This window comes from Gallinula chloropus, assembly GCF_964237585.1.
Source record: "Gallinula chloropus genome assembly, chromosome: 31".
NCBI lineage: Eukaryota > Metazoa > Chordata > Aves > Gruiformes > Rallidae > Gallinula > Gallinula chloropus.
The window spans coordinates 355041-456468 of NC_140116.1; the positions used below are offsets into that span (position 1 = coordinate 355041).

At 56.2% G+C, this 101428-nt stretch overlaps 5 protein-coding genes across 5 annotated transcripts; 2 read left to right on the plus strand and 3 right to left on the minus strand.

The window, feature by feature from the left end:
- Positions 1–2461: 2461 nt before the first annotated feature.
- LOC311202587 (keratin, type II cytoskeletal 4-like) lies at positions 2462–6864 on the minus strand (the record flags this gene model as incomplete). Its single annotated transcript, XM_084277176.1, has 9 exons — positions 2462–2775; positions 2884–2918; positions 3135–3355; positions 3568–3693; positions 3921–4085; positions 4193–4288; positions 4496–4556; positions 5524–5741; positions 6313–6864. The coding sequence occupies 9 exons, from the start codon at positions 6862–6864 to the stop codon at positions 2462–2464; spliced, it is 1788 nt and encodes a 595-aa protein (XP_084133302.1).
- An 8600-nt stretch (positions 6865–15464) lies between these two features.
- Positions 15465–20509, minus strand: KRT8 (keratin 8). Its single transcript, XM_084277310.1, has 9 exons — positions 19927–20509; positions 18425–18633; positions 17915–17975; positions 17729–17824; positions 17469–17633; positions 16988–17113; positions 16463–16683; positions 16064–16119; positions 15465–15967 (listed from the first exon to the last, which is right to left on the minus strand). The coding sequence occupies exons 1-9, from the start codon at positions 20257–20259 to the stop codon at positions 15759–15761; spliced, it is 1476 nt and encodes a 491-aa protein (XP_084133436.1). The 5' UTR covers positions 20260–20509; the 3' UTR covers positions 15465–15758.
- A 4849-nt stretch (positions 20510–25358) lies between these two features.
- KRT18 (keratin 18) lies at positions 25359–28667 on the plus strand. The gene is made up of 7 exons (XM_084277316.1): positions 25359–25924; positions 26477–26559; positions 26869–27025; positions 27109–27273; positions 27706–27831; positions 27950–28173; positions 28455–28667. The coding sequence occupies exons 1-7, from the start codon at positions 25490–25492 to the stop codon at positions 28567–28569; spliced, it is 1305 nt and encodes a 434-aa protein (XP_084133442.1). The 5' UTR covers positions 25359–25489; the 3' UTR covers positions 28570–28667.
- A 1050-nt stretch (positions 28668–29717) lies between these two features.
- EIF4B (eukaryotic translation initiation factor 4B) lies at positions 29718–39223 on the plus strand. The gene is made up of 15 exons (XM_084277301.1): positions 29718–29739; positions 33787–33924; positions 34540–34748; positions 35495–35611; positions 35878–35932; positions 36307–36450; positions 36906–37016; positions 37122–37301; positions 37399–37633; positions 37725–37843; positions 37945–38158; positions 38328–38395; positions 38523–38610; positions 38742–38814; positions 38994–39223. Exons 1-15 carry the CDS (start codon positions 29727–29729, stop codon positions 39069–39071), a joined length of 1842 nt encoding a protein of 613 aa, XP_084133427.1. The 5' UTR covers positions 29718–29726; the 3' UTR covers positions 39072–39223.
- A 3995-nt stretch (positions 39224–43218) lies between these two features.
- On the minus strand, positions 43219–97748 carry DIP2B (disco interacting protein 2 homolog B; the record flags this gene model as incomplete). Its single annotated transcript, XM_084277297.1, has 38 exons — positions 43219–43881; positions 44342–44465; positions 45083–45260; positions 45767–45841; positions 46392–46449; positions 46565–46626; positions 46893–47063; positions 47591–47759; positions 48299–48429; positions 49088–49197; positions 49597–49708; positions 50302–50423; positions 51613–51736; positions 52272–52352; positions 52493–52602; positions 53012–53213; positions 54006–54120; positions 54843–54970; positions 55437–55517; positions 55833–55969; positions 56188–56327; positions 56864–56978; positions 57727–57846; positions 58349–58442; positions 58702–58766; positions 59711–59813; positions 60212–60321; positions 60838–60961; positions 62470–62580; positions 63056–63147; positions 63375–63572; positions 64001–64120; positions 64823–64972; positions 67267–67479; positions 69126–69251; positions 70397–70540; positions 75321–75392; positions 97661–97748. The coding sequence occupies 38 exons, from the start codon at positions 97746–97748 to the stop codon at positions 43629–43631; spliced, it is 4728 nt and encodes a 1575-aa protein (XP_084133423.1). The 3' UTR covers positions 43219–43628.
- Between the last annotated feature and the right edge of the window lie 3680 nt (positions 97749–101428).

A 101428-nucleotide genomic window follows, 5' to 3' on the forward strand; every position in this document is an offset into this window, starting at 1 on the left:
AGGAATAGAAGAAGAGCTGCTCAAACCTTGAGTATTTGCAGGGAAAGGCTGATCTCAGTAGTCAGTCAACATGCACTGAATTTGGGATAAGAATTTAAGGGAAAAAAGCAGAGTAAAAGCATTTAATTCCTCCACTTCCCATAAAAAACTTGCCATCTAAGTGTTTCAGCTGTGCTTTTAAAATGTGGGAGAAAGCATGAAGAAATGAAGCCAAGTCTGTTTCAAGCCCTGAGAATTATTCTGGCTTCTCCAACAAAAGGCAGAGGTTACATCACAGCTGGGTCCAGCCCCAGAGAATTTTCCCCTAATTGCTGGTGCATCACAGGAACAAAAGGCTTCTTGGTGTCTGTTTGTTGTAGCTACAGCATTTGTACACATCTAGAAACCTTTTTGTCTCCTCCTTGAGCTGCCCTGATGTCAGGAGTCACTTGCTGGAGGCAAGTTTACACAGAGGTGGTTAAATTGGGGTGACTCTGAGGGAAGTAGATGTCTTCTCATTCAACGCCATCTCAGGTCCCTTTACAACTCACTGGAATATTTAACCATTGCCCAAAACATCTCCCCATCCAAGTAGTTACACACCTTTGCTGGCAGCACTGTGACATTCCACAGGCGCTGGTTTATGTCTCCAGCACTTACAAACAGGGAGCAGGGCCTGGGATAAATGAAATGACTCATCCAGGTCGGAGAGCAAGTCTGTGGTTGACCAGGGATGTGATTCACGGTCTCCTCAGCAGGAGGTCAAACCACACTGGGAGTTTTTGGCTCTAAATTTACAGGTCATCAAAAATATTCTGCTTTTGTGGAGAGGTTTGGGCTTGGCAGCATGTTGAGGTCTTGCTCTTCCCGTGGTCTCAGTTACCTTTTGGAGGTGCCTTAAAAGCAACCTGTGGGTCCCTGGCCAGTCCAGACCAGTAAAAGCTGCAGGGGTGGCTCCATCACCATGTATGCTGAAGAATTAGCTCTGAATTAGCTGGGGGGTGATGGTCACCCTTACAGGTGGTCCCTCTTCCAGAACATCCCTTAGAGGATGCTCCAGCAGCACTTCATGCTGTGCAATGTCCTTGGTGTGACAGCATCAGCTGTGGGGACCACAGCCTTGGGACCACCTTGGAGGACAAGGAAGCACATGGGAGGCCAATGGAGTGCTTGGAGGCAGTGTTCAGTCAGAGGTGGGCTAGCTAGGAATACCATGATCTGGCCAACATGATCAAGGAGAGGACTTGGGAAGAGGAAGGGGAAGGAAATAGTCCCCTAACATCAGAGTCCAAAAGTCTGCTCTGCTCTAAGGGGGGCAACTGCCTCTGCCACCCCGGGACACCCAGCCAAAGGACAGAGAAGAAGAGCATCAAAGTTCAAGCCAGCTTCCTCCTGCCACGCTGTCACACTGGTGTTTCCACAGAACTCATCCAAGAAAACCCTGTGTGACCCACAGGCTCAGCCTGCTCAGACCATCCCCACCCAACCCCGACCCAACATCACCACCCCAGCAGCCTCACCTCCTTCACCCTCTTGCCAAACTCCCAAACTGCCCAGTCTATTTTTCTGGGGTGAGGACAGGAGACCAGGAGACCAGCAACGTGTTGGCCGTGGTCCCTTTAAATCAAACTTCAAAAGGCAAGAAAAAGTCACGTAACACCTCCCAGCCTCAGCAAAAGAGGAGTCTTGTTGCAACACGAAACTACTTGGTCAGAGAGAAAACCACACAAGCTTACTGCCTCTAGTGTTTATTATGGGATGCCACATGCCAAAGGAGAAAAGCTTAAGGAAACAAGCACGACGGTTCCCATGATCACAGAGAAAAGGTAAACCCTGAGCAAAGCTAAACATTTTACAACAGCTTGTAAAGAGCACGGGGTGGGGGAGGAGCTGCCAGCATCTGGCTTAAGAAAAACAAGGCAAAACAAAACCCAACTGCAGCAGGGAAAGAAGCATCTTCAGCTGGGACGAGCCACCGTTGGGAAACTCTGGTTTTGGAGTTCGAGCCCTGGCTGCTGAGTAGCACTGACTAAAATTGCACCACGTCTGGATCCAGCACAAGATCTTGAAGGAAGAAAAGTCTTTCTGCAGACTTCACAGGACACGAGTCCTCTGAGCAGCACGGGGACCAGCATCCCCCACCCATTGCTGGCAGGATGCCCCTCACTCCAACCACGCTGCTTTATAGTTCTACCCCAGACGTGTCCAGGGGTTTCCAGGGCATGGGCAGGCCCTGCTTCCAAACAAGTCCCAGCGCCCTGATGGGCAGCAGCTTTGCAGTGTTGTGAGGGGAGCACTGGGGAAGCGAGCTGTCCTCAAACAGTTGGGATCTCAGTCATTCTGGGCAGTTTCTGGAGGATGGTGGAAACTTAAAATGAAGAATATGGTTGCCCCCTTGGCAAGGGAAGGGTGGTGGTGGCCGTCATGGAATTTACTTCCTTTCTCCTTTGGATGCTGGGCAGGGGGGAGATCTCTCACTTTCCTAGGCCCTCCGGCTGACAGATGTAGAGCTGGTGGTCTTCTTCAGGATGGTGCCAGAACCCACCACCACTGAGTTAGACCCTCCGCCCACAGAGCAGAATCCTGGCCCCCCAGAGCCGAATCCTCCCCCAGACCCAAATCCACCCCCTCCCAGGCTGTAGCAGAAGCCAGCACCGCCTGTGCTACAGCTGCCTCTCCCACTTCCAGCACCAAATCCGATTCCTCCTCCTCCTCCTCCAAGGCACAGTCCACCACCGTATCCACCCATGCCGCCGTATCCTCCTCCTGCAGAGCTGCTGCCACCTCCCACCACAGCTGCAGAGAAGAACAGAAGGCACAAGGTTACTTCTGATGCCAACACAAAGCTCTGTGGCATCAATCCCAGCCCACCCTGCTCCTGAGTGAGCAGGAAATGGTACTTACAGATGCTCACGGCGCTCTGACACTCTCCAGACATCCTGCAAGGAAAAGAGACAGACCATCAGCTCCAGCCAGAGCATCCAGACTGGTCCAGCTCCACAAAGCCAGGCTTGATCCATCAGACAATAAATAACAACTGTAGGATCATAGTCCATAGCTGATGGAACACCACTAATGTTTTAAAAGTGTGATGTGCCACCTTCTTCCCACTGATTTATCAGATTCAGCCAAGCTCCTGCTCTATCCTCACCCACCTGCACTCCTCTCCTTCCAGCAGCTTCCTGTAGGTCGCAATCTCAACATCCAGGGCCAGCTTGACATTCATGAGCTCCTGGTACTCGCGGAGCTGCCGGGCCAGGTCACCCTTGGCCTTCTGCAGGGCTGACTCCAGCTCAGTCAGTTTGGCCCTGGCATCCTTGAGGGCCACCTCCCCACGCTCCTCAGCATCCGCAATGGAGCTCTGCAGAGTTTCACACTGGAGGACAAGATGTGGACATGGTGAGGGAGGCAGGGACAGCCAGTTGGAGATGAAGCCATGATCCCAGATCACTTGGGCTCAGCTATTCACAAATACAGCAGGTTCCCTCCCACAGACAATGACTGTTACCACACTGTTTGCTTTTTGGGAAGCTCTGAAGGGCATTACCAAGAGCGCACACCCATTTCTCAAAGCAACGCTCCCCCTACCTGTTTCTTCACGTTCTCAATCTCAGCCCGTATCCTCTGGATCATGCGGTTCATCTCAGAGATCTCGGCCTTTGTGTCCTTAAGACTGTCCCCATGCTTGCCAGCAGTGATCTGCAGCTCTTCATACTGGTGGGCAGAAGCAGGAGGAGCACATTAAGAGCACCGTGAGTGGTTCCTCGCCATGACTCTCCATACCACCCCATGCAAACCAGAGTGAACATGCACTTGCTGGCTCCAGTCTGGCTGGATCAGCACCAGCAGTATCCCAGGTCTCAGCATAGTTTGAGCTACCACCAGTAACTCTTCCACCTCTGCAGCCATCCATGATCACAAGCAAGCTGTGGAGCACTCACCTTGCCCCGGTACCAGGACTCGGCCTCCACCCGGCTGCGGTTGGCGATCTCCTCATACTGAGCTTTGACCTCTGCAATGATGCTGTCCAGGTCCAGGTTGCGGTTGTTGTCCATGGAGAGAACAACAGAGGTGTCGGAAACAGTCTTCTGCATCTGAGCCAGCTCCTGTAATTCACACCAGATGTGGCTTTAGCCCTGCCATCGTGTCCTCACAGTGTCACAACCCTTCTCCATCCCAGCATCCCCCTCCAGAGAGCAGCTGGACCACTTACCGCTTCATAAAGATACTTCAAGAAGTTGATTTCATCTCCCAGAGAATCTAATTTTGCCTGAAGCTCCACTTTGTTCATATAGACTGCATCCACGTCCTGGGGGAGAAAGGGGAACTGAAAATCTCCATCCCGATGGGCAGCGCTACACCTAACGTTGAACTGTGAGCCCTTCGGTGCTCCATTTCCCAAGGCACATCCATCTGGGGTCCTGCTTTACATCTGATGCTAACAATTCAGCTCTGATGGGAATACGTCCTCTGAACTAAGACATGTCTTTGGGTGCCAAAAAGAGAAGTACTTTACCTTTTTGAGGAGCACAAAGTCGTTCTCTGCCGCTGTCCTTTTGTTTATTTCCTCCTCGTACCTGTTGATTAGAATGAGGTAGATTGAATCTCTCTGCTTATTTTGGCTCCAGCTGCTGCTGGCAACTGGAGGCTGTTGGCCTCAGACTAAAGAACGCAGCAAAAATAGAGCTGCCACAAGCAAGATTTATGGACAAGGAACAGCACTTCATCCTTTGAGATGAGTCCTGGCTCCTGCCATGGAGCTCAAGAACACCTGCAAAGAGGAATCCTATCTCTGCCTAAATCGAGTCCCAGTGGTTGTGGCCACTCCAACTCCTTCTGCAAGACCCAAGGACCTTCAATAGGGGCCATTTCCAACTGCTCAATGCTGCAGAGCACTGACTGCTGGAGATGATCCCCAAAACAAAGTCAATTTTCAAAATGCAACCCCAGCCCAGCATGGGATCTGCTTGATCCCAGTGAGCCCCAGAGCAGCTTTCCCACTGATTTCTCTAACTCCTTCAGCAGAAGCATTTCCCCAGGCTTGGTTCTTCTCAGACTGGGCAAATTAATCTAACAAATTATAGCAGGAAAATAAACCTTTTCTTCTTTTTTTCTTCCCCCCCTCCCCCCCCCCAATGATCTCTGCAAAGAAGCACTTCAGCTTCCAGTCGTGAGGGATATTCTGAGAAGGAATCCATGAGGAAATCCATGAGGAAATTATAGTAGGGTTTAGCAACTGCTCTAATGAGTTCATTAAATCATAATGTCACGGATTCTTAGGTGAGGAATACAAACAGAAGAGGATCCTGCTTCAGTGAGAACCGCAGCTCAGACGATACATATTGAGAAATGCCTTGAAAAATCAGCACCTGTTGTCAAAGTCCCACTGATGAAAACTTCCCCCAGACCTTCCACATTCTCTCATTGTTGGGATATTGCAATTTGTTACAAGTACTTGAATTTTCTGTCTGTTCAAAGCCAGCTTTTAATCTCCATTTTTAACCACCAGACAACCCAACCCTGACCACACCGAGAACAACATACTTGGTCTTGAAGTCTTCCACCATATCTTGGAAGCTCTTCAGCTCTGACTGCAGCTGATTCTTCTCGCTAGAGAGGTTGTCCAGCTGCTTCCTCAGCCCACTGATGTAGGTTTCAAACAAGGGGTCCAGGTTCCTGCCACCCGTCACCGTGCCCCCCTGCTCCTGCAGGAGTTTCCACTTGGTCTCCAGGACTCGGTTCTGCTGCTCTAGGAACCTGACCTAAACGATTGCAGGAGTGGGGAGAGAGTCAGACTATTCCCAAAAGCTTCTTTCTATTGATTTTTTTCTCTACCTTTTCCATAATTTTTTCCCACTGAGTGTAACCTTCCTGCCTGTCCTCATCTCCAGTGAGCAATGACTCCCATCGTGGTGGGACCACAGCTCTGGGATGAGTGGGGTCACCTTCCCTTGCTAATCTCACAGCCTCTAAACAGGAGAAACATGGTGAACTTCTTAAAAATAGGCCAAAACACCCAATGTCCTTCAGCCCACAGATGGACAGAGGCCATCAGCAGAGACTCCTCTGAGGATGCTCTGTATGGTCCCACAGCTTAGTACCAGGACCACGGTCTAAAGGACCAAGGATCCTATTCCTGGGTTTCTCCATAACTTTGTGAAAGTCACTTTTCTAGGCAGCCCCTCTCTGTCTGGAGGGGTTCTTTGGGGTGATCTGGGTAAGGCCTGGCTCTCCGGGTATTATTGGATAGGCATCTCCCAGTAAATGCAGCCAGCATGAGCCACAGTGAGCTCAACCCTCCAACCCCCATCCCTGGGCTGAAGCTGCTCTCACCTTGTCGATGAAGGAGGCAAATTTGTTGTTCAGCTGCTTCATCTCCTCCCGCTCCTGTGTTCGCACCTTCTGAATCTCAGGGTCGATTTCAAGGTTGAGAGGGGCCAGCAGGCTCTGGTTGATAGTCACCTCCCTGATGCCACCCGGGGGGCAAGGGGGAAAGCCTTGCCCTCCAATCCCACCATCAAATCCTCCACCAAAGCCACCAAAACCACCACCAAAGCCACCACCAAGGCCTCCACCAAAGGCACCTCCGGCCCCACCACCATAGCTGCCACCAAATCCTGCCCCAGCACCGTAGCCGTAGCCAAAGCCTCCTTGGCCACTGGCCCCAAAAGCTCTGCAGACACCACCACCTCCACCAAATCCTCCCAGAGAGGTGCTTTTACTCCCTCCCAAGCAATAGAGGCTCCTGCTGCTGAAGCCGCCGGCATTGCCAGGTCCCCTGCATCCTCCACGGGAGACGGAGCTGAACGTGACCTTGTTCCTCCCCCCGAAACAAGCGGAGCTGGAGCTGAATCCCTTGCCGAGACCACAGGACTGGCGAGACATCGTGGTGGGTCCTCAAGAGTCAACCCCTGGAGAGAGGAGAGCCAAGCAGTGTGGTGCGCAGGAGGAGGTTTGGAGGCAAGAGGAGGTGAGTCCTGTGGGTGCAGTGGCTGTGTGCCCCTTTTTATGTGCTCAGGGAGTTGGACAGGTGACAGGGGAGTGGAGATGTCTCTTTCTTTCTTTTTTTTTACTATTATTCTATTCATTGTTTTAGGGCTTGGAAGGATGCCCTCCCCTCTGTGCCACCACCATGACCTGCCTCAAAACACTCCCTCGAGAGCTAAGAAAAACAAAGCTATTGTTGGTGTTGGAAGCCCAACTCCAAATCAAATTCCCTTAGCTGCAGCTGTCAACTCATCACGGGCCTTCCTGAGCCTCTTACAGTGAAGACAAAGCCCTGCAAATGCCCTGACACATCACACCCTCAAGGGAGACCCTTGTTTTAGCTAAATCGCTCATTTTGAGCCTGATGGCAGGTGCTTGGTTCACTGAATTCCAACAAAAAGGTGGTTTCTCAATCACACCCTCAGATGCACCCCAGCTCAACCTCCTGCTCAGAGGAGGCTTGACTTGGGTTGCCCAAAACTGTTTCACAACCAAAGAACAAGAGTCCTTGGCGAGGTTATAACGTTAGTTTTGTGTCTTAGAAACCTTTTCAGAAAGTTTTTGAGCCACTTTAGATCCCTTTGGCTGGTGCACTGAGCTTGGAGGGATGGGGAGTGGTCTACAGGTACCAATGTACCCTGATTTTTCCACGTCCCCGCCCCTCGCCGCACCTCACCAGGGTGGTGGTGACATCACCAGCCCACAGAGATCTGCTCCATGCCGTGTCAGCACGTCCCCATCCCTCCCAGGCTGGAAGCCTTCAGGCATTGCCAGGTTGTTTCCCCAACACCCTCGCGGGGTCTCCAGCCACCAGCCCCCTCCTCAGCACGTGGCACTGAGCTGCTCCAGCACTAACCCATCGGCGAACTCGCCTTGTTTCAAGAAAAAGGACGTACAACTTAATTGCTGAACCACTTTTAATTTCTATTTCAATGAGCAGAGGTGTCTGAAGATGCCTCTGACCCAGGAGCCGCATTTATCCCGCCGTTACGAGGAAAGAAGAAGCTGTAAAACTTCCCCCCTCAAACCACAAGCTGCATCCGAAGCCGGGACAATAAAACCAGCTCTGTAATTAGCCCTTTTATTGGAGACACTCGTGGGAGAGGTTTGGGGAACAAGTTTGAGCTCTGAGCCTGCTCACCCTTCACTTTCTTTTGAGGGGGCAGACATGCAAATCTGGGTCTGGGCGCAGGAAGGGAGAACTTCTCCTCCCCAACCTCATGGGGCACTGGTGGAACTGGAAGGGGTTCAGCCCAAGGGCAATTTGCATTGCAGGGAACAGGGAAACTCACACTCCCCTTTGGCAACGAGTATCCCAGTATGTCGTCCCCCCAGCCCTGGAAAAGCTCTCCCACCCTGGGGCTCTGGGATCCCCAGTGTTCCAGCTCACAGTGAGGACGTGATGGGGGCGAGAAGGGAAGTGGCTTGAACCCGGGTCTGGCTGGGGGAAAGGAGGTGGCAGCTGCATCTCCCCGACCTTACGCAACCTAGAGAAACTGAATGAACCTGTTTGAGCCCAGGCAGAGAGTGGAGCTGCTGGGAGTTCCCAGGGTGGCTCCGCCACCCGCTCCTGGCAAGGCTCCTGGCTCACTGCCGGCCCAGGCGCTTGCCCAAGCAGCCAGCTGTTGGGATGAAGCACCCTGCTACACCCATGGAGTCCTGCCCTGCCACGGTGGGGTGGGAAAACCTTGCTGGGACACTGGGGCTGCCTCCCAAATCCATCCTGCATCCCAAAGCTGAGCGTCTCAGATGCTCCAGCACTTGCTGGGATGGGTAATACACCAGGAGCAAAGCACTGGTGATGGTGGTGTCTACTGGGGACCCAATGTTGGTCACCCGCACCCACCCAGCACTGGGATGGAGCGACCCAGCAGTGAGGTTTTGGGATGAGTATCCTGGGGTGGGCAGCATGCTGTGGAGATGACCTTCTTCCCAAAGCCATGGGGTGGGGAGTGGAAACAGAGCCTATGGCCCCGCTTTAATTGCCGGCACCTCCTCTCCTGCCTCCCCATTGACAGGCTGGGAGGGGAAATCAAATTCCAACAGCTCCTTGCAAGAGCTGTGACAGCAGCAAAGCTGACGTAGCACACGGCAGAGATCAGACATTGCCAAACACAGGAGACACAAACCCTCCTCGTAGCTTGGGCTCCTCTCCTACACTGGAGATCCAGATGAAATCTCCATACTGGTTTACTGGTGGGTTTAAGTCCACGTGGCTCCATCACTAAGGACCTGGACACCCCACCAACCAGGTCCAGGAGCTCATCAGTGTGGATCCCCATTGCTCGCCAGCAATTCCCACACCCACGTCCACCTTCCAAGGGGTGTCTTCCTCTCCCTAAAGACAGCGGACAAACCCCCAGACTTAGGCACACACCCAAGAGCTTTGCTGGGCCAAGCTTGGGTGAGATGCTGGGAAGAGAATATAGGATCTTCCCATGGAAAGATATAAATAACCAACTTCTCTGCGTCCTAACCCTAGCCCAGAGGTGAAACCTGATCCCAAGAGGTTTTGCAGCTCCTCCAACACGTAGGGCTGCATTTCTTTAATGAGCTTCCTGCTCCGGGCTCGGCCAGGCCACAGTAGGGAGGTTGGGAGCACGCTCACCTGCAGAGGTGCAGCCTGAGCATCTCCCAACCGTGGGACAGGGACATGCAGAGGTTCCTCTCCCACGGCTCATCCCTCAGCTGCTGGCATGTCTGACACAAGGGTCACGGGAACCAGCGGAGGAGCCGGCACGCTCCCTGCACCTCAGCAGGAGGTGAACCGTGGCAGGATGTGACCCTTCCCTGCACCGGACGGGGACTGATCCTGCCAAGACCCAATGGTGCTCAACACCTCCCACTAGGACCACAGGGATCACGATACTGGAAGCAGCACAGACCCTTGGCTGCAACACAAGTTTATACTGGGGGTATTTCAGAGCCAGGAGAGCTTCTCAAAGCCATCAATGGGCATTGAAGCCCATGGCAGCACACGCAGCCCTTGCTGAAGGCCAGTGCTGGGCTCTCCTGTCTCGCTGCTGCTTCTCCCCACGGGCCAGGTCTGACATGCAAAGCTGAGGAAAGAGAGAGAGACATTAAATCAGGGCGGGTAGGTGAGTCCCACAGAGCTCTCTGATGGTGCACCAGCAGCTGCACCCACGGGATGGCTCCTGCCCCACAAAGAGGGGTGGGAAGAGGGAATGTGTCTGGTGTTAAAAGAGGCTCAGGACCACCCCTGTGCTGGATACGTGGGATATCCCTACCCACGGGTGTCCCTCGTACCCCCTGGGAGAGGGGACCACTAACACAGGCAGCATCCAAGCTGCAGCACCCGTAGCCCCAACCAGGGGGAAGCAGAGCCAAACCAGGGAGCCCAAATGTGCCTGGTTTCACCCCAAAGCTGCACTGGGGCTGCATTCAGCCAAGCAAACCCCGCTTTGTGGAACAGCCAAAGGAGCAGGAGACTCCCAGCTGCTCAGCTGGCAATTACTAACCAGGCAAATTGCAGGGCTGGGACGTGAGCTGGGAACCATAAAAGCAGAAATAACAAGGTGGGTCCCCAGAGAGATCAAAGCGGCGAGTTGCAGAAGACGGGCGGCACCCCACTCCCATCGGCGCTGCGATTGCAGTGAGCAAAGAGCCCCAGGCTCTGGCTCCGGAGCCTCCTCGCGCTGAGCGGGGCTGCTAACACATAGCTCACAGGCAGCCCCTCTCCTGGGAAGCAGGAGATATTAATAACAGCAATAATTCTCAGCAGTATGGCAATGCCACTTCATGCTTTCCCCTGATGCAGCGTTGGCACCTCCGTTGGGTGTCACCTCTCCCACTGATCCCTGTCACCCCGTTCAGCACAGGATGCTGCCAGGAAGTCGCACAAGCATCTTTCCCCACCGCAGGGGAAAGCCGGTCCCAGCCTTGCCTCCAAGGCTCAACGGTGGGACACACAGAGCCAGGACTCCCATGGGATGTTAGGAATCCTTCTGGACGTAGCCGTGAGGATCATCCACTTGGATGGGAAGCGCAAAGTGGGACAGGACCCACCTGGGGAGATGGGGATCTGCTCTGAGGGATGCAGGATGGGGCTTTACCATGCAAAGGTCCCCCCCATATCTCATGAGCTGAGGGGGTGGAAATGAGGCTCCTAAAGTCTGTCTCTTACATGAAGCAATCAGCAAAGGAGCGTTTTGGGGAAGAAACAGGCAAAATGGATGGGAGAGCATCTCTCCCTTCAGCAAAACTATACCAGGGTTGAACATGGATTTGGGAGCCACTGCCAGACCAGGGAGGTTAAAACAGTCAGGATCTGGGACCCAACAGCCTCCCAGTGCAGAGGGATGGGCTTTGCTGCAGCATTATCCCCTCCCCAAATCGCTGGGATCACCCTGAGGATGAGCCGGAGGGTAAAGGCAGATGTAGGGTGCTGGTGGTGGGAGCCAAGGGTGCTGCACCCCATGGGGTGTCCATGCACCCGTCCGTCCATCTGTCTACCCACCCCACGCCAGCCGCACTCGCAGCCTTTGGGTGCGCAGCGGGGACAGTAAATGCAGAGCACCCTCTAAAGGGCAGAGACACGCTGGAGCCGAAGCAGCCACCCCAAACTCCTAAACCCGAGCCCGTCCCTCCCCACTATCCCATCTTGCCCCGGTTTCCCCTGCCCAGGGCTTCCCCAGCCCCATGCCTGATCCCGAAATAAAAAGGCCATAGCGTCCCCAAAACGTGCTGCGTCTGGGGGTGCTTCACCCCCCCGGGAGAGGGGGAAGCAGCCGGAAGGGACGGATGGGGCCACGGGGGGGGAATGCTGGGGGGCTGGGGGGCTGGGAGGGGGGAGGACCCCACCCCGGGCAGGGCGTAGGGGTGTGCGTGTGAAAATGTGAAGAGGAAAGCTTCGGGCGGGCCCTGCCTCCAGCGCTAATTACAGGCCTCGAACGCGCAGACAGGCCCCGGCTTGCTGCTGCAGCCCAGCCCGAACCACGCCTGGGCCCGGCAGCTGGGGGGGATGAGCCCCCCGCTATGGTGCAGGGACCCCCTGCGACACCTTGAGCACACGCATGTGCAAGGACGGGCACAGACCCGGAGGGGCCCATCCGAGCAGCTGGATTTTGGGTGCCCCCCTCCATGGGTGCTGCTCGGCTCCCCCTCCCAGCTGCGGCATGAGTCGGCAAAAGGAGCCCAAAACACCTCTGGGTGGGGGGCCACGGGCCGGGGGGGAGGGGGGGGGTTGGGTCTGAAAGGCCCCTTCGGACGGTGGATTTGCAGCGGGGGCTCAGCGGGTCCTGCAGAGACAGAAATGGGGGTTCAGCTCCTGTCACTGGCAGGACAGTTTCGGGGGCACGTAGCACCCGAGCAGGTGGCTCGGCTCAATCCTTGGATACCTGGGTCGACACCCAGGGGCCCCCCAGGAGAAGGGTCCCCTTGTCCCCCCCAGTGCCCACTATGCATCCCTAACACCCCCCTCCATAGGCTCAGGATCCCCAAACCCATCTCCCTGCCCCCCCCCCCCCCCCCCCGCAGCCCAAGGGGAAAGCTGTGCTCCCCTCTGACCCTAGGACACCCCAGAAGAAGCAGGGACACCCCACTCCCCAACCCCACAGAGCACAGGGACACCCAAAAAACACCAGGGCAGCACATGGGGCCCCAGCACATCCCAATCCGGGCCCGTGAGTCACAGCTCCACCCGTGAAATGAGCTGAGTCAGGACTCAGCCTGCCCTGGCATCCCCCCACAGCCCTGGGGGGCCACAGCCAGCCTGAGTCCCTGGGCAAGGACTCCCAGGGTGGCTTCTAGGGCCAAATCCTGCCAGCAGAGATCAGATCCTGCCTGGGGCATCCCCAGGCTACATCCATGCCTCAGTTTCCCCACCCAGGACATCCCCTCCCCAGCTCCAGCCCCAGGACCTTTTTTGGAGGTGACGGGTTCTTTTAACCCTCCCTGGGACCCTCTGGGTGCCCCCTGGGTCCCACAAAGCTGCAGGGCAATGCCTGGGACCCTCGAGGTTCCCCCCAAGCACCCCTGATCCCAGCAGGATGGGGTGACACTGAAACCCGGGGTGGCACCGTGCCCTGCCTGCAACACCGCACCCCCCGCACCTGTCCCAGCACCGCCGGGGCCTGCCCGGCCCTGCCCGCTGGGATCGGGCCGTGCCAGCACCCATGGGTGCCCGGCACCCCGGGTTTTGGGGTGCCACCCCCAGGAAAGGAGGTTATGCAGTGCAGGGGTGCAGGCACCAAGGTGGGGTGCTGCTTCGGGAGGAGGGGGGGGGGGGAGTGTGTCCCCTCCAGCCCCCTCCTGGGTTCCAGATCGCACCGTGGGTGGCACAAGGTTGCATCCCGGGGGTCCCACTAAGCTGCCACCCCTGGGGGTCTCAAGCTCCTCCCTAGGACGCCTGAGGTCTCCAGCCCGCCCCGTGCCTCAGTTTCCCCTGCAAGGCTCCGTGAGCCCCAGCATTTCCGAACTGGGGGGGTGTCCGTGGGCCCTCTCTAGGCTCCGCCCCACGGGGGCTGTTCCACCCCCCCCGCCCCAGCCCCAAATGCTCAGGGCAGGGCAGGCCCGGCACCCCCCGCCCCAGCATCCTGCCCCCCCCGATCTGGGTGCCCGGCAGTTGCGGCACCTCGGGAGCTGCCCTGACCCATCCCCGCTCCTCTGCCGCCCTCCAGCGTCCCCGCGAACCCCAAAACTATCCCGCGGCGTGGGTGGGAGGGGGCCGGGCTGACACTGGGGCTGGAGGCCTCGGGGAAGTTCCCCACTCCCCTCCCCGCCTGAGCACCTCGGTGAGACCCCACACTAGCTCACAGCCCCCCCACACGCACACCACCCCCCCCCCCCCAAAATAAGCGGGGTGAGCCCTGAGAGTGGAAGAGTCACGGGCGGAGGGCGCACCCCACGACAGCCAAGTGCGGAGGCAGGGTCAGGGTGGGGTTGAGTCTAGGCGGGGGCGGGGGGTCAGAAATGGGGGTGCTGGGGTGTGGCGGCCGCACTGTAACCCCCCCTCTCTCCCACCCCCCACCCCCTCCCGGATGCAGAGCAGCGGGGGAGCCCGGGCACGGTGGTTACTCCCACGCCCGGGGGGGGGGGGGGGGGGGCTGTCAGCTGGGTCACCCCACCCCAACACCAGCCCCGCTTTGCCCCAAGGGCCCCCCCCACGTGCTCAGTTCCTCCTCCCCCCGGAATGGGGGTGTCAGTGCGGCTCTCGGGGAGCCTCTGGCGGCTGCTGAACCTCCGGCTCCCCCTTCGCATCGCGCCAAAAAGGGGGGACGGACACACGCCCCGGCCTTTGGGGTGCACGGCTGGAGGGCTGGGGGCATCTTGCGTTGCGGGGGGGGGGGAGGGGGGGCGGAAGGAGGGGACGGGGACCCCCAGAGGTCCCGGAGAGCGGTAATTAGCTGCCAGCGGTAATTGCGGCTGGGGCTGACTGTGCAGACAGCAGGTGTCACCTCCGGATCAGGAATGGGAGGCAGAAGGATGCACCCCAACTTCCGGAGCATCCCAAAACCCTGCCCCCCCCGCACCCCGCCGTCCTGCATCGCAGCCCCCCCCATCCCCGCGGGAACAGGCTCCATCCCAGCGCGGACCAGACGGTGCCGCTAATTATTAACCAGGGGGCAAAGTCCCCGTCTGCCGAGTCCCGGCCTCGAGCCCCGGTCCCTTGTCCTCTGTGCCCTGTGGAGACACCTCGGGGACGGCTCTGGGGTCCCTGTCCTGCCGGCACCCCAACTCTGCTCCCAGCAGCTCCAACAGCCCATCATGTCCCCCCTCACCTCCCATTTAGTGGGAAATCCCATTAAACCCCCACACACACCTGGGCTAGATCTCAGTGGGGTGCTGGGACCCCCAAACTAGACGGTTTCACCCCCTCCCTGCGATGCCAGCTGGGGGGTAGGGGAGGGGAACATACGTGGCTCTGGACACCCTGTGCTGTCCCGGGCCACAGTGCCCCACGTTTGGCAGAGCAGACCCCCCAGGAGGGGTGATCCCACGGTGTTTTGGGTTGCAGAGGCAGTCAAAAACCAAAGGGGTCCCACAGTTTTCCTCCTGGCAGCACCCCAGGGCTCAGCCCTGGTACGAGACCCCGGGGAATCCCACGGGGCTGAGCCGCAGGAGGCCAGCGCGGGGCTGGGGCAGCCACCCCTTGGATCCTGGGGCGGGACATGGGACACCTCGGTTTAGGGGAAAATACTCCCAGATTTGGCCAGTTGGGTTTGGAACATCACCAGTCTCAGCCTCATTCCAGGCAGCGCTAATGGAATTAAGGCACCCCCACAGTGCATGGCACAGGGACGCAGTGGGATTGGCACGCTGGGACAGATCCTGGCACCCCGGGATGGGTCCTGGTACCCCAGGAGGGACCCTGGCACCCCCAGGCAGATCCCAGCATCCCAGGCTGGGTCCCAGCACCCCAGGATGGACCCTGGCACCCTGAGACGGACCCTGGCAGGTTGGGATGGATCCTGGCACCCCCGGCCCAGCATGGACATGTCTCCAGCCCCCCACCCCCGTGGGCATTGCCAAAACCATGCTGTGTTTCAAAGGATTTATTCCAGCAGCGGAGCCTGCGGGAGCCCCCCCAGGCAGGGGGGAGCAGAACTGCCCCCCCATCACCCTCCCTTCCCACCTCACAGATCCAACAGGGACATGGGGGGGCCGGGACGGATGAAGGGTGTTGGGGACAGTGGGGGAGTGGAGCCCTCAGGGGGCACTGGCTCAGGTTAGCCACGGGGGGTAAGGGGGTGTGGGGGGGTCCCATCCATCTGTGGGCTGGATCCAGACACCAAAGGCTCCTGCAGAAGGAATCCCCCCGGGGAGGGGGGGGCTCAGCTGGACAGGACGTCGGAGGACTCGGACACCAGCTTCCCATCGCGGGTCTCGATCTTCTTGATGACGATGGCACGGGACTTGGTGACAGTGGAGCTCTCCAGGGCAGGGGGGGGCACTGCATAGCCAGAGCTGGCAAAGGAGGTGCCAAAGCCCCCCCCCAAGCCCCCGCTGAAGCCCCCGGTGAAGCTCCCCCCAAGGCCAGATGCTGTGGGAGAGGAACCAGCCGTAAGCGTGTGGTGGCACCGGCTGGTGGCACCCAAAAAGGGGGGGGGGGGCCCATTCACCTTCCCCTCTGCCTTACCCGAGTAGCCCGTCGTCTTGGTGTGGATGCTCAGGTTTTGCATGCCTGACTCCAGCCTGCCAGGAGAAATTGGGGGGACACCCTGAGTGCTGGGGAAGGGGCTAAGGGGGGTGCCTGGGGCCAGGCAGGGAGGTGGTGGCAAAGGGACACAGGGTGCGCCTGGTCCTGGCTGCAGCCTTCGGCCAGGCCCCTGGTGTGGGTCTTTGGGGTGCCCACAGGATGCGAGGTGCTTATGGGATGCCCATGAGATGCAGGATGCCCACAGGATATGGGATGTGGGATGCAGGATGCCTATGGCATATGGGATGCCCAGGGGATGCCCATGGGATACAGGATGAGGGACGGTGGTCCCATTGTGCCCCCCCTCTTCAGGTCCCAGCACAGCAGGGGTGCCCCCACCTGCTCTCCTCTCCCTCCAGCAGCTTCCTGTAGGTCGCGATCTCGATGTCCAGGGCCAGCTTGACGTTCATGAGCTCCTGGTACTCACGGAGCTGCCGGGCCATGTCGGCTTTGGCTTTCTGCAGGGCAGCCTCCAGCTCTGCCAGCTTCCCCTTTGCATCCTTCAGGGCCAGCTCCCCACGCTCCTCTGCCTCCGCGATGGCCGTCTCCAGGCTGGCTCTCTACAAGCCCCCCCCCCAGGGAGTTGTTGGACCTGAAGAAGGGGCTGGGGAAGGGGTCCCCATGTCCCAGCATCCCTCACTTTCCCCCCAGTAGCTCCCATGCTCCCCTTGGGCAGCCCCCACCCACGCTACCCCATATCTCCAGGACCTTCATCTGGGGCTGCCCAAGGTGGGGTCCACAGGGGTCTGTGGGTGGCCAGGTTGGGGGGCCCTCAACTCCAGAGGGGCCACGGGGTTACTGGAGCAGGACTGGCCAAGGGGCCAGCGTCTCCCCGCTCTCCTGCCCCAGGGACAGTTCCCAAACCTGGTTCTTGAGTGCCTCGATCTCTGCCTGGATCCTCTGGATCAGCCTGTTGAGCTCGTTGATCTCGCTGCGGGTGTTGCGCAGGTCGTCCCCGTGCTTCCCAGCCGTGGTCTTCAGCTCCTCGTACTGCGGGGAACAGAGCAGGCAGGATGGAGCGGGGAGGGATGCCCTTCCCCTCACACTCATCCTTCCCCTCAGCACCCCAAAACTGGGGAGAAAAGAGCCAGGACAAGCCCCCCGCCAGGAGGGATGCTCAGGGCTGGGCTGTCACAGCTCTGGTTGGGTTTGGAGCCGGGTTCTCTCCCACGCAGCAGCCACCTGCTCTAGGGCAGGGAGGTGTTTGCCTGGCCATGTTGGAGGATGAAGCCGCAGGGAGGAGGAGGAGGAGGAGGAGGAGGAAGGAGCCTGCGCTTCCTTCATCCCAAACTGGGGAGCAGCAGGGGGGAGGTTGGAGCATCCCGGGGCTGGTGGTCCTGCTCACCTTGCTCTGGTACCTGGTCTCAGCCTCGGCCCGGCTGCGGTTGGCGATCTCCTCGTACTGAGCCTTCACCTCGGCGATGATCCCGTCCAGGTCCAGGCTGCGGTTGTTGTCCATGGACAGGACCACAGAGGTGTCAGAGATCTGAGACTGCAGCTCCTGGAGCTCCTGCGGACAGGGAATGGGGGGACAGGGGGCTGAGCTGAGCACAGGCAGCTCGGTGCATGAATGGCCCCCCCACCCCAAGGGAGATGACCCTCGACCTCGTCGTAAAGCTGCCTCAAGAAGTTGATCTCATCAGTCAAGCTCTCCAGCCGTGACTCCAGCTCCACCTTGTTCATGTAGGCTTCATCCACGTCCTGGGGGCAGAGCAAGACACCCCGTCAGCCCCCTGTCAGCACCCCCTCCCCAGTGCTGTCCAGCCTCTGCCAGACCTGGACCCCCCTCACCTTTTTGAGCAGAACAAACTCATTCTCCTTCTCGGTGCGGTGGTTGATCTCCTCTTCGTACCTGGGGAAGAGGGGAGGGCTTGGACCCAGGGATGGGGGGACAGGGATGCGGGGACAGGGGACACGGGGATGTGGGGACATGAGGATTCAGGGGCAGAGAATAGGAGGAAATTGGGACACCTGGACATGAGGACACAGGACACGGATTCAGGGACAGGGGACATGGAGCTGTGGGGACACGGGGATTTGGGGATTCAGGGACAGGGGACACGAGGTCCCATTTCCACCTCGCAGCAGAAGAACCAGGCACAGCCACTCGGATGACAGCAGATGGGACCCTCCAGCCCCATCCCACCACCCCCATCCACCCACACACACCTCAGGGGCACAGCGGGACGCTGCACCCCAAGGTGAAGACACCACAGAGCGAGGAGAACCACGCACACCCCACAACCACAGAAGACACCCTAGGAAGGGGGACCCCATCCTGGCCAGGGGGCCGGGACTGACTTGTTCTTGAACTCCTCCACCAGCCCCTGCATGTTGCCCAGCTCGGCTTCCAGCCGCAGGCGCTCCTGGCCCAGGCCCTCGAGCTGGCGCCGCAGGTTGGAGATGTAGGCCTCGAAGAGCCCGCTCATGTTGCTGCGGGTGGTCTTCTGGGTCTGCAGGAGGCTCCACTTGGTCTCCAGCATCTTGTTCTGCTGCTCCAGGAACCGGACCTGGGATAGAAGGAGACGTCAGCATCATCCCACCCCCCCACGCACCCCCAGCCTGTGAATCCCCCCTGAGGGATGGGGTCTGGGACGTGGGGTGGGTGGTGGAGGTGGGTCATTGGGGGTGGTTTGCAAAGGGGTGTGTGTGGGGGGGGTGTGGATAAATTGGGGTTCTGGGTACAAATCTGGGTCCTGGGTGTAAGTCTGGGGGGGTCTTGGGTGGAAGAGGCAAAGGGTGAGAGGGGTGGCAGGGGTCAGTTTTGGGGTCTTGGGTGCAATTTTGGGGTCCCAGGTGGTGTTGGGTGCAATTCAGGGGTACAAACTGAGTCTGGGGTTCTTTTGGGGTCCTGGGGGTAAGTCTGGGGGTGCTGGGTGCAAGCCAACTGGGGCCCCAGGGTGCAAATCTAGGGTGGAAGCCTGGGGTCACCAGATGGGGGGTGCAAACCTGGGGTCCCGGCTGCAATGTGGGGCTGCCCCCAGGAGACACCCCGCCCCCCACCCCCACCCATCCCAGTCCCACCAACCCGCAGCAGGGTGGGGAGCCCGGCCCCAGCAGAGCACCCGGAAGCAGGTGCTGGGGAGGAAGGGTGCTGGGTGCCAGGAGTGGGGCACCCACCCCAGCGCTGGCTGCTTTCCCGGGGGGCGGGGGGGGGCCCTTGCACCCTTAGGGGGGACAACACTCCCCCCCACACCCCATCCCACACCAGCTCCTGTCCCAGGGCCGCTCCCTCCCCGCTGGCTTGGCCGCCATGTCGCCAGCGACGGGGGGGACGGGACACGACAGACGGACAGATGGACACGCCAGGGCGTCCCCACAGCCAGCTGCACATCCCCAGGGGGGGACAGGAGGCCCCCAAGAGAGCTCAAATGGGTTCACGGGGTCCCTGAGGGGGAAGAGAGGGGTCCCGAGGGGGAGCAAGAAGCCCCCGAGGGGCAAAAACGTGCCCAAAGGGGTCAGGGTGTCCCCAAGGGGGTCTGGATGTTCCCAAATGGGCCAGGAGGTCCCCAAGGTGTCCCAAACATGATCAAAGGGGTCAGTAGGTCCCCAAGGGGTTGTGGATGTCCCCATGGGGGGCAGGATGTCTCTGAGGGGGTCAGGACTTCTCCAAAGGAGTCACAATGTCCCCAAGGGCATCAGGATGGTCCTGAAGAGACCAGGAGGTCCCCAAGGGGGTCTCCATGTCCCCAGGGAGCTCAGGGTGTGCCTGGAGGGTCCAGGCGGTCCCTGAGCGGCTCGGGAGGTCCCCGGGGGGGGTCCCAGCCCTCTCCCCGCGGGGTCTCGCCCCAGCCCAGCCCCACCTTGTCGATGAAGGAGGCGAACTTGTTGTTGAGCGTCTTGATCTGCTCCTTCTCCTCCTTGCGCACCCGCTGGATGTTGGGGTCGATCTCCAGGTTGAGGGGTGTCAGGAGGCTCTGGTTGACGCTGACGGCTGTGATGCCACCTCCCACCCCGGGCACAACGGCCGGAGCCCGGTACAGCCCAGCGCCGTAGCGGCTCCCGCCGCAGCTGCCGAAGGCCGAAGCCGCGCTCATCCTCACGCCGGGGCCGGCGGTGTAGGACTGGGAGCTGAAGGAACGGCCGGGAACGGCCGAGCTGCTCCTCACGGTCTTCCTGGTGATGGTGACGGACATGGCGAGCCTCGGGAGAGCCGGGAGACCTCGGGAGGGCAGGAAGGTTGGCGGGAGGTGGCGGGAGGGGTGGAAGATGGGCAGGGCCGGCAGACGGCAGGACAGGCAGGACGGGCAGGACAGGTTGAGGGAGGACAGAGCCAGGGCGGGGTGAGCAGCTCCGGGTTTATATCCAGGAGCTGGGGGAGGAGAGCGGGATGGGAGGGCCGCCAGCCCCGGGAAAGAGGCACCTGCTTCCCCTTAACCCCTTCGGAGCGGCCGGGCCCGCCGGGAGCGCCGGGATGTGCTGGGATGCGCCGGGATGTGCTGGGATGCGCCGGGATGCGCTGGGATGCGCCGGGATGCGCTGGGATGCGCCCGGCCCGTCGGGGCCCGACCCTGCCCGCTGCGGGGGGTGAGGTCTCGCTGGCCTCGGGCAGGCGAAAAGGGGGGGCTGAGGATCGGGAGGGCGGAGAGACACACACACACCACCCTCCCCACGGGGCCCCCTCAAAACCCGGCTGCTGGGACACCCCCTCCCCATTGGCACCCTCAGACCCACACCCAGGTCGTGGGTGAACCCCCCCGGGCACAGGGCAGGGGGCGAGTCCCCAAGCCTGTGCCCAGCCCCACGGCCCCAAACCTGCACCCCTAAGCCCTTATCCCCTCTCTGTGTCCCCAGCCCCAAGTCCCCCTTCTGGGTCCCCAACCCCCCGTCCCCAGCCCACATCCCCAAATCTGCACCCTCCAGCCCATCTCCCCACCCTGGGTCCCCAGCCCCGGTCCCCAGCCCCATGTCCCCAACCTACATCCCCAAGCCCATGTCCCCAAGCCCATGTATGTCCCCAAGCCCCAAGCCAGCTCCACCAGCCCCATCGCTGTGTCTCCTGCACAACCCCCTGCCCTCAAAATGGGGGGAAAAAACCCACAAAAAAAGCAACATTTTGTGTGTTTTGGACACACTCCAGGCTGCTCCCTCAGCACCCCAGCCAAGGATGTGACCCCTTCCGAGAGCAGGGTCAGGCCACCCAGACAGAGTCCATGTGCCACCCCTGCTCTGGACCTGGGGCAGGGTTCCAGCAGCACCCCAGCTTGGGATGGGATGGGATGGGATGGGATGGGATGGGATGGGATGGGATGGGATGGGATGGGATGGGATGGGATGGTGGCTGCAGACGGGCGCGGCGGCGGCTCCGGGGCCGGTCAGGACCAGGCTTGTCCCGCACGGGAGCGGCAGGCGCTGGGCGCAGGCGGCACGCGGCGCCCGGCCCCCGCGGGCAGGGATTTGGTTTGGAGCTTCACCGGCCTCGGTGTCTCTATGTCACTGTGTTTGGGTGGCTCTGGGGCAGCAGCGGGGCAGCAGCTGGCGTGGGATAAACATGGAGCCACCTCCTCACCTGGCTCCACACCTGCTCAAGGTGTGTGATCCGTCTGTGCCTCATCCCGCCGGCTGTGACCGTCCCACCCATCCTGGCACACGCCCACGTACCCACACGCACCCCCAGCCACCCACCCTCCCCTCCAGACATCCATTCATTCATCCTGCTGTGCATCCATCCATCTATCCCTGGACAGACCTGCTCTCCATCCCTCCATCCATCCATCCATCCATCCATCCATCCATCCATCCATCCACCCACCCCTCCATCCTTCCGCAGCTGGAAGAGGCCGTGCCCTAGGGATGGGAGCTACAAAGCACTCCCAATCCTCACAGCTCCACATCCCTTGTTGTAGCCCCCCCATCACCCAGAGAAGCTCTCCTACCCCCTCTCAAGCTCTCCACCACCCACACCCCTGAGCTCTCCATCCCCCAGGAAGATGTCCCTGCCCAGGAGCTCTCCCACCCCCTGGAGAAGTTCTTCCACCCCCCAGAGAGAGAAGCTCTCTGCCCCCCCTGCTCTCCCTCCCGCCCAGTTTCTCTTATCACAAAGGAATTTGCAACCCAGGCAAATACTTCCCTCCCCACCGAGATACCGCTGGCAAGGAGGGAGTGGGGCCCTGGCTGGGTGCCAGGTCCCGACGGGGTGTAGGACTCCCCCCGCCGGCCCCCGCGAAGCCCCCCAGTTCCCCCCAGTGCTGCCCGGGCCCGGCAGGAGAAGCTCAGCCCAGCAACTGGAAGAGCAGTGGGGACTTCCAGCCGCGCCCGGTGGCCCCTGGCCAAGCCCTGCTCTGCTCCAGCCCCATTGCCTGGGGAAACTGAGGCACAGAGCACAGCGGGGAGCAGGACCCCCCCAGTAGTGACCCCAGTTGAGCCCCAAATCCACTCAGCCCCATGGGTGGGTATCCCCATGCCAGGAGACACTCAGCCATAAATCCCCTACTCACCCCCTCCCTGGGAACCTCAGAGGAGACAGAGCACCCCAGGGTGCTGCAGCCCATCCTAAATCCGCCCCCCCAGGGGATCAGCATCAGCCAGGGGTGGGGGGGCCGCACCCTGTGTTGGGTGGAGGCCAAACATCTCCCCACGGCTTTTGTTTGCTGTGGGATGGGTGACAGCCCAGGGACAACAGGGACGGGTGGAACCCACTGTCCCCTGCCAGCTGCCACCTGCATCCCCAGAGAGGGGGGTCCTGGGGGGATGCATCCCCTTCCCCATTGCTGGGCGTTGTGTAAAGGCAGGACCCTTCGAGGGGATGCAGGGTGCTGTGTGGTCCAGCTGTGGGTGCAGGGGACACCCCCCCACCCCTCAGGTGCATCATGGATGGGTGGGGGTCCCACAGGACCCCTGTGGGGACAAGAGGGACATGGGGGCTCAGGGGATGTCCCCAAGGGGCTGGGGGCAAATGCCACATTCCTGTCCCCATGCAGGCAGCACCTCGAGAGTGCTCATGGGTTTGGGGGGGAAACACCCCTCTGGGTGCCCCTTCCCCATGGCCTGAGCCTGTTTGCTGCAGCCCCTGGGGTGGGTCTGGGGGTGAGGAGGAGGATGGTGGGTCCCAGCTGCAGGTTGTTGGCTCAGGAATGCGGCAGGACCTTGGACATGTTGCTTAATCCTCGGGGAGTGGGGTGCAGTGGCCCCTGCGCTGGGGGGGGCGGGTGGAAGGGGGTGTCCCCATGTCCCACGGTGTCACCAGCAGCTGTGGGACATGGGGTGGGGGGTGGCCCCGAACCACCAGGGACCCTGGTGACCCCCTTGAGCTGCGTGCGTGGGTTTTGGCCGGGGTGGGAGCAGCATCCCCAGCGCTGGGGCGAGGCTGGGGCGGCGGGGGGGGGGGTGGGGGGGGGGGGGCGGAGGAGCCTTATCAGCCTCGAGCTTTCATCTGCTTTTATGGCCGCACCGGGAAGTCTGGCGGCCTTCGGGGCCGGGGTGGGGGTGGCGGGGGGGGGGACAGGACGTGCTGGCTCCCAGCTCCTCCATCACCTGCCTGACACGGGAGGAATGTGCCCGATAAAGGGCCGGGGTGGGGAAGGGCCCCTGACCCCCACCCCCCCCCCCCCCGCCAGCAGCGGGGTCAAGGGGTCCTCCCGCCTCCGTGGAGCCTCCTCCAAAGCGGAGCAGAGAGGCGTGGGGGGTCTTGGGGAGCCCCATGAGCACCCCTTGGCCAAACACTGCCGGGTGCCACCATGTCACACACCCCTGGGGCCCCAGGGTGGGCACGGTGGGGACCCTAGGGGGAGACACACACCATTGGGAGCCCAGGGTGGGACCCCCCCCCACCCCGCCAGCCCAGGTGCGTCTGACACCTCGGGGACCCCCAGCCCAGCTCCAGCCGGGGCTGCTCCTGCGCCTCCATTTCCTCATCCCCTCGCCTCCTCCTCCTCCTCCTCCCGGCCTGGGGCCACCACCGGCACCCTCAAAGGAGCCGAAATGGCGCAGGTTTGGCAGAGGAACAAGCTCAAGGCTGGCGATGGCGTGGGGCCAGCCTGGCCCAGGGCTGGGAACGGGCTGGGAATGGGGCAGGAATGGGGCAATACAGGGCGAGAATGGGACAGGAATGGGGGGAATGGGGCAAACTGGGGCTGAGTGAGGTGGGAGTGGGGCTGGCGGCCCAAAGGGGACAGATGGACAGGGGAATGGGGCAGAGACGGCACCGCTGGGACATTCCCGATCCCAATGTCTGGAGTTAGAGGCGGCAGCGGGGCGATGCCAAGATGCCCCCCCACCCCACCCCCATCCTCCCCCTCCCTGCCCTGACTCACACTTTTATGTCCTGGCCAGAGCAAACACGGGCAGGGCCAGGAGCCCAGCGTGGGACGGGGGTGGGAGGCTGCAGGGAGCCCCCCCACACCCCTCCCTGCTCCCACGCGTGTCACCCCCCCTCCCCCGCAGGGGTGACCCGCTCCCACCCGCAGCCCCCCCCCGGACACCCCGCGAAGGGCATCGCTGCCCTTCCCAACCCCGGGGCTGAGCGGGGACGTGTCCTGCCCCACACCCCCCCGAGCCCCCCGCGGCTGCAGCCCCCCCTCCCCAGCACAGAGCGCCGATGCTCTCAGATAACGCTGGAATGCGGCTCTGTGCTCCCCCCACCCACAAGTGATGCTCCAGCCCCTAAATCAGCCGCGGGAGGTGATAAGGGTCTGGCGGGGGGTGGTGTAGGGGAAATCCCGGGGGGCTGGGGCTGCTACCGGGGGAGAGGCCCCGGGCGAGGGGGCTGAGCCCCACTGGTGGGGTGTCCCTGGGTTGGGGGTGCAGGCGGGCAGGCCCGGCTGCCCCGGGGCAGGAGGGTGGGATGGGATGGCCGGGCCCCCCCTTCCCGGGCCCGGGGGAGGGGAAGAGGCCAGGCAGGATTCCTGCAGCCGGTTGGGCAGGGCGAGCCCCTCCGAGCCACGCGGGGACTGTTCCCACGGGGGACCCCCACGCCCCCAGTGCTGGGGTCTCTGCCCGGGAGCCCCAGGAAATGGGTGGTGGGGGTCCCACTGCACCCAGAGATGCTGGGGTGGGGGGGTGTATCAATGGGGTGATGGTGTGCGACAGTGGGGAGAGCTGGAGCTCTGGGGTACCCTGACATGTGTGGGGCTGAGCAGCCCCTCTGCCCTGCGCCCCACCTGCACCCCCCAGGTTAAGGGGCTGAGCCCTGTGGCTGCACCCTGCACCCCCCCCCAGTCCCTCAGCCTGTCCCAGAACAAAAGCCTTGGGCAGGATCCAGCCCCACCTTCCCGGCGCGGAGGCCCGGAGCGGGGCCCTGGGGAGGTGCCGCGGGGCCGCTCCCCCCTTCCTGCCTCTCCCTGGCTATAAATCCTGCGCATCCGTCCGTCCGTCCGTCCGTCCGTCCAGCTCCGTCGCCGCTCCCACACCTCTGCTTTCACCCTCACCATGAGCTTCTCCCGCAGCACCGTCTACACCAGCTCCCACCGCTCCGGTGTCGCCCCCGGCATCGGCTCCAGCCGCCGCTTCGCCCCCCTGAGCAGCGCGGCCAGTGTCTACGCCGGGGCCGGGGGCTCGGGCTCCCGCATCTCCGTCACCCGCACCACCAACCTGACCAGCGGCTACGGGGGCGGCTACGGGGGCGGCTATGGGGGCGGCTACGGGGGCAACATGCTCCTCACGGGTGCTGGTATGGTGGCCAACGAGAAGGAGACGATGCAGGACCTCAACGACCGTCTGGCCACCTACCTGGAGAAGGTCCGGAGCCTGGAGCAGGAGAACCGCAGGCTGGAGGTCCAGATCCGGGACTTCATGGCCAAGAAAGGTCCCAGCACCCGGGACTGGAGCAACTACTGGGAGGTCATCGAGGACCTGCGGGACAAGGTGGGGTCCCCAGGGGATGGGGGGGCGGGTGGTGTCCCCGAGGCTGGTGTCCCCGTTGGGTTAAGCATTAACCCTGAGGGTGGTGGGGCTGGGTGCACTTTGCAGTGGGGGGTCAGGGCCGTGCGGCCCCGGGGGCTTTACGGGGGCGGGGGGCAACTGGGAGATGGGGACACGACCAGCTGTGACCAAGGGCGTGGGGTGAGGCGGTGTCAGGGGGGTTCCAACGCCGCCTTCGTTAGGCAAACGAGCCCCACGGCACCCCCAGCACCACGTTCTCGGCCAGACTCAAGGTCACGCAGGACCCAGACACCTGGGCCCCCCCCAAGCAAACCCCATCCCTGCCCCCACCCTGGTTTATTGCTGCTTTTCCGGGGTGAGGTGTGTCCCCCCCGCCGCGGAAGCCGGGGCAGCTGCCAGGCTGCACCTGCCTGGGTGACGTGGGTGGTGGCGCGGGCGGGTGGCAGCGGGGGGGCGGGGGTTGGTCCTTGCGCCCCGGTGACGCTGTCGATGTGTGTGCGTGTGGCATCGTGCCGTGTCCTGTGTCCCCCCCAGATCTTCGACGTGACAGTGGAGAACGCCCGCACGGTGCTGCAGATCGACAACGCGCGGCTGGCGGCTGATGACTTCAGGGTCAAGTGAGGGATGGGACGGGGATGGGGTTGGGACAAGGACAAGGATGGGGATGGAAATGGGGATGAGGAGAAGATGGAAACGGGAGTGGAAACAAGGACAAGATGGAGAGAGGGACAAGGACAGGGATGGAGATGGGGTGGGGGCGGCAGTAGGGGTATGACAGGGATAAGGACAGAGATTGAGACAAGGCTGAGGATGAGGAGAGGGGTAGGATGGGCTCAGGGGAGGGCTGGAGGTGGAAAGGAGGGTGGGGATGGGGACAGGGCTGGGGACACGGCCAGGACCGGAGCCACTCAGCGCCCTGTTCCTAGGTACGAGGCAGAGCTGGCCATTCGTCTCTCGGTGGAGAACGACATCGCAGGGCTGCGCAAGGTCATCGATGACACCAACATGGCCCGGATGCAGCTGGAGGGGGAGATTGAGTCCCTCAAGGAGGAGCTCATCTTCATGAAGAAGAACCATGAGGAGGTGAGGGTCAATCTGCAGGGGCGTGGAGGGGTTCTGGGGCCAGTGGGGACCCCACACTGAGGCCAGCCCCTCGTTGCCTGCAGGAGGTAAAGAGTCTCCAGGCCCAGGTCTCCGAGTCAGCGTTGACGGTGGAGGTGGACGCGCCCAAGTCGCAGGACCTGGGCAAGATCATGGCGGAGATCCGGGCGCAGTACGACGCCCTGGCCCAGAAGAACCTGGAGGACCTGGAGAAGCAATGGGGGCGGCAGGTGGGTCTGCTCCCCCACCCAAACTTGCACCATGGGGGGCTCCAGTGGTCCCCAGACAACTGGGGTGACAGCCCAGGGGGTGTCTTCCTGGGGGACATCAAGATAAGGGGGGGGGGGGGAGCAGGGGCATCCCCCATCAAAATGGGAAGGTCATCTGAGGGTCCTCACCCAAGGGGGGGCAGGGAATTCATCTGGGGTTCCCCAGTCTGACATCGGGGTGTTCCCCAGAGGCACCCCTTCAGGGGGTCTTGACCCACTGGGGTTCTGGCCCAGCACTGGGGACATTCCTGGAGGACCCCCATATCATGTGGGACCCCAGTCCTTGGAGTTGCTCTTCCTGGGAGAGTGTCACTCTCCGTGGGTTGGGGTGCCCATGCTGGGCTGGGCCAAGGCATTGACCCCCCCACGCCACATATGTGTGTCCCCCCAAAGATCACCGAGAGCACCATCGAGATCACACAGAGCAGCAAGGACATCGACACAGCCCGCAGCACCGTGGTGGACCTGCGCCGCTCTGTGCAGACCCTGGAGATCGACCTGGAGTCCCTCCGCAACCAGGTGCCCTTCCCCCACCCCAAACACCCCAAAACCCACCCAACAAACTCCCAGCACCCACCCCCGCGGGGCCGTCGAGCTGCCCGGGGTGCTGAGCGGCCCTCGGCGTGGTGCTCCGCAGAGAGCCGGCCTGGAAGCCAACCTGCTGGAGGTGGAGAACCGCTACGGGGTGCAGATGGAGCAGCTCAACGGGCTGATCCTGCGGGCCGAGGCCGACCTGCTGCAAGTGCGCAACGAGCTGCAGCGCCAGGCCGAGGAGTACCAGGCCCTGCTCAACGTCAAGAGCAAGCTGGAGGCCGAGATCACGACCTACCGGCAGCTGCTGGAAGGGGGGGAGGAGTTCAGGTAGAGGGGCCGGGCTGGGGGGGCAGCGGGAGCTTCTAACGAGGGGGTGACATGGGGGGGGGGGGTTGTTCTGGGTCTGTCGGGTGGGGTTGGGGTGGGAAGGGGACGGCGGCAGCACCCAGCTGGGATGGGTCCTGGGTGGGGGCGTGGGTTGTCCGGGTCCCATCGTCAAGGATGCTCCGGCTCCGTCATCTCTCAGTTCCGTGGGGTGACGCTAGGGAAGAGGGGGACACCCCAGGGTGCTCCCCCGCCCCCTCAGCCACCCCCTCCCCGCCCTGCAGCCTGCAGGATGCCCTGGAGAAGGAGACCACCGCCACCACGCAGAGGACCACGCAGAGGGTGGTGGACGGCAAGGTGGTGACGGAGACGAAGGAGGTGAAGGTGCGGACGTACTGAGCCAGCGGAGGGGCCCGTCCGGCCCCCAGCACACTGGGGGGGTCACGCTGACACCCCCCGCCCCCCAAATAAAATGGCAGTTTCTTTCCCCCTGGGGAGATGTTGTGTCCCGGTGTCGTCTTCTGCTGGGGGAGGGAAACAGGGTTGGGGCTGCGGGGAGGCTGCACCAGAAGGAAACTGAGGCACGGGAGGGACAGACAGACGGACAGGTGGGTTGATGCTGACGGGTGGGTGGATCGATGGATCCGGAGGGAGGGATGGGTCGGTCAGTGGGTGGGACAGACAGACACGCAGATGGACAGCCAGGGGGATGGATAGACAGACAGACCTGTGGAGGGGTGGGTGCAAGGAGAGGGTGCGGGAGGTGTGGCAGATGGACGGACAGAAGGACAAGCGGACAGACCGACACCCCCCCCCCGTAGCAGTGCCAACGAGACCAGGGCCAGCCAGCTGCTGACCCCACCGCCGCCCCCGTCCCCGGGGACACCTCCCTAAACACCCCTCAGGCCGGGGGCCCAGGAAGCATCTCCCACCCCCCAAAAGCAGCTGAGGGACCCCTCCATACCCCCGGGGGGGGCTTGCACAGGGGCTGAGCGTGGGGAGGGGGGTCTGCGGGCACGGGAGCTGGCGGGGCACGGGGTGCGGGTGCCTTGCACGGGGGGATGGTGCGTTGTACAAGGGGCACGGCGCTTCAGGGCTGCCGGTGCAGTGCCCGGGGGTGTCGGTGCAGTGCCCGGGGGTGCCGGTGCAGTGCCCGGGGGTGTCATTGCGCTGCCCGGGGGTGTCACTGCTGTCCCCGGGGGTGCCGGTGCAGTGCCCGGGGGTGTCACTGCAGTGCCCGGGGGTGTCGGTGCAGTGCCCGGGGGTGTCACTGCTGTCCCCGGGGGTGTCACTGCAGTCCCCGGGGGTGTCAGCGCAGTGCCCGGGGGTGTCAGTGCAGTCCCCTGGGGTGTCACTGCTGTCCCCGGGGGTGTCACTGCTGTCCCCGGGGGTGCCGTTGCGCTGCCCGGGCGCCCCCACACGATCGCGGCGCGGGCGGCTCCGCCAAGCGCAGAATCAGCCTCTCCCCGCCCGGCCCCGCCTCCGGGAGGGGCGGGCCGTACGTAGTCACGTGACGGCGCCATCCGGGTCCTTTGCCTTCTCTGCCTCTTCCCAACATGGCGGCCTCAGGTGAGCGCTGCGCGGTGGCGGCGGCGTCCGGCGGCCTCGGCGGGACGCGGCCGGCGCCGATAGGTTTCCGCCTGCCCGCGCCGGGCACTGTCGCTCCCCGGGGGGAGCGGGAGGGAGAGGGGCCCGGCGGTAGCAGCGGGGGGTCGCGGGACCGGAGGGGGGGGGGGTGGCGGCGAAGGACCGGGCCCCTTCCCCCCGCAGCGTGTCGTCCTCCGCGCGCCGCCGCCTCCCCCGCCCGCCTCCTATTGGCGGGGGGGCGCGCGCTGCCGCGGTGATTGACGTGCGGCGGCGGCGGCGGCGGGGGGAGGCGGCGTGTGCGGGAAGCCAGATGGAACCTTCGGCCGCGTCACTGCGCAGGCGCGGAGCGGCCCGGGCCGGGGCGGGGGGGGGGGGCGCAGGGCAGGGCCGCACCCACGTGGGTGCGCGGCGCGCACGCGGCCGGTACCGGGCCGGGGCGGGGGGGGCGGGGGGTGGTCCCGGGGCCCGTCCCGGCTCCCTCCTCCCGCCGCCGCGTACCCTTGAGTCTCCTCGCGGCCTCCGGGCAGCGCGCTGTGGGGGGAAGCGGCGCGTCTCTTGGCCCGGCGGCGCCGTGCGGGCCCATCCCCCGCCGCCCCGGGGGGGCCGGTCCCGCCGCCGCTTCCGGGGGTTGTTCCCCGTAAGATGGTGGCCGGGCAGCGCTCGGCGCGGGCGGGAGCGGGGCAGCCGTCCGCAGGGGCGGCCCTTCCCCTTCCCCTTCCCGCACCCCCGCCGGGCCTTTTTTCACCCTTTTTTCCCCCAAAAATTCCCGCGCCCCCGCTGAGAAACTCACCGCATCCCCCCCCCCCCGCGGCCCCCGGGACCGAGCGGCTCTTCCCGGCGCCATTTGAAGCCCGGGCGGGGGAATGCGGGGATTCCTCGCTTTCCCCTCGAGCATCTGTGGGGAGGGGCCGCAGGAATCCTTCCCTCGCCCCCTCATCCTTGGGGGACACGCAGGAATCCTTCCCTTGCCCCAGAACCCCTCTGCCGTTCCCCAGCCGCTGTTCCCCTGGCTGCTGACCTGGCGCCGGTGGACGCCGGCCCGGCCGGGCTCTGGCACGCAGGGGAAACCTTAAACCGGGGCCGAGAGCTGGAGCCGGGGCCGCAGTGGGCAAGGACGATGCCGCCTGCCTGCTGCCAGAAAGAGAGGGCTTTGTCGGGGCTCTGCAGCTGTGGCCATGCCGAAGAGCCCCCCCCCCGTGCTTTGGGGTGCAGGGGTGATGCTGGCAGCCTCGGCTCTCCCCGTAGCATGGGGCAGGCATCACCCCCCTGTGCGCTTTGAGCCTGATCAGCCCCAGGGAGTGGCTGGGGCCCAGTTTGGTGCTGCAGTGGGGACTCGGAGCTATGGGGGAGGCTTTTGGGCGTGGGTCACAGCTGCAGGACCCTCCTCAGGGTTCCACACGCCTCATCTGGTGTCAGAACCGTGCGCGGAGGCCGACAGCCCCAGGGCTTTGCTGGGTGGGGGGAGACGTGCCCCTCAGCAGGGCAGACCCAGCAGGAAGGGGCTGGTTTTGCCCAGCGTCACGTCACTGCCCCGCGACAGCGGCTGCTTCGTGCTGTCAGCTCCAGCTCGGGCCCTCGGGAGCGGATCCAGCGCCATTTGGGATGCGGTTTCGGCGCGGTGGGGAGGGTGAGATGCTGCCCAGCCTCCCTGGGGAGCAGCGCTCGTCTCCAGCATCAGACTGTTTCTCCTTGGGTGTTTTCCAGGCGGTCGCCTCTGCTGCCGCTCTCCCAGCGCTTCTATCCAGGGCTGACGTCATCTTTCCATGAGTTTCCCCTGGCAAAGGGAGCTTGAGCCATTCCAGAGGGCTGGCCGGCTCTGTGGCCTTTCCCTCCGGGTGGAGGGGAGGGTTTGCTGTCCTGAAAGCCAGTGACAAAACGTGAGGGGACCCAGAGCTGGTTGCGGTTGGTGGTGAAACCCAGGGGGCCTGGCAGCGGCTGTAGCTTGTCACCCTCCTGGATACAGCTGCTGCTGCTGCGTTGGGGGGCTGGAAGGTGTCACCCCTGAGATCAGGCGCTTCTCAGCTGGATGGGATGGGGTCCTCAGGGCGCTGCCCGCTTCTGATGGGGGAACTTTCCACTCGTGGGCACAGCCCAGGCAGCTCCGTGGTGGGTGGGGGGAACGGAGGGATGGGAGCGGGACCGGAGAACACGTCTGAGGGAGAAGCTGGCCAAGCTGCAGGATAAAGGGTCATTTTTAGGTTCAACACTTCTCTCCGTCCCTTCTGGGGTCTGGACAGATGTTGGGAACAAAGATCTGGCAAGAATGTTGGAGAAGGGGAGCTCCCAGCATCCTTGGAGCTCCCAGGAGCAAGTCTGGGGAGGCAGGACGGCTCCCTCTTCCCTGCACCCGGCGGAGAGGGCAGGGACCGGTTTGATGCTGCCTTAAAACCCCGACTGAGACTGAGGTGGGGACAGTGGGACCCAAGAAATGAAGATTTGGGGGTGCTGGAAGCAGGACTGAGGCCTGGTGTCACCTTTGATCCGTATCTGGAGCCTCTGTCCCTCTTATTTCCCGTCTGGAAAACCCCATCAGCCGTTACCTGGATGCCGGTGCCGGGAGCTGTGCGGAGGGGCCGGTCTGCGCGCTGTCTGGGGAGCAGGGGCGCAGTCCCTGGGCTCCCAGCTCTGCCAGGCAGGCCTTGGCTAATTAAGAGACAGCAAATGAGGGGCCTGCACACTCCTGCCTGTCATTTCTGTCTCCGTTAAGGCTGCTGCGACGCTGCAGTTCCCTTATCACACCCCGGGCCAGCAGCCTGGGCAGAGGTGATCTGCCTGGGGTCCAGCAGCCCGAAGTTCATTGTTCCTTAACGAAGATCAGAGCACGTGCTTTCCAAGGCAGTTACCAGTTCTGTGTTGCTGTGGTGTCATTTAAAGCAGGCCAGTGTGTCTCTCTTGCCTTAAAACCCCTGGGAAGGGGCTACTCCAAGTCTCTGGGGGGTGCCAGGCCCCCTCACCCCTCCCAGTGCTCTGCCCAGGAATGTTTTTGCAGGTAAATGGGTGTTTTTGCAGGTGAAGGGGTGTTTTTGCAGGTGAAGGTGATACTTTTGCAGGTGAAGGAGCCATCAGCCCCATGCTCTGGGTGATGGTTCCTCAGGGGGCAGCAATTCCTTCCGCAAGGAGGACAAGGGGGGCAGAAAGCTGAGTTTTGCAGGCTGCATCCTAACCCACCTTCCTAAAACCAGCCCGGCTCTCCCGGCGCCCCGGGGGGTGTCGCAGCCCCTCACAACACCCGGCTGTGTCAGGAGACAGAGAAGCCTCTGGGAATAAACCCTCCCTGGCCACTCGCAGCTCCGGAGCTGGGAATAACCCCAGTCCCAAACTGGAGGAGTCTGGGAGATGTGAAAGTGTCAGTGGGGCCGGCGGCTGCTGGGTCCCAGCGGCTGTAGGGTCACTTTGCTGCGGCTGTGGGGTCACCGTGCCGTGCTCTGGCTGTAGGGTCACTGTGCCGTGCTCCGCTGTGGAATGGGCTGTAGGGTCACCTTGCAGTGCTCCGGCTGTGGGATCGGCTGTGGGGTGACCGTGCCGTGCTCTGGCTGTGGGATCGGCTGTGGGGTGACCGTGCCGTGCTCTGGCTGTGGGATCAGCTGTGGGGTGACCATGCCGTGCTCTGGCTGTGGGATCAGCTGTGGGGTGACCATGCCGTGCTCTGGCTGTGGGATCAGCTGTGGGGTGACCGTGCCGTGCTCCCGCACACCCCTTGCTTGCGGGCTGGGTGGAAGTGGGGTGGCCGCTCCCTCAGCTGCCTCCTCCCCTGAGCTGAGCGGCCCCAGGGAGGTCTGTGGGTGGGCTGACCCCGGAGATGTGGAGCATGAGGGTGCTTTGGGGGATGGAGCCCTGGGTTCCTGCTGTGCTGCGTGTGTGGCTGTTGCCCCTTTGGAAAGGGCAGGTGAATGGGGAGGGGGTGGGCAGCACCCCCTCAGTCACTCCCATCGCCTCTGCGGGCCAGTGGCCTCTCCCCTTCCCCCCTGCCCAAACCAGGCTGTTCCCACCCGTTGCTCACTCCCATCTCACCCCCTTCTCCCCCAACAGCGAAGAAGAAGAACAAGAAGGGCAAGACCCTGACTCTGACGGACTTTCTGGCAGAGGATGGTGGCGGCGGCGGCGGCCCCACCTACATCCCCAAACCCGTCAGCTGGGCCGACGAGACAGACGACCTGGAAGGAGACGGTACAGTCACTGCCCAGCCACAGGCCCAGAACACCCCGCGGCCTCCGAGCAGGAACCGTGCTGCCCCCGGCTTCCTCCTGCGCTCTGCGGCACGAGGGGGCACTTTGCAGACAGACCCTTCCCCTGCTGCGGGGTGGGGGGACACAGAAAGGGGTGGGAAGTGTAATGTCACCACGCTGCTGCTTCGGTTGTACCCGTGAACAGGCGGTGACCTGCAGCGACACACCCAAACATTGAGACATTTGCTGATTGTTTCTTTTTTCCTGGGAAGTAATTAAGCTGGAGAAGGAGCTCCAGAGAGTTCTCCTTAGCACCTGAGACTGGGGGGTGGGGATTGGCACCCATGGGGGGGGTAGAAATGGGGTAACAGAGTGTTTCGTGGGTGTGACCCCGCGGCAGAGCGGAGGGTGGGCACTGGAGCCCAGCTGCTTTTCCATGAGAGGGGCTGCGATCCAAACGGGTTAATCCCAGGGAGGTTTAATGGAGGAATTCCAGGGCGTCAGCGTGCAGCTCCTCAGCCGTGAGGCAGCGCCCTGCAGCTGGGGTGATGGTGTTGGCAACAACCTGTCTCAGCTGGGTGGGGTTTTGGGTGATTTGCCCTTTTCCTCTCTCCAGTTTCAACCACTTGGCACAGTAATGATGATGACGTGTACCGGGCCCCTCCGATCGACCGCTCCATCCTGCCCACCGCCCCGCGGGCGGCTCGGGAACCCAACATAGACAGAAGCCGCCTCCCGAAATCCCCCCCCTACACGGCCTTTCTGGGAAACCTGCCCTATGACGTGACGGAAGAGTCCATCAAGGACTTCTTCAGAGGGCTCAACGTGAGTAGCGGCCGGGAGCGTGGGCTGGGCAGGTGGCAGGGGCTTTATGTCCCAGGGTTTTGGGTGCTGTGATCCCTGTCCGCTCTGCGCTGGCTGCCTGGGCTGGTTCCTGCTTTGCCATGGATCAGCCAAGGCAGCTCCCAGCTCCTGGAGTTGTACGGCTGTGACCAGAGCTGGCTGTGACCAGAGCTGGCTGTGACCAGAGCTGGCTGTGAGCGATGGTTTCCAGGCAGCCGCGGCTGTTGGGTTGCTGGGTCTCTGCTGAGTTGCTGGCAAATGGCTGTTGCCACTGTTCAGCTGGGATGGTGACGGGGTGAGAACCCTCTTAGAGCAGGTGGCTGGTGTTTCTCCTCTTGAGCCACGTGAAGAGAGGAGCTTGGGCTGGACCTCAGGGTGATTTAGGGGATGCCAAGGGATGGCTGCTGTTGGCTTGAGGGGTTGGAGCCTTGTTCATGGTGCTGTCCTGGCCCCTTGATCCCTCCCCGCTGCAGCCACCAGCGATGTGCAGTTGGGATTCTTGGCGGGGCCGAATTCTTCCCTCCAGACAGGAGTCGGTGCCGCTTTTGGTGGGAACCTGATGGGTGTTTGAAGGGAAAGGGGGGGTTGAACCCCTTCTTGTCTGTGAGAGGATTGATTCTGTGCCCACATAGCAACGAGCTGCCTGGCCTCACATGTCACTTGCCCATCTGATGAACGTTGGGAAGCAGGAGTCCTAATGAGAGCTTCTCTCTCCTTCCCCACCACAGATAAGTGCTGTACGTTTGCCGCGGGAGCCGACCAATCCAGAGAGGTTGAAAGGTTTTGGTTATGCTGAGTTTGAAGACATAGACTCCTTGTTCCAGGCTCTGAGCCTCAATGAAGAGGTGAGTCCAGGCCCTGACAGAGCAGGAGCCCCCCCGTCCCCCCCAAGTCGTCCCCCCCAGCAGATCAGGCACGTTCTCCTGTGGCACTGAGTGCAGGAGGCGCATTAAGCATCTTGTGCAGTGCATCTGTCCCTGCCCAGGAGTGGTTTAAATGGGGGAGGAAGAGCTTTTTAATGCCATCAGCCCCGGTGTTGTACGAGCTGCCTGCTCTGTGCTGGGGCTGTTGGACTTGGGGCCGTGGGGCTGACTTCTCGCTGCTGTTTCAGTCTCTAGGGAACAGAAGGATACGAGTGGATGTTGCAGATCAAGCTCAGGATAAAGGTGAGCTCACCAGCCCCCCGCGCACCCACTGGCTCAGGAGCCGCGTCCTGCGCCGGGTCGGTGATCACCCTGGCTGAGGACAGACAAATCTCTGTCCTCATGACCTGAATCGCCAGGTCTGAGTCTTGCTCTGGGCCAGGCCACAGGTGTAGCTCCCTCCTGCGTGGCTGGAGGGCCTGGCTGGGATGTTTTCCCTGCCTGTACCTACCGAACGTGCCCGTTCCCCCCGTGCCCTTGTCCCTGTCCCGCTGACTGGCTCAGCTCCTGCTGACACACAGGGGTGAACTGGGCCGGGTTGGGTTGTGCTCTCACTGCTCACCCCTGACAGCCGCTCTCTGCCCTGCCAAGCTGAGATCCCCTCCTTTCCCTGGCAGACCGGGACGATCGCTGCTTCGGCAGGGACCGAGATCGCTTCCGTGACTCGGAGAGGTTCGAGAGCGACTGGAGGGCCCGTCCTGCCGCCACCGATAGCTTTGATGACTACCCACCCCGCAGGGGCGACGACAGCTTCGGAGACAGTGAGTAGGCAGAGCAAGACCCTGTTCCTGCAGCGGGCTGGGGCTCCCTCTGCTCCGCCCCGACACGCACGACTCCTGCGGGACTTGGTGGTTGTTTCGAGTCTGTAGCCCAGATCCAAACCCACCACCTCTGTCCAGATAGACAGTTCTTCCTCCTTTCCATTGTTTCCCCCCAAAAAATCAGCATTAGGGGGACACCCAGGTGGGCTTTATGCTGCTCTGTATTATGGGATGCCGGCAGAGTGGCCACCCAGAGCTTATTTCCTTGGGCAGTGACTCTGTCTGGAGAACAGGAGTGGGATGTTGCTGCTTCGCTGTGGGATTTGTGACTCTCCCGCAGTGACGAGCGCAGGAAGAGCCTTGCCCGTGTCTGTTACTGGAGCATTGAGGCTGAAACGATGTGCCAGGTCCCTTCATGTTGGATTAACACCCCTGCCCTGTTCTCCTGCCTCCAGGGTATCGGGATCGCTACGACGATCGGTACCGTGATGGTCCACGGAGGGATATGGACCGCGGCTTCGGGGGCAGGGATCGCTACGATGACCGCAGCAGAGACTACGACCGAGGTGCGCCCATCCCCAAGGCCCGCTGGGTGACGCTGGGCTCGGTTCCTGCTCTGCACGCTGGGAGGGAACGGGACTCAGGGGAAGCGGTTTCCTTTCCTTCTGCAGGCTACGACTCCAGGATAGGCAGCGGCAGGAGGGCCTTCGGCAGCGGCTATCGCCGGGATGACGACTACCGAGGGGGCAGCGACCGCTACGAGGACCGTTACGACCGGCGGGACGACAGGATGGACAGGTGGAGCTCACGGGACGACTACGGCCGGGATGATTTCCGCCGAGAGGACAGAGGTGATGGCTGAGGGGCGGCGGGGGTGGGATCTGACCTCCCCTGGGGCCCTGCAGGGTGGGATTTGTGCTCACTTGCAGTGTGTCTGTTACCCCCCAGGTCCCACTCAGAGGCCGAAGCTGAACCTGAAGCCTCGGAGTGCGCCCAAGGAGGAGGAGACCTCTGTGGCCCCGGCGCCCCAGTCCAGCCGGGCTGCCTCCATCTTCGGGGGGGCCAAACCGGTGGACACGGCTGCCAGGGAGCGGGAGGTGGAAGAGCGGCTACAGAAGGAGCAAGAGAAGCTGCAGCGCCAGCTGGAGGATGATAAGAGGATAGAGAGACGACCCCGAGAGAGGTGGGCCGGGCTTCCCGGGGTGCTCTGAACCCCCTCACTAACCCCCGTCCCTCCCCGAGCACCCAGACCAACCCTCTTCCCTCTGGCACAGGCATCCCAGCTGGCGAAGCGAAGAGAACCAGGAGCGATCGCGGACGGGGAGCGAGTCCTCGCAGACCGGCACCTCGGGGCCCCCTGGCACCTCTGTGGGAACCGGCCCAACGGGCAGGAGTAAGGAGCAGAGTGAGGTGGCCCCAGGGGAGCTCCAGCTTGTCCCCTGTCCCCCCACTTGCAGCTTAACAGGTGCCGTTTGTTTGCATCCTCCCCTGCAGCCACGCGAAGGAGGGAGAGCGAGAAGTCTCTGGAGAACGAAACGTTCACCAAAGAGGACGATGCCCCTTCTCCCACCTCCAAGCCCAAGGAGGAGAAGCAGCCCCTGAAGGTGATGCCTGCGCCCCCGCCCAAGGAGAACGCCTGGGTGAAGCGGAGCAGCAACCCCCCTGCCCGCTCGCAGAGCTCGGACTCAGAGCAGCACTCTCCTACGAGGTCAGTGCTGGCTGGGGTGACCCATCATCTCCCTCGAGATCTCCCAGAGGCCTGGCAGCTGTCAAAGGATCCAAGGATCCCACCCCCTGGGGCAGTGAACAGCTCCGTGGCCTCGGTGTCTCCTCCTTGAGCTCTCCATGATGTTCATTTTTGATTTCCCCCCCTCCAGCGCCAGCCAGTCGGCACCGAACCTGCCAGTGGAGGATGGGGCACCCCCAAAAAACACCCACAGGAAAGGTGAGCCTCCCCTTTTGCCGTGAGCCACTCCCAGCTTGGCGACTCGAACCTGCAGAACCTTCCCCCCATGGTGGGGCAGGGCTGAGGCCGTTCCCAGCCCGTGGTCACGGTGTTTCCCCCCCTCCAGGAGACGAGAACAAACCTGACGGGGGCCGGGAGAGCAGTTCCAAGGCGCGAAGCGGGAGCTCGGGCCATGGCCCAGGGGATTCGGACAGGTGAGGGTGCCCGAGGGGTCTGCGTGGTGCCCCCTCTGTGCTCGGCCCCAGCGTGGGGCTCATCCCCCCTTCCCCAGCCCTTGCCTGTCCCTGAGGCGCGTTGTCATCGGCCCAGCCTCTGGTTCTTGCAGGAAAGAGAGCCGGAAGGATCACGACTCGCGACCTGCGTCTGAGCCAAAGAAACTTGATGAGAACCCACCCTCTGTAAGACCTCGGGGGGGGCAGCTGGGGGCAGCGGGAGCACTGGGGGGGCAAGGCCTGGGCTTGGCTCCCAGCAGCACAGCTGTTCTCTCTGCTGGGGGAGGGGGAGTTTGGGTCGGTTTGGGGCTCTTTTCCTCCCCCTGGGGATGATGTTGAGGTGTGACCACCCCCTCCCCCCACAGTTCAGCCACGCCAGCAAGTACGCGGCCCTGTCCGTGGATGGCGAAGATGATGGCGACGAGGAAGAGTGCGCCGAATAGAAACCTCCGGGCTCGTGCGCCGCACCCCCCCAACCAGCTGCCACCCTGGGATCATTTGGAGAATTAAAAGAGAGAAAAAAATACAAAAAAACCCACAAAACCGACAAAAACCCAACCTCTATCCAGAGCCACAAATAAAACCTAAAACTCCACAGCCCCTGAGCGCCTCCTTCGCCTTTGAACCAGAACCCTCAGGCCCCCCCCGAGGCTCCTGTGCTCACCTCGCGCAGGGGGGTCCCCATCGCGCTGCTGGGCAGCCAGAAGTGGAGGAGCTGGGGCTGGGGGCACGAGGGGGCTTGGGCTGGGGGCACCATCCTCCTCCCCCCCTCCAGGGGTGTTTCCCGGTCTGGGAATCAACGTGGCCCTACCGGCCCCCTGGCCGGGGCTCTTTTCCTCCTGGCAGTGACCAAAAGTGGGGGGAGGGGGTGGTGTGGGTGGGAAGCACCGTCCCTGTGACGCTTTTGGGGACATCCAGCCCCCCCCGGAACTCCAGCACATCCCCCCCTCCTTGGGTGTGTGTGGGGGGTTTGGTCCTGTCCTGAGCCAGTTCCGCTTTTCCCGCTAAAGGAACCTGTAAAAACTCCTGAATAATGACGGGGAAGCGCCGCGGGGCCCGGAGCCCCCCCCGCCCCCCCCGGGAGCCGCTCCCAGGCGCCGGCAGTGCGCAGACGTGACGTCACCCTAAACGGTGACGTGTCATCTCCGCGACTTCGGTTCCGGCGCGTCCGCCCCGGAAAGCGGCTCCGGGCGCGGTGACCCCGCGGGGCCGGTTCCGCCGCCACACGCGGCCCGTCCGGTTACCGCACCGCGGGCGGGGCGGGAGCTGCTCGGCCCCGCTCCCCTAACGCTGCTGACGCCGTTTCCCCGCCCCGTCACCCCGGCGTCGGCCCGGGGGAGACCGGGTCCTCCTCCCGCTCCGCCCCGGGCTCTTGGTCCCTCGGCTCTTACCGGGGGTACGCGGGAGGGGGCAGGGAGGGAGCGGCCGTTTCCATCGCTGCGCAAACTCCCCTCACGGCCACAAATCCCCGAATCCAGCTCGACATGAAGCCCAACCCATCCCGCCCCCCAGCCGGACACGGGGCCCGGGCCGTTTACACGGCGGGGGGAGACCCCAGGAACACGTTCCCCGTGCTTGTTCCGCGTTCTCCCTGCGCTCCCGACACCCTTCGCAGACCCAGCGCAGGACGAGGGCAGCCAGCGATCAGGCATCAATATTTATTAACACAAGACAAAGGAAACACAATCAATGCGTTAATGGGACACTGTCCAGCCAGGTGTTAAATTTAAAAACTTAGAGCTAATCTAACTTTAAATAAATAAAAACTTTATACATAATTACATGATGCTGTATCTGACTGTGACGATGGAAAACAGAAATTAAAGAAAACCCTGCGCCTGTACTGGGGGTAAAACCTCTCTCTGCTCTTTAGAACCTTCTCTTCAGGGTCGTTAGCACGACACATCTTAATTACAGTTATTTAAATCCGAAACGCAGCGCAAACTGGAACAAAACAAGATGTGGAATTACCTGTACCCCCCACGTTTCGCTCCGGGAATGTTCATCACCAGCAAATACTTTAGTTCCAGGTGTCTGGAATGCCGAGTTTGGCTCGGAACCCGAGGGCTACCACAGGAAACGATTCGCCTCCTGCAACTGCGAAGCCCAACCGGAGACGGGAGAGTCGCATCCTGGGACCCGACCCTGGATTCGGTGGCTGCAGAACAGCTCCCGACTCTGGACCTGACCCAGCCCCACCAGTTCTCTGAAGTTCAGTTCATCTCTGGCCGAAGTGACGGAGCAGCCGCTGCAAAGCGAAAGGGCGGCAGTTTCTGCGCCCTCCCACCACCCCAAATCACCATGTACCAGCCTGGAAGAACCAACCGACCCCAAGCGCAGCGAGGGGAGCAGCGACGGGCACGCAGCACTTAGTGCTGTACAGCCGGTTACCTCACAGGGACGTTGTGAGGATCAGGAAACATCCCCATCGGCAGCTGAGGAAAGCGGAGCAGTGAAGTGACCCGTGGAAGGTCCTGTGACAAGTATAAGAGCTGGAAATTGGGGCTTCCAGACTCAGGGCTCTGCGTTTCCCACCCCCCTCTCCAGCTTTTCCCTGTGCCAAACACAGACAGAAGCACCCAAAGTCAAAACCAGCCAGCTGCTGCCCGGCGCTTACTGGGAGGGAGATGGGAACATTATTGTGGGGCTGGAAACCTGCAGTTCTCTGACATGGAACTTGCCAGAACAAAGAGGACACCGTAAACTTGCAGAAGACAAAACCCAAACCATAAGAAGCTACTGACACTGATGCAAATAAAAACCAAGGAAACCGAAATAAATCCAAATGATCCAGTTGGTTAAAAACCACCGTTCCAGCGAGTGGCCCCGCTGCACCCTGGGAAGCTTCACACACGTTCCTTCTCCCCAAAGAATCGCAACTGAAAGTCCTAAACCTGGACTTGAAAAATCCACTTTGAGGGACAAAAAGTGTTTGGGGAAACAATTTATCTGAAGCTTCAAGGAAGAAAAAGGTCAACAGGGAAGTGAAGCTGCACCACGCGTCGTGCCGCTGCACGAGACAACGTAGAGGGGAGAGTCGAGTGACGCAGAACACGTTCAGGAAAGAAACAGCGACACAGAACATGGACTAGGGAGACTCTGGTGGCTGAAAGGGGGAACAACCTTGGTGCGCTTCACCCCGAAGCAGTGCCCCTGGCTCAGCTGTCCTGCCCTCTGCACGTCCTCAGAGTCCAGCCAGTGCCCTGGGGAGCAGCTCCCACACCCCGGGGCAGCGCTGGGGGAGCTCCTGCTGCTGCTGATACAGAAACAGTTCAGAAACGGTTTTTCCCCTGGAAACCAAAGTGTCCACAAAGAACCCTTAACATCCAGCCCTGCCAGAGTGACTCCTGATTCCTCCATCTACTCACCCACCAAATATTACTCTTTCTCTCAAAACCAGCATCCCAAACTTCCCATCTGAACATCACTCCTCCCGTCTCCAGTGAAGAACAAACAGAGTGTGTTGGTTTCCAAGGACAGACCCTGCTCTGCCCACAGACACGCCGGGATCTGCTCTGGGAACCTCTCAGCAGCTCCGATCTCACCCACAGACCTTCCAACCACCATGGGGGAACCAACCCGCAGTGTTTTCTGTGCCAGGCTCCAAACCCAGCCCGGCGCAGTGTCCGCTGGGGACTCTCATTGCTTATTTGCTTCCCACTCATAGGAATTTAATTGGTCTTAAAAGATTATTAGGGGAAATAAAGGTAGTTCTGAGTCAAAGGAACTCCATCTCTCCCTCCTAAGCAGTAAGAGCTCAGCCCTGCTGCTCTGAGGCTTCTGTTTATGTTCAGGAAAGCGGACGCAGGGTTTGGAGAGCTGGGACACCTGGGGGGGGTTTCCTCACAGTTACTTAACGATGGGGTTTGTTTACTTGATTTGTGCCTCCACCTGTAAAATAAAAATCCCGTTCACCTTAAACCCCACCAGCATCTACTCCCAAGTGCTTTGAGAACTGGGATGTGGCCACCCAGGTGACACCTATTTACAGGGTTTCCTGCTTTAGCAGGAGGGAGCTGAACGAACGACCGAAATCGCACAACCAGCAGCTTGAAGCGTGTGGGACTGAGGGGTTCCAAGGACGGGGAGCGCAAGGGCTGGGGCAGCGGCTGGTGCTGAGCGTTCTGGACTCACCCTGTGATTTTCTGCCCGATTCCACGTCACGGTTTCAGCTCAGCCTCTCCCAAAGATGGGTTTGAACTCAGAAGTTTCTATGTGCTAAGAGATGGTTCTGGCCAGCAAGAGGAGGGAGACACAGCCCCGCCCCCCCCCCCCCCGAAACCAGGGGCCCAGCGAGGCCGCGTGTGTCACGTGTGGGGTCTAACCAAGAGTAAGTCTGCACAAGAGTTACTCCTCCTTTTCAATTCCTACCTTCAGCTGTCATTATCCAAGTTAATTCTCTTATCTAAGTGAATTATGTATAATAATATTTACATATTTAAAATATAGGCAAAATTCTTCTTTAAATTCAAGAAATCTCTCTGGGAATCAGTGACTCTGGTTTGGTCATGGCACAACGTTAGGTGGTCCCAGGGCACGGAGAGCGACAGTGCGGACGCAAGGACAGGAGACAGTCGGGAACTGCAGAGCTCTGATGACCCTTTGTTTTCTTAATAGTTTCTCATCTCAACTAAACAAACCCTCCCCTCAGAGAATCCTAACCCGGGGTTAGAGAAAAATACAAATATATTTACACTGGGTGAAAAAGGTAACGCTACTGTAAAGGCCTTGGAACCCCACAGCTCACACACCCGCCGACCCTCCCATAAAGCTCGTGCTGTCAGTAAACTGTTAGAGGTGCCCTGTGTCCGCTGCCACGTTCCCCTTTGTCCGGTTAACGAGCCCTCACGGGATGAGATGAAGGGAACGCGGCAGCGAGCGTCGCATCAAGTATTAGTAATGTTCACCAGCTTTACTCCTACCGCTCCCCTCTGGCAGTTAGTGGTCCCGCAGAGTTGCTGGACATCCCAGAATCACCCCCCCACCCCACCCCATCCACGTTACATGTTATAAGCTACGTATATGGGGTCTAACTGATCGGCCAGGAAGCTGTCGCGGAGATGCATCCGCTGTTTCTCTCCTCTGGAATTGATGGGAATGACTCCGGGATCAACCACCACCACCACGCCCACGATCAGGTAATGCTCCTCCAGGACCACGTTGGTAACGAGAGGAACCAAATCCAGGGCCTCCTGCTCGCAGCCACACAGCTCCACCACCACCACCAGCAAGTTGGTCCACGTGAACACAGCGCTGGAAACGAAGAAGATGAAACAAAACCCCCAGTGAGAAGCCCGGAGATTCCCACAAGAACCACAGGTCAGGATTCTTTACCCTCAGATGGAGCTTCCCAGCCGCTCCCGGCTGCCCTGCCAAGCGAGGGAACCCCCAGACCCAGTCGGGACACACTGGAGCCACAAGCGTACCCCTCTGTGCTACCCAAAGCTGCCCCAGTGCCACTCTGCCCCCCAGCTCCAATCTAAACATCCCTTTACACCGGGAAATCCTCCCTTCTATTTTGAAAGGATCGTTCTTCCAGGCTCCTGAGCTGGTGAGCCCGGTGCTACCCGATCTACGGCTGGGAAACCGGGCACACGACTCAGCAACACAACAAGGAGTCCGAACTGGCATCGCTGGTTTGGGGTTCCCTATCAAACCCCAGATCTCCACACAGACACCACCACGGTTCAGGCGGGTTGGGCAGAGCTCTCACCATTCAGCGATGCTTCTGTGTGTCCGGGACACGGAGGTCTCGATGTCGATGGGGTGGTAGCGCAACCCCCTCAGCTCCAGAGTTTCATCCAGCGCTCCGACAACATACAGCGCGTCGTGGCGCTCTGGGGAGAGATGGAAAGGGAGAGTGTGTGTCCCACGTGTGTCCCATGAGAACAGAGTGTGACAGGCAGGAAATGGAACTCAGGGGAAACAAAAGCAGCTCTCGTCTGGATACGAGGATCAGGACTGATCCTGCACAGCACGGAAGAAAACTCTGCACTTCAAAGAGAAACTAACTGAAATGATCCCAGGGCTGGAGCCCCTCTCCTGTGAGGCCAGGCTGGGAGAGTTGGGGTGGTTCAGTCTGGAAAGAGAAGACTCTGGGTAGCCTTATGGGACCTTCCAATCCCTGAAGTCCCTGTAGGAAAGCTGGGGAATAACTGCTCCCAAGGGCATGGAGCAACAGGACAAGGGGGGGTGGTTTAAACTGGAAAAGGGGAGATTTAGGTTGGGTGTTAGGGAAAAGTTCTTCACTTTGAGGGTGGTGGGACACTGGCACAGGGTGCCCAGAGAGGTTGGGGAGGCCCCATCCCTGGAGACGTCCCAGGTCAGGCTGGATGGGGCTCTGAGCACCCTGCTCTAGTGAAGATGTCCCTGCTCGCTGCAGGGTGGGACTGGATGGGCTCTGAAGGTCCCTTCCAGCCTGACACAGTGATGGATTCTGTGGCTCCTGCCATACCTCCACTGGCAGCCGTCAGCTCTGTCCGACGAACGAACCCCAGGTACCCAGTCCGAGCCCAGAGCGTCTGAGCAGCGTCGCCGAAGCTCAGGCGGGTGTTGAAGTGATCAGCTTGCAGGGTCTCGTTGTCGTAGATGGTGTAGTAGCCACTGGCCGTGTGTGGGCTGTTGACCCAGATCTGTGTGGGAAGTGGAGACAGTCAGATCCCCCCACTGCCAAACCAGAGCGGTGAGACGAAGCAGAAGATAAACCCTAAGAAGTTTCTCCCCTTGGCTAAGCCCTTCTACATCCAAAAATGCTCTGCCTTGGGCTCAGACCTCCAGCTCGCCTGCTGAACCCCGAACACACGTCGGGCTGTGAGCTGAGGGCTAACTGAGCCCATCAACCCTGGGTTCTCACAACCCCTGAGCTCCAACAGTTGAAAGACTAGTGCACCATCAAGGTGAGGACAGCAGAACGTCAGTCAGATCGTTCAGAAGGTGGTTACGTGAGATTTAAGAGCGGAACGTGCCTTCCCTTCCTCACAGGCTGTTTCTTACCCAGCACCCTAACGCTGGGCGCTCCAGCAATAACTCAGCTTCCCAAGGCCTCCCAGTACCACCCCTCACCCACAGCCACCCAGCAGCTCAGAGGAGTGAAGGAGCGAGGAGGCGACAGGAGAAGCTGCCCAAAACCCACACTTACCTCCCCAAGGTGGGAATCTCCCAGAGGCCCCTTCGTCTCAGGGTTAACGATGACAACTTTCACTCCAGGTAAAATCTAAAGAGCACAAGAAGATGTAAATCCACATGTGAATTATCTTCAAGCGGTAACTGAGACACAACAGCTGCTTGTTCAGCTCTGGAACGGATCATTTCACCCATCAAAGTTACAGAGAGGTACAAAACACGCCAGGACACGTACGCTGCAGCGTGCAAACAGGTCGGGGGGGTGTGGGGGTCTCCAAACGTTTTAAGCCCGTGATTTTGCAGAACTAAACGTTTAAACTGCTGGGAAACACCTTTTTGTTCGTCTGCTTGAGGAAGGGACGAATAACACAGCAAACATCGGGCGTGTGCCGGCTCCTGTCCCCCTGACGTGGTTCATTTCCCGGGAGCAGAACCGATCCTCCCCATTCTGTCACCAGAACACACTCCTGAATCAACCCGTGCTTTACTACCACTCAAATTTAGCTCCCCAGAGGGAGCATCCCTCTTCTCGTGCTATGCCACAAGACCTCCTTTCCTACAGCTGCTACTTCAGGAGGGGCAGGCGGAGGAGCCGCGGGGCCACCCGATGCCGCAGCCTCTAGGCAACAGCTTGGAATTACCTTCCCGGACTCGGAGAGCAGCAGGCTCTGGGGAGCTCCCCTTTCCACCAGACGTACTCTGAGGGTAAAGAACAGGTTGTCAGGGGTTAAAGAGCTGAAATCTAGGGAGAGGTGCAACAGCTCAGCACCAGTGTGTGTGATCTCGTTAGGAAATGAGTTTAAGTGAACGTTACCTGTCATGTCTCAAGGATTTCAGGTCTACGTACACCGTGGTGGGGTCGGGCCCAGATGTTCCCTGGAGAGGAAACATTTTACAATTAAATACTGTATTTCCAGGAGTCAGGGTAACTCCTGCCTGAGCTTGCAGCTGGTGGGGGGGGTCTTACTGAGCACCTCGTCTCCCTGGCTGTTAAACACACCCAGGGGGTGACTCAGCCCCTCCCTGGGCAGCCTGTGCCACAGCCCCACAACTCTCCCAGGGAAGAGCTTTTCCCTCCCATCTGAGCTGACCCTGCCTGGGTGCAGCTTCGTTGCCAAGCCGTGGCAAAGGCTCTGCCTCACCTGTAAACAGATGGCCACGTTGACCCTGGACCCGAAGGTGGTGCTTACGGCCCGGGAGGACAGGCCAATGTCTTTGAAGAGCTTGGAGAAGGAATGGGTGAGAGAAACTCGGGGCCGTTCCTCTGCGACTACCACGCAGGTCCGGACGCAGGACAGATTAATGCCTCGTGCCTGAGGAGAGCACAAACAGGGGCAAAGGATTAATGCACATGCACTAATCAGGTAATCACCTCTGCCACGCCGCCCCAGACCCGTCCCCTCGCAAGCAGCGCAGGACAAACCCTGTTCTCCTGGGTTTTCTTCCTCCCTCTCATCTCCAGGGAGAAAACACTTCTATCTAGCACACCACCTCAGGTGTGCTTTACATCACATCATGTGCTGGTGTGAGCCTGAGCCGTCACTGCAGACTGTTACATAAGCAGCTCTCCTGCACAGCATCCTGCTCCCGGCATCCCCTCCTCCCTCGGGGCTCGTCCAGCAGCCCCTGAGGCTCGCTGGCAGCGCGCTGCCTGCACTGCCACACGTACAGCCCTGCTCTGCTTCCATCCTTCTCCTTTCCTGGGGCTGCAGGGGTTTATTGTGCTGCTTTTGCTTTTCCATCCAGCAGCAGGATGGAGACTCACACAACAGGAGAACTGCTGGATTAACAGCAGCATCGCTCTGCTCTTTTAATTTATGTAACAGGCACCATTCCTTACCTTTAACATCTCAACTTGGTTTCCAAGTCCCTTTGTGCAGAGTTCCATGACTGAATAGGAACAGAAAGTGTCTCTTATTTTATACTGGCTGACAGTAGATAACCAGAGAAAAAGGTTGGATTCCAGCTCCATAGGAGGAATTAAAATCGACTGGTGTCCAGAATACACACTGGGAAGAACATCAGGGAAGAAAACATTACTGAGCAGCACGTAATTAGCTGTAAATTAATATTCCCTGTATTTTCATGTTACATTCCTGCCAGACCAAAAGCAGGTCGTGGGATGCTGCTTCCAAGCAAGCCAGTAACGGTTCCAGTGCCCACCTTCTGCAGCACACACTGATTTATACACACACAAACATGTGTGTGTGCTGCCAGAGCGAAGGAAGAAGCTGATTCAACCACACAGCTCACAGAACGAAAACTCCCTTACTGCAACACGTAGTCAAGGGAGAAAGGAACATTCTGGAGCCAGGAATATTTAGCAGCACAAATATGCATTAATAAACCAGGGTGACATCTTGTTAATCCACAGGAAAAGGGAACGTGTTATTGCCAGTTCAAAGAGACACCCTCCCCTTACTGTAAATCAGTCATTCCTGCCACCATAATGGGCCTGTAATTACACCAGACACAGATGTGAACTGCTCTTTCCCATTTATGACCAGCCAAGGGTTGATCTTGGCCTTTTCCTGCCCCAAAGTCCTACCTGCAAAGGCACCAGAGCACAAAGCCCAGCCCGCAATAGGGGTCGAGACAAATGGCGATCTGCCGGGAGGAGTAGAGCTCGCACTGCAGCTTGATGGCCCTGCACAGCCCGCTCACCGCCGCGTGGGACATCTGCAAGAGACACGGAGCTGCTGCAGCTCAGGGATGTCCCGCTGCTGCGCCACGGCCAGGACACGAAGGAGGCTTTGCCTTTCTAGCGCTTCTCCACGAGCTGGTTCGTCCTCCAGAGTGCTGCAGAGCCCGTGGTTACCAGCAGCACTGCAATCAATAGCTACTGCTAAAAGCTTTGGGCCTCTCAGGCTGCACACGCAGGAGATCGTTACCCACAGCCTAAGGCTTGTGGGGTTTAGTTCCTTATCCTCTGTCCCTGGCAGCAGCTCCCGCTGCTCACTGCTCTGCCAAGGGGCAGCTCTCCAGAGGGAGGCAGCAGCTCAATTCCCAACGCTCTCTGCAGAGACCTGGCTCCCTGCATCGCAGAGTCACGGAGCCTTAGGGGTCAGAAGGGTCCTCCAAAGCTCATCTAGTCCCACCCCCTGCCACAGCAGGATCACCCAGACTAAATCCCACAGGAACACATCCAGGACCACGGGGTTTGTATGTCTCCAGACAAGGAGACTCCCCAGCCTCTCTGGGCAGTTGCTCTGCATTGTTTGTGGCTTTACTGGAAGAGAAGCACAGTCTCTACTTAAGCTACAAGAGGTGGAGGGGAGAGGATGTTCAGGTGCTCAAAGCCAAGACACCAAACCCTTCTCAGGCCGTGTCACGGTACCTTCACCCCTGTGAGCATGCCTGTCGTGGAGACGCTGAAGTCGAGGTACGCCAACATTTCAGGCGTGGGCGGCTTGTAGATCTGGGGCAGCCGCTTCCTGGGCAGGTCATCTGTACAAGGAAGGGAGGAACCTGGATCAGTTTTGATGTGGATGGAGGAAACAACTTCCAAAAAGCCCAGGGTGGACAATGAAGTTTTCTGTTGGTTCCCTTTCCGAAAGCCACAGACAAGACTCCAGCCAAAGTTCCTGTGCCACAGGTTATTTACTCTCAGGAAAAGGGAGAAGAGACCAACTTCTCTTGTCTTAAGGAGCAACAGTTGTCTGCACCGTGACTTGTCAGTACAACCACTACCACAAAGGCAGAAGAGACATCAGTAAACAAGGGCTACATCTTGGATTCAAATTCCAAGAGCCACCAGTCTGCTTCTGCAGCAGGGCACAGCCCCTCTGGGAGCCAATGGCAACACCAAGATAGAACCTGAACAAGCCTTCTGTGCAGGGACCTCACCTGTGTCAATGATGGTTGGCCAGGTCTTCACATCCACGGCAGCAGCCGCCTCTCTGGATTTCAGGAGCCTCATTAAGGTCTGGCTTGTGAGAATACAGGCAGCTTTGCTGACCTAGGGAGACAAACACTTACTAAAGGACAGACAGAAGCACAGCCCAGAGACACTGGCGTGGCAAGGGCTGATGTTCCAAGGGTTGTTTTCCACCTGCAGCCAGCTTCTCCTAACAAACCTGCACCCATTTCCTTGGCTTTTGCCACACCGGTGTTTGCTCTAAACCCCATGGGCAGACTAACACAAACAACCAGGCCAGGGAGGACCTTCAGAGCCAGAGAGAACGTTACATGGTCCGTGTTTGGCTTTCTCCTCATGCTTCTAATGGGGCTGCATCCTCCCCCAGTTACTGGGCTGGGAAAGAGCCCCCAGCAGGACTGGCCCTGCCCAGCAGTACGGAGCGTCGGCGTGGAGGCTGACGTGCAAACGCTGCGTCGGTGCCTCTCAGAGGCCACCGGCTCCGCAGCAACTCCTCGTGCCACAGAGCAGAGGTGGGTCTCTCCTGCATCTTATGAATGAAGCACCATAAGCAGCACTCCCATCCCTGCTGCTGTGGGAACAGCCCGGGCATCAGGACGGTGGTGTTACCCACGTGTGGGGGAGGCCGAAGCGAGAGCCCCCGCCCCGCTCTCAGCTCCAGCCCCGTTACTCACTTCCACGATCATTCGCACAGTGGGCAGGGTAGCGGTGAGGCTCTGAGCATGAGGTGGTCTCACGGTCACGGGGATGCAGCCAGCGTACAGACAGCCATAGAAGGCGGTGATTAGCTCAATGCCTGCAAGGACACGACAGGCTGTGGTGTAGGACACCAGTGGATGGACACCCTGGTGATGGCAGCCTTTCCCCCAGCCCCCAGGACTCCTCCAAACATCGGCCACGATCTCCTTTAGAAGGAGGGACACACGCTCGACACTCCCACAGCACAGATGTGTGCAAGGTAAGCAGCCCCAACACCAGGGCAGAGCAACCAGGGAGGTAACAAAGCTTGGCCTAAGGGACTGGGAAAGCAGAGGAGACCCAAAGAACCAAACCCATCCTACAGGAAAGGACATCCCAAGCCCTAAATGACTCCAAAGTCAGGACAAAAAGAACTGTCTGGCAGGGAGAAGGAACACACACACCCCAGAGAGCATCTCTCACTAGTGGTGAGCGTCTTAAAGGAGATGAAGCTGCGTGGTACCGGGCACAGTGGGCAGCCCCTATTCCCACCACACCCAACGGCCACAGGTGAAGCGCCCGGTGTCTGCACAGCCAAAGGTGATGGAACCAGCCTCTACCAGAAGCCACTTGTCATTTCTCATAGCAAACTATGTGCTTTCCCTGGGTGAAAAGCTGCCAGCTGGTAACGAAGCGCACAGGAATCCCAGACTGGGCTGGGTTGGAAGGGACCCCAAGGGTCCCAGAGCTCCAACCCCCCTGCCACAGGCAGTGACACCAACCTCCAGGCCTGGAGCTACACAAGGTTGCCCAGGACCACATCCAACCTGGCCTTGAACACCCCCAGGGATGGGGCACCCACCCCCTCTCTGGGCAGCCCCTTCCAGCCCCTCACCACTCTCTCTGCAAAGAACTTCCCCCCAATCTCTCCTCTCCCCCTTCCCTCCTCCAGCTTCACCCCATCCCCTTGTCCTGCCAGTCTCTGTCCTTCAACAAGCCCATTCCCCTCCTGTTCTTGGGGTCCCTTCAGGGACGGGAAGGCTGCAGTGAGGTCCCCCCACAGCCTTCTCTTCTCCAGGCTGACCCAGCCCAGCTCCCTCAGCCTCTCTCTGTAGGGAAACTGCCCTCGGATCATTTTCGTGGCCCTTGCCTGTCTTCAGACGAGCAAGATCTGAGTAGACCAGGAGCTGAGGGGTCTCTGGTAGGGCAACTTGCACGATTCTCCTGTATTTCCAGATCCAAACAAGATCTCAAAGACCATCCTGCGTTTCCACAGCAAGATGCAGTCATCATTAAAACGTGCTTACCAGGAGGATAAAGAAGCACCACATTGTCTCCAGCATTGAGATGTCCTTTGTCAAACAGAACTGATGCAATTCTCTCAGCTTTTTTGTGCAACTGAAGGCAGGTGGCTGTGCACACAGTGGTTCCCTTGAAAGGAGACAGAAATGCTCTGAACAGGGCCTGGCACAACATGCATCAGCACAACAGGCACTGGGAAACAAAACCAGAGCCCAAACTCGCTCGCAAGCATCAGCCTACAGCTCCTGGTTATCTAGACCTAGAGGCTGCTGGCAGGCGACGAGCCCGTTATCCACTACAGCATCAGAAAGAGAAGAGATGGAGTCAGATCTGCTCTAGAAAATTCTACCTTCCAGGGAGTCAGTTCAGGTCTTCTCACACCAGAACCTTGTCAGAACATACTCAACAGGGATACAGCATTAAATGACACAGGAACCAGTGGGACCTACAAACACGCTGGGTTTTAACACGAAGCACCGCGACACCGCGCGGACGAAGCGACCTACAGGCTCCAAGGTTCAAATTACAGATCCTGGGACAAAAGCTGATCCAGAGACAGAGAGAGGCCACTGGGACAGCAAAGTGTTTTAAATGGAACCTCAAACTTGCAGGGAAACCACCTACAGACCTTACAGAGACCCCAACCACTCAGCACCAACTGTACCTTGGCATTTAATAAAAGGAAGAGCGGGTGGTCAGGGGTTGCTTGAGCTCTCCACTGTAACACCTCTGTCAGGAACTGGTGCTGAAACGAAGAGGCAGTAATTAAACACTAGTGCTTCTGCTTCAGAGGCAGCACTTAAGCCCATTTCCCATCACTGCTCTGTGTTCAGCCACAGGGTCAATTCATTTCCCATTCTCTAGCTGCAACAAACACTAATTTACCTTTTTAACTAAATCATTGTCTTCTATTTGACCAAGGTCTCTTCCAGAGGCTTGAGCAATACGCTTCCCAGCAACCAGGTTCCCCACCATCACAGAGGCAGGGCCAACGCCTGTTGATGAAGAACAGCCACATGAAATGGAGCCTTTCAATGCGAACGGGGAGCAGCCAGCCCAGAGCTGCAATCTGCAGGACAGCGAGGGGACCAAGAGTCTCTGGAGAATCCCACTGCTCCTGGGCACGGATGCAAGAGGTAATGAAGCCTCACTGAGAGTGCAGAAGGCACTGCCATCTCCATTGCCATCCCCTATTCATCAGCAGAGAGAATCCCCACGAGTTCAAAGGCAGGAAGACTCCTCACACACACACAACACACAACAAGGCCTCAGCCATGCCCCAGCCACGGGACAAGCTCTGGTCCCCAGAACGGGACACTCCCCTTGGAGGCATCACGTGGCTTCCTAGGTCTGGGATTGTGAATTTGGGTTCACTGATGTCAAACAAAAAGGGGGTGGTGTTACCTGGCTGTTTCTGCCTGGGTTTTGGCAAGTTGGTCACACACGTGTGCGGGCACATGAGGATGTTGCACGGATGCAGGGAGCCCTCCAGAAAGTGCTGCTTAGTTTGAGAGATGTGGATCCCTCCCAGCGGAGTTTTTGGCAACGTGTTGGCTGGCACGAGAGCAAGGCAATACACACCCACCTGGTGAATGCTGTCAATTGCCTGGAGAGGGGAAAGACAGTCATGGGAGGAGCTCAGCAACTGTCAGCATCCCTGTCAGCATCCCTGCCTTCACAGTCCTTGTACGCAAGAAATCCTTTTCTTTTAATCGTTCATGACTAAAACATACACTGTTGCATGATGAATCGTTTGATTTTCATCCCAGGATTTTATCCATCTTCCCCAATCATTCCACTCTCTTTCTCTCCACCATTCAGGCATCCAATGTATTATTCAGGTCACCAGGTACTTCTGCAATTTCTCTCCCCAGTTTGCATGACCTGAAGCAGCATTCCCAGAACGACTCACAGGCCACGCAGGCAGCTCTCCCTGTGAGCATCTGCTGCTCATTCTGCTTCCTCAGGCCCGCATCATCCGGCTGTTTTACCCCTTCTCTGACTGTCTCCCTGCTGAAAAGGCATCCCCAAAGGTCAGGGTGCCTCTAAAGTGCAGCGCTGAGCGCCGGCAAGATCCAGACTAAAAGCCAAGCACCAGATCTGCTCTGCAGCGCTGAGACAACCACGTTCCCTGCGCAGTCACCTCGCCAGCACAACGCTGACCACTCTGCCAGAGCCTGCGCTGTTCTGCGCTGCAGCCTGGACCTTCAGCACCTAACAGAACAGCTTGTACACAGCAGATGTACCCAGCTGGTGACCCTGTAGAAACACCTCGTGCCAAGAGGGATCGTGAGCCCGTGTTCTCTCTTTCCATCTGGGCCACGCTGACGACTTCTGATCTGCCCGCAGGCCAGAAGACCACCCAAACTCCCCTCGCCCACCCCTGCAAGCAGCTCACCTGCAGCACTCGACTCATCCACTGGAAACTGTCCTCTTCGGACGCGTCTGGCCTCTGCTCCGCAACCACCACAATCCTCTCGTCATAGAAGACGGACACGGAGAACACAGCGATCCTGAGGGGAAGGGGAGAGCCGCATCGGTGCGAATTCCAGCCTTACCCCGTGGGAACAGGGAGCCAAGGACACAGGCTAAAGGCAGAACTCATTAAAAGACCCCGTGGGACAATTAAAATGCAACTGGAAAGGAAAGGCTGGGAAGTTTGGGAGGGATCAATCCCACCTTCTGAGGACAGTTCTACATTGCAGAGCCCCCTCTCAACCTGCTACTGCATTTCTGTTCCAACCTGTGGTGGAACCACCAAGGCAATAAAAGCCCTAAGAGCATCTACACGATGTAGGGAGCTTCAGATCCCCTGTTAAGTCTGAGAGACGCAGCTCCAATCTCGCCTGAGGATCTAGAGAATTATATCCACAACAGCTAAATAAAATTATCTCTGGACATTAATGAAACTCTTCCTCACTGCAGAGCATCAGCCAGCAGCTCACTGCTACAGAGGCTTCAAATTGTACAGAGACAGAGAATTAAATTCTCCACGTGGCTGAGTTATCTTGTTACTTGAATCCTTCCCCTCCAGGAGCACACGGACGTGAGGGAAAGCCAGAGAGGAGAGTGGGAAAACAGGCCTGTGCTGGGCAGGATCAGGCCCGAACCGAAACTGCCTTTGCTTTAACTGAGGCAGCCAACCCGAGCAGTCAGCGAAGAGACTCGCAGACCAGACTGGGGATCCCGCGTGACGCGCAGAGGGGGATGGATGGACAGGGTTCATCGTGCTAACCTTCCTCTGTAAACTGTTTTTATTGACTCTACCGCCAGTCCGGTTGCCACAATGTCATCGGCGTTATGCCTCCGGCCGCTCACCGTCAGCAAGCCATCCATCTTCCCAACCACAAACACCAGGCTGCCCTGCAAGATAAAACCGGTGAGGAACTTGGATAAAGCAGATATTCAGATGTCTCTGATGCTTTGTGTTATTTCATTAACTACAGCGAGGTCAGTGGAATTCGTTTTCTTCCCCTTTTAATTACATCACTGGTGACTAAACCAGGGAGAGGCACCCCAGCCACTCAGTGGGACGAGACCCTCCGGCACGGGGAGTGGAACTGCTGTGCCAAAAAGCTCCTCAGGCTGGGTTTTAGGAGAATTAGCAATCTAAAAATGTAACAACACAGCGAGGCACTGCCCAGTACCGACAGCACGCTGGAATCGTGAGGGTTCCTACAGCCCAGGCAAATCCCTTAACTCTGAGTGGCTCGCCCGCAGCGAGCTGTCCCTACGCACACTCTGGTACCCAAATCCTCTCCTTTCAGCCATCGGAGGCTATCGGCACGAACAGAGAACACAAGGGAAGCTCAAAAGCTGTACGACGTACGGGTCCAACGAAGCCCAGCAAGCCCGAACGGACAAACGGCACGTCGCCCACGGGAGAGCCAGCAGAGTTCACCGGGATAACCTGCAACAGATGGGACACACTGGAGGCACAGTGGGTTTGCCCGAGGATAGAAAAACATTCCCCACGTCAAGAACTGCACGATACATGAGCGAAGGGATGAGAGGAGGGGGAAGGGATCCTTGGTACAGTCACATTTTAGTGCTGTGCGAGACCTTTATGCCAGGGGAACGCTGAATATATCCAAACAGTGAGTTTCTCTGTGGTATCTCTTTAAAAACTGGCATTAACGTTTAAGTTACAAAGCCAAGAGGTTGCACAAAGCGATCGGTTCTACAGGGCAAGCGGGGAAGGGAAGATGCACTCTACCACACGTACCTCAAACGTATTCTTGGTCACACCAGTCAGCCCATAATACATCATCCCTCCTGCTCTGGAGCTGACGCAGATCTCCCCGATCTCATCGGTTTTACAGAGCTGAGGCGGTCCATCGGGTTTCACTATGCACATCATCCCTAGGGCGAGTTAAAGCTGGTTAGCCAGTCCCAGATTCACCCTGCCTAAGAACCGACGTTTAACCGTCACAGGTACAAGGACGGATGCAGTATGAGCTCTGCCCATCCTCCCCCACGGCTGAGGCCAAATGCAGGAGGAAACATGGAGCAGTTCTTCTTCTAAAACACACCAGACCGCTCGCAAAGAGGTTTTACAGGGAGTTCCTGCATATTTTTACCTCCTGGCATCACATGGCCAACGTCCTGGACAGTGAGAGCAGAGTTTTTGTCTTCAGTGTTGACACGAATCACCCCGAAACTCAGCCCGTTCATGGACAGGATGGCTCTTCCCGGCAGAGGTGCCCCAGGGACCCCGGGCCTTTGAAGGACACCAAATCGATACGGTAAATCAGGCGCACAGGCTATTATTGGACGCGGCTGGAGATAGTGCAGTGACAGAAATATGCATATTTCAGTGTCTCTGCTTTGCATCACAGATTTAGAACTGTGAGATGGTGTTAGATTGCCTCCCAGAAAAGCCACGCTGAACAGTATTCCACAATTCCCCTTCCAGCACCTTAGCTCAGCCCGTGTTTAAACGCCGGCTCCCAGGCCAGATGATCACCGGGCTGTTCGTTACAACAGGCAGCAAAGACACACACTAAGGAAATGACCACCCAAAGTAATTCTGAATTTAACACCCAATTCAAACACATCACACAAGCTGTGTAGGAGAAGGCAGTGTGCAGTTCCTCCCTTCACATCTTAGAAGAGTTTAACAACTTATTGCCTGAATACCTGAGCACACACTTTAATGTCAGGGGAGCTTATTACATGCTTAAGTCAACTACAACCAACTGATGTGTGAGCAAACCTCAGCCAGGATCGCTCCATGTAGCGAACAGGCGGCATTACCTCCGTATGGCAATAGTCATCGCTTCTGGGGACGTGGCACACGGACAGATTGCCTCTGGTTTAAGCCCGTGGCTCTGAAACAAGCTCAGGAAGGCATCACATGAGGACACAGACCCTGGGGAGAAACAAGCAAAGAGATACTCCACTTCACATAATTTGTTTCTTAAAACTGTCGGTCAAACAACCCAGGAATAAGCACAGTGTATCTGCAGAGTACAAACTGCATCCCCTCTAAGTGCTCCAGGGAGCATCTTCCGAGATACCAGCCATGAAGGAACTGAAGTGCCTCCTGAAGGCACCAGAACAGGTGCGTGTGCTCTTTGAACGAGGCTGCTTTTCTCCCCCAGTTTGCTTCAGAGCTGTTACACGCTCGGTGTACAACAGGAGGCTTAAAACACTTCCCAAACCTCTGGCAATCAGGGTCTGTTTCCATGCAGCACCATAATCCGAACAGGTCTAATGGTATTCCAAGCATCCCCTTCCAGTTGGTGCCATCTAGGCAACCACTCCTTAAGCCTTCTCACCAAGCATTCCTTACAGATTCTCCTGGGGATTTTTTCCCCTTCAAAGTTCTCTTTCCCTTATCCCTGTGAGCGTTGTAAAACCAATCTCTCTGTGTCTACTAGACGCTGTTTTACACACAAGGCTCCCCACTCTACTCTCCTGTTTCATATCTTCCACAGCTTATACTCAGAGGATGAAAGCATAGAAACCCCTCACCCTGGTGCCCAAGTACCACGATCCAGAGCTCAGTGCTACTGCCCTCAAACCTCAGGAAGATCTGCAGTAGAGGCAAGCTTGAGCCTGCAAGGCAGCCAGCTGAGGAAGCTCCCTCCCCAGAGCAGCAGGGCGTGTGTACTCACAGGGATTCGCGCCATCCGTTACAATCAGCATGCGGAGGGAACCCAGACTGACGTCTCTTTGGTCTCGATGGGCCATCATGGCCCAGTGCAAGTCTCGACACTTGACTAAAGCGACTTTTGCTGCAAACCAACACACAGAAGTGAAATAAATAAGGACAAACAGAAGCTTTCCATGAGTTGTTTCCATATGAATACGCACTCCAACACACCAGAATGAGAAAATTCTCACTAAGTCAAGCAAGCCTTAATTAACTGAGCCTCAGTAACACCAAACCCCAACATGCAGCAGCATCTGCTGCGGCACACAGGCTGTTTGCCCACCACCTGAGCCAGGGTCTGTCACTGTGGCAGCCCCACGAATCGCCACCACCGTCTGAACGGCCTCGGTGAGGACTGGGGATCAGGGGATCTCGCTGTGCTCAACCATCTTCTTGGTCACGAGGTCCCCCCTGAGTCCGCTGACATTCACCTGGCATTAGGATTTGGTGTGTATTTAGAAATAAATTCAGAGTTCTGGCCCTCAGGATTTGTCAGGGAACAGCAAGAAGGCAGAGTCTGAAGCCTCTGAGGTCCTAGAGCCCCTCGCTCACTGATCCTGAGAGCTTCAAGCACACACAGTTACCTTTGTGGGTGTGAACTCTCTGCACCCAGGAGAGTGGACACGTCTTCATCACGGAATAGGGCACACTGATAGTGTGCAGTTTGTTCATCACATTCTGAAAAGGAGAATTAGACTCTTAGAAAAGGGCTCACAAAACTGTTCATGAAGCAGAAACAGGAGTCACCATTGTTCCCCACCAACCCCCAACCCGACACAAATCCACAGAGGTTTACTGAGGATGCTGCTGCACTTCCTCCAGAGTGCTGCAGGTCTAGCAGGAAGAGACTTAATAGGTAAGAGTCCTCAACCACCTCCTCAAGCGTTGCAGCTGGAGTTATGAAATGCTTTGGGAAGCCCTCCCAGGCTCGACTCACCGTTAGAATGCCATGCCACAACCCTGCGTCCTTCTTAAAATCCAAAACGTTCACTATCGTTTCACCTGGGGAAAGAAAGTCCTCGTTTTGAGGCATGTCAGGACAGCCAAAACCTGCACACTCCTGACTCCCTCAGCTGAACCTGTCAGCTCCGCTCCACGAGGTACGTGTGTAGCACGCACGCAGCCCCGGCCGGCTGATAATGCCTTTTACTAGTCCAGAGCATCTTGTTATGCAAAACAACACAACCAAACGTCAATTTAAGAGCAGGAACATATCCCAGAGAGTTGCAAGAAAATTACATTCCAGCCTGTAACGAGCATCAGTAGAATGGAAAGGGTCTTAACCTCATTAAGTACAAGCAGTAGCAGGGGAAGAGTAGAGAGCATCATTCCAGCACCAACTCCCAGAAGCAACAGAAATTATAGCAACAGCCTCCAAGAGACACACTCTGCATTTTAAAGCACTATGACACACAGCTCTAAAAATAAAGTTTCACTCGTGGATGTAATAAATCAGTTCGATTTCCAAGGCAGACCAGGCTAAAAGCATATCCTATAGCAGGACGCTCTGCGGTCCCACCAGCCATTTCCAATCTCCAGTTCAGGGTTAGCCAAGAAGTTTCATGTGAGCAAGAGGTGATTCCCAAGTTTAGGGGGGTATTTTAATGGGTGACCAGTACAGCAAGAGGGGCACTCAAGCTCATTGGAACATTCTCCACTTCTGATTGATTCATTTGATTCATCAGAACAGACTTGTTAATAACTTTCTAGAGATGATGCAAATTCCACTTTTTATTTGTCTTCATTGTAGCAGTGGAAATGATGGAGTTTTGAAGGGAAAAAGACTATGGACAGTCTTCACTTCCAGGGGAGAATTAACCTGCACTTTTAAAGTAGATACTACTGTGCATCAGTTATCCATGGACAGCTACTGAAAATGTGAGAGGCAGCCACTGAAACGATGCTCTGCCCCTTCGTGCCTTTGATGTTTCTGTGCCATCACTTACCTTCAGAATAGTTGCAGGCCTGAGACAAGGCTTGGCAGTGAGACAGCATGGCAATCCTGGACACCGTGACGCCCATGACGCTGCCCTCTTTGCTCGTCTTGTACTGCACAAGAGGGGAGAAAGGTCAGGGCGACTCTGGGTTCCGAAGGGAAGAGAATCAGAGTCCTTATTGTGCACAAACAAAACCAGGCTTTGCTGGGAGGAACAGAAAATTCAGGGTGTTTTTGGGGTAACCAGCATCCCAAATCCAATGGCCTCCACTGCTGGCTTTCTGGAACAAGAACAGCACTCTCCCCAATCCTTTCGGAGCGGCACTCGAGGCCACGAAGGGATTCAAAGCTAAAATAAGCTTCCCAGCAGGTTGCACGCAGTGAAAGACTTGTCTCAGTGGCCACAAAGTGAGAGGTTTTAAGGTAGTGTGGTGAAAGTATTATCTCTGGGGTGATTAGAACATTAAATTCAGCTCACAGAACTACTTGCTATTCCCCACTCAGTGCTTACCTCTATATACGCTGGCTCAGTTCCTGCAGCTGAGATGTTGGGCTGCCAGTCCTTAGGAGATTTGGAGAGATATTTTGAATCTGTCACAACCCATTTGAGTCTGGGCCAACCTAGAGGCAGAATTAAGCAGTATGTTGATACCCATTTATTTACTGAGGGATTGATATTCTGCAGGAATACACCAAAACCCCATTGTTTGTCCCAATTCAGCTACACAAGGGAAATACTGATCCAAGCCAAGCTACGAGCCAGAAGGTGCATCTCGTTTCTCATCAGGGAGTTCAGTGGGCAACGAGACTCTTCCTCCACGCAGGAAAGATCCCTGCAGGACTTCTAAATATAGCTCGTTGTACCCTTAATAGAACTGAACCTGCCAGGTGCCACCGGAGGGATGTGAGGACAACCCAGGCTTGCAGGGTGGATTCATCGTGACTTCCAGAACAGCAAAGCAATTCTGTCAGACACATGGGTCAATCTACACCTTCAACAGTTGATTGATGCTATCAGGAAATCCCTTCCTTTGCCCCCCCCCCCCCCCGCCATGAATTCAGCCTTCCAACAGCTACTTTGGGACAGCTCAGTTCCAGCAGAAGTACAATCAGGAGCAAGCGTATCATCGAGCTGACCTTTGAACTGCACAATCTCTCCATTTTGGGTTTTTGGAAGTCCTTTCAGACAAACTTCAGTGGTGAGGGCCAAAGCAATACCACAGCTTCCCAGTAGAAAACCAATCTGCTGACCACCAGCGTCCTGAGGGGATGGACAGGGGGAAAAGTCATTCCTGTTCCAAGACAGCCAAAGCCAGCTTTGCCCATAGCACAATGCAAGGTTTGGTAATGCTCTGGTAACTGGGAGGTATTAGGAGGAAATTCTTCCCTGTGAGGGTGGCAAGGCCCTGGCACAGGCTGCCCAGGGAGGTGGTGGCTGCCCCCTCCCTGGAGGTGTCCAAGGCCGGGTTGGATGGGCCTTGAGCAGCCTGGGCTGGGGAGAGGTGTCCCTGCCCATGGCAGGGGTGGGACTGGATGGGCTCTGAGATCCCTCCCAACCCAAACCAGTCTGGGATTCTATGACTAATAACACCACTTGGAAGATGATAAATACACAGCACAAAGGCCTGCTGGGTGGAAATGGAGACATGCCTACAAGCCAACCAAAGCCCAGGGGGCAATGATAAGCCATCACAGGAATGCAGAAGGGCCACCTGATCTCCTGCACACCAAGGCTGCTCTTTTCAGTTCGGTCTGTTCAAACCCCAAAGCTGTTACGTAACCAGGGAGAGATTACAGAGAAATTTGGTGGCTCTCAAAGGGACCTCTTTATGCACAGAACAAATCCTGCACTGGCAAGACTGGAATGCACTGCATGTGAAATCCACAGAGAACAATCGCTCATGCCCAGCATCCAGCACACACCATGAGTGGTCATTAATGGAAGCCCAGATGCTTCAAAGAGGAATCATGAGCCAAAAACCCCCAAAACGTGTCATTACACTGAAATAACGAGGCCTCTCCTTCCCCAGGAACTAGTTGCTGTCACACAAGGATAAACACACCGAAATGAAGCATCCTCTCCCTAAGAAACCTGATTGGGAGAAGTTTTCATTTCGGATTTGGTTGTTCCAGCAGTTGTTCACATTGCAGACAGATGTAAAGCAAAAGCTCTGTGACTCCCAGAGAATTACCAGACCAGCTCACCACTTCATTCCCACTCCTCTTGCTGTGTGTGTGCCATTATCCCATTTCTTTTCTTTCCTCTTACAGGATTCTATGGTTTTAGCCAGTTCCTGACATGGCAATAACATGCCAGTACAGCAAAGACTCTGGTCAGGGTAAAGAGAGCACTTCATTGAGCACATCATTTAGGAAAAGCGCCTGGGAGCCTTCAGAAATACACAGCACCTCCTGCCCAGCCAGGAGACTGGCAGGTGCTAAGCAGGGCTGGAGACGGGACCCCCTTCCCATCGATCAGAGGGCAGATCCACAATATTATCTGTGCCCTACAAACGATTCAAAGTACAGAAGGAAAACTGCAGCATTTAGGCAACTCGACCTGTCTGCAGCCACCCAGCCCAGCACTCTGGTCAATATGTTTTTCCATTTTCAAACAGCTATTCCAGGTTCACAAAGGTCTCGCGCACCGGTCGATACAGAGCTGCCAAGGCAGCAGCTGGACGCTGTGAACGCTTTCAGAGGTTGATGGTCTGACTTGGTTTTCATCCCACATCAGCCTATCACTCCTCTGAGTTCCTTCAACGTTACCTTTCTGGTAAGAGGTACCTCTATAGGCACTGGTATGACTTCTGCCAGGAGACAGCCGTAGAACGCCACCATGAACATGACTGGGTCATTGTTGGGATAAACAAGGGCTACCTACAATGCACAGAACGTTTGGTTAACACAGGGGAAAATCGCACAGTTCAGCTCTAATGTGACTGCAAGTCAGAAAACTGTTACTTCACATTCTACCACAGCATTTTGCACAGGGCATCTCTTCAAGCACTGCCCCCCCCATGGTATGTGCTCAGGTGCCTCAGGCAGTACCGTCAGCACTCCCTCTGCGCCCGGACACATGAAGATGCACACGCAGCCTGAACACAGAGTCCTGAGACTCCATATCCCTCTCAGAGGGGCAATGGTCTTCCCTGGATGTATTTCAAAGCCCAGAGCTGCTTACAGAGGAGCCAGCGGGCCTGAAACACCACAGCGGTATCTTTCCCAAATAGCCTGGCCCCGGGTAAGAGCCTTTCTATTCAGAGAACAAGATTAGAGCATCTGTGCTCAGTCACAGCCTCCCCCCAGCCCTCTCTACTTCAGAGGGAGAAGGAGACAGCCCCAAACTCATTACCCTATCTCCAGGTTTTAACACGGGTTCATTTTTGGTCCCCAGCTTGTTAAGCAGTGTGTAGGCCAGCTTGAGACTTCTGCTCCACAGTTTGCCTGGAACACAAAGAAGAGAGACTTGCACAACTCTGGACCAACCCAGCGTCCGGGAGATTCCACTCTTGGCTGGTTCCACCCTCTAGGGTCACATCCTCTATTTCAGTCACACTGCTTCATCTACAAAGCTCTTGCAAACCAGGAGGGGATCTGCACCCACCCCACAACCAACAACCCCACATTCCACCCACACCTGCTCCCTCGGAGCAGTTCAGGGCTCAGCTCACCATAGGTGAGGGTGTAGACTGGCTTTCCCGTGACATCCAGTGCCGTCAGACAGGGGCATTTGGCTTGCGTGGTTCCCCAGCGCTGCAGTGCTGCTTCTAAGGCAGGAGGCCAGTTACAAACAACTCCCAGGGGTTCTCCCTTCACGGGCGTCATCTGGCGTCCCTCAGGCTTGGGCTGATTTGGGTCAGGCTGTGGAACTGAAGGGAATTCAGTCACTTTTCCAGTTCATCTGTTACCAGAGAGTTAAGCCAGAAAGACCACAGACAAGAAATGCTTTGAGGTTTAACAACCCCACCCCATTTCAGTCTCTGGGAAGCCCTGCGCAGAGCAGAACATCATGATGAACCCTTTCAAATGTTAAGCCTAAGCAAATGAAGGGGGGGGGGCGGTAAAAATCTGTTTAAGTCTTTTTTTCTTCCTAAGTTTTAGTTATGGTAAGAAGTTTAGTGCTGAGAAGGCCACCCAAATCTCAGTAGGTGACTTCCAACACTGGGTTTGTATCGGACTATTCACAAAGGCTACTGCAAACAGCAGCTCTGAGAACAAAGGCATAGATAAATCCAGCACAGTCCACGTCTGCTACTCAGAACAAGCAGTTAATAAACCCGTTATTAGATGCTATTACCTTCCACAATTTCTTCAAAGTCATCCACAAAGAACTCTTTCAGGGGTGGTCTTTTAGGTCTTTTCAAGGTGTTAAGCAACTGCTGGATTTTCGTGGAGACTCTACTACTCACAGGGACACCTAGAGGGAAAGATTGTGTCTACCAGAAGCGTTCATGGTCTGTATTACCACTCACACCTTACCGCCTTCCTCCGGAGGATACGTCTCCTGGTGCACCCACTCAACTCAACTACCGGCTGCCATGATCAAAGGGCATCAGTAAGTGTCACACCAGTTCTGCGTGAGCTCAGTTGTCAGAAAACACCAGCAACCGAAATTCCCTTTCTAAAGAGCTGATTCCCATCTTCCCAGCCCACATGCTCACCGCAGCACAGACTCCAGACCTGCACCCGCCTCCAGTACCAACCAGTACGGGGCTGCCAGCAGAGTGGGGACACACCAGAGGCATTAATGCACAAAGGTTGATGCCAACCAGCTTGGAGTATCATCAGCTTGGTGGGAGCTTAATTATAGTTAAAAATCACACTGTTTCATTCATCTTACCTTTCCTTTTGGGGATTCTAGGACAAAAGCTTTTTAAAACACTCAGCCTACCTCTGTAATTTGTAATTTTACTCAAGAAGTGGCAGAGAAAAGCCTAATATCTCTCCTGTGATTGTCTCCAATAGGCAGCAGGTAACTGCTGCAGCATGGGAACGTGTCAATGCCATAACTATTTCCTATTTGTGAAGTGCTTAAATAGGATAAACTCGAGTTGGGAGAATAAATTGTGACTAAAGCCCTTCCCTAACACCAGCCTGGGTGCTCTGGAAGGTTCCGTACCATCAGCGGTATCCATGAGACTAGACCGGTTGGATCCCTTGTGCATGCCTTTCACGATCCCCGAAGGAGGAAGGTCAATCGCTGCTGGGCGTGCTGAGGAGGAGGAGGAGGAGGTAGTTGCTGTGACATCTGGGGGAACTGAGAAATTTTCTAAAAAAAGGGGAGAAAATTGAGATGGCAGTTAAAATACACCTTTTATTATCGGATGGAACAAGCAAAGTGTTAGTGACCTGCTACCAACAGTCTTAATGAGTTGAATGTGTGCGAGCTCTTTATTAATGGCAAACATGCTGCTTCCTAAGTATTAAGTAGCTCTGGAAAGTGCATTTGGGAAACACAGAACAAAGGCACAAGGTGAGAGGCCTTGTGCATGCTGGCAGAGCAGCTCAGCAGAACACAACTCCTATTCTCAGCCTCTAACCTTCACACCAAGCTGAATCTCTTGACCTTCAGCACCTTAAAAACATTTGAGATCCACGTGGCCTCTGAAAAGCCCCACAACAAACCCTGCATCACCTGTGCAGTCAGCTGTCTCACTAGAATCATACTATTTAACTCTTCTGTCAGCAAAGGCTTTCTAAACAAATTGTGGGGTCGGCTCCTGAGTACAGCACATCAGCAAAAGCATCATGTTGGGCTTCAATTCCGTCCGGTTCGGTGCCCGAACAGCGTGAGCTCGGCCAGTGGTTGGGACCAGCTGAACACTGAGCTGGATTTTACTTCTGCTTTAAGTTGCAAGACACTATTCTGCTTTCCAGCTGAGTTTTCAAGCCTCAGAACTGCAGTAACTCTGCATACTTCAGTAGTTCTCTCATTAACTTTCTCTTAAAGCAGCAGGTTTTGCTTACGTGGCATTTCTTTGCACAACAGTCAGCTCAGTCACCTGACAGGGCAAGAATACCCCGTTCTGGCTCAGCAGAACCGCCGACTGTTGTTTACAAAGGGAAAGACCCAACAGTTTTGAAACCCTACGCTGGATTGCAGAGCGAGAGGCCGAAGGAGTCAGACACCGAGTGATGCCCAGAGGGGTTCTGTGGTTGATTCTCTGCACCCCTCTTTCTAAAGGAGGGGGGAAGAACACCCTAAATCAATTTCTGCATCCCTCTGGGATAAGGTAGTAAGGAATATTTCTCATGTCCTGAACTTCCAGGCCCTTCCTAGAGATCTTTATACAGCTCCACACACGTGCAGCACTTGTTATTGCTCCCTCTAAAGAGATGTATAAAACCGCCTATGTGAGAGCTCCTCTTCATCTAAATGAGGTGTTAGTGCAGGATGAATGTGACATCTACATGGCAAATCCAATCCCAGGAAAGATTTAGAGCTTCCAGTTTGCATAAAATACTAATTATATTCGATAGCAGCTGCTCTGTAGGTAAAAAGCTGGATTACCTTAATCATTACAGAAGGTAAAGGCGGCTTTCTGTATGCTCCCCTTAAAACCAGGCTGCTTCAAAGGCACGTTCATTATAATGACTATGTTTGATAGGCAATTTCCCCAGTTTTCCATTTCAGAAAACAACTTGCACCCCAGGAAATAAACAAAAATCACAGCAATAAAAAAAATAAAATAAAAAATTAAGCAAATCAGTTCAAACCACCAGCACATCTATGCACTGCTTGCCCCAAACAAGTTAAGCAAAAGCAGAGAGCACACAAAATACAGACATCTCCTAAGGTGCAGTAATGTCCTCCACAGCGACTAAGAAAACAAAAGACAAACATACACAGAGCAAAACCAAAGTTTGCGATTCCATACGGAAGCATCAGCAGCAAGGAGCACCTCAGAGCCTCAAAAAACTGAGCCTGGGGTATCCAGATCTGTAGACTTCGCTGCGTCTCCTCGATACCTGGATGCTCTGGGTGTCTCAGACTAGTCGTGGAAGAGCCGTGCTACATCTTTGCCCTTCTAGAACCTGGGGACATTTTGAGGACGTGCTCAGTTGGTCAGGGACAGGCCCAGGGGGTTTGGTTGTGGGGGGGGGGGTTGGTACATCTAGCACAAGGAACCGTTAGGGCTTACACAGCACAGTGAGAACATGAAACCCCAGCGCCTCCCCACTCAGGCAGAGGCACCCCCATGGTACTGTCAGGACACTGGTGCCAAATGCCACTTGCTGACGGTAGCTCTGTCCACAGAGTAGCTCTGGATCACTGAGACATAAGCAACACGGGATACAGAAAGCTGTGCCTACCCAACCTGTGGGGAACTGTCTTCATGCCCTGGAGCCTCTTCTACTTTGAGAAGCTCCTGCTGCCCACTTCCCCTTCTCCAACCAGCTCTTAAGGGAAAAACAGTTGCAATGGTGCAGCTCCAACAAATCCTTGCGAGTCCCATCAAATCTAAACCCTTGCTCCGAATTTCCCTCACGCAACAGACGACTCTGGCTCTGTTAACACAGTCTGAACTCGAAGCAGTTTTTCTGTTGGTACCCAGCTCCTACCTATTCGAGTATTGGCAAATACATCAGCTAGTGACCCACTGGTCCCTTTGCCTTCTCCATGGGAAAGTGTAGAAGATGCTGATGAAGATGTGGATGACCCCTGAATAGATCGGTTGATCCAAGACTCAGCATTCTGTAAGCTCTGATGCAATGCAGCAGTAAGAGCGGCTTGGCGCCTTAGCGACCCCTCGTCCTCGGATGCGGAAGACGTGTCTGTGTGGAAGCAGAAAAGAAAATCTAGCTGCTTAGGGAAAAGCACATTGCACTGAACATGCTCTCTTTCCAGTTCACGTATCAACAGCACAGGCTTGTAAGGGAAGATCCTTTCTTCACAGGCTGCATTAAACAAGGTGACATTGGCCAAAACAGAAGTTAAAGCAGCAGACATCTCCAGTGTGAACACATTTACCCACAGCGTTTTGCCCCTGTTTAAAGCCCACAAAAGTTTCACCACCTCCAATCATCCTTCCCCTGGGTTCTCCAAACGCAGCAACTTATTGTTTGTGGCTTTTCCATTCGTGTCCTACAATACCAGGTGCTTTACTGCCCAACTTTGGGAATTCTGAAGTGGAAAGCGAGGGGTCAGTATCACTGTTGAAAGGGAAATGCAGGGGAACAAAGCAGAATGCAGACACAGGGAAACGAAGTGCCACGGCCACATGCAAAGAAATAATAAATGCTTTTGTCTGGTGTTCTCAATGGGCCCCATTCAACTGCAGAAAACAAAGCAGAAACACCCACCCCAAAATAAAACAGAACACACCAACAAGGAACTGCATCCTGCCTCTCTGAGAGAACAGACACCTTGTCTACACTAAAGCTGTGACCTACTTATCAGGAAGCCAGTGCTCATCCCTCGGTACCTCGAGCTGCAGAGCTGCATGGAAACACTCGGTTTGGCTTCAGCCTAAACTGTACTTGTTCTTCAAGGGGATGGCCAGCCCATACTCCAGTTGTCAATCCAACTATTAAATCACAGTCTATCTGCTTGCCAAAGCAGAAGGTGGTCAGGGCCTGAAGGAACAGCCTGCTTCCAGCCACACCATAAGTGCTAACTTCCATCTCTGTGGTGCCCTGGGTCGGAATGTGCTCTGGTCCTCAGCAACAGGAAGCTGAGACCCACAGACACAAGGAACATGCAATACCCCCCAAAGCAGAAAGGAAAAGAAAAAAGGAAGTACAGAGGGAAAAATAAAGCGGTAAAAGCATGGGCTAGCTGAGCCAACTCAGAGAGAGAGCGAGGAACGGACAGCGACATGAATTCACAATGTTCAGATGACATCACCAATCCAAACGGCTGTGATGCTACGAGAGACAACGGGGGAGTCTTCACCGAGGAGCCAGTGCACACAGCTGCTGGAGAACAGAGAGCTACCAGCGCCCGACGCACGGGCACCGCGACGAACACCGCGTCGCCTGAGGTTATTCAGCAGCCGTTACGTGGGGACGGTCAGGAAGGAAAAGTCCTGCAAGTCCTACAACCCCACTGGACCCCCTCCACGTCCTTGCCCAGAAACGTACCCACTGCAAATCCTGTTCCCCTGTGTCAAGTATTAAACTTTAACAAAACCAAAAGGTGAATTACAAACAGAAATAGGTGTGACGGAAGCAAAGAAGCCTCAGCCCAGAAAGCCTGTCCCAGCCCGTGCCAAGCGATCCGTAAGCAGCTCCCTGAAGAGCAGCCGCTTCCACAGCCCTCACAACTGGCTGCTCCACAGCCAGAGAGCGACAGGGGTGACAGCCTACCTACAGCCTGCTGGAGCTCGAGGATCTTGACAACAGCAGCCTCTTGCTTTGGAAGCTGTTCCTAATGCCCACCTCACCGTCCCCAGAGCCCCCGCGCGCCACGAGAACCTAACCTGGGGGAGTGCAGGCATCAGCTGGAGACTGAACGAATGTAGACCGCCTTTTCGTGGGCATGGGCAAGGCCATCTTCTGTTCCTTGTGTTTGGCCAGCGCTGCCTGAACCGCTTCCGTGTGGATATCTGAAAGGTGGAAGTTCACACACACAGTTTTGCAACGGGAGGAGGAAGAAAAACTCGCACGGCTGAGGCTGCAACCCCCACTTTACAGCGCCTTCCTCAACAACCCCCTTTTGCCACCTCAGGAGGAACATTTCCCCCTTTTTTCTATTTTTAACAGAGAAACTAACTGTGGTTTCTGAAGTTAGCAAGCTCTAGAGCAGGGCCAGGTTATTTTTTAGTCTGGAATCTTCTGTGTTAGTCATTATTAGTCATTATTCTTGTGTCTCCAGCAACTTTGATACAAAGCCCAACCCCACCAGGCTGTTCCCCTCATTCTTCTACAATAGGCTTGTGTGGAATTTGAAATGTGCACTTGAGCTAACAGCAAACAGGGACCAAAGCTGGACGTGGGGCTCTGTGCTGACCAGTTTCTGAGCCAGCTGTCTGATCTAGGAAAAACCCTTATGTTCAAAAACCCGTGTGGATGCTGCAGATTTCATTCCTTGAAGGTTACTAACAGCAGCTTGTAAACACGTGCTGATTAGTAACTGAAACGGGGTAGGATGTGAGGCTTCCGCCCCCCTGCAAACATCCACAGCTCTTTAAAGGACGACACATCAATGGTGAGGAGAACTTAAATCTTAATGCCAAGCAAAAAACAAAACCAGGTGGAAACAAAAAATAGGTGCCACCACCTTCTCCTTTCCTTACTCGAAGGAGGAGGTCAGTAGGACGCAAGTCACTCATTTCTGCTGCTCTCCAGAGTACTTTAAGCAGACAGAAGCAGCCAGCTCTCCTTCTCCAAGCTCCTGGAGCAGATAAAGCATGGCAATCACCGACTCCAGGAGAGACAGGTTATTACCTGTCACTTCACTGAAGCTGGTTACCTACAGACACTGATGAAGTGAGCTTTCCATTCCAGAAGGACTTTACTAGCTGCATTCAAGCCAGAAAAACCAAGGTGGCAAAAAACTGTTTGCTTTTCCTACGTAGCATTGTTTTGGATTCAGCAGCTGCAGCCCTGCAAGCCTGATGTTTCTTTACACAGAACCACCAAGGCAGGACTTTCCATCAGTGGACAAACAATGAGCTCGATTCCTTGAGAGGACACAGTACGTCCTTGTCATTAACGGGAATCCCAGGAGAACTCCTGCCCCTGTCCTTACCAGACCGATAGCGTTCATCTCTGGCTCCCCCTGAGCGAGCTCGGTGGAATTTGGTTGAGGATGAGGACGAGGATGATGAGGCTGGAGTTGCAGATGGAACGGGCAGCTGAGTTCGGGATTCCTTCTGTAATGCTGGATCAACCCCTGGAAAAGAGTCCACAGTTCTGAGAGCACTTCTCCCGCTTCCGAAAGACTCGGCCCCTTCTGTCACTCTGGAACACATTCCCTACTCGCCTTCATACAGAGAGTTTTATCCAAAGGCAGCCTCAGAGAAGAGAAGCTCAGTGCTTTCTGATCACCAGAGTATTTACAAATTGCAATACCCACTAGATGTCAGCAGCAGATTTGATGCTATTTTAAATGAATTATTAATTCCCCTGCAGCTCTCCTACGAGTCGTGTGAAAGCATCTCACCTGCTCATCACCAGGAAACATGACAGCCCGTTTACAAAGGGATCAAAAGTGACACGACACCCTGAGAACAAGCTCTTTGTTTACATATTTTGCTGTGACAAAATAACATGTTACGGGAGCCCAACAAAGCACAGATGAGGGGAAAATTGTACAGCTCCACGAAATCACAACTGGTTACACAACACAGGCACGTGCAGGGAGCTACGCCTGGCAGCTGATGGGTGACTTCTTCAGCATTCCCTTCATAACCATCCTGCTGCAGTTTCTGGCAGCAAGAGCCCAATCTCCAGGGCCGTGCAAGAGAAACTACTGTAGATTTGCTTCTGAAGGATGCTACAGGGTTGGGGTTTTAACTCTCATTAGTTTTTAAGCAGAACTGCCCACCCTGCGATCCCTGCCGTCTGTTAAAGGAAGAGTTTCAGTGGTTTAGAGATTCAGAGATTTGTTTTTCTTCAGAGAAACATGTTTTTAGATTAAAAGAACCATCATAAGCATCACGTATGATCAACAAGGATAAATCTTTCCATTCATAACAAGGGGAAGAAGCGCTACGTTCATCAGGCAGAAGAGCAGCGGGCAAACCTGTTACTCTGCTGGTCTGTGCACAGAATCACACAGAAGGGCTTGTGCTGGGCTGATTATTCCTTGCAACGAGATTTTTTTCAAGCTACACGCCTGTAAAAACATCCCACAACAACAATCTCTGGGGTTTCCAAGCGAGGGCGAGGAGGCCTTGCAGAACGCAGGGACAGCCGTGCTCCGCAGCAGGCCTGGCTCTGCGAGCTTGGCCTGACTGCTGCTGCCTCCCAGTGCCAAGAAGGCTGAGACCTCACTGGATTCAGGAGATTCAGAGCCTTCTGCAGGAGGTACTGGCTAGATGGATCTTAGTTCTGCCCTGTGCAAGGTGTGAAGGGATTACCCAGGTGCTCCACTGACTCAGTCCTGGCTATTACAAAGATGGGAGAAGTGCATTTCTTAGAGTTCAGGGAGAAGATTTCTCTGAAATTGAGATACCCCTTGGACTGAATGAGGAAGAAAAAAATTCCTCATTTGTGGCAGCTGCAAGTCAGATCTTGTAAAGGGGTGAAACTCTCCAAACAGCGCTAAGCTGGAGCGCGTGCGCACGGCTTACAGGTTTAGACAAAGCTGTTTGATCGCTGGGTACCATTCCACATCGGCCCCGTGCGGAATAACGTGATGCTCAAAGATGCAGGGGGAGAACAGGGAAGCTCACGGGAGGGTTCCGCTGGTGAGCGGCACAGCGCAGCACACAGCGGGGCTGGGAGGACTGTTCTGAGACTGGAGGCACCTCACAGCCTGCTCGGGAAGCAGAGGAGGAATGCTTCTTTCCCAAAGTGCTGTGGTTTCAAAGGGATGACAAGGTAAAGTAACAGAACCTGTAACGTTCCCAGCCAGGGTAACAGCCAAAATTCACAGAGCAAACTGACTCGCCTCAAACGTCAGCAACCTCAACGCGTTTACAAGCGTATTATCCCCATCTCCACCACCTTTCCCTGAGGTACTGGAATGTAAAACCCCAGGGGATCCCACTCATCACACCAGTGTTCCCTCTGCTTGTTTAAAAGTTGGAATTTCTTTTCATTTTAAATCATCGTGAGGATAGAAAACAGGAGGAAGAGCACTCCACCAGCTACACAAAAGGGTTCTGACAGCGACTCAGGGCCTAATGAATATCATTTCCTTTACACATTAGCAGAGGAACCAAACGCATTATCTTAAAGAGCAAAAAAGCACAGCGTGCCAAGAGTCGATGTGAGGGCTGCTAATTTTGGCAGGAGGCATTCCTGTGCCTGCATTGTTCCAGCTACAAAGTTGTAAAGGCTTTTCCAGATCCGCAGCAGGGAATGCAGACAGAGGCTTTCTTCAAGGCAGAGACCTGCCCGTAGTCTGCAGCAAAAGCTGGTTTCAGGGGGTGGTGAGTTACTGTAGCACCTCTCATTGCAGAGCGGGTCATCCACCCATCCATGGGGTGGGTGCCCTGTCCCTGGGGGTGTTCCAGGCCAGGTTGGCTGGGGCCCTGGGCAACCTTGTGTAGCTCCAGGCCTGGAGGTTGGTGTCCCTGCCTGTGGCAGGGGGGTTGAAGCTCTGTGACCTGGGGTCCCTTCCAACCCAGACCAGTCTGTGACGATTCTCTGACTTTTATTTCCCAGGCAGGCAGGCAGCAGCGCGACACGCAGGCAGCGTGCCTCTCCTCGCTGGCTGGGTGCGGGCAGCAGCGAAGTCGGCAGCGTTACTCAACACACACAGCGCTGGAAGCTGCTTAAAACACCTTCTTCAGAGCCCTTTGTGCAGCAGCCAGCACGTAACTGGGGAGCGACAGCTCTGGTATCACAGCCCCATCACCTCCCAAGTTCCATCTACAAGAATGGGTGCTGCAGCAGGGAAACATGTATCTTTAGGTAATTAACATCCCTGCCATAACTCTACAGTAATGAGGCACGCTCCCAGAGGCAACGCGAAGGGAGCCCGGGTTGAGCAATGAGAACCTCCCGAATCACTACGCCGACGTGTCCCGACGTGTCCCCGGACCCACCTTCACGTGGTGAAAGGGAGGCAACACGGCAGCTCCCAGCAGGAAGGTGCCCAGAGAAACCTAACACACCAAACGCCACGGCTGAGGGAGGGAGGTGGGGGGTTGTTGTTGTTGGGGACTAAGAGTTTTCTTCTCATGAACAAGGTGACTCAATTCTGAATCCCTCCCATATGACTTCAAGGGGATTTTTACAACAGGGGATTCCTGGTCATGGGGCAGCTGGACACTGGATAGGTAAGGAGCTGGAGGGCTGAGCCAGAAGGGCAGCTGAAATGCCACCTTCATTGGTGACCTCCTATCAGCCTGCACGTCCTCCTCAGCTTGGCTAGTTCTGCAGCCTTGAAAACTGTGACAATTAAAACAGCAGCACCACAGGCAGTCTTGCCAAACACTCCCCCCCACACTAATTAAACACCATCTTCCCAAATAAACCTGCACAATGCCGGGCAGGAGGAGCACAAGATTGTGTCAGCAGTTGAAGAGCAGCTTGTAGAGAGCTTCAGCCTCTCCAGGACAAAAGCAAGCCTGCCAAGGAGGCACCTGACTGGCAGACTGCATTTCCTTCTAAGGCTCCAGATCTCCACCAGCACACAGGTTGGACTGTAAAACCTGCTTAACAAATACCTACTTATAAAGACCATAAAGAGGGATTAGTCATGTGCATTACTTTTGGGTTTCTTTAAATAACAAAACCAGATTTGAATCAAAGGCAGCAACTGAGTCTTCAGAGATTCCTATCGCCGAGTGGTTCGGCCGTCCGTACTCTGAGAGCAGCTTGGAGGGAGAATCTCAAAGCTGAAGGCTGAACCCAATTCCTGCTCGCCTTGGGCACGCTGGCTCGGGCAGAACTCGCTGTTCTTCTGTACAGGGAGCACCCACGACGGCAGCGAGTCTCCCACAAGACAACGGGCAGCAGCTTCTGTTTTCCAGCAAGGAAAAGCTGAGAAACACCCAGGATGGAGGAGAGCAGGAATGCAGCCATCAAGTGTTTTGGAGTGGCAGAGTCCTCTTGTGTTCCTCAAGCAACGTCCCGTGCTGCCGTAACTCCAGCAGAACCTCCCCCCCATGCATCTTTCCCAGGAACGCAGAGCCAATGGTCAATAAACAAGCTTTCAGCCTTCCCTCTGTTGCTTATTTCTCTGGCAGCACTTCAGCGTCAGTAAATTACAGTAAGTCCAGTCAGGACTGCCTGTCACAACCCCTCGCTCCCCAAACTGCCAAGAGCCAGGCACATTAGTTAAGCATCTCAGTGTATCAGTAGCAGGATTATTTTGGGTAAGCATCCCCATAATAATTGCTGGGCACACTTTCAGCCACGTCTTTCAGTTTACAATTATATGTAATTATCCTACATACAATCAGCTCTACTGCTAAGGATCTCTGAACCAAAAGAAACAGATGTAAACAAAGTCCACGAATTCAGCTACTCTGGTAAAATAAACCAACAAATCACAGAAACTCTGATGTTTCTCCAACAAGGAACTAAGGTGGCTGAAAAGAGGGGGCAGCAGAAGCTTTGCCGTTAACCCATTTTTAAGAACACCTTGAGAATGGTTCTTGAGGACCTCACACTTCATGATGGATTCAAAACCTCTTGAGTTCTCAGCTGACAAGGGAGTAGGATGTGATTTATGTATGTGGGAGATGAAGACAGGGCTCTCCAAGTGTTCAAACACCCAGTGCTTTAGAGAGATCCATCACTGCTCTGGAACTACCAGGAATCCCGGGAGCTCAATACGAACCACCCAATTCTATGACTCTAACTAGAGGTAAAACACTGTCTGTGACTTCACGGCATCCAGGCAGCCTCCACAGTGGAATCGTGAGAGTCAGGAGCTGTGATCAGAGAGCTGAGGAAACACATACGAGACAGAAGAGCTCCGGGCTGGCGAATGCAGATTCCCTCTAACCTTAAGGCCGCGCAAAATCCTCCCACCAGCAGAAACGAGCACGTACCTTGGGCTTGTGGAACATAGGGAGCCAGCAGCTTTGCTCTCTTCTTCTCATACCCCTTTTGTGTGATGTCCCCTGAAACCAAGGAAAGAAAACTCATTTAGCCACGTCCTCGTTTCTCAGCTTGAAGCCAACTGCTTGTCTGTTCAGGGACGCAAAGGTTTCCCCTGATGCTGATACCAGAGAGGTTCTGAGACAAACAAACACGAGCACATTACGATTTCAAAGCCTCCATGTGAGGGAACTTCTGTAGTTTCCCTTGGGATCAGAGGTACCCGCTCTGCACTATGTAAATGCAATCATTTGAATCAGGACAGCTATCTAAACGGAATATCAAAGCACGGGAAAACCTAAAAAGGGAAACTTGGGAGCGCATGGAAATATCCTGTAACCACAAAGCTAAGCCAGGCTAACAAAGCAGGGTGATTCCCAAACACCACAGCAAAGGGGAAGGGAAACTCAGAGCCTCGTCTTTAAAACTAACCAAACTGAGAGCAGCTCTGGGGAAATCAAGCAAACCTACTGCAGAGTCGTTAGAGCACGTTCGAACACCCAGGGAAGGATGAACGGGCACAGATTCGACACCGCTGCCCGGCAAGCACACCCTGTGATCCAGGAAAACCCGACCTTTCATCATGTCTGTTTGACACTGAGTGAAAGCAAGCTAGGGGTTTGTGGGGTGGTTTTTTTTAACGTGGTAGTAGCTGTAATTCCACTGTTTGCAGAAAACAGATGCCTGAGCTCCACAGAAGCACAAACTCCACAAGAGAATAAAGTATTCGTAAACTTTTCCCTTTTTTAAAAAAACTAATCTGTCTGATCCTGGAGATGGACCATCTGGCCGCTGTCTTCTGGTTTAATTTCTCACATTACATCAGAACCACAAGAAAAACCAAAACGGATTAAAGCAAAAAGCCCTCCAGCATCTCAAGCCTTTTTGGAGACTGACCTGTGCTTGTAACCTCTTATCTCTTGGGGCAGAGAGACTGGAAGTGATCAAACACACAGCAGTAAGAACAGTGTTATTTGGTATCACTTCTCAGGCTAAAATCAAGCCCGTATCCCTACTAGAAGAAACTAGTGATCACAACCGGTGGGTTTTCCTTTGCTGAGAGCCTGATTACTGCAACAGAGTATTAGACACTGAGCAGCACAGGCTGCTGCCTTCGCTGCCTTACAGCATCCCTCTGCCAGACACTTCCAGCCTGATCTGGGGGGATGCCACTTCAGAAAAGGTGATTAAAGGGTTTATGGTCCCTAAGCCTCCCAACACAACTGGCATCTCCGCTAAGACATTCCAGCTAACCAGTCAGTTTGGTTATAAAGGTGACAGATGATGTGCTCAGGGAGGGAATGGACTTCAGTCCTTTGGGCTGGACAGTCCAAACCTCATACCTGGGCTAAGAGTGCCAAAGCCGAGATGGGTACTCGGGCTGCTTCCACGGAATTTTATCTCACTCCTCTTACACTCAGCTTGAGTCAGGCCCCAACAAGCCCAAACAAACCCCAGCGACTGAAAACGGGACCGTCCGTGAAGCGCTGAAATGCCAAGCAACGCGCTCATTTCCAGGCTCGCCTGCAATGTATCGCTCAGCTGGATTACCAGCTCACAGCGAGGGAACGGCTGCCAGGGGAAGAAACACGCACCCAGAAAGAGAAATTAAAAGAAAGAGCTGTGGCCAAGAGTATACACCAACAGGATGATACTCCGATGGACGGCACAGGCTACAGAACCCACCAGCTTTCCCTCTCTGTTTGGAGAGGTGGCTTCACTTCCTGGTGACAGCAGCTTCCAGGAAATCAACCTGGGCAGGACGGGAAGGCCGGTTCCTCGCACGCCGAGCCAGAGGCTTGTTTATAGCTCCTCATTTTGTGTGATTAATTCCTCCACAGGGTTTAATTAGGTTCTTGACATTGGTGGTTACAGGTGCTCCGTAACGAAACATGCGCCCCAGAAAACTGCTGGGATTGCTCAGGAGTAGCAGCACCTCAGCAGCACCAGCGCTGGGGATCCTGGCACAAGTAGCAACCCGTTCTGCTCTGCAGACTGGGGAGCACAGAATTGTCTCTCATCACTTGCTAATTCCTCACCAGTAAAAGCAAAGCAAAGCTACCCTCACATGGACCTAAGGCGCAGCGTTCATGGATCTGCCTTTGGTGTGAGACACTACTAGAAAACCAGACAGTGACCCAGGACAAAACAGGATTTCCAACCTAAACCACCATGTGATACAGATAATTCACATCCCTGCCTGGAACAATTATTCTCTGGGCATAAACTTATCACAAAATAAAAAGCCCAAAGCTATTTGGCCAGAGCAGGAAAGCTCCAACTGGCAAAATTCAAGCAAGAGAAAGAAGGGTGATCAATCCCGGGGACCTCCCTGCAGCCCTGTGTCTTCCCACTGCTGAGAAGAAATAATAACAGCAGCAATGATAACACTGGCTTCCGAGCTCCCTTTTCCAGATGATTCTCCAGACTTTTTGAGAGGCAATTGGAGCTGATGCTCATCACTCGAATCCCTGCTCTGACCACTGCAGGAGTACAGCTGGTCGTGGCGATGACTGGAAAGAGGGGTCTGGGCCTTTCCGGAGAGCAGAAGGAAGCCCGGTGATCAGCCTGGATGTGACACCTACATTCAAATCATGCGATGGAGAAGCCTGAAACTTCAGGACTCTCTCTCACCGCCCTGTGACGCCAGGCTGCTTTTTAGCAATTAGAGTTGATGATCTATTCTAAACAGCGGTGCTCAATCAGTGCAAGGTGGTAACACCAGCTAATCCTGCTAGCTCAGACAATGCTCCTCTTTCAACATCCCTGCTCCCCTTCCCCCCGCGGAACGAGAACACTGAATCATTTACTGTCTAACAAAACCATAATTACTACAGTGGAGAAATTAAGGAAAATGATCACGTAGCACACAGCATCTTCCCAACAAAGCCTCTGAGCATGTGACCGTATCGAGCAGCAGATTCAAATCTCAAAGCAGTTTGGATGTGTTTTTCAAGCACGTTTGTATGTTTAAAAACCCACAAGAAGTGGATGTTTCTAGCAGGTTACGCTCAGAGAATCACGGAGATGCTCCTGGTGCATCCATCAGCCCCCAAACATGGATGAGCTCCTCAACAGCAAACGCTGCAGCAAGGTAACACAAAAGTAAGGAGATTAATGCTCCTGTCACCACTGCAGCTGCCTCTGAGGTCTCACTCCTAGAAACCACCTTGGTGATACTGCCCTCCTCACCTACTCCCCTGCTTGCTCTCTGGGCACATCTGACAGGCAACACCTCCCTGTAGTTTCATCAGTGCAAACAGGCCCTGGAACGATCCAGCGCCAAGCCTGGCTTTGCAGAGCCCTGGATTGGGGTTTCCTGCCCTTGACCAGAACCTGATACCAAACCAGAGACACTGAAACCTAGAAGCATGACTCAGAGTGCAAAACGTTCCTGTACCGCGTGCTGCTTCCAGAGAAGCGTGAGGTGGGATGTCTGAGAAGCCCAGGCGGAGGGAGGAATGCGCTGGCGCTGCTCGGCCGCGGCAGAGAGTCGCTATCAAACTACCCCAGCGTCAAGCTGTCGCCACTGGTTATTTACTCTGCAGCTTTCTTCCACTCCCGAGGCCTGGAAATTCCAGCCACCAGCACACCCGTGATGGCTTTACCAGCGAGGATGTCCTCAACCCCAGGCTCCGGCAACCCAGGAGACAACACTTACACCTCTATTTGAGGCTGCGTGTTGGGACTACACCCGTTAAATGGCCTCACTCCCCCGACACTCTTCAGCCATAACTCCAGCACAAGAACTGTGTTTGAAACAAGTTTAGACAATTGCCTCTTTCTGTCCGAGCCCAAATGATGATGAAGCTTCCAAGTTTCCCTCCTCCTTCCTTCTGCTGAAGCCGTACATCAGGTTTTCTACTCGAAGACAACACCAAGGTTTGCAAACTATACAGTCTTCCAGGGAAAGCCACTGGTTACTTGAAAGTTAAAGCCTTACTCACTCCACATGTCAACCCCCTCCCCCCCATCAAAACAAAACCAACCCCACAGAATAAACCCCAAACAGTAAGAAAATCTGTGCTTTGCAGTTTCCCTTTAACAGCACCATTCTGTTCCCATTAAGAACATGAATAGGCCCCTGAAAAAACCCCAGCCCAGCCGCTCTGACAAAGCCCCGTTTGTCCAGCACCAGCATTATACTGCTACAGTTTCAGTACGAAGCGTTTCACAGACAGATCAGCTCCAGATTAATTTATACACACAGTACAAGTCTACTTGGCCCCAGCACTGTGGGGACTCTGTTCCACAGCTTCAAAAACCTTGTCTAAAGGCTTATGGGTGTTGCTTTATCAACTTCAAACTATTTTAATTGCAACTTTTATTATTTCTGAAGCACGTGATTCAAGGTCAGGGCTTTGCAGCATGGGCCACCCTGCACACATGGTCATTGCTGGATCTCCTCGGCACAGGGGTCCGGCGGCACTTAAGATGCACCATGAAGCCTTTTAAATTTTGTTTTACCTTTAAATAACGAATCCAACTGCTGAAACTACGCTGCAGAGTCTCTTTATCTTCCAACAGCACTGCGGAGTTCCAGATGACCCAGCGTCCTCGGTTCACCCGTCTCGGCCCATGTATTACACGCAGTAATCTTAGATGCCATATGTGATGCATCACTGGACCGGGTGAGCTAAGGACAGAGTTCGGTTTCCTGCATGCGTGTGGGTGACCGACGCAAAGGAGGTGACACCAAATCAACTTCAACCAACGACCCTCTGTTCCCCACAGAATAAATAAAATAAAAGGCACGTACGGCATCTTATTACAATTCCTGTGGAGAACAGCACCACACAGGGTCAGCAAAAGGAGTTCTCAAAAGCTCTGCAGGAGCAGGACCCTGAGCAACGCTTGGGAGCTTAGCATGGTAAATAGGAGCCTCTTGTAGACATACGACACTTGTGTTGACTGTTCTTGCGGCAGGCACGAGAACGTGCTTACTCGTGAGAGCACACGGCTTAGGCAGCATCACCGTGTCTCAGTGGTTCATTTCTGTACAGGATTTCCCGGGGTAAGCTGGTGATCACAAACTGGGCACTAACCAGTCTGACCACAAAGCCAAAGTTCAAGCCATCCCTCTTCATTCATTTGTACATCAGAACCAAAAGGCCAGAGCTACCTTGTGACAAAAGGATTTAAGTGATGACATGGATGCACAGGCAACACCGACCTTTACAAAAAGTAACATTTTTTTAAAAAGGTTCCAAAGAAATCCCCTTAAAACCTTTCAAAACATCATTAAACTCCATTAACCCTGACGGGGCTGCTAAACACAAGGCCCTGCTCACCGCCACTGACACAACTGCTGAAGTCAGCTTCACACAAGGCAGAGCGCTGCCAAGGGCTGGCACTTCAATTTTACATGTTACCCATAAAACCAGCACAGGGAGGAAAACAGCTTAATCCCAGATAGAAATAATAAATCTTGCATGTTAAGCCCAGCCTGGGAAAAAAAAACCCAAACCCAAAATCTTTTAAATAGCTACAACTTGTCATGGGGAAAAAATGCATTTTCCCTTCCGAGTGCTATAAAGGGCACGAAACCAAGGCCTCGTCACCAACAGGATTCCACCACATCTATTCGAAAGCGACATCTCCATCTACTTTTAATAAGAGCCAATGAGAAGAACATGGATTTAGACACAGGAGCACCTCACAGCATTTCCAATACCAGTCCTGCATGGCAACGCAGCGCTTAAATGAGCGCAAGGTGCCACGTAGGCCGTACTCCAAGTCTGCACTGCTGAGCAAAGTGAGGCAACTCACAACCTGTTTAAAAAACCCCGATGAAGTGATTTTGCCCTGAATAATACTTCTTCCTGACTAACACCCTGGTCAGGCACCAGCAGAAATCCGTGTGTTTAATCCTGGGCTGCGTCAGGAGGAGCGTGGCTGGCAGGCCGAGGCGGGGGTTCTGCCCCTCTGCTCTGCTCTCCTGAGACCCCACCTGCAGTGCTGCCTCCAGCTCTGGGGTCCCCAACATAAGAAGGACATGGAGCTGTTGGAATGGGGCCAGAGGTGGCCACAGAGATGATCCCAGAGCTGGAGCCTGGAGAAGAGAAGGCTCCAGGGAGATCTTACAGCACCTTGCAGTCCCTGAAGGGGCTACAAGGAAGCTGGGGAGGCACCTTTTAGAAGGGCTGGGAGTGACAGGACGGGTGGGAATGGGTTTAAATTGGAAGGAGGAGATTTAGACTGGATATCGGGAAGAAATTCTGCCCATGGCAGGGGTGAGACTGGATGGACTTTGAGGTCCCTCCCAACCCAAACCAATCTGGGATTCCACAATTCCTCAGCACACACCGAGCCCTCCACTGCCAGACTAAGTTTCCCAGGAAATGACTAAACTTCAGCAAGGGTGAAACCCTGTGATTCAGTGCTTATTCAGGAGGTACCTCATCACCTTCCTTAAGGTAGAAACCAAATTATTAGAACAGCGAGTGCTGATAACCTACTCCTAGGAGTCATCCGTCCAGCCCAGCTACAAGGAATTACACACACTCCTTGCCTACTTTAAACACCACACACTTTCTCCACAAGGTAGGCCAGCGCCGGGGCTGATTTCTCCTCAGTGTTCTCACACAATAAACCCAATGGTATTTTTGCAGCTAATGCAGCTGCACAAACCCCATCAGAATATCACTACAATGGATTTGCCTGCGACCAGATGAAGATAGAAACCAGTATGAGTTTTAACCCTGTGCCCGATTTCCCATCGCCTACCCTGTTGTGGCTCTCAGGTGCCAACAGTTAATGCATCTCTTGAAACAGGCTTTGATTTTTAAACACAAGCCAGTACTCCGTGCTGGCAACCCTCCTCCAAACCCGGCTTCTCACACAAAGCCTTCAGGTACAGAAATACAGCCCTGACCTGGCTTTAAACACGCACTAACCTACCCGGCACGGCACTCTGCATGGCAGCACTGTAATTACACGTTTCCAGATGGGAAAATACTATTTCACATCACACAGCGACGAGCTCGATGGTTACACATGGCAAAACAAAGTAATACATCGTGATGAAAGCATCAGTGCTCCAAAGATCGCTCCCCAAATAAAAGCCAGTTTAAAAAAGAGTAAATGATATAAATGGTATATTTTTTTATTGATTTCAAGAGGTGAGATCTAGTGTGACATGTCTTTCCTCGTGCCTCCTACCCTGGCTTTCCCACAGGTAACACCGAGTGTGTACTCATAAGGATGTCACTCCCATTTCACCGGAAAAAGCAGCAGAGAGGGAACGAAATACATCGTTTTTCCCAAAGTGCTGCAACCCGACACGCAAACCACAGTCATTTTACAGCATTAGCAGCTCTAGGATAGTTACTATTAAACATTATTAGTCACTGTAGTAGAGTTCCGCTACTTAAAAGCGAAAGCAATACAATTATTAATCTCTTACCCAGCCTGAAATTAGTGCACAACTCCAGTAATTTGAACTTGCAGAAACTCCCACCAAATGCCAGCAGCGTTCCCCACAAAAAGACAGGCTAAAAACTGCTCTTGGGTTTCCTATTCATCTCCAGCCTGACTAGTGGGAACCAAAGTGCTTTGTTAACTAACCTTAAACCCTCTCTGCATGTAGAAAATCATCCCACTTCTACCCAAAACACAGCCCTACACGACCAGAGATGGGCTCGAATTGATGGGGGCTGCCCCGTGGGGCATACGGGGCCCATGGGCTCCGCACAGCCTCCTCCACACAGAGCCCAAGCCATCTTTTCCGAGGAGTCCCAACTCATTCAAGTCTTTTACGAGCTGGGGAAACCAGATTTAAATTGAAAGGGCAGAAGAAACAAACCAAACGCCTTGTACAGCGTGGCACAAGCAGCAGATTTCAGGCCCCCAAGCTCAGTATGGGCTGTGTTGAGCTTTCAGTTCTGTTTACATCAGCAGCCGTGGCTTCTTGAGGAATTCCACTGCTAAGGAAACCATGCTGGCACGTCACCAGCCAGCCGAAGAAAAGCCATTCTTCTGTCAGCTGCAGTGCTCTGCACAAGAACTATCGTGCAAGAGACGGCTTCCGTCCAGGGCTTGTATGGAGCCGATGTCTGCTCCAGAAGCACTTCTTTCAGAGGCCGGAGAGCGGGAGTGGCAAGATCCTTCTTCAGCAGAAAAAGCCTTTGAGTTGCATGGAGGATCAAACTAACAGGCAACACGCTGTACAGCACAAAAAGCTGGGAGCATCCCAGCCACACACTGCAAACCCACCACAGTTAAAGAACTCTGCTGTTTTAGCAGAAAACACACACCTCTTCCAGCACACCGACACCCCCTCCCCAATTCTGCACACCAAGAGCTCTTCAGAGAAAACAACATTCAATTTTCTGGCACAAAGTGGCCTTTTAAGTAGAAAAGTCCAGGTTGTTATCATAAAGAGAAGGAACAGCACATGTCCCTTCACTGGCCTCGTGACACAGGGTATGGCAACACCACACAGGTATTTCTGTCGTTCCAAAATGGGGAGAGCCACACGTGTATTTTGCTGACTGTGTTTCCCCTCTGTTGTTTCCATCTCCAATTACCACACCAGAATTCGGGAGGCTCTGACTGGGAGCCGGTCACAGCTGAAAAGCATCGAGTCCTGCTCGAAGTTGGTGAGCACAACGCAGAGCGACTCAGAGCCTGTGTGGGTGCAGGGTCAGAGGGAAAACCCCATCGGGGTTCTTCAGGACAATCCTCTCCTGTGATGAAAGGCAATCTACCTGTGCTGGATCCGCCCTCACACACCGAGTGCTCACCTCAAAGTGCCTCGAATTTGGAAGGGAAGGAACTTCCTTTCTTATACCAGGCAGAAAAACTCCCTGTGTATTTGTGATAATGCCCCCAAGATCAAATTTATCAGGAAAAAGGGTCAAAATTATGATATACCACGTACATAAACTTCTAAAGATGTAACAGCAGCATAAATAACCTCACTCCAGCCCTACGGAAGTGCGAGTGAAACGCTTCCGTGTCACGAAACGCCTGTGCTGGCACCAGAGCTGTGAACAGGATGGCTGTCACGGCAAAATCACTTCCAGACCCAGAGGCTGAGCATTGATGCCTCGCTCCGTGCTGGGGATCAGCAGAGGACGCAGTGGGAACCCGCTGCTCCCCCCACCACACAGCTGCCTGCAGCCGTGGTTTTCGCCGGGGAGCAACGATACAGGCTGGAGCTCAGGGAGAAGGAAAAGCGTTACTTGGATGAGATGTGGTATTTGCTGGGCTGGAGCCTGGCTGGAGAAGAGGAAAAATTGCTGCATCTACTTTATGGTTAAGCTTATGGCAAAGTTACTTACAAAACAGGATGAGCCTCTTAAAAGTATTGCAGTCATAAATCAAAATAAATAAACCCCACTTTCCATATTGTAAGTTAATCAGAACGCTCTCTCTGGTTGTCCTCACATACACTACCAGAGGGAAGAAAGCCTGACAAATCTGCTAAAAGCTTTAAAAAGCCTAAATTAAATATTAATATTGTGAAAAAGGATGAAGCCAGCACAAAAACACGAGTCGCCTTCGCCGCTCCGGTTCTGCATAGCCCAGAGCTAGAGATGAAAAGATTTCTCACAAACAGGGATGCCTGGATGGAATTATGAATAAAACAGGAAAAAAACCCAGTTTTAGCTGTACAGGTCGGGATCTGCCAGCTGCCTGAAAAAGCAACGACCAGCAAAACGAGTTCAGAGTAAACCAGTAACAAGAGTTAATTGTTCTAATGAAAAGCCAAGGGGGAGGTTATCAGCGCTGCCTCGGACAGACACTGCTGCCCAGCACGAGGAGAAAAACTTGTGCTGAAGATAAAGGTGGAATCGCTCCCTTCAGAGTCCCACTTCTGATGCTCACTGAGAACATTTATCTTCCAGCTGGGTACCTGGGGATCCCCCAGATCAGCCCCCCTGCCCAAGACTTTGAGCTCCCTGGTTCTCACAGGAAAAACAACCCTGAAATGCTCATTTCTACCTAGGCACAGGCAGAGCAAAATCTAAGGAACACACAACTAGAAAAGAAAACCAACAACCCAAAAACACAAACAGGACAAAACTGCAAGAAAGTGTTGCATGAAAAAGCAAGGTGAGAACTGCAGCGGGTGTTAAACTGGGCTGAGGGTCGTCTGTGGGGACACAGAGGTAACCGACTCTCCATCACGCCTCTTGAAAAACACACGATGGGAGCCACAGACCAATGCAGGTGCACAGGGCAACTGCAGATGTTTGCCAAAGCTGCTGCTTCAGCTCCATGGTATGACCTTGGCAAAGCGTCCCTGCTGTTCATGGCCTAATTCCACCTCTGATTTGGCCAGCAGAGAAGGCAGGGATTCTCTAGGGCTCTAACTTGGGAACTGCAGCAGTCCAGACTCCTGTAAAACCTGGAAATCCAACATGACACCGTGGTCAACCCACGTGAAGATCACCCTAATTGTAGTCCTGCTCTGCTGGCTCACAACCCATTCCAGTAGCCATGCTCCAGTGTGACTCATTACCCCTCTCTGGTCTATTCAGCATCATTCGAGATAGGAGCTCGCTTCCTCCTTGGCCACCCAATCTCACAGGAATCACAGAATCCCAGACTGGGCTGGGCTGGGAGGGACCCCAAGGAGCACAGAGCTCCAACCCCCTGCCACAGGCAGGGACACCAAACTCCAGGCCTGGAGCTACACAAGGTTCCCCAGGGCCCCAGCCAACCTGGCCTTGAACATCCCCAGGGATGGGGCACCCACCCCCTCTCTGGGCAGCCCCTTCCAGCCCCTCACCACTCTCTCTGCAAAGAACTTCCCCCCAGTCTCTCCTCTCCCCCTTCCCTCCTCCAGCTTCACTCCAGCCCCCTTGTCCTGCCAGTCTCTGCCCTTTAACAAGCTGATTCCCCTCCTGTTCCTCTGCCCACTTCAGGGACGGGAAGGCTGCAGTGAGGTCCCCCCACAGCCTTCTCTTCTCCAGGCTGACCCAGCCCAGCTCCCTCAGCCTCTCTGTGTAGGGGAGCTGCTCCAGCCCTCTGAGCATCTCCATGGCTCCTCTGGACCCTCTCCAACAGTTCCACATCCTTCCTGTAGCAGGGGGCCCAGCTCTGGCCGCAGGACTCCAGACACAGGATCCTCCAGCACAGCACCTGCTGAGCTCCACAGCCCGACCACCGGGCCCCACGTTCCCTCACGCTTGGGTGTTTCTGCTCCAAAATGACAACATAAAGGACACGTTTATTAACCATCTGTTACTACGCCTAATGGAGCCGTAATCACCAGATACCAACCGTTCCAGAGAGCACTAAAACGTTCATAAACCCAGTGTGTCGGTGTAATAATATGAACAGGAAGATGCTCGACCCTTGTTTGAGAAGTGTTACCGTCACAGCAGGCTTGGCTTTCAGCTGCAGGCATAATGGGCGCTTTACAGCGGCCGGAGGCGCCGCAGACAGCGCTGCATGGCTTAGGGGGGTGAGGGGAGCAGGAAGGGCTAAGGACGTGTTGACAGCAATAATTTAAGATATTCTGCCAAGGAAGAGGAATTAAAGAATTAAAAGTCCAAATAGAAAGCTTGCAATTAAGGAAAAAGCTCCGGACACGGAGGGCTGCAGACAACAGACATCGGTTTTTCACGTAAGTAAAGTTCGTGTCATGCTACACAGCCATCCCTTGAGAGACAGGACGTTTGGGAAGCGAAGGAACCTCTTCTCTGCAATACCCCTTGTACAACAGGATCATTTCTTCTTGGGCACTGGGTGTCCCAGAAGAGGAACACAGCACTGCACAGATAAAGCAGGCACAAAATGAGTCCTTGGGGTATCCCAGCTTAGATCTTCCTCCCAAACACAATGCTGACCTGTCTTCCTCAGCGACAGCCAGCCTGAAGCACCCCTAAAACCCACCTTGCCAGCTGTAGCACCTCAGGCTCTACTCTAACTCCAAGAGACGATCCCTTTTGGCCCCAGCTAACTCTGCTGGGGGAAGGTGTAAGGAAAATTTCTGCACTGCTGCAAAAACACCAATGTGGAGAAGCCACAAACACAGGATGTGCTCACAGCCACCGCTTCCATCACACTTCTCCACCGCACGATACCTGCATATCAACCATGCCATGCACTGAGGCCAGTGAATATTTCATGTTAAAAGCTCCAAAAAGGGAAAACCCAACCCCTGGCCCAGAAACACAGCCTGATGAAGTTTTGCTACTTGAGCTCATCTCTTTTTTCATCTTCCAGCACACCCAGCAAACTGAGAACAGGGATTCATCACATGGAGAAACCACCCGTCAGAGGCAGACATCCCTCAGGAGCCTGGCCACCGAAGCCACCTCCTTCCCTGTGATGGGAGTGAAGTCACACACGGGCTGTGAGCAGCTCACCCAGGGACCGGCTCTGCGAGTGTTCTCCCGCAGAAGATGCTTTCCCCAGGTTTGGTTTCATAGCTGGGTTAAGTGCTGCTCTGACAGACCCAGGGGATGAAAATCCCCAGGATTAAGCACAAGATCTTCCCGTTCAAACACAACAACCAGGGCCTGGAGAGCTAATGCAGACTGATGTGTGATGGTTTCCATGCGGCTGCCTTCATCTGCTTTACACGGGAGGCCAAGCAAGGCCCCGGGGCTGGGCCAGCGCCTCAACGGGCACAGGTTTCCGTCAGTCTCTAACAAAGGCTGTAAGGAATTGGCAAGCTGCCCTGGCCGAGCTGCCTTCTTCCTTTCCCTATGTGCCCCATTCACAGATAACACAGGGCGGCTCTGACTCCGCACCCTGCACAATGAGAGGGAGAGGATATCACAGGAAACCCTAGTCAGCTTTTCCCTCCATGAGGTAACTCCCTGGAACAACCAGCGCAGCCTCCTTCGTCCTAACCCTACGTAACACTTCCACAGCAGAGGATGCCTTCAAAGCTCTGTTAACTGGTTCAGTGAGTTAAGGAGAGAGGTGCCGGCTGCAATCACTTGGGGCAGAACGCGCTGAGGGAGCAGAAATCCACCTTTCAACTAGGAACCCCTGCAACAGCTTCAAACAATCCCTTTCAAAGGTGCAAACAGCCCCAACAACTGCCAGCTCACTCCAGTGCAGCAGTAACTCTTGGAGACTTTGTCACGTTTCACCCATGGAAAACCTAAGCTGCTCTTAAATCGCTACTCCTGAAAGCAGAATTCCAGAAGAACACCAGAACACCCCAGCTCCAACATCTCCAGGTCTCTCCACTTCACCAGGCCCTTTCGTTCTTCCTTCCTCGGAGTATACCGCAGGCACATGCTCAATAACAGTCCCAAGGACCACATTTCATACAGAGCCCAGCACAAGAGAACAATGTGAAGCAAACAGTTCATGTTTGGATGGGAACAGAAAACCCCAAACCTTCACCTCTGTTAACAACCCCTGGATGTAGCGATAGCCACGCGGAACAGCCCGGACTTTGGGCCCCCTTCCCAGGAGCAGCCGCTACATTACAATCAGAGGAGGGAAGGGGAAGCGTCCAACTTTCCTTAAGTCTTTCTTACCCCAAAAATAGCTTTGTTCAACTTTATTGATAAGCCAGTTTATCCACCACAAGAGGGGAGGGACCTCCCACACACCGCTACGTCACACCCGGCAGTGATCCTAACACACAGGCCGCAATTCTCCTACACCCAAACGCTCTCCTCTCCGGCTTCCACGCTCCAAGCAGAGACTACTTAGGAGTGGTTCTACCAAAGCTCCATACGATGAGTGACACAGTGACAGGCCGAAGGGTAATTACATCTTCCTGTTCGCTCCGTCGCCTGGGCGGGCTTTTCTAAAGGCCTACTGCAAAGAAAAGAGAGAGATTTGCCTTGAAAGCCTTCCAAGGCCACACCAAGGCGTTGTATATAAATTTTCTGGTTTGGGGGAAACAGGAGAGCAAATTTCTCCACCACCGGATCCACGTCTCTGGTCGGAATTCCTAAACCAGCCTCTGGAAGGACTTGATGGCAACCAGCCCTACATGTTTTTAACAGGCCGCAATGTTAAAACAGGACTTAACAAGCAAAGCCTATCAAACCCGGGAATAACCAAACAAGCAGCGATGTTTGCTCAAGGTTTCTAGGTGTGGCTGCAGCCAAGGAATAATAGGATTATTTATATCTGACTCATTTGCTTTGTCTTTATCCAGGATTCTCCCTGTTTGCAACTCAATTATTGACTTTTTTATCCTGCCCCACCGGGTTTCTTAAATTCAGGATATTTCCAAGAAGGGCTTGAGCATCTAAAGCAGAGAGGAGAAATCCCACAAATACAGTTGGGTTCTGTCAACGTGACGAAGCAAAACTTACAATTGCCATCCCAGCTGAACTACCTGAGTGGGTAAGAACATGTGAAGATCCCAGCACGCTGTACAGAGACCCATTTACCAGCTGTCAGGCTGCATATTTCAAAGTCTTCTCCTTCATAAGGGGTGAAGGACCCTCATCTACAGAGCAGAGAGCTGAGCCCCAGCCCTGCTGCCGCTGCTCTGTGCCACCGAGCACTCAGCTCTGTGCATCCCGGCTTCCTGCCCGCCAACCCAAAATAACAGTACTTCCCCCTTGTCACCGGGGCAGCTTCCAATCCAAACTGCTAAGAATGGAGGTTTTCATTCCAGTTACAATAAGAATTGTTCTTTTTTTGTTCTTTCCCCACAAGGGATCACTTAAAGTTTCTGCCCTAAGAATAAACACAGGTCTCAGCCTCAAAAAAAGCCTTTACAAGAGCACTTTCCTTTCCGAGATCTGTTTTTGCTGACACAAGCCAGGCTGCAGTCTCACACTGCTGCGGGTTGGCTGCTTGTTCAGGATTCCCACAAAACCTTAGAAGAGCCATGTGGAAGCGACCTGCCAACTCGGTCACCTACAAACACCTTCACTGCCAGTGAAGTGAACCGTTTAGTTTTGGGTTTGTGAGCTGGGGGTGTTCAGCCTGGAGAAGAGGAGGCTGAGGGGAGACCTTATCCCCACCTACACTGACCTGCCAGGAGGGTGCAGAGAGGCGGGCAATGGTCTCTTCAGCCAAGGGACAGGAGATGGGACAAGGGGCAATGGGCTCAAGCTGCACCAGGGCAGGGTCAGTACAGATGTGAGGGAAAAGCTCTTCCCTGGCAGAGTTGCAGGGCTGTGGCACAGGCTGCCCAGGGAGGGGCTGAGTCACCCCCCTGGGTGTGTTTAACAGACGGGGAGATGAGGTGCTCAGGGATATGGTTTAGCTTAGGATGGGAAGGGTTGGACTCAATGAGCTTAAAGGGCTTTTCCAACCTTGGGATTCTGAGATTCCATAAGTAAAGTGCTGAGAGGTGACAGCACCCCGAGCCAACACCACTGCCAAAGGCTTCCTTATGAAACCAGGACTAGTTCTTGAGGACAGACCATAGGAACACACAAAACACACACACACACACACTCCTCCACTCGAGAAGGAAGGAGTCAGCTGAAACCAACTGTTCAGCACGGGGAGCCCCACATTCATCTCACCAAACACCATCAGCACCTTGCTAGAACCACCCATGGGACACACACAGATCCTTTTTTAATGCCAGAAATGGAACACCTTTAAGAGGCATTTTCTGCCTATATTCAATTAAGGGAAGGGGAGAAAAAAGGCAGCAGAGTTTTAAGCTGCAGATGTTTATTCCTCCACCAGCACCGGCTGAGGATGAAGGAGCTTTTTATCTCGCGCTCGCATCACCTGACTCGGCTCTCCCAGTGCAGGGTGAATAATCACTGCCTGGAATTTGCCATGTCACTTCCCAGCTCCTGGGAGGAACTCGCCTCCTCCTTGCCACGGTGACGATGCACAACCGAGCAGGAGGATCAGCTGCCAACTACACACGGCGCCGGCTGGCCGGAAAGGCGAAGAGGGGCCACGTACGACCGCTTCCACGGAGATGTGTGTGGTGGTGATGAGAGCAGGGTCTTCCGTCAGCACTGGGGAGCTCTACCAGCATCCATCAGAGGAAGGGATAAGGCAGAACTTCCTCCAGCAAGTTACCTACACTGATCTTGGAGAAGATTTATTACCGACTGGTATTAGAGGAACATCAATGCTGCTGCTCCTAAACCAGCTGTCTTACTGCAGAGCAGGCTGAAGCCGGGAAGCACATGCACCAGCTCCTCTTCCCAACTCACCCTGCATCTCCAGGAACAGGACGGTTTAGTTCTCTAAGTGCTGGAGGACTATGGTGTGCAGGAACAACCTCCCTGCTGCGAGCTAAAGGCAGGCAAAACATCCCGGGCAATTCTCTTCCACCACAGCGCTTCAGACCGGCCCCGACCCCAGAGGCAAGACGGGCCTGCTCTACCCACTAAGTGAAGCGGCTCCCACGGCTACGGCCATCCTAAATGGAATGCATTATTCCTGCATTAAAACATATGTTTTTCAAGGCAGCTAGCCATCCAGCTGCTCCAAGAGAGATTACCCAAGACCTAATTTTATCAGGCAGGGATACAATCCTCCCGGTTGTTTTTGCTCCCTAGGGACAAGGAGCTGGTGAAATCAGGTTGCCTGACTGCTGGGGAACAATTCTGAGAGGCTCAGTTGCTGCTCAGCCAGGCAGCAGCTCACAGCCTGGGCTCCCAGCAGACACCAACACATGCCCCGTGGGCTCCGTGGGCTGTCACCCCACGGAACTCAAAGTCCAGAAAAGATCGTGTTTTATCAGCAATTCTCAAGCCAACAAGAATCAGAAGTTTCTGTTGGGAGAGAAGTGCTGAAGCTTTAAGCAAACTTCTTCCCCCCCCTTTTTTCCCCTCAATCAGCTGAAGTTACACTAATTAAGGTGCTCGCTCATAACAGCAGCCAAGGGAAGTTAAGTCACTGTTACGTCAACTCTCTGTGGTAGAAGTGGAACCTCTGTGGTCTGTATGTGTTCTGAGCAGAGCTGCAGCAACTCAGCTTTGAAGTTCGAAAAGAAAGAGCAAGCTGATAGAAAGAGGCATTTGAGTCTCATCTGGCTGGTTTTTATATATATACTTTGAGTAACAAGACCCAGCACCAGCAAATGTTATCCAGAATGAGAAACACAGGTGTGAGGCTCTTCCCAGGGCTCTTCATCAAGAAAGGAATGGGAAGATTCACGCAGCAGATGGAACGCTGCTGCCCGCAGAGCATCCGCTGGCTGTAAATCACCGTTTCCTCACACACGCTGCAGATTTAAGAGGCTCCCATTCCAGTCAACAGAACGGGACATCCTGGCCCGATGGCTCTTCCCTGATTTTAAAAAATCTCCAAGAGAAATTCTAGATCAGATCAGCCTCAGCAGAGGAAGGCTTCCATCCCTCTCTACTAGGCCAGGTCCCCGAAGCAGCCGAGCCACTCTGGGTCAGGAAATGCTTTTTATAACCACGAGACGCGCAGCAGCTCAAAGAAAAGCGGCTGAAGGAGCGATCTGAAACACATCAAAACAGGATACTGCCCGCTGCTGCCCCCACCTCGGGGACTCCTGGCCAGGAGTTCACTCTCTGGCTTCAGAAACTCACCGCTGAATAAACAGGATAAATCCAGGGAACAGAAAGCTTCACGGCAGAAAACTAACCAGACAGAGGGGATCAGGAAGGAGCCCATCACCCTTCCACTGCACTACCAAGGGACTAGAAACACGAGGTGTCCCCGGCACACACACTTCCCTACGGAGCTCTAAGCACTGCCCGGTGAGATGTGGGTGTGAGGGAGCAGCCATGGGCTCCATGCAGCTCGGCTCCCGACAGTCACGGTCACAGCTGAATATTTCATGCTGCTGAACTGAAAATAGAAAACTGAGGATCGGTTATCTGGGACACCAGGACGATCGCACACGGCTCCAGCGCAGCCCTGCCAGGGTAACAGGCCTGATTAACGTCCCCAGCCCCAGCATCCAGCTGAAGCTGCAAATATCACCCAGACTCTGAGTAAAAGGCAAACTGGGAATCGTTGCTCCCAGATGTCCCCTCCACCCAGCTGAGGAAAACTGGTTCTAACTCCAGGAGGGCTTCAGAGAAGCATCAGGGAGGAGGTGGAGGACTCTTCAAAGCCTCTAATTTCCTCCTCTCCCCAAGGCGAAGGGTCAGAGCTGCAGCTTTTAGAAACAGCTCCGAACTCACTCCTCGCTCCCTCAATACAAAAGGAAAGACAGATGCACAGACACAGACCCACAGGATGCCCAGGGTTGGTGCCAAACTCCCTGTGCTCCCACTTGAGGCCATCACCTCCTGGCCTGTCCCCACAGACACTGAGAAGAAGCTGGCCATGTCCCCATGTCCCACCCTTCAGATATTAATAACCATTGATCAGATCCCCTCTCAGGCTTCTTTTCTCAAGGCTGAACAGTGTGGGGTAATTCAGCTACAGTTTAGCTCCTGCTTTAATATTTTATGACTGTCTCCAAGGCTCATAACCCCATATTCTAAGGTGAAACTGTGAGGTCTGTGGAGGTCAGAATACCAACAGTGAGACTTCATGACCACAGACCCTAAGGACTCAGCCACTGTCCCTTAGAAGACCCTCACCGACTTCGACAGGCGCCCGGGCCAGCAAAAGCAGTGAAAGCCGAAACATGTCATTTCTGAAAGAACAGAGAAACACCGTAATTCCATAGGAAATCCTGAAGCCAAGTAAAATAAAGGCTCTACCCACTTTGCTTGAGTCACCATGTTTTCCCCCAGCGAGGTTCTGGCCTCCCTGGCTGGACGTCGCGTCCCGGGGTGCGACCGTTCCACTGATACCACTTTTTCCGCACGCGCCGCATCCTCGCTGCCCCTTCGGCTTCCAAAGACCCTGACAGCAAAAGGAACCCCTGCAGACAGGGTCGTGGTTCCTGGGGCAGAGACAATCGGCTCTGGAAGGAACGAGCGGAGCACAGGTGGGGGAATAACCACAGGACGGCCAAACGAACGTACGTCTAACGAGGAGAGGGTGGGGAACCCGGCTCCTTCTGCGCACACAGCGAGAGCAGTGGCACAGTAACCCCGTCACACAGCCTGGGCACGGGTGACAGCACATTCCAAGGGCTGAGCTGCTAGATGGGGCTGGAATCTCTCCAGAGAAGGAGACTCCACACCCCCTGGGCAGCCTGTCCCAGGGCTCCCTCACCCTCACCGGGAAGAAGTTCTTCCCCATATTGGTGTGGAACTCCCTGTGCTCCAACTTGAGCCCATCGCCCCTTGTCCTGTCCCCACAGACACTGAGCAGAGGCTGCCCATGGCCCCCTGGGTCCCACCCTTCAGCAATTGATAACCATTGATCAGATCCCCTCTCAGGCATCTCTTCTCCAGGCTGAACAGCCCCAGCTCACTCAGGCTTTCCTCATAGGGTTGTGTGAGGATCTCACCCCACGTGCAGGAGCACTGAAGGGCTTCACACGAACATTTCCAGCCAAATACGGGACGAATCGAGGCATTTGCCTTGTTCTGTGACCTCATCTGCACACACCACAAGCGCTTTAAGAAGCAGCATCACACAGAGTCACCTTCAGGCACAGCTGCAGCTCAACCCCCCAGGCCTCAAACTGAGCCAGGAGCTCACCGAGCCGCCACAGCCGGGGTAAAAGTCGTCTTTAAAGCAAACATCCCCGGTGCCTTTACTACGTACAGCAGATGCAAATGCAGAGAGAGCCCTTCCCATCATCAGCGATGCAGAACGTGGGTGTTACTGACAGATGAAGCACGAGGAAGAAGAAAAAAACCCACCCCCAAAAGTGAGAAAAAGAGGGAAAAAACACGATTAGCAAGTGGGCCCCGGGCTTCACACAGCTCTGAGACCCCACTCCCTCCCCACACACAGCTTCTGCTACCCAGCATCGCCACTCACAGGCATCGGCAGCGATCCCTCCCACGAGGGACCGAGGTGTCCCCGGGAAGCGTGCGGCACTTCACGCTGCGAGAAGACACCCCACATCTTACCCACATGGAGACGCGAGCGAGTGGGGCTCAAACCGACCCCTGAGAGCCCCAGACGAAGAGGCACAATAAAAGACTGAAACCCACCCAGAACGCAGCTTCTCTCCATCAATTAACAACTGGCTGTTTCCTGAACCCTCTGTGTGATGTCTTATCCGTGTCCAGGAATGGGACTACCGCGACCTCCGCGAGGAGTCACCGCGCAGAGGTGTGATCAGTCCTGTTGCTCTGTCCACAGACTGTTCCTGAAGAGTCTCCCAGCTCGTGGCTGCAAACCACCACTTCTATCTGAGGCGTACATCAAAGTAACCCCCTCCGCTCTGCGCCCTGTGCGCTGACACGGCCCCTTCCACCAGACTGGGGTGCCTTCCTCCCCCCGTGTTGTGGTGAGTTCTCCACGCTGTGGTGGGCGATGCTGGTGCAGCCCCACACAAACCTCTTCACCTGTTTTCCAGCCTCCTGCCCCCAAAGCCGCCTCCCGATGTGGCGTGTTGGGACTCACTTCCCGGGGGAAGATCTGACACCAAGGATGGAGCGATTCCCTCCCATCCCATCCCATCCGTGCCATCAGGGACCCCAGGCTCAGTGCGCAGCCTCCCTGCCCATGCAGCTCCTTCTCCTCCTCCCAGAGCGAGGTGCTCTCACCCAGAGCACCCGATGGAAATATTTACACAGCGACCAGCCAAGCCCGGGCACGAGGCAGCAACGAGGGGGCGGGTGGAACAAAAAGCAAAGCACTGAGTGCTCTTATCGGAGCCACAGCCCCCCGTGACACACGGAGCGTCGCTGCCCTGCTCAATAAAACACTTCTATTCCCTATTGTCTACCAGAACCGGCCCGCAGCTCCATCCAGCTGAACGCTGCACACACATACACCTTCGAATCTTTAAGCTTAAGCCTCAAACCAGGGCGTATCTTCCAATGACACAATGACATTACCTCCTGACTCAACTCGGCTCCTTTACAGGTCAGACCTCAGTTATCTCGGCCACAAGACACCGCGAAACACGTCTGCAGGAGCTGGGGGACGCGGCCACGCAAAGCTCTTTGCATTCATGGGGTGGGTTTGGGGTTTTTTTAACAGGAAAAGTGATTTTTCCCTAAAAAACAGGAAGCACAAACAGATCCATCACACGCACATTAAGAAGCCGGAGTTAAATCCGCAGAGGGGTGGTGAATTTGATGTACAGAGGCTTGCTTACATAACACAGCAAACTTCTCTCTGCAGCGCTGAAGTTTAAGCTACCTGAGCAGCTTGTTAAAGATTAGCACGACGGCACAGCCAGCCGGGCTCGCACAGGGACTGCCTGTATTCTTTGTGCTGGAGCTCGCAGCGCTGTATGTTGTGGGGTCAAACTCCAGTGGGGGGTCCAGTATCGCTCAAATGAGTTTTGGAGGACAAAAGCCAACGCTCCAAACACCCAGAAAACTCTTTTTAAAAAAAAATAGTAAGTTCATGTCATGTTTTGAGAACTGTGGGTGTTGTCTGACCCTTTTGTTAGCGTGGAGGACCCCAAACCGAGCACCGGACAGCATCGGCACTGGGACAGGCTGCCCAGGGGGCTGTGGAGTCTCCTTCTCTGGAGAGAAGTCCTGTGCGACCTGTCCCAGGGAAGCTGCCTCGGCAGGGGGTTGGACTGGGTGGTCTCTGGAGGTCCCGTCCAACCCGTATGATCCTCTCAGTCTGTGAGCTATGGCTTCGGTTAAACGCTCACCCGAGGGGAACCCGAGAAGAGCGTCTGACAGGGAAAAACCCACCCGACTTCACCGGCTGATATTAGAAAGTTTGACCCAGAAGGCGTGGAGAAAGTGCCCGGCGGGGCTGGGGGCGGGTGGGTTTTCCTCCTCTTCCATCAGGGGACGGTTCTGCCGCATCGGCCACCCGGGCAAAGCGGCCGAGCGAAGGAAACCCCCTCCCAGCCCGCCAGGTCTCCCCGGGCGCAGCACCGAGGGGCTGCGACCCCGCCGAGCGCCCGCGCACCGCAGCTACCGGCTCCACAGCCCCCCGGGTCGGTCCGTCCCTCCCCCGGCGGCGGTTTGGGTGTTCGGAGACAAAGACGGAGCCGAGCGGGGCAGGAAACACGGGGCGGAACAAAGCGAGAAGAACCCCGCAACCCCCAGAGAAAGGGGAAGGGGCCGGGGCCGGGGCGCTCCGCCCGGGACGCGCCCGGGGCCCGGCCCGAGCCGCCCCCAGCTCCGGAACCGCGCGAGGCCCCCGCGGCGAAGGGACCCCCCCGCATCCCCCCGGGAGGCTCCGCCGGGCCGGGCCCCGCTCGCAGCCCCGGGCAGGGCCCGTCCTTCCCCCGCACCCGCCCGCCATTCCCGGCCTCCCCGCACGGAGCCCCTCGCCGCCCGGTCGCTCTCCCGCCGCTCCCGGCCCCGCATCCCCCGGCCCGGCGCCTCCCGCCCTCAGGAGCCCCCGCTGACCCGCGCCCCCGCCCCCGCGCGAAGGCCGGGCCGGGCCGGCAGCCCCTCACCTTCGGAGAGCTCCAGCTCCAGCTCGGCCAGCTGCTCGCGGACCTCGCGGGGCAGCGAGGAGACGCCCGCGGCCGGCGGCTCGGCCATGGCGGGCGGAGGGGCCGGGGGGAGGGACGGGACGGGACGGGCCGGGCCGGGGGGGAAGGGGGGAGGCGGCTCCGGCCGGCGGCTCGGCGCGGCGCGGCTCCGGCTCAGCGCCGGCGGCTCCGGAGCGCGGGCGGAGCGGGAGCGGCCGCCACCGCCGCCATGCCGAGCGCGAGCGCCGCCGTCACGTGACGGGGAGGTGCGCGCGGCCCGCCCCGCCCTGCCCCCCGCGCGCCCTCACGCGGCCCGCCCGCGCGCCGCAGCCTCGCGCCCGGGGCCCGATCCCGCCCGCGTGTCCGCGTGTCCGCGTGTCCATCCCTCCCTGGCCGTCCCTGGGCCCGTGCCTGTCCCCGCCTGTGTGTCTCCACCCGTCTGCCTGTGTCCGTCCGTCTGTCCCTGTGTCCATCTGTCCGTGTCCATCTCTCCATCCCTGGATCGTTTGTCCGTCTGTCTGTCCCTGTGCCCACGTGTCTGTCTGTCCCTGTGCCCTGTCCCCCGCCCGGGCCCGTCCCCCCCCCGCAGTCCCTGGGCAGCAGGAAGCAGCACGGGGGGAGGCGCTGGGGGCTGGGGGGGGTGTCACGTCTCTCCCCCCAGCTTTATTTCCTACACGGTGCCCCGAGTCCCGCAGCACCCCGGGGGTCAGCGCCGGGCTCGGGGCTCCCTGGGAACAGTTAAAGCACCAACCAGGCCAGGCCGGACGCCCGGAGCGGCCCTGGAGCCAACGTGGAGGAGCCGGAGCGGCCCCTTCCCTTCTCCCGCCCGAGGCCCCCCCGCCGGGAGCGCGTAAAGGCCGAGGGGACTCCGGCTGCACCCGGGAGGAACTCGACGGCTGCGGAACTTGAGCTCAAGTTCCGATCCGAGGGGTCCCAGGCCGGGCGCAGGAGAGGTCACAGGAGGGGCAGGGCCGGGGCTGGGGGCGCAGGGGGGGCCCAGGCAGACCCAGCTCCAGCGCCTGGGGTTGGGGCTTTTTCCATAGTTCCTTTTCTTGGCAGCTGCACAGAACAAACCTCTGGCTCTGACACACAACATTTCGAGGCCGGTACTTTGCGGATGGATTTATTCTTTTTTATTACTTTTTTCTCCCCAGAAATAGAAGTTGTTGAATCTCCTTCCCCATCCTCCCACCCGCGCGTGAGGAACGGGCTCCATCCGCCTCCCGCGGCACCAAGAGCCAACTGGAACCTACGACAAAGCGAAGGGAGGGACCCCCCAGACACACGTGGAGAGAGGAGGGGGGCAAGTCAGTCCCGGTTCAATGGCAACAACCGCACGGGTCTGAAGGAAATATCAAAATTAGAAAGAAAATCTCTATTGCATATCTGTAGGAACCCGAGGATCGACCCCAAAACCACCCCCCAGCTTCAGTCAGGAGCGAATCCCCCGCCCCAGCCCCCCGAAGTGCATTGCTGTTGCCATGGCGAGTTTGACACAGTTAAAGCAGCCTCTGTACACACCAGATACTCCACCCCGGGCGAAGAGTCTGCGGGTAACGGTACAAACAGTAGATGCTCCCGAGACATTAATTAAGCCAATAGTAACGACGTAGTAAGGCCGTAGCTGTTTAACTACAGTGAAGCAGCGATTAAGTCACTTATTTGCTACTGAGCTGCCACAGTATCGTCTCTCCCGGTTACTTGGGGGTTTGGGGTGGGGGGTTCCAACTACAGCCGCAGCGCCGAGCTGTGCCAGGCTCACTCCTGAAACACAAACCACCCCAACCCCCCCAAAAAGACAGCAGGAATGTAAGATACCATGAAACTACCTGAAGTTTGGAAATTAAACACACACACACCCTGACTTCTTGCACTCCCTACTATCACATGCAAATAACAAGTTCTTTCCACTCCCAGCAGAGGTACAAGAACAGCCCCAACCTTTTCCACACGGGGTAATTTGGGAAAGAACTTGGCTGGGGAAGTGGCACTGCTGCAGCTCTGAAACCAAGTCACAGCCCCTAAAGCCCAGAGCTACAGGCACCACAGGGAAAAGCAGCTCCATTCACACCCCACATCAAGGGAGCTCCCGAGGAGGGGGAACTTCCAAGCACCCCCTGGATAAGGGACAGACAGCATCACCTCAGCTGTGCTTCCGGGCTGCTTTGGGGGTTGTTCCCCCCTGTCTAACAACAGAATAAATCCCATTCCACAGTTCAGGCAGCTTCAGCTACGAGGTTGTTACCCCACACACCGCAGCAGCGGGCGCCTGTGTGACCAGAAGCAGCACTCTGCCTTCAGCACGGGGGTGAGACCAGCACCTGCCCGTCCCAAACAACCCTCCCCCAACCGCTGCCGCCATCCTGACACTTCCTCAACTCAGCAGCGCCCGTCCCCCCTCAATGCCCGTGACCATCACACAGATACGGGGGTTCTTTTCCAGCCTGACTGCAGTCATTCTGTCAATCGCCTTTGAAATGATTCAAAATCACCTTGGAACTCATCACATTTCAGCCCCTGAACACTGTTTGCAACTTCTCCAGCCCTCCAACAGCTGTGGCGTTACCCAAAGAAACAGAGAAGGTTCCATAAGCACCTCTAAACTCTGGGTGTGAGCGACAATTCCTCTACTAAATTAAAAAAACCCCACAGCCTCCCCAACCCAGCACAGGTAGTTCAAAAGTGAATAATGATTTTGGTTTGGTTTTGGTTTTTCTTTTTTTTTATATATATATATATTTATGTATATATAGAACATGCGTAGAAATGAACAGTTAGCTGCATAAATACATTATATCGTGTTATGAATCAAACCAAAGCAATCGCCAAGCTGGATAATAAGTTAGAGAAATGACAACTCTGGCTTTATATATATATTTATAAAAATAGATATGAGTGTTCTCGAAGCAGTCGATAAGAGGATGCCTACCGAGTCGCCACGGGTTATCTGGCTGAGAAATCAGAGGATGAAAGGTTTTCACAGTTATTTTAACTGCCACTTACATTCATTCTAATGGCAACACTAGCATATGTTACTAAGATGTTTATGGTATATATCACAATTGAGTTTTCCAGTGTTCACAACTTACGACTTCAGATTTGTACACTTGCTACTGGCTAAAAAGAAGAACAGAAAGGAAGAGAAACAAACACCAAAGGGAGGTGCGAACGCCCAGCGCCGGACGCGGCCTCTCCCCGGCCCCTCACACGGGACGCTGCGCCTGGCGTGCTGGGTCTGGCAGCGGAACGCACCCAACCGGCCCAGTGTCAGCTGAACCGCTCCGCCGCGGCGCTGGGGCAGCCAGGGTGCAGCTCCCGCAGCTCGGGGAGCTGCTGCCTCTCCAGCAGAGCGCGAGGGGCTCTGGTTACTCCTCGCCTTCAGTGCTGCCCTGCGCAGCTCAAGTCAGACATCAGCTGCAGCCAGCGAGTCCCCAGGGGATGAAGCCCCATCTCACATCCACACCCTGCTGCAGGATCCAGAGCCAGGTGAGCACAGGGAAAGCCCAGCCAGGCCTCGGATTCGCCAGCCAGTTCAGAGACACCAGCCTAACGCCCAGAGCTCCCACCAGCCAGGCAGAATTCCACATCCACAATGGGAATTCCAGGCTGTCTTTACTTGGGAAGCTAACATCAAGCACCATGTGGCCACCCATCAATCCTCACCAGGGCTGCCGCCGGAAAGCACACCGAGATCAACGCACCCAGGGCTGTAATGGAGAGATTGGAGAAAGCAACAAGCAAGGAAAGAAA

Coding starts and splice junctions, on each gene's coding strand:
- EIF4B (XM_084277301.1), top strand. Junction 36,451..36,905: donor CGACGACAGCTTCGGAGACA/GTGAGTAGGCAG, acceptor TCCTGCCTCCAG/GGTATCGGGATCGCTACGAC. Junction 37,017..37,121: donor CAGCAGAGACTACGACCGAG/GTGCGCCCATCC, acceptor TTCCTTCTGCAG/GCTACGACTCCAGGATAGGC.
- KRT8 (XM_084277310.1), bottom strand. CDS start 20,259: ATGTCCGTCACCATCACCAGGAAGACCGTGAGGAGCAGCTCGGCCGTT. Junction 17,825..17,914: donor AGTTTGTTCTGCTCAAAAAG/GTGAGGGGGGTC, acceptor CTCTGCCCCCAG/GACGTGGATGAAGCCTACAT. Junction 16,684..16,987: donor TCGAGGCACTCAAGAACCAG/GTTTGGGAACTG, acceptor GGGGGCTTGTAG/AGAGCCAGCCTGGAGACGGC.
- KRT18 (XM_084277316.1), top strand. CDS start 25,490: ATGAGCTTCTCCCGCAGCACCGTCTACACCAGCTCCCACCGCTCCGGT. Junction 25,925..26,476: donor TCGAGGACCTGCGGGACAAG/GTGGGGTCCCCA, acceptor TGTCCCCCCCAG/ATCTTCGACGTGACAGTGGA. Junction 28,174..28,454: donor GAAGGGGGGGAGGAGTTCAG/GTAGAGGGGCCG, acceptor CCCGCCCTGCAG/CCTGCAGGATGCCCTGGAGA.